The 121,018-nt window shown below is 43.7% G+C and overlaps 1 protein-coding gene across 4 annotated transcripts; it reads left to right on the top strand.

Moving 5' to 3' along the window:
* Positions 1 to 24,506: 24,506 nt before the first annotated feature.
* Positions 24,507 to 112,234, top strand: ZFP64 (ZFP64 zinc finger protein). 4 transcript variants are annotated; one of them, XM_077873603.1, is made up of 9 exons: positions 24,507 to 24,825; positions 28,167 to 28,406; positions 40,298 to 40,459; positions 41,624 to 41,686; positions 45,215 to 45,466; positions 97,974 to 98,123; positions 98,385 to 98,447; positions 107,287 to 107,538; positions 110,176 to 112,234. In XM_077873603.1, exons 1-9 carry the CDS (start codon positions 24,780 to 24,782, stop codon positions 110,883 to 110,885), a joined length of 1,938 nt encoding a protein of 645 aa, XP_077729729.1. In that variant the 5' UTR covers positions 24,507 to 24,779; the 3' UTR covers positions 110,886 to 112,234. The 4 variants fall into 4 exon arrangements, with proteins under 4 accessions (XP_077729729.1, XP_077729728.1, XP_077729726.1 ...); XM_077873602.1 differs by lacking the exons at positions 97,974 to 98,123; positions 98,385 to 98,447; positions 107,287 to 107,538; positions 110,176 to 112,234 and adding exons at positions 27,621 to 27,703; positions 51,163 to 53,043 and having other exon boundaries at positions 24,530 to 24,825; positions 28,173 to 28,406; XM_077873600.1 differs by lacking the exons at positions 97,974 to 98,123; positions 98,385 to 98,447; positions 107,287 to 107,538; positions 110,176 to 112,234 and adding an exon at positions 51,163 to 53,043 and having other exon boundaries at positions 24,531 to 24,825; positions 28,173 to 28,406.
* Positions 112,235 to 121,018: the final 8,784 nt, after the last annotated feature.

The following is a 121,018-nucleotide window of genomic DNA, read 5'->3' as shown; positions in this document are numbered from 1 at the left end:
GATATGACACATCCATCATCCAAATAACCAGGCAATTATGACATCGCAAACCTTTGGAATAAATGATTTGTTTTAAAGGTGGTTTAGGTTACAGTTAAAAATTAAAGTTCACAGAGAAGGCAGGGGGAAAAAAAACAAGGTACAACTAATGTTTGTAAATAGGAATTTAAAACTGAAATCTGACTTCTTTTGTTTGGTTAATTTCCATTTTTAATTAAGCACATTTGTTATTTATGCTGGAATACCTCACACAACCACTAGGGGAAGAAGAGAGATTACAACTGTATTGTCTCAAATCTTTAATCTGTCTTTGTTTACTGGCTGCATCAGTATTTTTTAACGAATCACTTCAACAATTGAACACTGAGATATTTATCCACATACAAAGAAGCAAAACTACATGTACAAAGATGTCGAATATATCAAATTATAGTCGTAACAAATTGGAGACAATTGTCCATCGATAGGGAAGAGCTAATCAATTTTGATTAGAGTCAAATAAGCAGGATATAGAATGCTTTGCAGACATTTTGAAAAATTGAGCAGATCTGCATATACCCATGTGGGCATATCCGTGACCCGGTGGTAAACACAAGAAGCATTCTGCATTCAGTAGGAATCCCAAGATGTCATCTAGAAAGAAGTACTCATAGAGAGATTTGAAGATTGTTTGCATTTTTACAACAAGAAAATATCAGTCACGGTATTATTTTTAAATGATTATTTGAAGGTTCTAGAAAAATAGCAAACAGCCTGTCAATGGTTATTGCGGTGAGCAGGATAAGAGGGAAAGAGCATTCACTCTTACCTGTGTCCACTTAAACAAAAGACACTACCACTTCAAACAATATCCACTTTGTCTATATACTGGCTCAGCAAGGAATGAAACAAATGTCACTTACTTGAGGTATAAGGGGATAATTCTAAAACAGGGGTGCGTATCAGGGACTAGGAAATGAAAAATGCAAATTATCTAGCGAAAGGAGTGTGAAATAATAATGATAATAATAATACTATCTACCTTGGCAAAAAAGGGTATTGAAAATATTTCAGCTGATGGCAGGAACAGAAGCTGGCATAACCTTTCTGGAGGACACTTTCTGTTTGTCTGTCATGAGCTTTACAAACATCTGTGTTCTGTAGTCCAGTATTTCCACTTCTAAGAACTTAGCCTAAGAAAAAGATGATGCTCATAGCATGACTGTAGGAACAGAAAAGTAGGAGACAACTAGTCAGAGAGGATTAGATAAATAAATTATCTTTAAACCCTCATTGATTGATTACTTACAAAATGCTAGGCATTGTTCCAGGAGCTTAAAGGACATTGGCTCCTGTACTCTTCTCAACAACCCAAGAGGTATGCACTGTAACTTTCTATCTTCACGGATATGGAAACAGAGATATGAGTCATTCCAATAACTTGTCAGAGATCCACAGCTAGCAAGAGGCAGGGAGACACCTGGAGGGCTGAGATCAAGTCCCGAGTCAGGCACTGTACTAGGCATAGAGCCTGCTTAAATTCTCCCTCCTTTGCCCTCTCCCCTCCCTGCCCTCCCTGAAAAAAAAAAAAGAGAGAGAGAGAGAAGTAAAGCAGAAAACAGACCCAAGAAGAAGACAAAGCCCACAATCTCAACCAAGACACTAATCTATATTAATTTGATGGAATATAAGGTAGCCATTAAAGATCATGGAATATGACTGACATGGAAAAATACTGGTGATTTCTTGTTGCATAAAAATATATAATGCAACCTAGAATGTGTAGTATAATGATACTTCAGTGGGGAACATTCATATACAAACATAGAATTTTCTAAAATTAACATGCATTTTGTAATCAGAATCAGACATAAAAGGACTTATTTTTAATCACTTTATGAATGGTTAATGACATAATATAGTAAGCAAGAGTGAAAGGTGCCTATTGCATATATTATAAAAGAGCCATCTCAAATTTTGAAGTCCTAAACCTCCATGCTAATGGGACTTTCCAATTGATGTCTTCACATCAATTGTTGTGTGGTTGATGTCCCACAGATGGACACACAGACACACACACAAGCCAAAGATAAGACAGAGATATATAAAAATATTATCAATAATCCTCTATATGTGGGATTTAGGAGTAACTTTAATCTTTTCCATTCTGCCTGGAAAAAGGTTTTCCAAATGTTTACAATGTAAATGTGAAACTGTCTACATAAGAAAAAAAAGGGGGGTTCCTGGCTGGCTCAGGGGGATGAGCCTCTGGCTCTTGATTTCGGCTTAGGTCATGATCCCAGGGTGGTGGGATCAAGCCCAATGTCTGGCTCCTCGCTCAGCAGGGAGTCGGCTTCAGATTCTCTCCTCCCTCTAAACTAAATAAATAAATAAATCTTAAAAAAATAAAAATGTTATTATTAATACTTACATTTACACATAATCAATATGTAAAGCAATACAACAAAGCTTTCCCTATTATACATACATGTATATATATTTGTATTGTATTTGTAAAATTGTATTTTTTGTTGGAAAAATACAAACATACACAGCCAGTATGAGGCCCCATATTCTCCTTACCCGTATTTGGTAATCACCGAGTATTGTCAGGAGGCAAGTACTTCAGTTTCTCAGGAAAGAGCCCAGAAGTGGTGGTAGTGGGGTTGGTGTTAAGGTGAAGCAAGTGAGACCCTCCCCTCAGGTGGAAAATTTAAGGTGGCACCAAAAAGCTCAGTCATCAAGATCAATGATATTTTAAGGCAATATTTTTTGAAATCAAAATTAATGTAAAAAAAACTCGTGCTGAACACGTACCAAAAATTTAAGGAAGGACAGGAGCCCTCCCTCCACTTGCAGGACTCACCCTAGTCTCAAGCCTGCCTTCTAAAAAGGGAAATGAGGGGGGAAGAAAGGAAGGAAGGAAGAGGGAGGGAGAGCTCATTGCTCAGAGGCAAGTCCTAGCCTAGGAGAGAGAGGAGCGGTTCACCCAAAACACACCCAGAAGATTGGAGGTGAGCTGACCCCGCAGGAGACGGCAGGCAGCCAGCACCCAGGGGCTAGTGGGCGGCCCTGGGAACAGACCCCGGTCTCCAGGCTCTGCCAACAGCCACATTTAACAGCTCTAATTGTCTCTCGTGTTTCCCAGGCCTTTAGGAAAATCATGGGGAATGCTGCACCCTATAATTTCTAGTAAGAAATTTTGCAATATGACCATATTACAGTAGAGAGGCGTTTGGGAGCTACACCTCAACCTGCCAGAGTCCCCAAGGATCTCCGCAAAGCCCACAATATCCACCGTGGTTTTCACCAAACCCATTTACCAAATGCTGTGAAAATATATATATGTGATACATCATTTGTGTAAAAGTTATAAACTAAGTATAGTTACAAAAAAAAAAAAATAGAGATTCAGTTCATCTCTTTATACCATCTGAGATGAAGACAGAACACTACCAAAAATGTTAAGCCTAAATTGGGAAGGACTCTCTAAGGATGTATATTTAAGACAACATTTGAAAAATGAAAAGAAGGACACATGCTTTCTATTTTTAGCTGCAGATATTCTGGCAAACAAACAAAATTAGAAGATGGCACAATGCTTATCATGACAGGAAAATCTGCCCCCTTCCCCCAAGAAAACCCACAAAGTTTTCATGAACAGAAAGTTCTGGTATTATGGCCATTAAAACCTCCTAGCCACTGGTTTGAAATGTAAAACATAGTGTGGAATTTCCCTAAAACTTACTGACCACCAAGTTACAGATTCTGACAAAAAGGAAACTCCCAAGTAATACAATTCAGAAGGAAAAATAAATATCACTCCAGAGATTGAACCTCAGCTCTGACAATATACTTAATATTTTCTGCACACTTCCTCAAAATTAATAATTATATATATTTGAAAGGAAGCAGACAAATTACTATTTTAACATAATTAATTTGACATTTATTCATTGTTGTAAAATTATTATTGTCACATAGTCATACTTTAATGTGCACATGTCAATAAGGCAGGCCAAGGATGAGGATTTTAAATAGTTTCAAGAAGGAAGACAATTAATTTTTATGATTGTTGCATAAACATTGCATTAAGTGTCAAAGTAACACATTGGAGGAATTCAAATGGCTTCATAAAATCGAAAAGAAGGAAAGTCATAATTACACATATCAGAGAATGATTGACTATTCTTTTGAAAGAATTCTTTTGCTGAAGATTAGCAAACACTGATTTTTGCCAGAATGTTCCAAAATATGCACCATAGGTGGGACAGGAGATAAATATGATTCTACTCTAATAGTTTTGTGTTTATTTAAATGGGTCTTAGAAATAAATATTACTAGTGTACCAAGCCTGAGATGCCACAATATTATTGCTCACGATGAACTTTTGTGTTAAAAGAAGTTTATATGGGAGCGCCTGGGTGGCTCTGTCGGTTGAGCGTTGGACTCTTGATTTTGGCTCAGGTCTTGATCTCAGGGTCATGAGTTCACGTCCTGCATTGGGCTCCACGCTATACATGCTTACATACATACATAAAGCTGACATAAATGAGACTATAACTAACTCACGGGAGAGGGATTACACGGACTATAGCAGACGACATCAGTGCACCGTCGTACCCTTGGGGATCCCGTTGACCTGCACACAGAATCCAGGACACTCTGACGCCCGACAGTCAAGCACTTGGGTTCTTTGTCCACTTGAAGCTTCTGATGCCAGTTTTGTCTGGGATCAAGTAGAGCCAGAAAGGCCAGAACCAACCGATGACCTTAACTCATGAGGGCAAGGGTATAAACCAGCTCTGCCCAGTAGAAAGGACAGGCCATCCATCTGTGTCATTTGAAGTTTTCTAGTAGCTACGTTTTTACCAAAGCAAAAATAAGCACGTAAAATCATTTTGATTATACATATTTACTTAACCTGCTACAGTCAAAAGATACCATCTCGATATGTCACCAATATTAAAAATCACTAATGACGTCTTTCATATTCTTTTTTTTTTTTTTTGTACTGAGTTTTCAAAACCTGGTGTATATTTCACACTTGTGGAATATTTCAGTTTAGACTAGCCCCATGTCAAGGGCTCGGTGGCCACATGTGGCTGGGGGCCCCCATCTTAATCACAGCAGTTCTAGAGAGCTGCCACGGACTGAATGTTCTTATCCCCACCCAAAACGTATATGTTGAATTCCTAATTCCAGGATGTCCAGGTGGCTCAGTGGTTGAGCGTCTGCCTTTGGCTCAGGGCATGATCCCGGGTCCGGGGATTGAGTCCCTCATTGGGGGAGCCTGCTTCTCCCTCTGCCTGTGTCTCTGCCTTTGTGTGTCTCTCATGAATAAATAAATAAAATCTTTTTAAAAAGGGGGGGGGGGCATCCCTGAGTGGCTCCCTAATGAGCGAGGAACCAGGAATCGGGCTGGCTCCGGGTAGGGATGCTGTGGTCAGTGACCGGGTGGGAAGCCGGGAGCTGTGGCTGACTCGCTCGGTCACCTTATGGTCCTCACCTTCCCTCTCCTCCACTCATCACCTCCTACCATAGAGACTGGGAAAGCTCATACTTCCCCCACCTGCCGTCCAGCTATGAGGGGCCATGTGACCCAGGCAATAAGATGTAAGGAGGGGTCAGCTGAGAACTGTCCCAGAGAGGGCACCCCACCCGGAATAAGGGCAGAGAGGCTCCATTAGGACATTTCTCTCCTTCCCCTTGGTCACCTCTCTGCTTCTCTCCCATCTGGGGATGCAGGCCTACCAGCAAGTGCAGGGGAAACCTAGGGCCCCTGGAAAGAGAGTGACATGACATTGATGGGATGAGCACTGGGTGTTATACTCTATGTTGGCAAATTGAATTTAAATAAAATATTAAAAGAAAAAAAGAGTGACATGACTAACCTACAGACAAAAGCCACATGCTGAGTGAGCTGGAGCAGGACAGGTACAGCCTGGTCTCTGGGGACACCTGAAGCAGCAGATCCCTGAAACAGGCTCCCTGTACCCAGACTTCTTTGTAATCAGCCACAGAGAGCTTGGGGCTGCCGCCCACCAGTACTCACGTTCTCTGCTCCCTGTAGCAGGTGTGAGCCAAGGGGATACGCGGCTCTGAATCGTTTCTGGGGGACTGACTGGTATCCTCAGCGCTCCTCCCTCCCAGCCCTGAGCCTCCCTCTAAATAAATCCTGAACAAATGTCTACAAACAGTCTATTTGAAGGGACTTTACAGCATAACTGTGACCCAGAAGTTCCTCTCTAATGTACATGAAAGGCAGAAACAAGCCCATTTACATTCAGGATGCTTTCTGCTTCCTAAGCCAGTAGTTCACAAACTTAGAATGTCTCCCATGTCACTTACCTGGGGAGGCTGGTGAAAATACCTGTTCTGGGGTCCCATCCTCATATATTCAGAGTTAATAGTCTCTGCCCAGAAATCTGCCTTTTTTTTTTTTTACCAAGTCATGGCCCTGAGATGGCATGACGCAGGCAGTCTGCAGCCACGCGGAGGCAGGTGTGTTCTAAGCGTGGCCCGAGGAGGGAAACACAGAAAACCCAAGTCCAGCAACTGCCTAGAGAGGAGAAACATGCCAGGAGGGAGTGCAGAGCTTGGCGATGTTGTTTGAGAAAGATACACTCCACCAAGAGTAGTCAGTAGCTAGAAGTGGTTTATTGGCCGAAAGAATGAGCAAGGTTCATTATAATCAGTGCTTCTGGCTACGTCCCTATAATTGCAACGGACAGAAGATTCCTAAACTATAAACCGGTGGCTCTCAACCACAATCACAGGGGCGATATGGTCCCCAGGCGACATTTGACAGTATCTGCAGATATTTCTGGTAGTCCTGAGTGGGCAGGTCCTATTGGCATCTAGTGGGTGAATGCCAGGGATTCGGCTAACGCTCCTACAGCACACAGGGCAGCCCCAGTGACAAAGACTTATCCAGGGCCAGATGTCGGTAGTGCGGTGTCGATGAGCTATATTCATTTCCTGTGGCTACTGTAACAGCGCCCCACAAACTGGGTGGCTTAAAACAACAAAAATGAATTGCCTCACGCTCCAGTGGCCAGAAGTCCAAAATCAAGGTGGCAGTAGGGCCATGTTCTCTCTGAGGTCTGTAGGGGGGAATCTGTCACATGTCCTTTTCTTGGCTGCTGGTGCAGCTGGCAGTCCTTGGCTTTCCTTGGCTTGTAGCTCCATCTCTCCAGTCTCTGCCTCTGTCCTCACATGGCATTCTCCTGTGTGTCTGCCTGTCTGTCTGTCTGTCTGTCTGTGTCTCTTCCCTTCTTATGAGGATGCCAGTCCTGTTGGATGAAGGGCCCACCATCCTCCCGCAGGATCTCACCCTCACTTACCTCCTCCAAGACCCTGTTTCCAAATAAGGCTATATTCACAAATACCAGGGGTGAAGTCGTCAACATATTGGGGAGGAGGGTGTTCAATTCAACCCACAACCAAAGTCAAGGTCTAAATTAAGTTATTCATGTGTCTTTTAAGTAGTTCCCAGGTTGGAGGCCATTAAGAAAACCAAAACAAAACAAGGGATAAATATGTAGGACTTAGGCCAAAAATGAGCCACCGTGAGACCTGCCTGCATCTTCTCAGTCAATTCTGCTCGCTTTTTTCTTCTTCATTCTAGGTCTGGTCAGCCAAGTGCACAGACCAAAGCCAACTTTTGTTTTGTTTGGGGTTTTTTTTTGCTTTTTTAGCTTGAGCCAAATATGCTAGGACACAGGACTAAAGAGTAATGACACTTTGAAGTGCTGAGTAAGTTTTTTGGGGAAAAAAAAATGTCACATATCTGCCAGCAAAAAAAAAAAAAAATGAAGAGAACAGCGAAAGCTCTGGTAAAAATCAAAGAGGAAGTCAGTTGTGATGTTTCAACCATGAAGTCATCTTTGCGATGTGGGCAAAAAGATTAAAGTCTGACTATCACCGCACACCTTCCTTCTACCTTTGACACCCCCTGGACGTGGCCTTGTTAACACCGACTTTCTGTCCTAGGACGAGACAGGAGGTTTTGGGAACCTTTCATGTCCCGCAGGCAGACATTCCTGCTGACCCAACAGGATCTTCGTTTCTCACACTTTTAGTTCAATTTCTGCTACATGAATCAGTCTGGGGACTTTGCATGCATTTCAAAAACCACGTAAGTGATCCTGATACAATAAAAGGCAACGTTAGTGTCGGCTGCAGGCTTCCTTTTGAGTTATTTATGAAGTTAGAGAGGGATTCAGGAGCTTCCCCACACCAACATTTTCGTCCTTGGGGTTCCAAAGGGCCCTCTGTGCACCGCAGCCGAGGGAGATGGGACAGTGGCCTCTTGCTGCTCTCCCAAACTGCCACTAACCTAGTGGCTAGAAACACTCCAGACTCATTATCTTATAGCTCAGGTGCCCAGAAGTCCAAACTCAAGTCTCACTGGGCTACATTCTAGGTGTTAGCAGGGCTGGCTCCTTTTGGGGGTGTTAGAACCCATTCAAAGGGGAATCCAAAGAGCTGATGTAGTCACAGATCAGGAATATTGAAATGACTGTGCAAATCGAATTGTAGTTGTTTCCTACAGTTGCTACAACAAATCACCACAAATTTAGTGGCTTAAAAAACTAAGTGGCTTCTTATCTTACAGTTCTGGAGGCCCGAAGTCTGAAAACCTAGGTGTTGGCAGGGCTGGTTCCTTCTGGAGGCTCTAGGGGAGAATCCATTTCCTGCCTATTCCAGCTTCTAGATGTTGCCACCCACATCCCCTGGCTCGTGGCTCCTTCCTCCATCTTCAAAGTCAGCAGCGTGTGTCTCCAAATCTCCTTCTCTGACTTCTTCTTCCCTTGACGCACCTTCTGTGACTCTGGCCCTCCTGCCCCTCTTCGTGAGGACACTTGTCATTGCCTTGGGCTCACCCACACAACCCAGGATCATCTCCCCAGTTCAAGATCCTTCATTTCATCACATCTGCAAAGTGCCTTTTGATGTGTAAGGTCTCTGGACGGGAGCTTCAGGCACAGGAACTGAACTGAAAACAGAAAGGGCAAGGAGAGGGTTACAAACCAATGCCCGAAACCTCCGACCTTCCTTTTCTGCTGTCCCTGCCCCTGCCTCCTGCCACCTTTCAAGACCACAGGCAAGAAGGCTGATGGGCAAGAAGGCTGATCTCCTCCTGGCAGCTGAGTGGCAAGTATTCTCGGGGAAATCTGCCAGGTGTAGGAAAAAGAAACCTGCAGGCCTGGGCAATGGCACAGCCCCACCAGGTCACCCTGCACTGATGCTCTTAGGCTTGACAAGCAGCCCATCCCACCCCCTGCCCTCAGAGCTGCCAATCAGCGCTTCAGTGTCTCCTTCTAGAATGAGATTGGATAGCCAAAGAGCATTAGACCTTCGAGGAAACCCAAAAGACAGAGGCAAAAACAACTAAGCAGCGAAGCATCAGGCCACTTGGAGGAAACCACATGATGCAGGAGGAAGAAAGCCCCTCCCCCAAAATATCAACATAGAGAGAGAAGAGAAAATACCGCACCCACAAAACAAGAAGCAGGTGCCTTTTTTTTTTTTTTTAAATCAGATAACAAGAAAAGAGTTCTGGGAAATTAAAAACGTGAGAGCAGGAATGGAAAACTGCATAGAAAGCCTGAAAGATACAGTAGAGGAAACATCCCAGAAGGTAGAGCAAAAAGACCAAGTCACAAAACCAGAGAGAAATGATACATAATGACAGGACCAGGGCAGGAGCTCCAGTTCCAAATGCCAGGGTTCTGGCAAGATGACAGAGAAAATGGGAAGAAAAAAGAAAAAAAGAACTCAACGGAGGGTGCCACAACTCATGGCAGAGGACAGTAGTTATTAGATGACGGGGTTCCTCTCTGTACCCCGTGCAGTGGGCGGAAACTGGACCCACCAGTAAACATTGTCACGAAACTCCAGTTACTAAGGGACAAGAAAATGCAGCTAAAAGAGTGAAAAATCAAGTTTTCTTCTAAAAGCATAATGATCTGGGATACCTGGGTGGCTTAGTTGGTGGCTCAGTTGGTTGAGCATCTGCCTTGGGCTCAGGTCATGGTCCCGGGGTCCTGGGATCAGAGGGGACCTGCTTTTCCCTCTTCCTCTGCCATCCCCTTGCTTGTTCTCTCTCTCTCTCTCTCTCTCTCTCTCTCTCTCTCTAGGAAATCAATCAATTAATTAACAGATAAATAAATAAAAGCACAATGATTAGAATGGCATCAGATGTAGGTCATCTGGGAGATGGGAAAGACAGAAACAATGGAACAAACACTTCAAATTTCCCAGGGCCCATTCCAGTTGATCCTCGTTATTCCCAGATTCAGTATTTGGAATTTACCTACTGGCTCAAATTTATTTTAACACTGAAATCAATGCTCGAGATGTTTTCCTGGCCATGCAGGGACATGTGCAGAGGGGCAAGGGGGACACCACCTTCCCCGCTAAGGTTCAACCATGGTGACTTCCTGCCTCCTCACGTCAGTTGAGCCAGTGTCTTCTTCCAGTCTATTTGGTGTCACATTTTACACATTTTGTGTGCCTGTGATTTTTGTTTGTGATTTCAAAACTATTTAAAATGGCCCCAAGCAGAGGCACCTGGCTGGCTCAGTGGGTGGAGCATGTGACTCTTGATCTCAGGGTCATGAGTTCAAGCCCCATGTTGGGTATAGAGAATACTTAATTAAAACAACGGTAATAATAGTAATAAAATGGCCCCAAGCAGTGATGAGGTGCTGGCTCTTACTCCTGTGCACAGGAAGGCTGGGATGTGCTGAGAAAATGTTAGTACGTTAGATCAGGTTTGTTCAGGCATAAGTAACAGTGCCGTTGGCAGAGTTCAGTGCTAATGAATCGACAATATAATATTAAATAAAGGTGTCATTAAACAGAAACACACATAAGGTTATGCATTGAAGGATTGATGAAAATACCATGACCAGAGGCTCAAATGGACCCAACCCCGTATTTCACCTAGGAACGCTCTTCCCTGGTTCAGTGGTCATGGTAACCATAAAACATGACTACAGCAAATAATAAGAATTAGCTGTAATTTTAACAAAGAATGTGGTTTTTTTTTTTTTTTAAGATTTATTTCAGAGAGAGAAAGCGGGGGGGCGGGCAGAGGGAGAGGAAGACAAGCAGACTTCCACCGAGTGGGGAGTCCAAAGCAGGGCTCAATCTCAGGACCCCAAGATCATGACCTGAGCCAAAATCCGGGGTCAGATGCTTAACTGACAGAACTGCCCAGGTGCCCCTAGAATGGGTCTTTTTACATAGTACAATATAATGAGATCTTATTTCCTTACAGTGTATAGTTCTCTGAATTTTAACACATGTATAGGTTTGGGTGACCACCACCGCAATCAGGATGCAGAACACTTCCAGCACCCTAAAATATACCCTCATGTTGCCCCCCGTGTTCTCAAACTCTCCCCTCTCCTTTTATCTTTTTTTAAAGATTTTATTTATTTATTCATGAGAGACACACAGAGAGAGGCAGAGACACAGGCAGAGGGAGAAGCAGGCTCTCCACAGGGAGCCAGATGCGAGATTCGATCCCAGGACCCCGGGATCACGCCCTGAGCCAAAGGCAGATGCTCAACCGCTGAGCCACCCAGGTGCCCCATCCCCTCTCCTTTTAAACTCTGGCAAGCGCTGACCCATTCCCCATCACTATCATTTAGTCTTTTCCAGAATGCCACATAAATGGGATCGCAGCATGTAACATTTTGACACGGGCTTCTCTCACTCAACATAACATCTTGGGGACCCATGTAAGTTTTTACACCTATCAGCAGTTTCTTTCTTTCTTATTGCTGAGTCATATTCTATCCAGCCTGGAATTTCCAATGCAAATCATCAACGAAGTAGGAGGATGTAAGTGTTACATCTTAAAATGTACCTCCCTCGTACTTTGTCACAGGAACCTAGCACACCAAAAAAGAGGGTAACCCAAGAAGGTGAAGATGAAAGACATAAGCGAACAAGATGGTCTGCCATGAGGAAGAGGCATAAGAAATCCTGGGAGGATGAGGATGAAGGAGACACCATCTCCAGACAATTGGTGCTCAGCTGCTCCTACCCAGATGGGAGAATTTTCTTCAAAAGATGAAATCCACAGAAATGGCATGTGTGTGAATACTTTGAGAAGAGATTTTCACAATGGGTAGGGATTAATTCAGATGAGTTAATACCCCCCAAAAGTAAGCAGACAAACAGAAAAGGACATTTTTTAGGAACCCTAATGAAAACAAAAAGTTGTGCAGAACAGGAAGTAATCAGAATATACTATGGCTCAGCTGCAACTAGTATTTACACGATGTAAACATTGAATATTTGTCTGAACATAATTACACTGCAATTCCTTTGGGGCCTGGGAAATAATGGTGGGGAGATCACTCTTCTTCATAACCAGCCTTGCAGACCGATTTTACTCTTTAAATTGCATGCCTGTAAAACACAGATAGAAATTAAAACTAAATTTTAAAATTTCACATGAAGAAATCTGTTTTTTCCTAAATCAGGGTCAAGGGAAAGAGAAAAACAGCCATTTCTGATAATGTCAGCCTTGAGCGAGAGTCATAAACTCCCTTCTTTGTTGAAAGCCAATTCAAATTTGGATTTCTCTCATCTAGCAACCAGAAGGAAACCAACTACCAAAGCTGTGGACCCTCCACATCAGAAAGCATCATGAGTTTTCATTTAGGTCCTCCCTTGGACAGCCCTGATGGAGCCCAACATGCTGAAGGTGGCGGAGAAAGTTCTCCAGTAGCTGGACCTCCACTGCAACACTCCAGGACTCGCTGCTGCAGGCAGTGGCCAAGGCACCAGGGAGCTCCTGAAGGACTTTGTGTTCCAGACGCCCAAGGAACATGTTGCCCAAGTTGGTTGGTGGGGTGGAGGGTGGTCTGGCCAGAACAATAGTTGGTCCATTTCCAGGTAGTGTTCCCGATCTCTTGTCCTTTTTATAACTTGGTTACTGCTCTGCTTTCCCAGCGGTTCCTATTTGGTGAATTTAGTCTAGCTGCCGGGGATCGCTCAAGCCATGCCTGTGAGGTCTGCAAGTGGGAGCTTTACTACTATTGGGAAACATGGCATTTCATCTGTGTGTCTGATTGGTCTGGAAAGCCATTTGCATGACCACAAGAAATGCCAATGTTTATCAATGACAGGAAAGAAGATGTTTGCTATTAGAGGCTTTAAAAAAATATATTAGGGGGCGCCTGGATGGGTCCACTGGTTAAGCATCTGCAGACCTTCAGCTCCAGTCATGATCTCGGGGTCCTGGGATCAAGCCCTACATTGGGCTCCCTGCTCAGCAGAGCCTGTTTCTTCCTCTCCCTCTGTGATCTCACTTGCTCTCTTTCAAATGAATAAATAAAATCTCTAAAAATTAAATTAAATTTAAAAAAATTAAATGTATTAGTATTGAAAATTTCTGAAAGGTTGTTTTAAAAATAGTTTTGGGGCAGCCCTGGTGACGCAGTGGTTTAGCACCACCTGCAGCCCGGGGTGTGATCCTGGAGGCCGGAGATCAAGTCCCATGTCAGGTTCCCCGCATGAAGCCTGCTTCTCCCTCTGCCTGTGTCTCTACCTCTCTCTCTCTGTGTCTCTATGAATAAATAAATAAATCTTTTTTAAAAATAGTTTTGTACTTTTATGTATCCTCTTTGTGCTAACAGAGCTTTTCAGGGATAGTGCCTGTCAAATATGTGATGTGACAAGATCATCATTAAAAATATTTGAATAGGGGTTGCATATACCCACTTGAATCATAAAGTCTGACACCCAGGGACGCCTTGATGGCTCAGTGATTGAACGTCTCCCTTCGGCTCAGGGCATGATCCTGGAGTCCTGGGATCGAGTCCCACATCAGGCTCCCTGCAGGGAAGCCTCTCGCTCTGCCTGTGTCTCTGTCTCTCCGTGTGTCTCTCATGAATAAATAAATAAAATATTTTTAAAAATTAAAAAGAAAAGTCTGACACACAAAAGTCATGTCTGTGGAACAAATTCAAGTTTCTTGTATGAAAATCTGACACCTGGGGTGCATAGGTGACTCAGTCGGTTAACCACCTACCTTCAGCTCAGGTCATGATCCTGGGGTCCTGGGATCAAGCCCTGTGTTAGGCTCCCTCTGGGATCAAGCCCCATGTTACGCTCTCTATTCAGTGAGGAGTCTGCTTCTCCTTCTCCCTCTCCCTCCATTCATGCTGTCTCTCAAATAAATTAAATCTTTAAAAACAATACTAAATAAAAATCTGACACTTTACAAGAACTTCTATAAAATTATGACATTTAATTACTTCCAAAAACTTACTGTTTTTTACATTTTGAGGAAATAACATAAAGAAATATGGTTCATTTTCAGGGGTCCCCAGGTGGCTCAGTTGGTTAAGTGTCTGCCTTTGGCTCAGGTCATGATCCCAGGGTCCTGAGATCGAGTCCCACATTGGGCTCCCTGTAGGGAGTCTGCTTCTCCCTCTGCCTATGTCTCTGCTTCTCTGTGTGTCTCTCATGAATAAATAAACAAAATCTTTAAAAAAAAAAAAAAGAAAGTTGGAAAGAACTGGCTGAAATCAGGACATTTATTATTATATTTAATGAAAAGTCAGAAGGTAGGCACTATCAAAGTAGCTCCAATGGCTCAGTAAGATCAGCAAGAAGCCAGGTTCCTTTTATTTTTGTTCTTAGCATCCCAGCTTCCACACCCAAGCTCGCCAGGTGAGGGCCACAAGGTAGCTACTATAGCTCTGGAAACCAGGTCCACTCCTATACATACGGTGGGAAACAATTTCAAATAGGAAACAGAACAGATTATACAGGATACAGAAGCTTGGAGGAGCTGCAGATAAGTCATGTGGTAGGAGATACTGGCTGTGTCTGGTCACACCTTTGTGACCACTGGGATTGGGGGCTGTGATTGATGTTACATGGAGTAGGGGGAAGCTTTGCCAAAAGGAAGACTTGGAAAGAAGTCATCCTGTTACGAGAAGTTAGAAAGAGATACCAGGCTGACTCCAAAACAAAACCACCAACCTCCACTAGAATTAGCTGAATAATAATAAGCTGAAGCAAAGCCTGGGTTCATAGATCTGCTTGGCGATGTATGATCTGAGCCAAAGGATAGAACCTTCTGTGGCAGACAGCTGTCTGTCCATCAAAATTTGCAGAACCTCCAGCCTAGAGTTGTAGTTTACAAGGGGGGTCCCCATCCGGGGTCTACACTTCCAGGCTGGTCCCCTTGCAACCACTGGGTGACTAGGCTCTGCCGATGGTACATAAGCAGGAAGTAGACGTGCATCTTTTAGACCAAAGGATTTTAGGACATGATTGGACCTTCTCCACATGCAGCTGTGGGGGACGACAGAGCCACAAGGTGGAAAGGGTCCAGGCCCTTGAAGGAGACCTTCCATCTCACACTTGAGAATGAGCAGCCAGTTTCCATGACTTCAAACCTTTGTATTTGGGGGATTATTGATTTCAGGAGCAAAGGTGGCCCTAACTGAAATGCTTTCCAGGACATTTTAATAAAAATCCGGATTATCAATACAATTGTGATATGACTACCTTTTGAACGGCCATGAATGTGGATGGGTTAAAAACATTTAAGAGTAATCCACATTTTAAGATTTTTTGCAACTCAGAAAGAGTACAATGCTATCTTTGGTGGGATTTGGGTAAAGGGTACGTGAGAACTCTCTGTACTACTTTTGCAACTTCATGTGGGTCAAACTATATCCAAATAAAAGGGTATAAAAAGATATTCATAAAAGGTTAAAAGAATTTTTTTTCAAACATCCGCCAGTAGCTATGGATTCCCACAAGAAGGGAAGGGTCTCAGCTAAAATGGGAACTAGATTTCAGCTAAAATGAGAATTGGATCAGTAGTATTCAAAGCATAGTGTTACGAAGAGTGTTCCAACAGCTCAGCAAATATCTGATTTGCATTTCATCTTTAATATAGAATTAACACCATTGGAAAATACACACCCCAAAGTGTTACATGCTAACTTTTAACACACTGAGGGCTTTCAGATTCCCTCTCTGACATTCAAACTTTGGAACAGAGTGTCTCCTTTACCATCTATGCATTATCCTTGAGCCTCCTCTGAGTCCATGATTATGTAGATTGTAACCACATCATTTTGGTTTCTTGGAAATGGGCATTAAAAGTTTGCTTTAGTTTGCCTAAATTTAGGCCTGTGTTACAATTAGAGAAATGCAAATTAAGTCTACAACTTAGCATTTTTTTACCCATCAGATTGACAAAGATCAGAAATGTGATAATACTGTGGGAGTGAGTGTGAAACCGGTGCTCTAACAAGTTGCCGAAGGGGGCTCTAAGGGGCACGACCCTGTTGGAATGCATCACAACTTTAAATGCCCTTTGACCTAGCAATTCTATTTTAGGAAATTATTCTACAAACATACTCTTTTCTGTCAGATATAAAAAACAGACATAGATATTTGTTGCAGATTGTTCATAGTAACAAAAAACTGGAAACAAACTAAATGTCTGTTAACAGGAATTAGGTACATTTTAGTAATGCTTGTAGACAATGGAAAACAACTCTTCCTGAAGCAAGGAGGCTAGACCACCCTTAGTCAGTATTTTCCAAGATACATTGTTAGCCCCCCCCCCCAAAAAAAAAGGCAGGTATAGAATGTTGTATGCATTGTAGTGAATTTGGACAAAAGAAATGGATGAGTGTACATATACTTTTTTTTACATACGTAGGAAACTTCTGAAGAACACCCAAGAAACTGGTAATAGCAGTTGTTTCCTAAAAAGGAAACTGGGGGATCCCAGGGAGGTTGAAGGGTACCCACCTTTCCCCCGTATACCCTTTTATACCGTTGGAGTATTTTCATGTTCGTGCATTAACTATATAAAAGAGTGGGGGAAAAGCAAGGCCTGTATCTGCTTGCTCCTATGAAATTATCTAAGTCAATATAACTACTAAAACACAGGTGTGCCACCCTCGGTTAGGTGCCAGGCAACACTCAAAGCCAACTCTCATCAAAATAATTGGTTGTGTAATCACCACTTACTGCACAACGGGTTGAGTCTTGATCATATCCTATTACAGAGGGGGTTTTGCACTTATTTTAGCTTTCAAGTTTCTCTTTGTTGACTTTTATGTTTACATAAGGGTTGCAGGTCGTTGCTGAATATCGTTAGTGAATCAATTTTGGAATACATTTTTCCCTGGGCCCATTTAAAGATTCTGGATCAGCTTTCCCCGATGAAGTCAGGAGGGGCTAGCTAGAGTCACCCAAGGTGTCTCCATGCTGCATGCGGGGACCCCATGCCCTGAGACTGCTCCATCTGGGAGGTACCTGAGCAGGTGTGTCCCCAGCAAGTTCCCATGGAGAGGCGGGGGGTGGTGGGGGTGGGGGGGCTCTTCGGTTAGGAATCAAAGCAGCATCCAAAAAAGTGAGAATTAAATTGTAAGCCCCACAAACCTTATTACAGCTTTGTCAGTTAGCACCTAATCAGCAAAAGAGAAGCAATTCTGAGGATTTAAGTGTAAACTTAATGCAGGGAATTTGATACACACAGCATAATAGAGCTGAAAAGCCAAATGGGAGTGGTTAGGCAACCAAGAGATTAATAACAGCTGGAAGGCACCACCCCTCCTCCTCAGGGATGAGTCTGGGAACAAAGGGAGAAGGGGTGTCTGCAGAGACAAGGGATTAGTGTCACCTGGCAGAGATGAGACCACAGTGGTCCAGTCTGGCTGGGATCTGGGGCCACAGAGCAGACCCAGTCACAGCTACCAAGACAGAGAGAGAGGGGAAGCAACACTCTGGCTTTTCCCTTCCACCCATTAACCAAACCCCGCTGGAAACCAAAAACCCCCCAAAACCTAGAAAACCCAGATGGGGGTCAGCTGCCCTAACAAGGAGAGCTGAGCAGAGGAGACAGGGAATGGATCAGAGAACAACAGACTCGGGGTAAGGGGACCCCCTACTTTGGTTAAATGTATAGTGGAAACCTTGCACCATAATTTTCTGTATAATTTTGACAAACTTTGAGTGGAGAGGTGGTTGATAGGAGTGCCTTTGAAAGTGCAAAGTGCTGGGTTAGCCATTCCTGTTAGCCTTTGACTCGAAAAGTAAGAGAGGTTTAAAAATATTTGCACACCAGTTACGATACAATTTCAGTGGAAGGTATAATTTTTCTAGATTTGGTCATCATATCACACTTTTGTCTGTATGTTTAACTAAAAAGGGAAAAATCCTTTCTTGTAATAGCCAAAGGTTTGCTTTGAGTGATCTTCCAAAGGAGCTTTGATACTATCTATCCATCCATTACTTTTTATATACCAATCTCTAATAACTGCTGGTATACAGTAAAGAAGAAAATAAACAAATGTTCCTGCCCTGAGAACTACTTTAAAAAAAAATTATTTATTTATTCATGAAAGAGAGAGAGAGAGAGAAGCAGGCTCCATGCAGAAAGCCTGATGTGGGACTCGATCCCAGGACTCCAGGATCATGCCCTGGGCTGAAGGCAGGGGTTAAATGGCTCAGCCACCTGGGAATCCTGAGAACTTACTTTTTAGTGGACTATGCATGATTGCTATAGGAAACTACATTTGTTAAAATGTTTGCTATGGAAGGAGTACCTTGGTGGCTCAGTGGGTTTAGCACCTGACTCCTGATTTTTGGCTCAAGTCTTAATCTCAGGGTCATGACCTTGAGCCTCATGTTGGGTGCCATCCTGGGCATGGAGCCTACTTAAAAAAAAAAAAAAAAAAAAGTTTACTATTGAAAAAAAAATGGTTACTTGAAATTAGGAACTATCTTGTGAAGAGTAGGGCATTTTGCTCACAAAACTTATGACAATTAATCGAGTGATTATGACCTTATTATCCTTGTTATGATTAATATCATCAGAATTTTAAAATGTGTATTCTCTTAATAATTTAAGGAAGTATCTGAAAATCTCCTCCCAGAAATTATTTAAGAAAATATTTCTGATATATTGATTTTGAAACACTATCCAAATCTCTGTTCTTCTACAGGTTATGCTACCTGCCCTCAAAGATTCTTACATGAGATCATCCTTCATTGGCCTTCTGACTGGAGGAGGAAATTTATTAAGCCTTTCTGAGAATCAGTTTCTACATCTATAAAATAGTGATAATAGTGCCTACCCCTCTGTTGTTTTGAGGATTAAATGGCAAAATACACATAGGGTAGGTAGGCAATTCCTTGGCAGATATTTTTAGTCAAAAGAGATATTTAAACTGTAGGAAGGGACAAATCTCCTTTTCTATCAGAAACATACTAGAAATTTTGGATAAGCTCAAATACACGTGGCATAAGGGCAATGATGTAGGGAACTGAAACTCAATCCTGATACCAAGAAGCAACAGGGAGGAGTGGGTACTGGGGTCAACTGGAGAGGCTGGGCTTCACCCGAACAAGAAGCTTCTCAGACGCAGGCAAGTGCTACCATACACATACAGATAATCCAGGCCCAGATTTGCCAGATCTTTCCACTTGGAGGGTGGGGGACACTTTAAATCCCAATTTTTATGAGACATTTACCATCTTTTAAGCATTGGCAACAACAACAACAAAAAAAAAAGCATTGGCAACAGATTTAAATTTATTCTAGAGTCTAGATTTCCAACATGTAGCCAGATTATATTGATAACCTACAGGAAGTTTGCCTTTGGTAAATTGTATTTTATCTATTAATTGAGAAGTAGTCAAAACCTTAAAAACAGAAGCAACCATGAGCATTCTAGTCAGGCAAAGGCTTTCTAATATATGTAATTCTTACCAAGAAGTTCAGCTGGCAAAAAATGATGTGAAAAGAAGTGGGGAGGAAAAGCTCTTCCAAATGGTGTTGAAACAAGTTATCCTAGCAGCTCTGTTCAGGATGGCTGGCACAGAGAGATAATAGGTTCATATAGACCAATAAAAAAGCTACCGAGTATGTTAACTTATGACATCTAAAAAATAATTAGCAACACTCAGTAGCATATCAAATAATGATGCAATCCTATCATAAAATATTACGCAACCATTAAAACTAACAGTGAGAAGGAGAAGCTTGCAAACACCAAGAGCATCACAATCACCCAGGGAGCTTATCAGCTATACTGCCATCCAGGCTTCATACCAGTGCACTAAAGCAGAGTCTCCACACATGGAGTTGCAGCATCTGCACATTTCACAACCTCCCAGGGGATTCTAATGCACCAACTGAACTGGGAAAATTCTTCAAAATCAAAGCCAGTTATGAAACACTGTGCATAGTATTGTGTTTGATTTGGATTTGACTCCTCTACAGATGAAAGAGACACACACCCCTGGCACATGAACATGCACACAAGTAACAGTAGCTGAAACAAATTAAAAACGCATTTCTCAGGTAAAAGTAGGCAGTCCAGTTGACAGTTCCACAAAGCAGTTGGGGGCTTGAGCTACTTCCATCTCACCACCCAACCATATGTAGAGTATAACTTTATTCTCATAGTTCAAAATGGCAGCTGAAGCTCCACCCATCACATCTTTGTAAGCAAGGAAGGGAGGGATAAAAAGAAGGATCAAATGGCTATGTCAATGTGATTTCCCAGAAGTTACATCACAACATTTCATTTACATTGTAAGAATGTAGTGGTCTAGCCATGTCTAGCAACAAAGGCAGCTGGAAAAAAGTCTTCTTCCAGGGGGCCATGCACTCAGCTGCAAATCAGAAATTCTGCTACTAACAGAATTTTAGACAAACAATGTTGGGTATACAAACAGCAATCTCTACTGGAAAGTATAATATTAATATGGTGAATCATACTGATTTGAACCACATGAAATTAACATTTTTTAGTTAAAATAGGTAAATATCAGCAGCTCATATGATCCTATTATATTTCTGTGGAAAAATCTGAAGTGATATATAGTATATATGTGACTACTGTTTATCTCTGGATGGTGGGATCTCAGGTAGCCAGGTATTAATTCTGTTATTTTCAAAAATAATGATCAGAATATGTACCCAAAAAGGGAGATTGAAAAAAACATGTAAATTAAAATCATTTTTATAAAATATATTAATATAACTTGTGTTTATATATATATGGGGTATATATATATACACACACACACACAGGCATACACAGGCATACACAGACACAAAGAAAAAAGAGTTTTGTTATATTTATCAATCAAAATATTATTTCTGGTGGTGCCTGGCTGGCTCAGTCATTAGAGCATATAATTCTTGATCTTGGAGTTCTAAGTTCAAGGCTCACATTGGGGGTAGAGTTTACTTTTTTAAAAATGTTATTTTTGGGTAGTGGATTATACATGGATCTTATATTCTTCCTTATATTTTCTGTATTTTTTTTCCAAATTTGTAACAGTGAACTTGCCATGCTTGTACAATAGGAAAAACAAATATAGAAAGAAAAAAAAAACACTGTAGTGATGGGTACATACAAGAAAAGGTATGGGCTGGACATAGTAGCAAATGTTTAAAATGGAGCTGATGGGGCACCTGGGTGGCTCAGTGGTTGAGTGTCTGCCTTTGGCTCAGGTCGTGATCCCAAGGTCCTGAGATCGAGTCCCCACATCGGGTTCCCCACAGGGAGCCTGCTTCTCCCTCTGCCTTTGTCTCTGCCTCTCTCTGTGTCTCTCATGAATAAATAAATAAAATCTTAAAAAAAAAAAAAACAGAGCTGATGGAAACATACATAAATTCATTCAACAATGAAAAAATGTATTGAGGCCCCTGGGGTACCAGATCCTGTCCTAGACTTTGGGGATACAGCGTTAATTAAAATAAGCCAGGTCTATGCTCTCCTGGAGCTCACAGTCTGGTGGGGAAATAGATAATAACCAAGTAGAGATTTTTAAAAATATAAGAATAGCAGGGATTTGTTGTCTAGTTAAATGAGCTAGGCACTGTTGTAAGCACGTTATACACATTTCCTGGCTTCCTCTGAAAAATAATTTAATGAAGTAGCTACTATCATCTTGACTTACAGAAAACTGAGACAGAGCAGTTGCCTAAGTTCACCCAACTAGTCACAGTGTAGCAGCTCCAGGATTTATATGGTGGTAGGACAGGCTGACTCTAGAACCTACAGACTTAACCACCAATTGGTTAAGATCTGGGCTTACATCTCAATAAGAATTACCTGAGGCACTTGGGAAATATATGCAAATTACCAGGTCTTGCTCTAGGTAACTGGGACTTGAGAATTTGGTCTTTCAAGCCCTCTAGGTGTTTCTTCTCTCCAGGTTAATATGAAGACTGCTGCTCTCAACACAAGGAATCCGTGGCAACAGAAGTCAGAGGGGTGCTCACCTGGGCTTGGGGAACTAGAGTAGACTGACAAAGGATCATGAGGCTGGAAACATTTTGCATCTTGATCCAGGGGGGGCTTACCCAGGTGTGCACATATGTGAACATTTATCAAGCATTCAAAAATCAACATTGCCCTAAGCTGCAGCTGCCTTTCTGGATCTTGTTAGCTAGGGAGAGTGCCAAGAGGAGTTAGATATGGGACAGGAAAAAATTGCCTGAGGAAGGTGACATTCCATTTGGCCTCGGGTGACAGAAAGAATCCAGTCCTGCAGAAGACCAGGAAAAGCAATCCAGGCAGAGGGAGGAGCAGATGAAGAGCCCTGGGGGCAACTTCAAGAAAGCAGGTAGCGCTGTTGTGAACAAAGCAAGAGGGAAGCAGTACGATGTGCCAAGTGCGATGGGATGGTGGGTAATGGCCAATTTACATTCAGCTCATTCCTGTCTCAGGGCTCTTGCTCCTGCCAACCTTTCAGGCTGGAATTGCATTCCCATCCCCCCACCTCCAAATATTACCTGCTCTCTGACTATTATCTATTCAGAGATAATTCAGAGAAGTCTTCCTTGACCAATCCTGCAGCCATGATCACAACCTTGTTTTAGGTCTTTTAAGACATCATCACTATTAAGAAATCACAGTGCGGGGCACCTGGGTGGCTCAGTCTGTTAGGTGTCTGACTTCGCTTAGGTCATATCTCAGGGTCCTGAGATCTGGAGCCCTGCTTCAGGCTGCCCGTTCACTGGGGAGTCTGCATGTTTCCCTCTGCCACTCTCCCTGCTTGTACCCTCCCTTGCTCTCCCTCTCAAATAAATAAATAAAATCGGTAAGAAAGAGAGAGAGAGAGAGAGAGAGAGAGAGGAGAGAAAGAAAGAAAGAAAGAAAGAAAGAAAGAAAGAAAGAAAGAAAGAAAGAAAGAAAGAAAAAAAAAGAAAAGAAATCACACTGTTGATTTGACTATTTAGTGTCGACTGAATCACGAGCCACTAGCCAAGTTCTATTAGAGAAGGTACCAAATCATACGGATCACCCTTGTACCTCCAGGCACCAGCACAGTGTCTGGCACATTTGGAACTCTTTAATATATAAATAATTGTTGGAGGAATGAACAAACCCTTAAAGGAGGCAGCAGGGAATATACAGTCATGTTTACTGAGAGCCTACTATATGCCAGGCACTAGGCCAAGTGGCTGGGGATAGATCAATGAAGCAAAGAGATTAAAAAAAAAAAAAAGTTTCTTGGGAGCTTTTGAATGTGTAAGGGGGGACAGGTAATACACAAGTAAATTATCTATCTCATAGATAAATAGATCCATCACCTGTCTCATATCTATCTCATAGATCAATCGATCCATTGATGGGTAGACAGACATACTCTAGATAAAAAAAAAACGTTCAATGTATCAAGTTCTAAGAAGAAAGAAAAGGCAGACCAGAGAGACAGGGAGGGTGGGGGAAGAGGGAGTTGTACTATTAAGAAGGGCTGGCCAAGACGGGCCTCTCCAAGAACAGTGAATTTGAATCGAGCAAGGACTGGAGATCGCCGCAGGGTGGCAGGTGGATTCAGAGGGGACAGCCCCGCAGGAGACTCGAGGCCGGAGGGAGTCTTGAGTAAAGGGGAGAGAGTTGCAGGAGGTGAGGTCGGCCGCGTAGACACAGATCAGCGGGGACAGCGTCGACCCACCCACACCTGCAAACTTGGAAATGCTGGTTCTCGGGCCTCGCCCCAGACTTACGGAGTCAGACATGCGGGGGGGGTGGGGCGAGCCCTCGGGGTGACGGCGCGCGGCCAGGTGGGCCTCGGGCGTCTGGTCCCCGTCGTTACTCCCGGGATGCACGTGATCCCTGTCCTCTTTATCTCCCTAGCAGGGCCGGGGACCCGCCCAGCGCTCCGCTGATTTGCCCGCCGCGGATGCTCCGCTGGGGTTTCTCCCAAGCCCGGCGCCCCCCGCCCCCCCCGCCCTCCAGCCGCAGCTCGGCGCGGTCCCCCACCCCCGCCCCCGGGCAGAGCATCCCGGCCACCGGGCAGCGGCGCCTTGGGGACCAGCGTCCCAGGGCGGCAGGTGCAAAGGCGCCCGAGCCGGGGAGGCCAGGCGCGTGGGCCACGGCCGCGGGGTGGGGGTGGGGGCGGGGGGCGCCGGCTGCCGCGGCCCGGGGTTGGGGCGCATCGCTCGCCGCCCGCGGTCGCCCCGCCCGCCGGGACGTCTGCGCGCGGTCGGGATCCCGGGGGACCCGGCGGTCCCGGGCCTCGGGATTGGCCCGCAGCCTCCCCGGGGAGCTGCCGCTGCAGAGCCAGGCTGGGGCCGCCGGGCCGGGCCAGCGCCCTCTAGGCAGCGGAAGTGGAGCTTGCTTTACATCCGTCCTCCCCGCCTGGCGGAGTTGGGAGAAGGCAGGCTGGGGGGTGTGGAAAAATAAAAGGAAAAGTCCCTGCACCATGTAGATCAGCGCCCCGCAGCCTGGCACCCCGGCCGGCCGGGGGCCTCCCAGTCTGCGGCCATGAACGCGAGCGGCGAGGGCGACGGCTTCCCGGGCTCGGTGCAAAGTAAGTGCTTTTCCGGGCGCAGTGCGCGCTCCGGGGCCCAGTGCGCGCTCCGGGGCCCGGGCCCAAGCACGTCTGCGACGCAGCGAGCAGGCCCGGGGCCCCGAAATCGGGGTGACGGCCCCGCGCCGGCGTCCAGGGCACCGCGGAGGGCGCGCCGTGCAGGGGGCGCGCGGAGTGGGCTCGGGATCGGGGCACCCAGCCCCGCGCAAGGCGGGGGGCGCTCTCCAGCCTCCAGGACCCCTTGCAGGGGAGCGGGGAGCGGGGGAGGAGGAGGAGGGCACGCCGTTCAGACAATCGCCACCCCCTCGGGGCATTCCCCGCCTCCCCCCCTTCCAGGCGGAGTTTGGGGGGGGGGGGTTGGGGGGTAACCGCGATTACGCTGATGGGAAAGCTTCTGCCTCGGTGGCTCGAAATCCTTGAAGTGTGGGGATCCGAGGGTTTCGTGAGGTCTGGCGGGCTGGGCTTGCCCTGGAAAGCCTTTTGCACATTAAAGGTGGAGATCTGAATGGGGAATGGGGCGGTGGTCGCTTTCTTTGAGTTTGGGATTCGTCGTAATTTTCCTGGTGAGGACAGCAGCCTTATCCAAGTACCTGATTTCGCCCGCCGCATTGTTTCCCCAAAGTGTGGTCCAGAGACTGAGCGCAGACCAGCCACCTGGGAGCGCGAGCGCTTGTTTAAAAAAAAAAAAAAAGAAAGAAAGAAAGAAAGAAAAAGAAAAAGAAAGGAAAAAGGAAAAAGCTCCCCAGGCCCCACCCATTAGATGGGGGACGTGGGGGGAGGGGATCTGTGGCCAGACCCTGAGCCATTCGGTTGCACACAGTTTGAAACGCACCCCTGGCACGGGGGTTTGCAGACACCTGGCACATGGTAAGCGCTCAGCTTGTTAGCTGTTTTGGAGACATTGCCTCCCAAACTTAGCTGGGTATTCCTTGCAGAAGTTGTGGAAAGCACAGATTTCTCTAAACACCAGTCCCTTCTGCATCCTACCTCCATCAGGACTCAGTATCCCCGAAGTGGGACTTAGGTGTGGCCTCAGATATGTCCGTGTTTCACGCATACACACGCACGCACCCTGATTGTTTATGATGCTGTTACAGGTTTGGAGAACATAGTGAAGATAAAGGAATTCTCTCTTGTTGCTGTTGAGCTCTTACCTGTACCCAGTGTTTTCTATTTGATCTGTTAATTCTCACTACAAATGCAGGAGGTTAGGTATATATTCACCATTCCAAATTTTCAGAGGGGGATGTCACATTCAATAGGATGTCTCGGGAATAACCCCACCACGTATCATGCTGGGGCATGAGGCCCCCTGTGCTGGCTTTTTACAAGCGCAATCTTACTTAATTCTCTTAATGGTCCTGTGAAACAGAAATTTATACCCATTTTACAGATGGGAGAGACCAAGTCCAAGTCATGGTTTGTAAATTGTAGTGTCAGGATTCTAAAAGAAAGTCTAGGTCGTTACTTGTGTGTCTGCCACATGCTGGAGGCATTGGTTATTAAAACCCTTTCATACTGAGTATCAGTCTTGTTAGATCACTAAGGAATCCTCATCAATGCCAGTCACCTCATCTCCTGGTTCCTTATTTTCCTGTTAGTCCCATGGGCACCTCAGCTCCAGGGAAGCAGTGTTTCAGGGGAACAGAAAAGCCTTCATTCCTTCCATTCATTGATTTCGATGTACTTAGGGTGCAGGGCGCTCTGCAGAACAGCTTATAAAACATTACAACAGAGCCCAGACTAGCTCTCCTTAGCAAGTCAACCAGATTGTGTTCCCACAGCGATTTCTTGTCTTAGCTTGACTTGGGGAAAATTGAACATAATATTTATAAATTTTCAGAAAGTTATGCTTCATATATATACCAGCTATATATATGCACAAAGGTAGTTCTCGTGTGATTTAGACCTGAGGAAAATTAGAAATAATAAAAAGACCCTATAAGTACTGAGATTATGATGCATAGATAACATAGAATAGTGTGTTTTAGGTGATTACATATGTTTTTAAGGATTTATTTGAGAGAGGAAGAGAGAGAGTTGGGGGTGGGGGGGACAAAGAGAAAATCTCAAGCAGACTCCTCACTGAGCTCAGAGCCCACCACGGGGCTCCATCCCACCACCCGTGACATCATGACCAGAGCAAAACCCAAGAGTCTGGTACTTACCCTACTGAGCCACTCAGGCGCTTATTATACTTTAAATAATTATACTTGTAAAAATTTTAGTGATCTAGGCACAGTGCTTATGCAATATTATGTGGGGAAAAGACTAATTTTACAGTACATTATGATCTTAAAAATTTTAAGCATAAAGAGAATGAAAGAAAATATTTTGTAATATTCATGGTACACATAGGTGGAAGGATTGTGAGTGATTTTCCCTCTGCTTCTTCCAGATTCACTGTTATAAGCATGAGTTTCCTTATCATAAGGCAAAGAAACTTTTAAAAATAAAAATTAAGGTAGTCCTATTAGAGACTTATTAATTGAATTTCTTCATTTACCAACACTTACATAGCACTAATACAGTGCCAGATATTGTGGTGAGTGCTTTGCAAATGTTAACACAGTATTAACTCTTGGCATCATTACTGTTGAGAAACAATGTCCCTAAACGTTAGGAATGAACTTTGACGACAAGTAACAACTGAACTATATACCAGCCTAATGAGAAGTCTGGAATTAGTTGATTCAGGGGATCGATGAGGTAGGGATCAGCATATGTAGGTATCTTAGCATTTTCCCCATAGTAAGAACATGGTTGTAGAACCTGGCATCCCATCTGCATTCCAGGCCAAAAGAAGAGGGAACCAGTGCCAATCACGTCTGATCCTTTTTTATCATGGAAGCCAAACTTCCCAGAAGTTCCCAAGCATGTAAGGGACCAAGATTATTACTGAGTAGTTTTCATGGGGTTGGGGTGGGGATGGAGGTGAGGGTATAAAAGTGGAGGGATTGGTTTTCATAAGGACTGGGAAGTACAACTACCTTTTGTTGGGATAGGACATGGCTACTGGTCCTTCAAAGTGCAAGCAACGTTGCACATCAAAAAGATTCCTTGCATGAAATGCCACTCGCGCCCCACTGGCCATTACTTGGGTCTGAGAGAGAAGTGGGGAGTAGAATGGACATCCGGTGCTGCTAAGAGAGAAGTGGGGAGTAGAATGGACATCCGGTGCTGCTAAGAGAGAAGAGGGGAGTAGAATGGACATCTGGCCAGCAACTAGCCATCTCTGCCACAGTGCCTTTTTTTTTCTAACATGAGTCTGGTTTCTGTTGTTATGTCGAGCAGTTTGGAATTAATTAATTAATCTGTGACTTCCGCTTTGTCCCATGGAGTTCCAGGTGGTACAACAGTGCTGGTTGAGCTTACTCCCGACATCCACATCTGTGGCCTCTGCAAGCAGCAGTTTAACAACCTGGATGCCTTTGTAGCTCACAAGCAGAGTGGCTGCCAGCTGACCAGCACGTCCGGGGCAGCCCCCAGCACGGTCCAGTTTGTATCTGAAGAAACAGTGCCTGCCACCCAAACTCAGACCACCACCAGAACCATCACCTCAGAGACCCAGACGATCACAGGTACAGCCCGGAGGGTGGGAGAGATGGTGAGAGTAGGCCTGGTTATGTCCCAAACACCTCCGTGGAGCTTATTAAAAATATAGATTCCCAGGGTCCACCCCGTAGGGTTGCTGATTCATTATTTTTAACAAGCTCCACTGGGAAGCCAGCTGCCCAGCCAGGTTTGGGAATTGCTGGGTAAAAACATGAGCTGTTAGCAGTTATAGATGTTGTCACATGTTAAAACAGACAAAAAACAGAGTTCTCAAACAAAAACATATATATATATATATATATATATATATATATATATATACTAAGAAAAAAAATACTTGTGGGAAATACGTTGCATAAAAAAAAGTAATTATTCTGGGTAGTGGGAGTATGGGTATGATCCCCAAATTTGCATTATTTTTATAAAGGGACAAAAAACATGGGGTGTGCTTTTGTTTTTGCTTTTTTTGTTTTTTTTTAATTTACCAACAGGCATGGTTACCCCCCGACCCCCTGTGCTGCCAGCCAGGAAAATAGAAAACTTCATCCTAGATCTTGGTTGTGTTCATTTACTCCACCAAAAATAATTTACAGATGGATCCAAAATTTAAATGTGTGCAGTAAAACCATAAAAGCTCTAGAGTAAATATTAGACGCAGACACACACATACACACGCTCACACTAACCCATACCTATACCTACACCTGTAGAATCTGTCTCAAGGGACGAGACAGACAACTTTAAAGTCACCCATTTATGAGATAGTTGGCGCAGACACTGCTGGATCCTGTGGGAAACAGAATTATCCCTTAGCTAAAGGCTTTCAGATTTTTAAATTAAAATATATGGGGCTCCTGGCTGACTCAGTTGGTGGAACATGTGACTCTAGGTCTTGGGGTTGGGAGTTTGAGCCCCACATTGCACGTAGGGATTACTTAAAAATAAAGTCTTTAAGAAATAATTTTCTATGTATATCTCAATACTATGCCTACCAAAGAAGACAGGCCAGGCCCCCTCAAGGAAAAGAAAAAGAATCCTGTATGTGGCTACAAATAGTGTTACAATTTTTCCAAAGTAAAAACAATGTATAAAACTAAACACCAGCAACTGGGGGGAAAAAACTGCAGCACAGATGTCTAAGGTTTAATGTCCTTTATATATAAAGAACTCCTAAAATCAATAAAAGTACAGGAAAAGAACCCAGTGAAAAAGTCCTCAAAGGGCAGCAGATGGTATATAAAGGAGGCCACTGAAGAGAAAAGGATCCTCCGTCACCGTAGTAATTAAATTAATGCAAGTCAAAGGAAGGCTTGGGACAGGATACTGCTTTCCTTTTCTGGGGATGTCAATTCCTATAACCTGAGCAATTTTGTGATATCTTTTAAATCTTTCAAGTTTAAAATTGTACATAGACACATTTACTTAGTAAATCCACTTCTTGCTATTTATCCCGTAAAATTTTATAAACAGATGTATAAGGGCATTCCTCTCCAGTATATGCTATAAAGAAAGTGGAACCTTTGTGTACATCAAGAGAAAATTAGATGAATAAACCTCAGATATTCAGACAATGAAATATGACCTAACCTTTAAAAAGGGACCCCGATCTTTGTACAGATACAGAAAGACAGAAAGATCCTCAGGAGAATTGCAAAAAAAAACCGCACGTATGCATGCACACATAGTATTATATTCAAGACAAGCTTCTAGAACAGGAACAAGGCAGGTAATGTTAACGAAAGAAGTAAGCTGTGTGTAAGGTAATGGGGATGGGTGGGGACTTTGGTTAAGTAGAGTAAGCATGCATGACTTGGGACAGCTGCCCTTTGGATACAGTCAGCTACTTGGGTTTTTCAGAGAAGCTGAAAACTGTAAAATTTCCCAAATTTTAAAACTCTGTTGGCCAAACGAAATATATCAATAAGCCTGACTGGGCCCACAGGCCTTTCCCAGACTTTTCTCCGACAGTGTTTAGTACAGTTAATCTGGAGCCAAAGGGTGAAAAGAACATCGAACGTGGGGGCACGGACTTTTATCTCCTTGATTTTGTGTTGGTGTGGTGTTTGAGTTTTTTGACAATAAGCAAAGTTTCGTGGTTGTCTCCTTAATGCATCCAAACTAATGCTTCTGCTGAGTTTTTTAAATATTGCAATATAATTACCTGATCACCTCCCAAGCCTTAAGAAAGGCACCTCCCACTTTTCTCCTGAGTTTATCTTAAATATCATCCCAGAGGGAGTCACCAAGAAAGCGTGAAAACTAAAAGCCACCTTAGCAGTGGGCCTGGGTACAACTTTCCTATTTTACTTCTGGACAAAGGGAAGCCGCAGGTGGGGAGGAGACACAGCCAGGTTAGGACGGTTGGGGGACTTACCCATTTTGGACTTTACCCTAATGGTCATCTTCCTGTTCAGGGTCCTCAACATCAGACTCCCAGTAACCCCACGCACTGGGTGTGAAAACTCTCAAACAATGCCTCAGTGTCAGGAGGCTTCAAGGCCCACACTTTATTTGTGGCCAAAGCACCTTCCTGGGTTCTGAGCCTCTGCTTACACTGTCCTCTCTGCCTGAAATACTTTTCCCAGCTTTCTCTGGCATGAGGGTGGACACACAGAGGGTCTCGTTTCATCTCCAGATACTCCCCTTTGCTCTTTGTGGCAGCGGCCAAGATGAAGTGCTCTACCTAACAAATGAGCCACATCGCTTTGCCCCAGAAGCTGTGTATGTGTCATTCCATCTGCCTGGAACTGACTCTTACGTGGACATCAGAGCTGAGCTTAAAGGCGCTCCTTAGAGACCCCTTTCATGACCCCACACACACACTGTTCCCCCAGGCCAGCTCAGGTCCCTGTAAATAAACCATCACTAGGCCGTAAGCACCCTGAGGTCAGGCCTGCACCCCTCGTGTCCACCCTGGATCCCTAGTGCGGGTCTTGGTGCAGGGAATGAGCCGCTGGCCCCATCCCCGTCCATCGGTAAAGCTGACCCCACACCCACATACCCGCTCCTGCCTCTGTCCTGGGTCTTTGCTCAGAGACGCTCACCCTCCCCTTGGCGTTTTCACCACCGTGCAATCACTCGCCGTGGGCAAGCCTGGGTTTTGCCGGCCACCCTGTACGCTCAGGCCAGGCCTGGAGACCTCCGTGTGCCCAGCTCACAGTGGCACACACTACACGGTCAGACAGACTGCTGGGCTTGCATCCCTGTCTGCCACCCCCAGCCCCAGACTGCGGGCAAGTCACCCTCTGCTCCCTAATACTTATCATCTGTAAAAAAAAAAAAAAAAGGGGGGGGGGGTTAGAGTGGCACCTAATACTATTAGGTAATAGAATTAGATGCCAATTACCTAGTAATCATTGTGTTATTGGAGGACTCTGTGATAATGAACATAAAGGGCCTGGGACGGAATAATTGGGCCCAGGAAACAACGGCTTTTATTAACGTGGAGATTAATGACCAGGTGGCAGACGGATGCTGAGATCTGCTGTATGTTCCGTCTCTGCCTGACCCAGCGGCTCTTCCTCGCCATTCCTATTCTCTGCCACAAAACAAGCAGAAGCCCACTTTGCTTCCCTCCTTTCACACTGTTTCACTTCTGGGCGGGCCCAACTCCCCCCCTGCACCTGAGTGGGCTTCTGTGCTCCACTTAGTGCAGCTCCCTGACCGGCCTGGGGCCCAGGATCCCTGGGGAGCTTGTTAAAGATACCGGTGCCCAGGCTCTACCTCCTGAACTCAAGGCTCCGGGGCTGAGGCTCAGGCATCTGTATTTCTAACGAGCTCCTGGGGGACTCCAGGTCTCAGCCAGTGTAGAGAGTCACTCACCACCCAAAGCCACACAGCCTGACCCCCGACCCCCGACCCTGCACAGATTTCTCCAGATACTCCCCCCCGCCCCCCCAGACATTGCCCAAACTTGTCTGTGCCTCTCAGGCCACGATTAAAGCCAAACCCTTCCCCAATCAGCTCATCTCTGCCCCTTCTCTGTCCAATAATAGTCGGACAATAGTTTACAATAAGCAAAACATATCCTCTCCCTGCTGGCTTTGAAAGCTGCCTTCTGTTTGGCATTTGGTTTAAGAACTTTTCTACAGGGGCGGTGACGTTAAAGATCAACGCCGGTGAAAACCATTAGCATCCCACATGCCTTTCCTAAGTCCTGAAAATCTTGGGGGGCCGAGGAGATAGGCCCGTGACTTGGCCTCTTGGCCACTTAGGGACTGAGGAGCCTCGTGACCATGGCGAATTACAAGAGCTCCTGGTGTCTCGTTTTTAAAGTAAGGACGAGAATAACTAGAAAGGCCACAGGCTTGGTAAAGAGTCCGGACCAGATTGCCCGGGTTCGATTCCCGCGGCGCCACTTGCTGACCAGGTAACCTTGGGCATGTAACAGGATCTCGGTGTCTGTTCTCCCCACTGTAACATGACCGTCCCCACCTCCGAGGGTTCTAGCCAGGGCTCCTAAATGCCAGACACTCAGAGCTGTCAGGGTTAGCTCTCCTTACTTACCAAATCAGGGGGCTGTGAAGCAGCGCACGGAAAATGTGGATGCAGTGCCTGGCTCATGACGAGCCCCCCAGCCAATAGTAGTTGAGTTGACCTCTTGACCTAGAATGGTCTTTCTCTCTCCTTCTGGTTAGTTCCTACTCTTTTGGTCCCAGGCGCAAAGTCACCTCCACCTAGAAGCTAGCCACGGTTTCTCCCTCTCCCCACCTCTCTTCCCCTGAGGTTAGGTGTTTCACCGCTCCCCTCCCGGCACCTATTTATCTCCATTGCAATTAACTAGTAATTTGGTGACACGCGGCCTTTAGTTCGATAGAGAAATGGATTCAGATGCTGTCAGAGGCCAGGCAGCGGCAGGGAGTACAGCTGCAGATATGCCACGATGGGGAGTGGGAGGGCCTGTGGACAGCCAGCTGGGAAAGGAAAGCAGTCCGACAGCCAGGAACCATCGCCGGCTACATCTTGGTGGGACTAGGAGCTGGGCTGGCTCTCACAGGTAGGCCATGCCGTCCTCCTGTTGAACGTAACAGTTCACAAAACATCAGCATGAGCTGGGTGCTCTGGGACCATGCAGAACAAGACCGAAACAGGACCCCTGCCTCCTCCCATCTAAGGCACAAAATACCCAACATCCCCTCCTCTGCTGCTCTGAGTAACACCTGTTTCTCTAGCTATTCCAGATGAGCCATAACCAAATCCTCTGCTTCTCCCCACCTCTTGACAGGTCCCTTGCAGGCTTCCTCAAGCCTCCCCACACCTCATCTGACCTGAGCCCACAACCGGGAATAAGTCCTTTGTAGCAGCCCTGTTGCTGAACTACCCCAGGGCTCCCGTGATACGAGGTTCCCTTGTCGCACCAAGTAAACAACTTACTCAACCACAGCCACAGCCGTGTCCCTGGTGGTCTCTGGCCAGAGGATGTTGACAAAGGGAAGACCCAGCCCACCCAGTTGATTTTAAAAACCTTAAAAGAGAATCTGAAGGCTCTGTTTGGCCTGGGGGCCCCAAGTTAGTGGTTTGATTTCTAGTTTACTGGATTGTAAACCTCCCTGCCAGCAGGGACCTCATCAGTCTTGCTTTCCTGCTTCCCCCCCCCACCCCCCATCACCCTCCAGGACCAGGCCTGACATACCATAGGCACTCAATAAAACAGTTAATGGAGTGAGCGCAGGGGAAGGGCAGCTGTGAGAATTAGGTTAGTGTGAATGTAGCTGGTGGCATGGGGTCTGCCCCCTCGGGAGGGTCCGGCAGTGGCAGTGTTGGGACTCTTGTGTGCCAGATGCTGGAGCTGACTGTGGGTGTTGCTTGCCCTTGGAGAATTTCAAGCCCGTGAAGGAGGAGAATTCCATCGTAAGACATACAAGACCAGCCGTCTGTGACAAGCATAGCCTTGTGCAAAGAGTAAATGGAGTAGATTGGTCCCAGTGGGGAAGGCCAGAGGGAAAATTTGAGTGAGATCAAATGTATAATAGCCCTTGAAGGACTCACTGGCCTTTGGGAGGAAGATAGTGGGAAGGGACCATTTCTTAATGGTGGTTTAGAGGTGGGGAAGCTCAAGGCAAGATCTGGTAACAGTGGCTAGAGATGACAAAGAGCCTACGTGGTAGGAGTCATGCTCAGCTCTGGCCTTTATTCCGAAGGAGCTGGGGAGCCATTGAAGGTTGTTGAGCAGGTGAGCGATTTAGTAAGACAAACTAATGATTTGCTCAGAGGATCTGACAATAATAATAACAACAGCCAATCCTGATGTAGTGCTTCTTTGCCATCTCTTTTCTAAGCACTCCGTATGAACCATAAATTAGGTACTGAGAGTTATTATCCCCATTTTACTAATAACAACTCAGGCACAAAACGTTGAAAGCTTGTCCAAGATGACAGAGCCACGAAGTGGCAAATGCAAGCTACCCGGCTGCAGAATCTGCTCTTGCCTGCATACACCCCACCCTTGGAAGAGCCCTCATGACAGTGTTTCTCAAACTTGTTTGTGACCCGGTGGACCCTGCAGATACCCAGACCCCGTGTTCTGCCCCAGGGTAACATCTCCATGGCTCTGAGCTGGGCCTTGGGAATTTGAACCAGCCAATGGGGGCTCATGTTAAAGAACTGAATCGAATCTGTGTTTTAAAGAGCTTCCCCAGATGGATCCCAAGATCCCAAGAAGCTTGTCTACCTGACTGCTCCCAATTTAATGCCTCCTTTTTTTTTTTTTTTTTTTCCAGAAGTGCACACCAAACTGCAGCATATTAGTTCCAATTTTCACCTTCAAGGGCAAGCGGGTCTGATTGGCTCGGCTTTTGTCAGGTATCTGCTGCTGGACCAATCAGCTGTGGCAGAGAGAGGGAGGTGGACTCAGGGATGGGAACCTGGCGGAGGTCAGCCCCGGGGTCTCTTGCCTGGTGGGGTCCATGTGCACCACTGGCATGAAAACCTCTTTCTCTCAGGAGAGGAATTTGGAGTTTGCAGTTGAATCCAGAACCCTAAATGTGAATCGTAGGCCCGGAGACCATTGGTTAAGAAACAGGAAGAAAAGAACAATAGATTTGAATATATGAGAATGTAGTAATATCCTTCATCTGTAAAGCTCATGTACAAGTCAATGAGGAAAAAAATGAAATTCAATAGAAAAAGAAAGAGCTAATAGCATAAACAGGGAATTCACTATAGAGAGTATAGGGATGGATAAAAAGTGTTGAAAGGGGTCCATCCTCACCAATTATGAAAGAAATGCACATGAAACTAAATTGATCTCATTTTGTCCTGTCACATAGCCATCGAGCTAGCAGAAATAAAGGAGAGAATGTAAATGGATTTAGATTTTTGGAAAGGATCTTATAATTATGTATCAGCAAGCAATTAAATGGCCATAGCATTCTGACCAATTCTTCAACTTTTAGAGGAAGGTATCCAGAGAATCTGGACGTCAGTTAAAAATTGGGCATAGGTGTTATTTATAAAAATAATACCTAGAAGCCAACTCACTGTCAAAGACAAGGGAATAAATAATGTAGCCATGCCACAACCAAAATGAAGGGGTAGTAGGCAGCCATTTGAAATTGTGTTTTGGATGAATGATAGCATGGCAAACAGCTTCAAATGGCAAAAAAAAAAAAAAAAAAGGAGATTACAAATTATTTAAGCCACATTGCCAGTTTTATACTTTTAAAAATCTGTATACAAAGAATATCTTCTTCATTAGGTTGATCATTAATTCGCAAATGTCTGTTAAGCCACTGCCCTTTGCCAAATTCTGTGTTAGGTGCTGGGAGACAGTGAGAGAGAGAACAGGTGTGTCCTCGAGTGGCTCATCCAGCCAAAGGGGAGGAGAGGATAGTCATTAAATAACTTCCCAACTAATTATGTAATCACAGTAGAGATAAGTGCTTTAGAGTAAAAGTATACTATATAATGAGCATATAATGAAGGGGTATATATTGTCATATGATATATTATCATGGGCAGCTTTGGGCAGCTTTTATTTTCTTCTCTACCCTTTTTCTGTACTCCTTAGATTTCCTACAATTAGTGTTTACTTTTATTTAAAAAAAAAAGAAGCAGCAGCAGCAATACAGGGGTGCCTGGCTGACTCAGTCAGTAGATGCTTGATCTCAGGGTTGTATGTTCGAGCCCCATATTGGATGTAGAGATGACTTAAAAACAAGATCTTTAAGAAAAATAATAAAATAAGATCTTTAAGAAAAACACAGTTTTTAATTTAAAAAGAGAATTAAAAAGTGGAGTTTTTAAATTGAAGAAGAGAAGGGAGAAGTAAAATGGGTTGGAAGATGTGAAAACTGTCTTCAGATATCCAAAGGGCAGCTTCGTGGGAAAGGAGCTAGACTAGTGGTCCATGTGAGCCCAGCAGGTTCAGACACGGATGGGTATGACCTCAGAGAGAAAGATTCTGGTTCCCTGTGGCATTCATATAACAGTCTTACATTTTAAGCAGCATCGTAACTGAGTCACCGAACACCCGAGGTGCTACCGCTACAGACCAGGGCTGACTACAACAAACAGGCTCTCGGGTGGACACCTGGACACACTGGGCAGCAAGAGAAATTCCAGGGGGACAAGAAACAAAGCAAAAGCCCTCAGGAGGGGTGTGAGGCTGTGAGCTACTGGGGGTAGGGGGGGCTGATCTCACTAAATGTGGGACTGGTTTTAGTAGCCAAGCCAGAGGAGATGAGGCCCTGAGTGCTTGCAAAGAGTTGGTCTCGGGTCAGTGGGACTATACACACCTGGGGATTAGTGGTGAGTCCAACATCAAATCACACAAACACTTCACCAGGCCTGAGGCAACCTCCCAAGGACCAAAGCCACTCGAAGCCTTTCCCCGGGGGATCTATAGGCTCTGCTGTTCCCAGGGCAGCCTGGAAAGAAGCCAGGTGTGGGGATATCTATGATGGGAGGGGATGACCCTCTATAAAGCCAGCCAAGAGGCTCCAGCAAGACTTGGTAAGAGATGCCCCCAGGCCCCTTTGCTGGCTGTTGAATTTCAGCCACCTGCGACAGAAAGTATTAATAAGTATGTGCTTCCGTATTCTGATATGTCACCTTTCATGGATGACCCTACATAAAATTGCATTTCTCCCCTTGCATTCCCTGTGCCTTTTCTGCTTTATTTCTCTGCATAGCCTTTAGCTCTGTATTAGCTGTGTAGCATATGTTTAGTTATTGCCTGCACCACTCCCAACCAGTGTCAGCTCCATGAAGGCAGGTTTGTTGTCCTTTTTGTTCACTGATGTGCCTCTAGTGCCTAGAAGAGTGCCTGGCACAAGGAAGGTGCTTCATAAATATTTGCTGGATAAGGTCGTGAATAATGACAACGGCACTGACAGTTTTACATGCCTGATTTTTAATCTGCACCACAGCCCTAGGAGATAGGGATAGAAATTATCCCCATCCCCCAGGTGAGGAAAGTGAGCCCCAGAGAGGTTACATAGGAGAGACCAACACTTGGTTTCTGCTCAGGACATGGTCTCCGGGTTGTGAGGTCGAGCCCCACGTTGGGCTCCACACAGTGTGGGATCCGCTTTGGATTCTCACTCTCTCTCTTCCTCTGCCCATCCCCCTACTCATTTGCATGCTCTGTCTCTGAAATAAATAAATAAATCTTAAAAAATAACCCAAAAGGTTATGTATCTGGCCTACACACACACACACACACACACACAGTAAGTGGCAAGACTTGGCCTCATATTAATTCGAAGATAGATTTTAACATATCTGAAATAGAGGAGCATGTCAGAATCAATGAGATTGCTGTCAACCAATAGGCAGTCACCAAAAAAAAAAAAAAAAGTCTTTTGTGAGCCTGTGAACAAATTTGAACATGGCTGAACACGTTTTTGTCACTTTGGCAGAGTGGCATGCTTTTTTTTTTTTTTTTTTTGGAACTCCGTGTATTGAGCTTCATTGTTGAAACATCTTCCAAGATAACTGTGTGATGATTCCAGTTAAAGATGAAAAGTAACTGTGTACCCAGAAATACTTGCAAACAGTAGCGGGGGTCCACTTGATATTCATGAAGCAAAGGGTGGTTGTTGGAGGAACAACTGCAGTTCTTGCAAAGCAACAAACAGGAAAGATGGATTCCCAGAATCAGACAAAGTTGGGTTAAGTTTTACTGCTGAGGTTCATGGAAAAGAATCGTGTACGCCAGTGGTTCTCAAACTTGAGCATGTATCAGAACACTCAGGGTGGCTTGTTAGAACACAGGCTTGCTGGGTCCACCCCAGAGCTTCTGATTCAGGGGGCTGGGGCGGGGCCTGAGGATCTGTCTTTGTAGCAAGTTCCCCCCATAAGTGCAGTGCTGCTGGCTGGGGACCCCTCTGCTTTGAGAACTGAGCAGAGCAAGGGAAGCAGGAGCAAAAGCCAAAACCCACAGGGTAGTTGAAACATTTCAACAAGAGGCAGGTGTGGTTGATCCAGGCCTCCAAGGCACTTGGGTGAAGACAGACATCAGTTTGTCAGAATCTTTTGGCCAACTTTAAATAAAAGCCACTTAACTTCACCCTGCATATTGCAGTTGAAACCGTGAAACCATTTACTTGAGTAGCAAATGCTGGTAGAAACGGGGTGTTCTTGGACATGCATCAGTGATGCTGTCATTGCCAGAGGTGCTCAAGAGGTGGAGATAAGGAACCTGGGTTTCCTGTCAAATGTCCAAAGAAACCGAAAATAATGCATTCAATAAATGTACAATTTCTAAGGAATATCAATAAATGTAAAATAAGGAATGTGAAAGCATTGCATCATAAAGTTGGCAGCTTTTTAATTTATTGTACAAAAAATAATGGTGCATCTTAGACAAGATTTTAGATTCAAAGAAAGATGATGTTTGTTTTAAGAGAAAATATAACTAGTACCACAAACCCATGGCATGGACATTATGCTCTAGACAAAGCCAAAATAAGTAGTAATATTAGGCCGGGGCTGATTTTAATAAGGAGACTCTATAAATACAATGGCAGAAATGCTGAAGGTGATGCCTCGGTGACTGAAGTTGGGGAAACAGAATGTGACAGTGGCTTTTCAGAGACGTCGTTAGGGCCTCTCAGCCTGACAAACTCACCCAACGAACAGAAACTACCACTGGTCATATGGACTCCTCATGTGAAACCAGATCTCCATGTGACAAATTATGTAAAATAAAGGAAGAAAAGATTTCCAAACCCAAAACCATAAATTTAGTTAACAGAGTAGTCACGAAAATTTGTATAAGCAGAGAAAGAAATTTGAGAGTGCTTATTTTATCTTTTATAATGACAAAAATAAAGATGATAAAGGTGTTTGATCTCTCTTTTTTTTCCTCTGAAGACTTCAGTAAGAAAACAAGGCTTTCTTTTAGGAGGACTTGTGTTTTTAGAGAGTATTTATAGTTTGGGCCAGAATTCCCTTGATCAGTTTCTTTCCAGCTGTTTGCTAGGATTTTGTGATAGAGCTTATGAAAGTACCAAATGCGTTTGGCTGGAGATAATGGAAAGCTTGCCTGGTATAAATGACAGGGACAATTCTTGTTTATTTAATAGGTCTAGATTTGAAGAGTTTCAGAGCTCTGGCTCAACAGCAGATTTTCCTGCTCTCCCCTTATGGTTACAGAACGGCTGCCACAGATCCAGGCATCACCTCCTCTCCCCAGCAGACCTAGGATATGGGCAACCAGGACAGCACAAATGAGCTTTCCTCAAATGCTTTTTTTTTTTTTTTTTTTAAATCAGGGAGAAAATCTTGTCCAGAAGCCCCAGAACAACAAATGTTCTCTAGTGTCTCAGTGATTAGAATGGGGTCACAGGATTACTCTTAAGTGGCAGAGAAGACTGGGAAAGCAGTTTAGCCTGTGCATTCTCTACAAAGGAAGGTAGGCAAAGGGAATAACTGTTGGGTATTCATACTATGAAAACTAATAATCATCTTTTAGTTTCAGCTCCAGAATTTGTGTTTGAACATGGCTATCAGACATATCTGCCCACGGAAAGCAATGAAAACCAGACAGCCACTGTCATCTCTCTGCCTGCCAAGTCACGTGCCAAAAAGCCCACAGCCCCACCTGCTCAGAAGAGGCTTAACTGTTGCTATCCAGGTATAGGCAGCATTGTGTCCGGCTTGCATAGAGAATGTGACATTTAGCAGATTCTAGGGCTCTCGCTCGTGCTGACAACTGGGTATAGATGTGCTCCAAACTGCCGGGCTTAAAAGCCAGAGCCCACCAGCATTTACATCATCACATACGACCTATCTCTCGCTGTCCCTGGTCACCATGCATGTGGACGATTTTTACAGCCGTGGACCTTTGAAACGGGACTCATGAGTATCCAGGTTACTGTGTTTTTCTTTCTGTGCTAAGCTTAGGGAGACATCCAGAAAGATTGCTGTTTCCTTTAAAAAACAAAAACAAAAATCTTTATTTGGAAATAATTTCAGACTCACAGAAAAGTTGCAAAAATAGGACAAAAATTTCTGTATGCCTTTAATCTGGGTTTCCCAAATGTTAACCTATTGTATTTGCTTCATCATTTTTTCTATAAATACATATTTTCCCCCAAAACCACTTTAGAGTAAGTTGCAAACATGATGTCCTTTTACCCCTAAATACCTCAATGTATATTTCCTAGAACCAAGGAAGTTCTTTTATAAACTACAGCACAATCATCAAAATCAGGAATTTCATACTTAGGGGCACCTGGCTGGCTCATGTGACTCGATCTCAGAGTCGTGGTTTGAGTCCCATGTAGGGCAGAGACTTTACTTAAAAAAAAAAAAAAAGGAAAGGAAATTAACATTTATATACACTATTATCAAACCATTGACCTTATTAATATTTTACTAGCTTCTTATTCATGTCCTCTATCACAAAAGAAAAACATTTTCTCCTGGTTTAGGACCTAATTCATGATCACATGTTGCTTTGAGTTTTCCTATCTCTTTAGTTTCCTTGAATCCTAAACTTGTGTCTTTCATGACCTAGACATTTTTGCAAAGTACAGGCCAGTTATTTTGTAAAATGTTCCTCAGTTTGGGTTTGTCGGATATTTCCTCATGATTAGATTTAGGCTCTGCGCTTTGGCTGGGAAGCACAGAAGTGATGTGTATCCTTCGTGCGTCGTATCAGACGGCACATGATACCTGTTTGTCCTCTTTATTGTGGGGTTTACCCTTGTCACTTGGTTAAGGAAGTTTCTGCCAGCTTTCTCCACCTTTAAATTACTGTTTTCCCTTGTAATTAATCTTTTCCTGCCTTTTTAAGGTTGCCAGTTCAAGACTGCCTATGGCATGAAGGACATGGAGCGTCATTTAAAAATTCACACTGGTAAGTGACATTTCTTTGACACATCTGCCGGGAACGTGTGCTCAGTGCTAGGAGCCGGGGATCCAGACGAGCCAGACGTATCATAAGACACAGAACCTCACTGTTTGTCACAGGAAAACAAACAGAAATTCAATAAAAATAAGATGGTGTTTCCACACATGATTTTGGCAAAAAATGCTTAAAGCAATAAAATCCAGTGCTGGAACAGATAGGAGCAAACTTAGCTGGTGGAGGTGTGAATGGCTCCAACTGTTTTGACAATCTGCCAGAATTAACTAAAATTTAAATGTACATATTCGGGCAGCCCGGGTGGCTCAGCGGTTTAGTGCCACCTTCGGCCCAGGGCCTCATCCTGAAGACACGGGATCGAGTCCCACGTCGGGCTCCCTGCATGGAGCCTGCTTCTCCCTCTGCCTGCGTCTCTGTCTCTCTCTGTGTCTCTCATGAATAAATAAATAAAATCTTTAAAAAATAAATAAATAAATAAACGTGCATATTCTCATTTTGAGGAGATGATCCTATAAATGTGTATGTGTAATTTTTGATAAAGGAATAAGGGAGAAAAATAGTAAATTTCTTTATGTATCTTTACATTGTATCACTGGACACACAGCATATGTGTATTATTTTTGTCATTTTGAAGGTGAAATTTAATAAGTGAATATTTTCTGTTTTTGTTTTTAAAGGAGAGGGAAAGATTGATGGAGAGCCTGGCTGGCTCAGTCAGTGGAGGCTGTGACTCTTGATCTTGAGATCGTGGGTTTAAGCCCCACCTGAAGTGTAGAGATTACTTAAAAAAATAAAAAAATAAAAATAAAAGGAGAAGGAAAGGTTGATGCATGGAAAAGAAAAATGTGCTTATTTCTGGTGATTTTAATTTTCTTTAATATATTATTTTTATGTCTCCCAGATTTTCTGAATGGAGCAGGAACTGCATTTAGACTATTTTTTTAAAGGTTTTATTTATATATTCATGAGAGACACAGAGAGAAGGCAGAAACATAGGTGGAGGGAAAAGCAGGCTCCTCGCAGGGAGCCCGATGTGGAACTTGATCCCGGAACTCTGGGATCATGCACTGAGCCACCCAGGAGTTCCAGCAACTCAGGAGTCCCTAGACTATTTTTAACCAAATATTAGATACTCTTAATTCAAATGAGAGAATATGAATCAGAGAGTGTGTGTATAAGGTAGGGGTGTGCTGAAATTTGGCTGGGGTGTCACTAATTGCCCAAAGATTGCTATTTAGCCTCAAACCTTTGGAAGATCAAGTACCCAGCAATGATTTTTGAAATTTGTTGGCCATGGCCAGCGATTGCCTTGTTATACTGGGGTCACCATCCTATCCTAGCCAACTTCATGGTGTCACGTCATTTGGATTTATTCTAATTATCAGAATAGTAAGTTTCAAGTGTTGATAAGCATTCTCGATGTAATAAAAAATGAATATCTCCGTGCGGGTTTAATGAGTTCCGTCAGTCAAGTGAAGCATAGCATACTCATCGTTGCCAGAGTAGAGTGCTGTCATTATTCATGAGGATTAAGGAAACACTGTAAATACATAAGCGAAGCTGCAACCTTAAGTCCGGTTCTGCACACCTTCAGAAAGCACCTTATACACGCACTTGGCCCAGTGTGGGCTCGTAGGATAGTTTCTCCATGACAGCAGCATCTCCAATAACATCTTCAGGCCAGAGAGGTGACAAGGTGTCCTCACCTTAGTTACTTCCAGAGAGGATGGCGTGGCCAGGAGCAGCACTGGCAAGCTCTTCACCAGCAGAACTAGCTGGAAACCATCCTTCACCAGCATCTGGCAGCTGCTCAGTGTGGCACATACACAGCCTGGCGACCACGGCAGCTAATCAGCCGCTGACAATCATGAGAAATTATTGCTTGTGGATTTCTAAATTTGGCTACTAACATTTTTTATTAATAAAATGATAATCTTTTAGACACTTTTAGGTATACTCTTAAATCCCAGATGTTTGCTCTGTGACAGTAGTGATCAGCTTTGGCTGACAATTGACTTTAACACTTAGCTATATAGGATTTGGTCAAAAGACATATTTAATATATAAAGTAAAAAGCGGAAATCCTGATTCACAACCTGCTTCCCTATCCAATATAAGCCCAGAGTCACCAGTTTTAATAATCTACTGTGTCTCGTTCTTAAATTTTGGCATACCTATGCTGAGCCTAAAACACACAGAATCTACTTTTTCCATCTCTTATTAAGTTAATATTATATATCCTATCACTGCAAATTGCTGTTTTCCACTTAATATTGGTCATCTTTCCACATCAGTAGTACATATGTGCTTCATTCTTTTCAGTGGCCTGATAGGGAACTGGTTCAATAATTGATGGTACATTAACCAGTAAAATACTTTTAAAAGTATTTAAAAGCTTTAAAAGTCATGTCCTAGTTATTTCATGATGTGAACATGATCAGAATTATTTTAAGTACAAGAAAGTCAACAGGGAGGCACTGTTGTGTTTGGCTCAGAGAACAAAAGAGTTGTGAGTTTAATCCCAGTTCTTGAGAGAATCAAGGAAAACCATTATTGAGAGGCACAGTGCCTTTCAGAAAATATTTAAGCTGATGTTAGCCAGAAAGGTTTTTGGTACCAAAAATACATACAGACACACAAATAACTGAAAAGATATCCATCCAGAAATCAGCAGTTGTTCACAGGGAGTAAGTTGACATGTACATTAGTGAGTATAAGTCAACGAAGCTGCTAGGACAAAGAAACCCAAACACCAGCTCCCACGCGATAGGCGTTTATGTGTCTTTCAACTAAGTGTCCGGAGGTAAGCAGGTGTCTAGGGTAGGCAGGTGGCTCTGTCCTACCAGATAATCCAGGGACTTAAGTTCCTTCTGTGTCATTATAATGCATCATGTCACAGATCTGCCTTCTACAGGCAAGCTGCCCTCCCCTGCCAGTTCACCCCACATCTTGGAAACAGTTGGCAGAAAGAGTGGAAAAAGAAAAATAAAAGACAAACCACGTCCTTTACAAAAGGGACACATTTACCTTCTCTGCCATTTCATGGGCGAGGACGTTGTAGCAGAATGACACCTGGCTGCGGGCGAGGCTTAGCCTTGAGCTGCCTTCCCAGGAGCTCTCCGAAAACTTAGACCCTCTGAGTTGTAGCGTGTGTCTGTGAAGACGAGAGGAGGGAACGGGATGAGACAATCAACAGTTCCTTACTTTACTTGGCTCTACTTTAGACGTTTGCATGGCCTTCTATTTTTAATTGATAAGGAATTGATTAGAAAATGAATAGGGGCCAATTAGGAACAATCTTGAATGTAGGAAAAATTAGAAAATCACAATAGGCAAAATGGAAAAAAACTCCCCTTTTCCCGGGATGTTAGGTCTTGGCATATTTTCTTCTCTGGCATTTGGAGTTTCCTAAATTTTCTCCAGTGACCACATAGTCCTTTTACCCATAAGGTAGTGGGGAAAGAAGCCTCTTTCTTGGTTAGTGTTGTTTCCTGATGCCATCTGTGTGTGTGTTTGAAGGAGACAAGCCCCACAAGTGTGAGGTCTGTGGCAAGTGCTTCAGCCGGAAGGATAAGCTGAAGACCCACATGCGCTGCCACACGGGTGTGAAGCCCTACAAGTGTAAGACGTGCGACTACGCCGCAGCTGACAGCAGCAGCCTCAACAAACACCTGCGCATACACTCGGATGAGCGGCCCTTCAAGTGCCAGATCTGCCCCTACGCCAGCCGCAACTCAAGCCAGCTCACCGTGCACCTGCGGTCCCACACAGGTAGGTCCCTCGTACTGCTCTCGCGCTGTGCTCCTCACTTCCAGCTGCTTAAAAGCACCTTAAAGCACTGAGTCACGATCTAAGTCCACGAATGGGGACGTCCGCTCGTGGCACTGTTTGCGGGTTCACTTTGCATCCAGCTGGAAGTGCCTTTCTCAGTCCATTAGGGAAAAACCTCGAGTTTATAACCTCCTGTGTATCCTCCTGTAACTTTATAACTTATTCACTAGTAAAGTATTTAATGAGGAGGTGAGCCGAATGACGAAGAGCTATAAATATAAACAACGCCTTCTTAATACATTTCTGCATAGTTTCTGCATCTCGATCATTTTTGAAGCAAACTCAGTTCAGCCTGGGACAGCTTTGTGGAAAAACGCAGCAGAGTAGGTAACCTAACAAATCATCCACGTTTCAAGTAGACCAGTTAGCTATTGATACAATGATGCTGTGTAACAACCACAACAAAACCTCAGTGGCAGATTATAATAAGTGGTTATTGCTCACACACTGCAGGTCTAGCCAGCTGGCTAGACACTGTTGATCTTAACTGGGCTCAATCACATGTAGCAGGAAAGGCTGGGTGTCCACTGACCTTGGCTGGGGATCTGTGGCCTGTGGATTAGCTGGCTGTACACTCGGCTTAGCTGGGGCAGTCTGGCTCTGCTCCACGTGCCTCTCATCCTCTTTTTGGACCTATGGGCTACCCCAGGCTTATCCTTCTCATGACAGTGGCAGGGGTACAAGCAAGGATATGCCGGTGGATAAGCCCATCTCAAGCTTCTGCTTGCATCCCGTTGGCTGAAGCATGCTATGTGGTGGGGCTGGGCTCACCCACAGTGGGAGGTCACCACAAGGTTACAGGGCAAAGGCCGAGATAGGAGGAAGGATAAAGAATTGGGACCATTTTGCAAGCAACCACAGTCCACTCCACCATCACTCACAATTCGGGACATGCAGGTGTAGTCATGTCTTCCCAAGAGCCATGTAAGTCACATTCGATCACGGGATCAGGTTCAGACACCGGGATCCTGTCTGATCTCCATCAGGTCTGAATATGGCTTCTCTTGACCCAGAGACCTTTGAAGTAAATGACAAGTCATCTGTTCCTACATTCCCGATGCACCGTGGTGAAACAGAGCCAGGGTAATTCCAGTAATCCTGTTTGCAAGGGGAAGAATGGGCGGCACTTGGCAATCACTGCTCCACAGGTTACCAGAATCCCTCTGGGCAAATGTCCCCACATCCCCACACTCTGGGGACAGGAGATGTTTCCTGGTTGGGGCTCGGCTCTGCTCCCTGGTTCCTGACTCTGCCCACTGCAGCATCCTTTCCTTCACCTGTCTGAGCCACTTCCGAAAAGTAGTGGAAAATGTACTTTTGTGAAACTTTCTCAGCCTGCTTCCTGCCTACTAAAAGTAGGGCTCTTTTTAGTTGAGGGTGGTGACGGGTTTGCCAGTAGAGCCATGTGCAAAATTTCATGAATTTCCTGTGCATCTGCGTGCCGAAAGCCACCCCACGATTCTTTCGGAGACTCTCCTTTCCTCTGAACCCCATTGTAGGCACTTTTGGCGTATGACCTTCTGTGGCTGAATCCCTTGATGTTCCTGGGAATCCTTGTCCACCTACTTGGCGCCAACCTAATTCTTTTGGAGATTTTTACGAAGAGACTTATATTCATACCCATCATTTCTCAATCAGTCTTCCCCCTGAGATCACGTCCCTGGGGATGATCTTTGTCCCTAGACTTCTGTCTTACTTTGAAGACTTTTTGCTAGTTGGAGGTGAGAAATTTTATCTAACCCAGCACATCTTTGTTTTGGTCTATTCTCTCTAAATTCCATTTAGAAAATGGCCGTTTCTTTTTCTGAGTTTTTCGTTTCCTTATAGGACCTCATCATGTGCAGCTCGTGAGACACTTCCACTGTTCTGCCCAGAATTAATCTCTTTTGCTCAAGTCCCAAATTGAACAAGTGTATTATATTCTCTATCTTCTAAGTTACTGCAGGTGACAGTTTGACCAAATGTTTGCCATTCAGTAGTGTGCACGCCACTTCTCCAGTCTTTTCTTACCATCCATCCCAATGCCAATGCTACATATTTTCATTTCCTGTTAGGGCAGCACTGTGCTCCTAGATACCAATCTCTGTATTAGCTACCTGTTGTCACACAAATGCAGCAGAACAAATATTCCCACAAAATCTCAGTGGATGCGGTGACATGTCTTTTCCGTTGACATGCTGGGGATCACGTAGGCAGTTCTGATCTTGGCTGGACTCAATTACATGTCTGAGAATCTGCTGGCCGTGAGCTGTCTGTCCACTGGTCTTGGCTGCTGCAATCCAGCTCTGCTCCACATTTCTGTCACCCTCCTCCTGGGACCAGCATGCTAAGCCAGCCTCACTCTTCTCATGGTGAAGGCTGATGGAGGTACAAGCAAGCAAACCCCAGTGCACAAGCCCATTTCAAGCCGTTCCTCATATCAAGTCTACTTAAGATACTATCAGCCAAATCCAATGACACAATTGTTGAGGGTCATGGCAGGTCATCCCGTCCCTATCAGGAGACAATGCACAACTACACACATGGCAGAGGCCGTGGCTACAGGGAGGGAGGCGAGGTGGTGAGCTTTGGGAACATTTTTGTCATCTGCTAAAGCCAGTTAAGACATGGGCATAACCAATGGCCAACTGATGTATTTCAGAAATCTCCCCAGCCTATGTTAGATGAGCTAAAGGACTCATTTATGAAAGTGGTTCAGAATCATTTTTGACTTCTTAGGATAAACTTGCCATTTATAGTAGCATCTTCAAATTGGTCTAGAAAAGGTGCATTTTCTAAAACTTTAAATGTGTACCATTTACGCAGTGTTTCCACGGAATGTTCATTTCCCTTTTATAAATCTGTGGCATTTAGAAAATTTTACAGATTGTAAAATTAATAGGATTTGGTTTTCATCCTTTGATCGTTTGGGTTGACTCATCATCAATGGTTTTAGTAGCAACCTAAACTCAAAAAAGATCTGTCGGCTTAAATATATCAGTTGCTTATTCATTCAACAACATTCATTAAGTCCCCACTAGGTACTAGACACTGTGAGGATCACATACTGGGCAGGAATAAATGTAATCATTAGTTTTGGAGAGCTTTTGATCCCATGGAACAATTACTGACCAGTATGCCTCAATTAAGAAATCTGTGGTTAAAAAAAAAAAGGAAAGAAAGAAAGAAAAAGAAAGAAAGAAAGAAAGAAAGAAAGAAAGAAAGAAAGAAAGAAAGAAAGAAAAGAAAGAAAGAAAAGAAATGACAAAGGGATTTAAAACCTTTGCTTTCATATCAAAGAGTGTTGTTAACTCTGCATCTCTGCTGTGAGATTTGGTTATCTGGTGTTTCTGGGTTTCACCTTTCACCTCTGCTGATTATTTAAAAAAAAAAGGCAAAAAGACTGTCACTTATTTGGGCAGGGATGTAACAGGAAAACCTATTAGAATATTCTAAACCTATTTAGAATATTCTAAAGTAAGGATTCTTACTCTGGGTATACAGATACCTCCACTCAGGGATCCATGAATAGAATTTAGATGGTCCATGAACTTACATCGAAAAAAAGTTAGATCCTCATTTTCACTAACCTGTGTTGAAATTGGGTGTGTCCTTCAATTATGAAAATTGGCAACTGATCCAAGAATAGTGCCTGTGAAGTTGTCTTCAGCAGAGATCACAGATCTTTTCATAACAGTTGTTGTAGATAGATCAATATATCATTTATGCTCTTCTCTATTTAGAAATTATTGTAGTTATAGATCTGCTACTAGAGCTTCTTATTTAATGCATAAATAAAGCACACATGGGGCGCCTGGCTGGCTCAGTTGGTGGAACATGGGACTCTTGATCTTGGGGTTATAAGTTCGAGCCCCATATTGGGTGTAGAGATTACTTAAAAGATTTTATTAAAAAAAAAAAAAAAGATTTTATTAAAGCACACACATTGCTATATCATGAATTTTTTCTTTTAATTTTTTATATAACTATTTCAATATACTTGGCTTCTTTTGCATTCCTACAGATTTTTATTTCAGTTTACTTTGTGTATTTAAACATTATTCTAAGAAAAGATCTGTGCATTTCACTAAACTGCCAAAAAGGAGTTGATGGCATAAAAGAAGAATAAGATTCCAAGGCAGGAGTCAGCCAACTTTCTATAAAATGCCAAATAGTAAATGTTTTAGGCTTTGCAAGCCATACTGTCTCTGTCACTATCGCTCACCCCTGCCTTTGTAGTGTAAAACAACCATAAGCAACACATGAACAAATGGGCGTGGTCTAGATTCCAATAAAATTTTATTTATAAAAACAGGCTGTGGGCCAGGTTTGGCCCACAGGCTATAGCTTACCATTCCTTGTTCTGGAGCTTAGTATGGATGATCTTGGTGGTATTTAGTCATACAAAGCATTGTTTAGGTTTGAGCTTCTCAGTTTTCTAGGAGCTTGTTAAATTTGCTCCCTGTCATCGTTACTTACTTGCATTTATTAAGCAGCTTACGGTGATGTTTTAGGCCTTATACCAAAAAGCCGGAATACGATCCCATCTTTGAGCTTATGGCCTAAGAAAGCGAACATCAGGCATATGCACAGATAATTACCCAGCATCTAAGAATACCAGCTTTGGAACCAGCCTGGGTTGGAATCCAAGCCTTGCTACGTACTACAGGGGGACGGTGAACAAGTTACGTAGTCTCTCTAGGCCTCATTTGTACAGTAGTGTTAAGAATAATATTGATAATAGTACCCACCTCGTGGGAATGTTGAGAGCATCAAATGAGACCATTCTTGTGGAGTGCTCCTCAGAGTGCCTGCCATCCTGGAAGCAACCGAAGAATGTTAGCTGCTACTTTGCTTTAACAATACTGAAATGGGCGGGGTCACCAATTTGCTTGAATTATCAGTGCCTTAGATAATTCGGACTTGCCATTCATTGAGGAAATAAATTTGGAGTATCATGTGCATTCAGATGGTTGCAATTTCACTTTGCCTGCTCATCTTTCAGCGAACATGAATAAAAAAATAAAATAAAATAAAATCAAGCAGCTGGATTTCGTAACTTCACAAGTAAAGAACGCAGCTGGCAATGTGGGATAAATAAATTTGGCGCAATAAACACGTCTTTATTAATAAAAATCTGCATGAAGTGTAAGCTGGGCGTTTCAGTCGCTTTATACAGACGATTCTGATGAGTGAGCATGGAGCTGACGGATTCCAAAATGTGTCCTCGAATCTGTTACAACATGTAACTCAATCAAAGTGAACGGATGATGCAAAATTTACACAACTGTGAACCGTTAACTAGCAGAGTGGGTCCTTTAGCAAAATGAACGGTAGCTTGATCGTTTTAAAGAACATGAGTATGCTCACAAGTACTATTTTATTTGGGACAATTGAATAGCGCTTTTCCATCTCCCGTTTTTCTTGTGGGTTTGTATAACAGTGCTGGTGGTTTAGGTTTGGGGAAAGAAAAGAAGCCCCCCCACCCCACCCCCAGCCCCCCTTTTTTTTTCCTCCCAGGGGCTGCTAGCAGCTGCAGTTAGAAGGTCTCCACCCGCCCGCCTTTGGTATAAGCGGTTTTCTGGTGTGTGCTTCGGGGGGAATCCGCTGTGGTTGTTGCCTGCCTGTTCTTATCGAAACTCACCTTGTGTTGACAGGGGACGCCCCCTTCCAGTGCTGGCTCTGTAGCGCCAAGTTCAAAATCAGCTCGGACTTGAAAAGGCACATGCGCGTGCACTCGGGGGAGAAGCCTTTCAAGTGCGAGTTCTGCAATGTCCGCTGCACCATGAAGGGCAACCTCAAGTCGCACATCCGCATCAAGCACAGCGGAAATAACTTCAAGTGCCCGCATTGCGACTTCCTGGGTGACAGCAAAGCCACCCTCCGGAAGCACAGCCGGGTGCACCAGTCGGAGCATCCCGAGAAGTGCTCGGACTGCAGCTACTCCTGCTCGAGCAAGGCGGCGCTGCGCATCCACGAGCGCATCCACTGCACCGACCGCCCCTTCAAGTGTCACTACTGCAGCTTCGACACCAAGCAGCCCAGCAACCTGAGCAAGCACATGAAGAAGTTCCACGGGGACATGGTGAAGACCGAGGTGTCGGAGAGGAAAGACGCGGGCCGCCAGAGCAGCCGGCAGGTGGCCAAGCTGGACGCCAAGAAGACTTTCCACTGTGACATATGCGACGCCTCGTTCATGCGCGAGGACTCGCTCCGCAGCCACAAGAGGCAGCACAGTGAGTACAACGAGAATAAGAACTCGGATGTGACCGTCCTGCAGTTCCAGATAGACCCCAGCAAGCAGCCGGCCGCCCCCCTCACCGTGGGCCACCTGCAGGTGCCCCTCCAGCCCAGCCAAGTGCCCCAGTTCAGCGAGGGGCGAGTCAAGATCATCGTTGGGCATCAGGTGCCCCAGGCCAACACCATCATCCAGGCCGCGGCCGCCGCCGTGAACATCGTACCGCCCGCCCTGGTGGCCCAGAACCCGGAGGAACTCCCCGGGAACAGCCGGCTGCAGATCCTGCGCCAGGTCAATCTGATCGCCCCCCCTCAGCCCTCGGGGTGCCCGAGCGAGGCGGGCGCGATGAGCCAGCCCGCTGTCCTGCTGACCACTCACGACCAGGCCGATGGGGCCACCCTGCACCAGACGCTCATCCCCACCACCCCAGGCAGCCCCCAGGAAGGCTCCGGCAACCAGACTTTCATCACCAGTTCGGGTATTACATGCACTGACTTTGAAGGCCTTAACGCTTTGATTCAGGAGGGGACAGCTGAAGTGACAGTGGTGAGTGATGGAGACCAAAACATCGCCGTGGCCACCACGGCCCCACCTATATTCTCCTCCTCCTCCTCCCAACAAGAATTGCCTAAGCAGACTTACTCCATCATTCAAGGGGGAGCCCACCCAGCCTTGCTCTGTCCAGCAGATTCCATACCAGATTAATACTTAAAAACCAAAAGAAAGGGGGGGGAAGGTGTGACCAAAAAAAAAAAAAAAAAAAAAAAGAAGGCGTAAATAGAAGTCTGTAAGAGGTTTGCTCTTAAGGTTTTTAAGGCTTGCTGTGAAACCCCTCCCCTTGTAATAAATTGTAATTTTATACTGCTTACTATAATTTTTTTAAATGCTGTAATAATGTTGAGACCACCTCTGAATCGCCGTGTTATAACTGTTGTAGAACGTTGCCAAGATGATTCCAGTTAGGGGTTGGAATTAAATGCATTGAGTAGTGAATACATTTGTTTTGTCCAGCTTGATTTCCCAGTTCTGAGAAGGGTTTTTTCCAATCTAGTGAAATTTATGTGGGAGACGGGACTTCCCAACGTCTCTTAAGTCACCATCCTGAAATATTACCCCTGCCCCCCAAAATCTGGGCTTATTAGTGTTTTAGTACATGGATACAAATCTGTTGGCATGAGGACCATTTTCTACATGATGTTACGTGGATACTTGACACCCCCCCCCCCCCGAAAAAAAGATGTTTAGTGCTAATGAGAAAAAAAGGAATGGTTTCCTAATAAATTGATACGTGAGTAAAATATACCGAATGTTAATGATTCTTGAGAGTCACAGTATGACTGGGACCTGATGGGGTGTGAATTATCCAAAAAGAGGATTTGAAGAAACAAAGCTTTTGAGTCCTCCAGTAAATGTGACACAAGCATTCACGGTCGATTTAAATGTGCCTGGTGCCTAAAGTGACCCAACCTGTAGCATTTCCGTTTTGAAACTTGAGATTGACAAACCTGACATTTCTCTTTAGGGATGCAAAGATGATGTGAGTTCCTACTAACCCTTAGGATGGTTTTCTAGGATGCCATTGTCTTAAATATCAATATATGTGCAATCCCAGGGGCCAGGCAGTGGGATTGGAAAAGCATCTAGGTTTTTCCAAAGCATTAGGCTCTACTGAGGAAAGAGAAATTCAAAGGTTATGGTTTGGGAGTTGAAATGCTGTTCGATCAGTAGGTGGCGCCAGAGAGCAAGCTAGAATTAACCTCCAAAAAAGCCATAACTAGGTGGGGTAGTTACCTACAATTTCCAGCTTCTAGCATCATCTTCCAATTCATCGTGGGCTCTTAAACATACGGAATGATTGAAACATGCTCTCACAGAGCGTCAGCAAGGTCGGGTGCAGAGAGGTTTCCCTTGTGAGAGAAGCATATTTAAAATGTAACGAGAACTCTTACGTATATTTTTACCAGATCCCTCACTGCTTTGACTTTCCTAGCACACGAACTTACTAACAGTCTCACGGTGATCATCTCACTCGTACACAAAGATATTACCCTCCTACCCCCTTATTTCTTTGGTAATAACAAACTAAGGAAATACACAAAATGGTGATGCGGAAACCTTCAGGCCTTGCCTACTGGAAATAGGAAAAGTCGGCCTCCCTTAGGAAATAGCTATAAAGTTTGCGTTGTCTCTTTTCTTTCCTTGATCCTTAATATTTGAACACAATTCTGAGAGTTCTGGGGGAGGGTGGTGTTGCCACAATTTATTGTCATATTAGCAACGGTAATAATGAGTCATTAACTGGATTGGCAAGAAAATGAGAGCTTGCAGCACGCTATGTTCATATTTTAATAATTTCACTGCTTTAGAATTATCGATTATAGCTCTTTTTTTTTTTTAATTGAGGAGGGGAGCTCCGGGGTAGGGGGGAGAGGGGCAGAGGGAGAGGGAGACGGAGAATCTTAAGCAGTCTCCACCCCTAGTGGGGAGCCTGACACAAGGCTCAATAGTAGGACCCTGAAAACAGGACCTGAGCCGAAAGCAAGAATCAGATGATTAATGAACTGGGCCACCCAGGTGTCCTGCTTACAGCTCTTAGGAAACTATTTAGCTATTCAGTTTTAGCCAAGAAACTTCTATTGTCATGAACCTGTTTTCTATATCTTTCTTTCCCAGAGTACCCCTTTCTTCGACTTTTAAAGGAATGGTTCCCTGGTTAGAAATGTAATGTGCATTCAAAGTAGAAAAGATGTAAAACACATTATATTATTTTAAAAAGCTCAAGTTGGGGCACTTGGGTGGCTCAGCCAGTGACTCTTGATTTCAGCTCAGGTCACAATCTCTAGGTCATGGAATCAAGCCCCATGTCAGGCTCTGCACTCAGCACCAAATCAGCTTGAGATTCTCTCTCCTTTTGTCTTCCTCCACCCATGCATGATGTAAATAAATAAGTATCAATCTTAAAAAAAAATACAACTTTTAAAAAAATTTTTTAAAACATTTAATATTAAAGTTACTAGTAATCTTACTACCCAGACACAAAATTGTGACCATTTTGATGGACTTTTTTTTGATGAACTTCTTTTATTTCTATGTTTATGTATATATATGGTTTCCACTCCAGTTACAGAGTTGGGTTTGAATGGAGCACACTATTTTCTGTTGATATATTTCCCTTTATATAATTTATCTCTAGCTAGCTGCTACCCTCCAATATGCACCTATACATGCATTTCTATATACACACACATGCATAAGTGGATTTTTTTAAACCACAACAGCAAAACTTGTTCCTTATAATAAACTATATACACAATTGTACAAACACTGAGCCAATCATCTCCAGCTCCCTCCTTATTCTCCTCCTACCCCCGGTTAGGAATGTTAAGTTTTCTCCGTATTCATACTAACATACACAGACTCAGTAGTGTAGAAAAGATTTTTTCCTATTTTTCTAGTAACTGTATCACACCATGTATATTTCTGTGCAAGTTGCTCTTACTCTTCCATGTATTAACAGTACTGCGGGTGAATACAGCTATCTCTAATTTTTTTTTTAAGCAAAAGGCAGTAATGTGAACATACCATGCGTTATTCCACTGTCTCTGTACTCGGGGATATTCAGGTGGTTTTGTTTTCATTTGCCATCACAACTGCAGCAGGAAACCTCCTGCAAGATTGCTCGCATTCAGTTGTGCTTCTGGAGTTACGGTGAGCATCCATAGTTTGTACTTGCATAGATTCAGATTACTTTTTTTTTTTTTTAAGATTTTATTTATTTATTTGAGAAAGAGAGAGTGAGCAAGTCAATGGGAGGAGGGGGCAGAGGAAGAGAGAGAATCTCAAGGAGACTCCCCGCTGAGCAGGGAGCCCTATACGGGGCTCGATCCCAGGACCTTGGGATTGTGATGACTTGAGTCAAAGGCAGAGACTTAACCGACTGAGCCACCCAGGCGCCCTTTAGATAACTTTTTTCGAAGCGGTAACCTCATCTGCGGTGTGGGCCCCAACTATCACTAGTCCTGGGTGTTAGCCATCTCTCGAAGTTTTGTCGGTCTGATGAGTAAAAGGAGCCATCTGGGCTCGGTGCATCTCCCCAGCTGCTGCTTTGTTTGTGTGTTTTGTTTTTTGTTTTTTTTAAGATTTACTTATTTATTCATGAGAAACACAGACTGAGAGACAGAGACATAGGCAGAGGGAGAAGCAGGCTCCATGCAGGGAGCCTGATGTGGGACTCGATCCTGGATCCCGGGATCATGACCTGCACCAAAGGCAGGTGCCCAACCGCTGAGCCACCCAGGCGTCCCCCAGCTGCTGCTTTGATTTGCATTTGTGACATCTCTCTAGAAACTTGTTGATCATTTGCAGTTTTCTTGTCTGTGAACCTAAAACACTTCTCCCTCATGTTTTTCCTTGGGTCGTTGGGCACTGGGGACCCGAGCCCCATGTCTGTCATAGATGGCAGATCTTTCTGTTCTCCTGTCCTTTGTCTTCTGATTGCTCTTGTGGTGCTGTCACCTCACAGAAAACTCTCTTTTCCTATAGTGTGGTCTCCTATTGCTTCATTCGTGGCTCCTGTTTTTTTCTGGAACAGTCCTCTCTTCCCTCAGCTGAAAAAAAAGGTGTTTTTCTTTCTTTAATATATTTGCTGTTTTTTTAGTTGGCAACGTACGACAGCAAAAATCCCAATCTGCGCACGTGTGACATGGGAATTTGGCGGCCCACATATGCCAGGACCGTTTGTTAAATAAAATATTATTTTCCTCGGTCCTAAAATCCTAATTTCACTTATTGACAGAAGTTCTCAAATATGCTTGAATCTGTTTCAGGAATCTGCCTTGTGTCACTGATCTTTACATCTTCTCTGGTTTGTCTGCAGCACACATCTATTGTGTTAGTATTAAGGAAAGCTTCACTTGTCTTTTAGGATTATAAAGCCACCCTCTAGCTATTCTTTTGCAAAATTTTTGTAGCAATTTCTAGATACTCATTCTTCCAAATGCGCTCACTCTATCCAGTACTTCTCAAGCCCCCCCCAAAAAAAAGCCTTTTGAGAATTTTTATTAGAAATGGATCAATGTGATATTGAACTTATAAAAAGAATAACTTTTGGGGCATCTGGGTGGCTCAGTGGTTGACCATCTGCCTTCGGCTCAGGTTGTGATCCCGGGGTCCTGGGATCGAGTTCCGCATCAGGCTCCCTGCAGAGAGCGTGCTTCTCCCTCTGCCTGTGTCTCTGCCTCTTTCTGTGTCTCTCTTGAATAAATAAATAAAATATTAAAAAAATAATAACTTTCTAAAATATGTTAAATCTTATGCCTAAGAACCTTTATTCAAATCCCGGGAGTAACCATTATTCATATAGTTGTCTTCATATGCAATCCATTCTTATGATATGAGTCCTGTATTTCCTTATTGGTATATAATTTTATTATAATTGTAAATAAGATTTTTTCTATGTTAAAATAAATGTCACAAACATATAAAGAATAACTATATTTGGTATATTTGTCTATATTGAGCAAAAAATTCTTATTAATTGGGGCACCTGTCTAGCTCAGTTGGTAGAGTGTGAGACTCTTGATCTTGGGGTTGTAAGTTCAAGCCCCATGTTGGATGGAGAGATGACTTAAAAACAAAATCTTTTTTAAAAAGTTCTTATTAACTGACAGTAAATATTTATTTATTTATTTATTTATTTATTTATTTATTTATTTTTTGACAGTAAATATTTATTAGAAACTCTTGGTCTCTGATAAATATAATTTATGACGGTTATGATACAGTCCTCTCCTTTCCCCGGTGTTTTATCTTGTCATTTATCCTACTTCGTTTGTTTCCTTGTCCAATTGCAATTAGCCACAGCCTCCAAACAAAGCTGGTACAGCTGATGTCTTTTTATGTCTCCATTTTTAATGTGAATGGCTTCAGAATTTCCTGGGTTAATATAATATATATACTGTTCCTTTGAGTGGTGGTTTTTCTAGTACTTGGGTCACTTCTACTGCAATCTTCACTTATAGTTTGTATCAGGGTCAGTTGCTGAATTTTAGCAAATATCCTTTCAGGATCTTTTGACATAACTCCTTGATTTTACACTTGAGTATGCCGATGTCATGAATTGGAATAGCCTGGTACAGAATCACCTTGCGTTCCTGCAGCAAGCCCTCATGGGCACGTTGGCTTCTTCTAACACACTGCTGGGTTGCATTTACTATCATTCACTTGAAAGTTTTCCAACTCTATCCATAAGTGCAGTTGAACTCTGGGATTCTTTTTTGTGCTCTGATTTTTGTTTGTTTGTTGTAGGTGATGTGACTCTGAAAATAAATTGGGGCTCATTCCTTCTTTTTCAGCAACTCAGCAATAGTTTTACTGTCTTGGGAATGATCTGTTTATTGTGTAGGCTGCTGCCCTTTCTCATTACATATCCTCAACAAAACTTCCATGCCTTTTCCACAATGACCAGCCTGTGTAAGTTTTATAACCCATGTGGCTCCGTTTGGATCATTTATATTTTACAAAATAAAAAAACCATTCCCTTTGCTCTGGCTTTCACATTGCTAGCTCTATGATTCCATTATACATGCTCTTAAAATTATTTTTAAATCTTTGGCATTTTGGCGGGTGAGTCTATCAGCTTTATTACTGATGGTTTCGGAGGAGGGGAGAGTTTCTGTTTTTTTTGTTTTTTTTGTTTTTTGTTTTTGTTTTTGTTTTGTATTTTCAGTTCTCCTAAGTTTGTCAAAGGGTTTATCTATTTTTCTTTTTTTTTTAAGATTTTATTTATTTATTTATTCATGAGAGACACAGAGAGAGAGAGAGAGAGAAAGGCAGAGACACAATCAGAGGGAGAAGCAGGCTCCATGCAGGGAACCCAATGCGGGACTCGATCCCGGGACTCCAGGATCACACCCTGGGCCAAAGGCAGGTGCCAAACCACTAAGCCACCCACGCGTCCCTATTTTTCATTTATATTAAAGTAAACGTAAAAATAGTAGTATGAAAGCTTTTGCTTATAGTTACTTTCTTTGCCCTCCTCCATTTTATCCATTTTGGCTTTTCTCTTTTTACTAATTCTTTTTCCTGCTTTTCTTTCAGTTTATCTTGCTATTCTAATTTCCTGTAAGTTCACTTATTTGTAGCCTTTCATAACGAACACATTTAAAGCTACAGATTTTCCATCGTGACCTCACTTATGTTAAAGGATCATGTTTTTAAATGTTAAAATCACGACTGTCACACAAATATAAAATATTAGTAGATGAACTATAATGAAAATATTAATGAGGGCATTGGCTTCAACAGGTTACAATAGGCTCAAAGGAGATTTCCGTGCACGTATAGTTACGTAGGCCATGAGAAATGCTACAGTGAATTCGCAGACACATGCAGAAAGGCTCAGATAACCACATGCAGATAACCCAGAGCAGATAACAGGACACCCAGTCATCTTTTTTGCCTGTTTTGGAGTCTTTCCAAAATGTTCCCAATATCCATATCCCTGTAGATGTTTATATGAGGTATCCTTCTTTCATAAGTTTCTAGATGCTTTGTTATTTCAGTTTTAGGGTGGGTTGCTTGGTTTAGTGGATTGTCAGGCGGAATGCAAGAGCCATAGAAAGGTATGTTTCTTATTTTTCAAGTAGTTACAATTTGGGAAACTGTATTTGGGTTATAGTTTCTGATAGTCATGGGCCTGAGGATGTGATCTGTGAAAATACGTGCTTTTTGTAATTTATTAGTTTGTTTGGTTTTTTTTATGGCCATGGACATGACCAGTTTTTGCTATGATCAGCAGGTATTTATGTAATAAGCACATTTAAAAAAATAAATATTATAATAAATATTTATAAATATAAATTTATTTTTATAAATTTAAAATTTTGTAATATATAAATATTATAATAAATATTTATAAATAAATATTATAAATAATATCTTTAAAAGGGGGGATGGAGTGCTTGGGTGATTCAGTTGGTTAAGCCCCTGCCTTGGGCTGGAGTCATGATCTCAGGGTCCTGGGATGGAGCCCCACATCAGGCTCCCTGCTTAGCAGGGCATCTGCTTCTCCCTCTCTCTCTGCCAGCACCTCCCCTGCTTGTGTGCAAGTATGCACTCTCTCTTTCAAATAGATAAAAATCTTTTTTAAAAATAAACACATTAAAAAATAAATAAAAATAAACACATTAACTTAATTACTCAGTTCTTCCAAGCCTCTCTCAGTTTTTGTCTATTTGATAAACTTTGCAGGAAGTATTTGTAAACTTCTCACCATGGTTACTTTTTTTTTAACCAGTCTTTTCTTATAACTACTAAGGTGTTTTGTTTTATTATGCCTTGCCCTATGTTGTTTGAGGTGTACGAGTTTGTAGTTGTTATATGTTCTGTCAATTTTCCCTTTTTCCCTTTATTCTATACTTATCCTTTCCATTCCATAGCTTTTGACCTTAAATTATACTTGATCTCATAATAATATTTTAAGTCCCACTTGATATTTATTTACATGTGCCTGGCTTACCTTTGCCTACTCCGTTATTTATTATCTTTCTTTTATCAGCCTCCCTTTGTCCTTGGTAGGAGAATTCACACTGTTGGCATTTATCAGTCACATAGACTTTGTAATTCACTTTTTAAAAAAATTATCTATTCATTTGATAGAGAGAGAACACAATCCGGGTGAGTGGTAGAGGGAGAGGGAGAAGCAGACTCCCCGCTGAGCAGGGAGCTAGATGCTTGGCTTGATCCCAGGGCCCTGAGATCATGACCTGACCTGAAGGCAAACACTCCACCAACTGAGCCACCCAGGTGCCTCCATTCACTTCTGTCCTATTGAATATTTACTGTTTATTGAACGTTGTGATTTTTTTCTCCCTTTTCCTTTCTAGCTTTTCTCCGTTCTCTTGAAAGTTCCTGCCTAGGTCTTCATTTCTGCTAGCAGTTACTTTCCAAGCTTCACTAATGATTTTTAAATTTATATTTCTCTATTGCTCTCTCAAATATAAATATTAACCATCCCCCAACCTCCCACTAAAAGTCTCCTCCCCCATGACAGGAGGCCCGTGGACCTTATCTCTTCCTCCACTCCCTTTCCCCAAGTTCCAAGTTTTGCTGAGACAATTCCTGAGCTTATTTCCAAGCTTTTGCTAAGTTTTGTCCTGTGGTTTGTCCCATAATTCCCATGTTACCATCACCTACTTAGATTTGGCCAAAGATGAGAATAGACGTTGTTTGCCATCGTTTCTTCTCTATTCTTCCTCTTCCCTATTTCACGTCTTTATTCTGATCTTATCTTTATTCCATTAGAGTGTGTTCTTGAGTATATTCCTTAGAACGGGCCCCTCAGTTGGCATTTCTTTCTTCCTGGCAGATGAATGATACCTGTGGACATAGGATTCTTTTCTCTTCAGTAATCTTCAAATTCTGTTCTGGTGGAGATGAAGGGTTTAAGATCAATCTCATCCAATTCTCAGATGCCTTAGATCCAGTGACCAGTCACATTGAGACAAAGTGTCAGTGTTGCTAGGAAAAAAAGTGGGGACTTACCTCACTCGACTTAGCCAATCACATTGACTGAACCAAACTTTGAAGCTTCCAGAATAGAGAGGAGGTCTTGAACATGGGGCTTGAACATTATGATCTAGAAAACTTTTTGTTGCTCATCTCCTGCTTCTCAGCAACAAAATTATGGTTTTGTATTTTGAAAAAATTCAAAAATGTTTTATTCCTTATAACCATACTGCTCTAAGCTTCTTTTTTCTCGTTGAAGTACAATTGACATAGAATATTTTAGTAGTTTCAGGTGTACAACATAGTGATGTATATTATAATACAATTATGGATGTGTATTATAATATGATTACATATGTCTAGTTACCACCTGTCACTATACAATGTTTTGACAATATTATTGACCATATTCTCTTGCTGTACGTTAGATCCCCATGTCTTATTTATTTTATAACCAGAGGGGTGTACCTATTAATCCCCTGCACCTCCCCTGCTCCCATCTGGCAACCATCAGTTTGTTCTCTGTATTTATAAAGTCTATTTTGTTTGTTCATTTGTTTTGCTTTTCAGATTTCATATATGAGATCATATGACATTTGTCCTCTCTGACTCATTTCATTTAGCAAAATACCCTCTAGGTCCATCCATGTCACAAAAAGCAAGATCTCATTTTTTTTATGGCTGAGTAATATTCATATATACATTATATGTGTATTATACAAAATCTTTACCCATTCATCTATTGATGGACATTTAAGGTTGCTCCGTATCATGGCTGTTGTGAATAATGCTGCAATGAACACAGGGATGCCAATGTCTTTTTGAACTACTGTTTTCATTTTCTTTGGTAAATACTCAGAAGTGGAATTGCTAAATCATATGGTAGTTCTAGTTTCAGTTTTTTTTTTTTTTTTTTAAGGAAACTCTGCAGTGTTTTCCATAGTGGCTACAAGAATTTATATAGAGCTCCAAGCTTTCAACATTTTTTCTATACCAAATCATTAGAAACAATTTTCGGGGGTACCTGGCTGGCTTAGAGGAGCATGTGACTCTTGATCTTGGGGTCAAGAGTTTGAGCCCACATTGGGTATAGAGATTACTTAAACTTTTTTTTAAAAAGAAACAATTTTTTGTTAGTATGCTATAAATAACAGATATATTACACATTTTGATAATTATTAAATATAAGGAAAATTTTACTGGTAATATGTGTCTTAATGCGATAGATAGACCTACTCTTTTTTCAGCTTATATATCCTTGATGTATATTACTTTTCTAAAAAAAATTTTTTTACCAACTATTAGAATGAGATAATTTTCAGTTGTTTTCTTTTTTTATTGATGTAAATTCTGAGAAGTCTCTTTCATACAAATAAGGATATGGAAACAGAAATTGTATTGTTATAGTGTTGAGTCTCAATTATTTTAATTCCTTCTGAATTAAATACTAGAAAAATCTCACATAATGGTTGATCATAACTAAGTGGGTCAATTTTCTTAAAAGCAAAGAACTGAAAACCACCTGGATTTCTCTCCCAGGCATGGAACAATTTCTCAGCATTGACACCATGATTTCCAACATGTTTTTTTTTTTTTTTTTTTTGGTATCCCAGATATTTTATAGCTCCATGCATTGATTCAGCATAGATGATTCAAGGGGACATGTGTGTATGTTGGGGGGGGTGTTCATAAATGATCAATTTTAAGAAAAAGTACAGACAAAAATTGAGATTCTGAGAATTGATTTCTGTAATCATGCCTTTGAAAAATCTTTGTATATTGCCAAAATACAAGAACCTTAGTTGAAGACCCTTGCCCTAGAGCAGTGGTTCAGCACTCCATGTTAAGAACCAGGTAGTAAATACTTTCAGCTCTGTGGGCCACAGTCTTTGTTGCAATTCTGCAACTCAGCTATGGAGCGTGGAGGCCATCAACAGTACAAAAGAGGGGTGTGGCTGTGTTCCAATAAAATTTTATTTATAGGCATCAAGATCTGAATCTCATAAAATTTTTTTTTTTTGAATCTCATAAAATTTTCACATGTCAGGAAATATTTTTTTCAACCATTCAAAAAAATGTGAGAACCATTCATGGCTCACAGATCATACAAAAAGCAGGTGCTGGGCCATAGTTTGCTAACCCTTGATCTACTAGACCCTGCACATAGTAGGTGCATAATAAATATTTATTAAATAAAGGGCACTCATGATTTTCAGTGATAAAAGCTGATATTTATTGACTCTCCAACACAGTGCTGAATGCTGTACACAATAATCTCATTTAATGCACCCAACATCCCACGAGGGAAGTAATCTTAGAGCTCACATTATGCTGAAAAGGATGTGTTTCCCAACTTGCCTGGTATAAGAATCACCTGGAAAACGTGTTAGCATGCCCACAGCCACAGTCCAGCTCTGGAAATTCCAATACAGTGCATCTGGGCAGGGACCTGATCATCTATATTAGAAATCTAGAACCTCTGGAGATTTTTCTGATCCAGGCAGTTAAGAAATATTAAGGTATAGAACCAGAAGTCTTTTGTCTTGGGCTGTGGGGACTTTTTCCTACATAAGCCCCCTTCCTGCAAACACACACACACACACACACACACACACACACACACTTAAAATTATATTTTACAACTGTATGGGTACAGAGATGGGTAATCCAGGCTGGCTTATATCCCATTTTTTTTTCTTTTGATTTCAAAAGAAATGAAAACATTTTCATGGATTCTGAGCATGACGCCCACTGACCCTAATGGAAAATGGGGCTGGGACATTGTAATCAACATGAGGAATACAAGAGAAGGTTCATTCAACAGGGAGAAGAGATAGGTGGGACAGACAGATATTTACTTATCTTTGTTTTGCTCCAGTTTATTTTATTACAAAAACTTTCCTTTTTTATTTTTTTATTCTTTTTTTTTTAAGATTTTATTCATTTATTCATTAGAGACACACACAGAGAGAGGCAGAGACACAGGCAGAGGGGAGAAGCAGGCTCCATGCAGGAAGCCCGATGCAGGACTCGATCCCCAGACCCCAGGATCAGGCCCTGAGCCAAAGGTAGACACTCAACTACTGAGCCACCCAGGCGTCCCTATTTTTTTATTCTTTATTTAAATTCAATTTAGTTAACATATATTGTATTATACTCATTTCAGAGATAGAATTCAGTGATTCATCAGTTGCATACAATACCCAGTGCTCCATAAAGTCTAGGGAAAACAGGATAATTTCATCGGTACTTTATATAATGCCCCCAAAGATTTGATTTCCATAATTATATAGTGAGGAGATGAATACTTATTAGCAGTCAGTGTATTTTGACCAAGATATATTTGGTGTTAAAATGAGCACATGTGTATGTGCACGCATGCATGTGCACACAAATAAAATTTAAATTATCTGAGGCTTGACTGTAGTGTCATTTGATATAAGCACACACATTTCAAATTAGTATATATTGGCTATATATGTGAAGCCCCACTAAAATCTTTTCTTAGAGTCCATAATGGAGGGCACTATTAACAAATAGGAATACTGTCTTTAATTCTTTTCAATGGAGTTCTACTTCCATGGCAACCTACCCTCTACACCATCTAAAGATAACAGCTTTCTTTCCTCCTTTTCTAGCCCCAATTAACCATGGGTTTAATTTGAAAATTTTTGTATAATTGATTTTTTTAATATTTTCACTTTTTTTTATATCTACAACTAGATTATGAACTCAACGCCATGAACATTCTTTGCATCTTCCATAGTTCCTAGCAGAATATCCTTCATATAAAAAGTGCTTACTGAACATGTACTGACTGAATAATTGGGATTCTAGACATACTTGCTTTGTACTAGACCCTCCTCTGTATCCTACAGTGTTATCAACAAGTATTAATACTTGTCAGTTTGTGTATATTCATAAAATTAAATCTTACACATGTTAATTTGGGGGGGGGACAACACCCAATGCTTATGACATCACATGCCCTCCTTAATGCCCATCACCCAGTTACCCCATCCTCCCACCCACCTCTCCTCCAGCAACCCTCAGTTTGTTCCCTAGAGTTCAGTGTCTCTTATGGTTTACCTCCCTCTCTGTTTTTATCTTATTTTTCCTTTCCTTCACCTATGTTCATCTGATTTGTTTCTTAAATTCCACATATGAAGGACACCTGGATGGCTCAGCAGTTGAGCATCTGCCTTTAGCTCAGGTCGTCGTGATCCTAGGATCGAGTCCCACATCGGGCTCCTTGCAGGGAGACTGCTTCTCCCTCTGCCTGTGTCTCTGCCTCTGTGTGTGTGTGTGTCTCCCATGAATAAATAAAATCTTAAAAAAAAAATTCCACATATGAGTGAAATCATATAGTATGTCTTTCTCTGTCTAGACTTATTTCACTTAGCACAATACCCTCTAGTTCCATCCACATCATTGCAAATGGCAACATTTCAATTTTTTTGATAGCTGAGTAGTATTCCATTGTATACTATATATATATATATTCCATTTATATATATTTATATATATTTATATATATTCCATTTATACTATTTATACTATACACATCTTCTTTATCTGTTGGTCAATGGACATCTGGGCACTTTCCATAGTTTGGCTGTTATGGACATTGCTGCACATAAACATTGGGGTGCAGGTGCCCCTTTGAATCACTATGTTTGTATCCTTTGGATAAGTGCCTAGTAGGGCAATTACTGGGGTCATAGGGTAGCTCTATTGTTAGCTTTTTGAGGAACCTCCATACTGTTTTCCAGAGTGGCTGCACCAGCTTGCATTCCCACCAAAAGGGTAGGAGGGTTCCCCTTTCTCTGCATCCTCACCAACATCAGTCGTTTCCTAAGTTGTTAATTTTAGCCATTCTGACCAGTTTGAGGTGTTACCTCATTGTGGTTTTGATCTATATTTCCCTGATGCCAAATGATATGGAGCATTTTTTCGTGTCTATTGGCCATTTGTATATCTTCTTTGGAGAAATGTCTGTTCATGTCTTCTGCCCATTTCTTGACTGGATTTTTTGGTTTTGGGGTGTTGAGTTTGATAAGTTCTTTATAGATTTTGGATACCAGCCCTTTATCCAATAAGACATTTGCGAGTATCTTCTCCCTTTCTGTCAGTTGTCATCTGGTTTTTGTCAACTGTTTCCTTTGCTGTGCAAAAGCTTTTTATCTTGATGAAGTCCCAATAATTCATTTTTGCATTTATTTATTTATTTATTTATTGATTGATTGATTGATTGATTGCCTTTGGAGATAAGTCTTGCAAGAAGTTGCTGTGGCCAAGGTCAAAGAGATTGCTGCCTGTGTTCTCTAGGTTTTTAATGGATTCCCATCTCACATTTAGGTCTTTCATCCATTCTGAGTCTATTTTTCTGTACAGTGTAAGAAAGTGGTCCAATTTCATTCTTCCGCATGTGGCTGTCCAATTTCCCCAACACCATTTGTTGAAAAGACTGTCATTTTCCCACTGGATATTCTTTCCTGCTTTGTTGAAGCCTAGTTGACCACAGAGTTGAGGGTCCATTTCTAGGTTCTCTATTCTGTTCCCTTGACCTATGTGTCTGTTTTTGTGCCAGTACCACACTGTCTTGATGATCACAGCTTTGTAATATAGCCTGAAGTCTGGCATTGTGATGCCTATGGCTTTGGCTTTCTTTTTCAACATTCCTTTGACTATTCAAGGTCTTTTCTGGTTCCATACAAATTTTAGGATTATTTTTTCCAGCTCTGTGAAAAATGTTGATGGTATTTTGATAAGAATCGCATTGAATGTTTAGATGCTCTATGAGCATGGAATGTTCTTCTATTTCTTTGTGTCTTCCTCAATCTCTTTCATTAGCATTATGTAGTTTTCAGAGTACAGATCCTTTGCCTCTTTAGTTAGGTTTATACCTAGGTATCTTATGGTTTTTGGTGCAATTGTAAATGGGATTGATTCTTGATTTCACTTTGTTCTGCCTCATTGTGAGTGCACAGGAATGCAACATACTTTTGTGCATTGATTTTATATCCTGCGACCTTGCTGAATTCCTGTATCTGTTCTAGTAATTTTTTGGTAGAGTCTTTTGGGTTTTCTACATAGAGTATCATGTTGTCTGCAAAGAGCAAGAGAAGAGTTTCTTTTTTGCCAATTTGGATGCCTTTTATTTCTTTTTGTTGTCTGATTGCTGAGGCTAGGACTTCCAGTTACTATGTTGAACAGTGGTGGTGAGAATGGACATTACTGTCATGTTCCTGACCTTAGGGGAAAAGCTCTCAGTTTTTCTCCATTGAGAATGATATTCACTGCTGGTCTTTCATATACGGCTTTTATGATATTGAGATATGTTCCTTCTATCCCTACACAGCAGGGTTTTTATCAAGAAAGGATGCTATATTTTGTCAAATGATTTTTCTGCATCTATTGAGAGAATCATATGGCTCTTGTCTTTTCTTTTATTAATGTGGTGTATCGCATTGATTGATTTATGAATGTTAAACCATACTTGCAGCCCAGGAATAAATCCCATGTGGTCGTGATGAATAATCTTCTTAATGTACTGTTGGATCCTATTGGCTAGTATATTGGTGAGAATTTTTGTATCCATGTTCATCAGGGATATTGGTCTGTAATTCTCCTTTTTGGTGGGGTCTTTCTCTGGTTTTGGAATCAAGGTAATGCTGGCCTCATAGAATGAATCTGGAAGTTTTCCTTCCATTTCTATTTTTTGAAACAGTTTCAGAATAGGCATTATTTCTTCTTTAAATGTTTGGTAGAATTCCACTGGGAAGCCATCCAGCCCTGGACTCTTGTTTGTTGGGAGATTTTTAATTAGCGGTTTGATTTCTTTGCTGGCTGTGGGTCTGTTCACATTTCCATTTCTTGCTGTTTCAGTTTTGGTAGTTTATATGTTTCTAGGAATGCATCCATTTCTTCCAGATTTTCTAATTTGCTGGCATATAATGACTCATAATATTCTCTTATATAAAAAAAATTCTCTTATATTTGTTTGTATTTCTTTGGTGTTGATTTCCATCTCTCCTCTTTCATTCATGATTTTATTTATTTGGATCCTTTTGCTTTTCTCTTTGATAAGTTTGACTGCAAACTAGTGGTTTATCAATCTTATTAATTCTTTCAAAGAACCAGATCCTAGTTTCGTTGATCTAGTCTACTGGGGTTTTTTATTTCTTTTTTTTTTTTTTCATTTATTTATTCATGAGAGACACAGAGAGAAGTAGAGACACAGGCAGAGGGAGAAGCAGGCTCCATGCAGGGAGCCCAACATGGGACTCGATCATGGGTCTCCAGGATCACACCCTGGGCTGAAGGCAGCGCTAAAGCACTGAGCCACCCGGGCTGCCCTTTTTTAATTTCTATATCATTGATTTCTGCTCTAATCTTTATTATTTCTCTTCTCCTGCTGGATTTAGGCTTTATTTGCTGTTCTTTCTCCAGCTCCTTTAGGTTTAAAGTTAGATTGTGTATTTGAGACTTTTCTTGCTTCTTGAGGGAGAACCTGTATTGCTATATACTTCCCTCTTAGGACCATCTTTGCTGCATCCCAAAGATTCTGAACTGTTGTTTTCATTTTCATTTGCTTCCATATATTTTTTTAATTTGTCTTTAATTTCCAAGTTGACCCATTCATTCTTTAATAGGATACTATTTAGCCTCCTTGTGTTTGTGGTCCTTCCAAATTTTTTCTTGTAGTTGACTTCAAGTTTTAAAGGATTATGGTCTGAAAATATGCAGAGTATAATCTCAATCTTTTTGTACCAACTGAGATTTGATTTGTGACCCAGCATGTGATGTTTTCTGGAGAATGTTCCATATGCCCTCAAGAAGAATGTGGATTCTACTGATTTAGGATGAAATATTCCGAATATATTTGTTAATTCTGTCTGGTCCAGTGTGTCATCCAAAGCCCTAGTTTCCTTGTTGATCTTCTGCTTAGATGATCTGTTTACAAAAGTTTTCTTAAGATATTTCTCATACACCATAAAAATCCACCCTTTAAATTATATAAGTTAATAATTTTAGTACATTCACTAAGTTGTGCAACCATTACCAGCATCTAATCGCAGAACATTGTCGACACCCCAGAAAGAAACTCTGTCCCCAGGGGCAATCACTCCCCATTCCTCTCCCCAGCCTCTGGCAACCACAGATCTGCTTTATGTCACTGATTTTGCCTATTCTGAGCATTTCACATATTTGGAATCATACCACATGGGATCTTTTGTGAGTGATTTCTCTTACTCAACATCGTGTTTTCAAAGTTCATCCATGTTGGAATGCACATCAGTGTTCATTCCTTTTCACATCCATTTAGTATTTCACTGTATAGACAGACCACATTTTGTTTGTCTGCTCAGCAGTTGATGGAAATTTGGGTGGTTTCACTGTTTGCCTTAGTTTTTAAAATATTAATATAATATAGTACAATTTTTAGAATTATATGGGAATTTTCATGAAAATACCTGCTACATATTGAGCAGTTACTCTGCATGAATCACACTAACTCAATGAACGTCCCCAGCAGTACCCCCTAACAGAGTTATTATTACCACCACCATTTTAGGGCTGATGAGGCCGGGCAGTGGAATGGGTTAGCAGGTCACACAGCTAGTTGATTTGATATGATTTGAATCATACAGTGATTAAGATCTTATTCTGGAGCCAGAATCCCATGTTGGAAATCCAGTAGAGAGCAGGTCACATCAGTCCATCTCTGTATGAACACAAAGACGAAGCAGTGGATTCTAGCCCAGTGGCCAACATGAAAATTGTAGGACATGGCAGGGGAATAGACACATTTCTCCCTCAGGTAAAGAGGAAAGGTAGAGGTGCCTGGCCAAGAGCTACTCAGTTCTCTTACTAAGCTAACATCCTTTGAGCACTTACCATGGGCTGGGTCCTTGCTAAGCATTTAACTACTGCCTCCTACAACCAACTCCCCAAAACATCAAGAATGAACCAGAGGAAAGTCCTGACATTTCTACCAGCACAACACTGGCATTACTTAGCCCCCTGGAAAAGTATCTGTGGTCCTTCCAAATTTTTTCTTGTAGTTGACTTAGCCCATAAGGGCTACCCATATCATATTTTTTTAACAAAGATATATTTATTGGTATTTTTAAAATATAGCTTCTTAGGAGAGTGAAGACTTTTTGGACAGAAAAATTAGAAGTCAAATGGCACTTTTCATCGTCTTCTTTAAATCAATCTCCTTTTTCAAAAGTTAGCTATAACATTTTAGAAGAATTAATTTTGGAAGTAGTTTTTTTTTGTTTTTTGTCTTTTAAGGATTTGTTTATTTTAGAGAGAGAAAGGGAGAGGGGGAAGGAGGCAGACTCTACTCTGACCACAGAGCCCAGTGTGAGGCTCAATCTCGTGACTCTGAGATCTTGACCTGAGCCGAAACCAAGAATCGGACACTCAACGACTGCGCCACCGAAGCACCCCAGTAGTTAAGTTTTTAATGCTGATTTTGTGGTTCTTGAGCAATGGTGATGGTCATTACCCTTGGGCTCTATTTCTCCAGTACTATCCTTCCCCTGAGAGTTACCTCACTGATTTCTGAAGGTGGAACTGAGCGTTATTGAATTATTAGACCAAGGGAGACTATAGAGTAAATGTTCTAGACACTATCAACTGTTATGATACTGGCAGTTCATTGGTAGAATCATTCTGTGTACATGTATGGAACTAGTAACAGGCCCAAGGGGCTATGAGGATACCAGATCGTATAATTGAGCCCTTGCTTTGGAGCGGTGTATTGTTCAGTGTACCATTGTTTCCTCCACCAAAATTGTGGATCTTGAGGGCTGAGACTAATTCTGACCACTCTCAACCCCCAGAAGAAAGTGCTCAGTAAATGTTTATTGAACTCATTCATTCACTCATTCAGTGTTTTTGAGCACCTACTACATGTTGGGTGCAGTTCTGGAAACTTGGAGGTTATCACTGAGCACAGAGTGATCCTTGCCTGTGTGGAGTCCACCTTCTGTGGTGGAGAAACAGACAATACACAGTAAACAGAATACATAAGTGTGTCAAGCGTTGTCAGGAGGTGATGAGTGCTGCGGGGAGTGGGGGGAATAGTTTCGTATGGAGAGAGGGCTTGAGATTTTAAATAGGGTGGTCAGAGAAGACCTCCCTGAGAAGTTAAGATTAGAACAAAGACTGAAATGAGGGAGGGAGCGAGGAAGGGAGCCATGTAGATATCAAGAAGAGAATCCCAGAGGGAAAAGCCAGTGGAAACACCCTAAAAGAGAAATGTGCCTGTGGTGTCTGAGGTTGATGTAGCCGGAGAAGACAGAGCATGAAAAGAGAAGCAGGTAGACCGTGAGGTTGATGAGAGAATTATTCTGTGTTTTGTGCATATCTGACATATATTACAATATTCATTAAAACAGCAATAGCAATTGCATTCATTCAGCAAACACCAATTGCCAAAGGAGTGAACATAGGATATTGGTGTCGCCAGGCAGGCAGGATCCTTGCCCTATGGGAGCTCATGGTGTAATAGGGCAAATAGGCAAATACGCATTTGCCACAGCACATAAGTGCTCTAGTGGGGGACACAGAAGAATGATGAGGAAGCTGTATGACCCAGATTTGGACTGCCCAAGGGAGGCTGTCTGTGGAAAGTCAAAGTGATGAATAGGAGACACAGTTGAAAAGGAGGAACCGAGAAATGGGGGATGAACATTCTAAGGTGGAGGATAACATATGAAGGTCTGGAGGGAGAGAGGTCATTTGTAATTGGAGCATTTTTCCAGAAGGGTAAAGGGGGGAAAAAGAGAAAAAAGATTGGTGCACCTTGTGCACCTCAGAATGTTATTTCAGGATTTTAAAAATGCCACATTTATACCATATATATAAGACGATCATATAGTTCCTCATCCAAACTCGGAGTGTGGAGGCATTATTGATAAAAATGCTGGGAGAGGAGGTGTGAATCAGCTTCTGACCTGCCGTTATTACTGATGGATGGAAGCCAGAAGCTGTAAAATAATAATGACTCATGCTTCACCCTAGCGGTGGAAGGCAGCATCACAACAAGAGGCAAAGAGGACTGTGTCACCTCCCACTGGTTAGTTTTTTCAAGAAAAAGAAGTCCTATGCCACAAAGCTTATTGAAGTTTGGGTTTTCAGCTTAGTGCTTTATTTTTTTTTTTTTAGATTTTATTTATTTATTCACGAGAGACACACAGAGAGAGGCAGAGACACAGGCAGAGGGAGAAGCAGGCTTCCCACTGAGCAAAGAGCCTGATGCAGGACTTGATCCCAGGACCCTGGGATCACAACCTGAGCCAAACGCAGATGCTCAACCACTGAGCCACCCAGGCACCCTTGGCCTAATACTTTAGACATAAATTTATTAGTAGTATAAATCTGTCAGTCTTTATCAATACATTTATACTTTACTTTGTGACTATATTCCTATTTTCTTTTTTGTTTTGTTTTGGGTTTTGTTTTTATTGAAGTTTGATTTGCCAACATATAGTATAACACCCAGTGCTCATCCCATATTCCTATTTTCAATGTTAACCCCTGTGGTAGATTGTTTTTTCCAACTCGACCATCCATCCCTGGTCTGGAATTTATGTATCCACCCTTGCCCATTGGCCTTGGAGGGGTGGAATGTGCTTCCCCACCACACTGATTCTGGGCAAAGCCCTGTGATTTGCTCTGGCTAGTGGAATACTAGTAGACCTGATGAGATGAGGGGCTTTCAATGTGCCTGTATGGTATGGCTTCTCCTCTTGTTCTCAAATGACCTGTCATAAAAAGAACATGCCCCATGTGGCTGATGGCCCAAGGAGAAATCAGCAGACAAATGGAACTGACCTCAACCCAAACCTCACGCTTGAGCCATAGCCAGCAGAGCCACAATGAACTCACAGACCTATAAAAAAGAAAATAAATACTCATTGTGGAACGCCACTGAGATATTGAGTTTGCCTATTACACACCAAAGGCGACTAATGCAGGAGACTATAAGTGAAACCTTCAGCTTACAACTGCCTATGGAATTGCCTTATCCAGGATTCAGTATTTATTTGAATGAATGAAGTGATATTTCTCCTACAGTACTACTTAAAAATCACTTTCAACACAATTATGATGAGAAGGTACAATTTGTATCCAAATATAGTGGGTCTCTCCTCCCATCTTGCCTTGCCTCTTTTTCCTTGGTTCCTTTTTATTTATTTATTTTTTAAATTTCTGGTCAATTTCCTTCCATGGGAAAGGACAACCTGCCCATATGACTCCCTACCCAATCTACATAGGACCTGTTGGTCTTCATCATGATATCTTTTGTTAGAGGCAGCATTTTCCCAGGTGGCTGTGAGACTTGATGCCTCCCAGTAGAAGATACATGAAAGGGATGCGTGCTGGAATGGCCTCCACTTTTATGAGACGTTAGACCTTCCCATAGAGCATTCTGCTCATTTTGAGCTAACTCTCAGTTACCAGTGTCCTCAGAAAGACAGAGTTCAGATTAATTTAAAGATGAGTATGTTGAAGGCTCAATGAGAATTTCATTTTTTTTAGTATTAAATTTCTTGCAAGTTAGCAAACTGGCAGTCATCTTTATAGAGTATATTTCAACCTAATCCAGTGCAGTGCAGACAGCATAGACACACCCAAATTACCCATGAGCAGATGAGAAGTCATTCAAAGACCTCTCTTGCCTGGTTTGCCTAGCAGGCAAAACAAAACAAGGGCCATGGAATCAAAAAGAATTGGGTTCTTGGGATGTCTGGGTGGCTCAGTCAGTTGAGCAGCTGCCTTTGCCTCAGGTCATGATCCCAGGGTCCTGGGATTGAGCCCCAAATTAGGCTCTGTACTCAGTGGGGAGGCTGCTTCTCCCTCTCCCTCCTCCAACTTGTGCTCTTTCTCTCTCTCTCTCTCTCTCTCAAATAAATAAATAAAATCTTTTTAAAAAAGAAAAAAAAAATTAAAAGAAAGAAAGAATTGGGTTCAAATCCCAGTTCCACATCTTCTCAGAGATATGACCCAGCAAGTGACCTCACCTCTGTGAACCTCAATTTCTTTTTCTGTATAGTGAGACTAATAACTATACCTACCTCAGCTTTATAAAGCAGGATTAAATAAAATAATACATGTGAAATACCTGGCACATAGTAGGCAGTCAATTTATGGAGCCATATACAATGGCAGCACTAATGATCTGCTTTCTCAGTGCCTGTGTATCCTTGGTGGAGCTGTCAAGAGCTCGTGCTCATCATCCCTAGGGCTGCTCAGGAGCCAACTCCTTCCTGTGCAGAGGGCTTGTCATTGTGCTCACCTGGGTGGAAGGCAGTGTCCTACCTGCCATTGTACAAGCTGGGGAACATCAGCTACTCCCACCACTTCCTTGCAGCTGGAGGACAAGCACAGGACCTATACTTGGCCAGTCAGATACTTCTGCCCAAGACGCAGCAAGCAGCACAAATCACAGGGAAACACCAGAGTTCATTCACAGTGACTGCACTCTAGCAGAGAGAGGCCAAAACAGCATGGGATGGATGGTGGCACAGGGTACAACTTAGGGGTTTCCCACATCAGTATCAGAGATGTCTCCCTGCAGCATCCAAAGCAGATAGTATGTCATTCATGGTTACACCTGTCTGGCCAGCTTTCCTCTCTGCCCATCACCTGGGCCAGGCTCTCCATGCCCCTGCAGGCACTCAGCTGCTTCCCATGCTGCCAAGGAGTTCCTGTTCTGGTTCAAGTGGCCAACAGTTTCTGTTGCATATCCCCAGCAAACCCCAACTGATACATTCCCAAAGAGAAACACTTTGATTGGGTCCCTTGGTACCAACCAAAACTGAGGGCTTCAATGGACAGAATTTGAGGCTATACCAACATAGAAGTCTTTGCTGTAGACTCAGCCCCTCTATCAGTGTAAACCTTGGCATTTTTATTCAGAAAAATGCCCCCCACCACTGCCATGGGAACTCCCCTCCCTTCTGAGAGCTGCATGGATACCAGCTTCGGGGCTGGCCTTTGATTTCATCAGAGGGGGAACTTTTTATTTATTTTTTATTTTTTTGAGGGGGAACTTTTTAAAGTAAACATGTCCTAATAATTTTTTTTTAAGTTTCAAATATACAGCGAAGTTGAAAGAATTTTCTAGTGAACACCCATATCCTTTGCATGAAGATTCAATCACCGTGATACTATATTTGCTTTGTCAAAGATCTTTCCATTACCATAAATTTTTCATTGAAAAAGTAATAAATGCACAGAGTGGAAAAATTCAAACATTTCAATGTGGTATCTAATGGAAAGTTTTTCTCCTTCCCACACCAGATTCTCGACTCCCTTCTCCAAAAGCAATTATGTGCTTACATATGCTTATATGTATAGATTTTCCTTCTTTTCTTTCTTGATTCTTTTTAATGGGCTCTTATTCTATAGACAAGTGGTCTTGTATGCAGTGGTCTTGTAGCTGGTCTTCTCTTTCCCTTTTTCTTCCATTTAACAATATATCTTTCAGGATTTTTTCCATAAAGTTTATTAAACACCTACTATGTGCCAGGTACTTTTTCCGCACAGTGGATACCCTGACAGGGTGGAATAGTTTCAAGCCACCATCTGGGGCTAAAGATTTAGAAATCATTCTATATCAGCTGATGTGAAACTACTTCATTCTCCTTTTTTTTTAACATTTTGTTTTTAAGTAATCTCTAACCGAGTGGGGTTGGAACCCACAACCCAGAGATCAGGAGTCACATGCTCTACCAACTGAGTCAGCCAGTACCTCTAAACTAGTTTTTTTTTTTTTTTTAAGATTTTATTTATTTTAGAGAGAGATGGTGCATGAGTGGGGGGAGGTGCAGCGGGAGAGGGAGAGAGAGAATCTCAAGCAGACTCTACGTGGAGCCCAACGTGGGGCTCAATCCTAGGATCCCAAGATCATGACCTAAGCCGAAAGCAAAAGTCAGAGGCTTAACCAACTGAACCAGCCAGCCAGGCACCTCTAAACTAGTTCATTCTTTTTTTTTTTTTTTTAAGATTTATTTCTTTATTTGAGAGGGAGAACATGATCAGGGGCAGGGGCAGAAGGAGAGGGAGAAACAGACTCCCCGTTGAGCAGGGAACCCAATGTGGGGCTGAGGACCCTGAGATCGCAACCTGACCCAAAGGCATCCATTTAATTGACTGGTCCACCCAGGCATCCCAAAATTAGTTCATTCTTAGAGGGACTTTTTTTTTTTTTTTATGATAGTCACACACACAGAGAGAGAGAGAGAGAGAGGCAGAGACTTAGGCAGAGGGAGAAGCAGGCTCCATGCACCAGGAGCCCGACGTGGGATTTGATCCCGGGTCTCCAGGATCGTGCCCTGGGCCAAAGGCAGGCACCAAACCGCTGCGCCACCCAGGGATCCCCTTAGAGGGACTCTTAATCCAAGGCTTAAATGGTCGTAAGACCCAGGTGATGACAGTGAAAGCTTGGCCACCAGACACCAGGAGATCAGAAGCCAGAACTACAGTTTACTTATTTATTTTTTTTTAAGATTTTATTTATTTACTCATGAGAGACACACAGAGAAGGAGGGAGAGGCAGAGACACAGGCAGAGGGAGAAGCAGGCTCCATGCAGGGAGCCCGATGTGGGACTTGATCCTGGGTCTCCAGGATCACGCCCTGGGCCAAAGGCAGACGCTCCACCGCTGAGCCACCGAGGCGTCCCCAGAACTACAGTTTATCAGTTCTGGGAATTCTTAGGTATTTTCTCTGCCGTAGATGAGACTCAGATATTCCACTTTTATCTGTTTATTTTCTTTTTTTGACTCTTCACCTCGTCCTCTATTCTATTATATTTTGCATACCACATGGCTTCTACCTAGGTTTTTAGCTTTTTCCTGATTTTAGTTGAGGGGAGCCCCTCTCTAGTCTTTTTCTACAGCTCAATATTTTCAACACTCTTGGTTACAAGTAACAGGAAACACATAAAAACTAGCAGAAGTAAGAACATTTCCTGGACAGACACTAGGTAGTTTCCAGAATCTGAGAAAGAAACATGGGTCATAGCTGCTCTGGGGACCTTGGGACCTAACCCAGGGAGACGGTCTTGCATGGCTTCTTTTTTTTGCAATCATGCCCATCATGGCAGGCCTTTGCTTGGCTTTATTCTTTCCTCCTACAGATGGTTTTCTGTACATGACAGAAGGATATGGGCACAGACAACTCCAGCTTAATGTCATCTCAATTCAGCAAACCCAGAGGACAGCCCTTTTCTCTCTATACTTTGACATATACATAGTCCAGGAATAGTTCACTGAGGCACATGCCCAGTGCTAGAGCAGCTCTGGTCTGGGGATACTGTGAGCTAGGACGAGCCCATCCTGCCCACCGGCCATCAGTAGCTTTCTATAACTAGCTGTCAATCCTAGACTTCTTGGAGAGCTTCTTGGGAAATCTGAAACTGGCTCCATACTGGAAGGAAGAGTCAAGTCATTCCAGATTGGTACATGGTAGGTTTAATAAGTAAGGGAACTTGCACACGATGCTTGTCTTGGGTAACTGCAAGAGAAATAGATCTCCGCACCCTCCTGCCAAATCTTAAAAGCTTAATTTTTAAATTTTTTTAAAAATTTATTTAAGGCACCTGGGTGGCTCAGTAGGTTAAGCCTCAGCCTTGGGTCATAATCTCAGTCAGGGTCCTGGGATTGAGCCCTACATTGGGTTCCCTGCTCAGCGAAGAGTCTGCTTCTTCTTCCTCTCCCTCTGCCCCAACCCTGCTTGTGCTCTCCCTCTCTCAAATAAGTAAATAAAATCTTTTTAAAATATTTTTTATTTATTTACTGGGGGGAGGAGGAAGGAGAGAGGGAGAGACGGTCTTAAGCCAATTCTGCAATTAGCATGGAGCCCACCCCGGGGCTCAATCTCCCGACCCTGAGACCATCACCTGAGACAAAACCAAAAGTTGGACACTTAACCAACTGCACCCCACAGGCATCCCTTAAAAGTCTACATAGAGACTTTAACTGGTTCAGTCATGGACCATCCAGATGGTCACAAGGCTATGTCCTTGGGGCAGTTCCTGGGAGCCAAGAAGGCAAGTAGAACCCATATTTCAAGGACTGAGGAGGGAGCGAGGAGCCTCCAGTTGCTGGGTCCAGCTCACAGGTCAACCAGTGGTCACATCCTCTAGATGACCTCACTCAACACTGCCATTCCCACAACTAGCTCCCAAAGGAAGGAGGGTAGTGTGGTTATACAAAACCATAAGTGTTCACTGCTGAGGCCTTGAGCCTCTGCTCCCTCTGCTAACTATCTCCTACCCTGAGCTGAGCATTTCCTAGATGATCTTTGGGGATCCATTCCACCACCACCCCTTCAGCCCATATGCTCCAAATGGGGCTGACACACCCCCTCCATAAGGGGAAGGCATGGTCCCATGCTTGGTCAATGAAAGCATCCCGTGACCTTGGGTCAAAGATACTGGTCTAAGGCAAGGGTCAGCAAATTCTTTCTAAAGCAACAGAAATAGTTACTGACTTCAACAGAAATCTTTGATAATAAACATTTCAGATGTAGGGGGCCTCCAGTCTCTGTTGCAGCTACTCAACTCTGCACTCTTAGCACAAAAACGGCCCTAGACAATAAACATCAACGAATAAGCTTGTGTTCCCACAAAACCTATTTGTAGAAACAGGCAGTGGCCCAATTTGGCCCACAGACCATAGTTTGCCTTCTCTTGGTCTAAAGGATGGGCCTTTGGCCCATGATAAGCCAATCAAGCCTAAGAAGGGCTAAATCCTGGGACTTTTGTTTGAATGATCACGAAAAGAGCACTTTCTCTACCTTTCTTTTCTTTGGAGCTATGAGGATATAGGGCTGGCACTGCCCCCAACCTCCAACTAAAGATGCATTATTAATCTATTGCTATGTAACAAATTACCCCAAAACTTAGTGGCTTAACACAAAGAATATTTATTACTTCAGAGTTTCTGTAGGTCAGAAGTTCAAACATAGCTTAACTGGAGCTTCTGTCTTAAGGTCTCTCCCAAGGCTATAATCAAACTGTTGGCCAGGGTTGGGGTCTCATCTGAAGGCCCAGCTGGGGGGTGTGGATCTGTTTCCAAGCTCATTCACATGGGTTTTGGCAGGATTCAGTTACCTGGGGGCCACTGGGTTGAAGGCCTCATTTCCTCACTGGCTGTTAGACAGAGGCAATCATCAGTATCTTGCCACATGGGCCTCTCTATAGGGCAGCTCACAGCATGGCAGCTGGCTTCCCTCAAAACAGACAAGCAAGAGAGAACAAGATATGGTGAGTAAGAAGGAAGACAGTCTTTTTGTAATGTAATCTCAGAAGTGCATTTCATCACTTTTGCCAAATTCTGTTTGTTAGAAGTGAGTCTCTAGGTTCAGCCAAGAGGAAGGGATTAGCCAAGAGCAAGCACATGAGGAAGTGGGGCTCTTTAGGAGCTGTGTCAGAAGCTGCCTGCCCCCATGAGAGAAGTACCTGAGAGTGAACCAACACACAGCAAAGCTGTGCTGAGAGGAGCAGAGGAAGACAAAGCCAGCATGATATTTGAGCCCCTGGATAAAGTTAGAGCTGAAATAAAAATGTACTCCCAACTGTCAATTCTTTGGCACAAATTATTGTTTCTTCCTAAGGAACAAAAGGAAGGGTGTTTTATTATTGCAAACATACAATCCTGAATGGTAGACCCTCCACTACAGAAGTTGAGTCAAAGGAAGCCTTGAATATCTCTAGTAATTCATAGAAAAAAAATGATTTTTCATTAACCGTTCCCTCTGTGCCAAGTAATGCCCTGAGCACGTTACAACTACTATCTCACCAACCCTTTGGCAGCCCTACACTGTAGACAATGCAATAATGCTCTTTTTACCGATGAGAAAATTAAAGTCCAGAAATATTAAATCATTTGGGAGCACCTGGATGGCTCAGTCAGTTAAGTATCTGACTTTGGCTCAGGTTGTGATCTCAGGGTCCTGGGATCAAGCACCCTGTGGGGCTCCCCCACTTAGTGAGGAGTCTGCTTCTCCCTCTCCCTCTACCCCTACCCCTACTCGTGTGTGTGCTCTCTCCCTCTCATATAAATAAAATCTAAAGATAGATAGATAGATAGATAGATAGATAGATAGATAGATAGATGATAGATATTTACATATAGATATATGTAAAACCATTTACTCCATGCTACAGAGCTATGACTTGACCAGTTCTGTCTAATATAAAAGTTTATAGGGCAGCCCCCTTGGCGCAGCGGTTTGGCGCCGCCTGCAGCCTGCGGTGTGATCCTGGAGTCCCACGATCGAGTCCCGCGTCGGGCTCCTTGCATGGAGCCTACTTCTCCCTCTGCCTGTGTGTGTGTGTGTCTCTTTCTCTGTGTCTATGAATAAATAAATAAAGTCTTTGAAAAATAATAATAAATAAAAAAATAAAAGTTTATATTTTTGAATATTCTTTAGGCTACATTATTCCTCAGTGAGTGTCTCTGGTGAAAAAAATCATACATTTTAGTTCTTTGTAGACTCTTTATAAGCCCAGCACCTCAAGTTAAATACATTTACCCTATTGACTGATTGATGGATGGAGCCATAAGCTCCAGAATTTTCCTTATAACTTTGAGAGGAAAGCAGCATGTGTATTTATTGTATCCACTTGTTAGGTGGTAACACTGAAGCCCAGAAGTCACGGATTCAACACCAGTCCATACCGCATGCACACTGCCAGACAGGCAATGCCAAGATTCACCATCACACTCAACTTCCCCATTCCATTTGCAACCTAGGACTCATGCCCCTAACAGAAAAGGGAGAGAGGAGTTGCGGGGGGGACTCACACCTTTGCGATGTGGCAAGTTGTTTGGCATCAACCAGAAATGAGCATAGCAGGAATAGGGCTCTGTCCAAAACTGTTAACTGTACCCCAACAACCAATGTGTTCTTTTTAGGACTAGAATCACTAATGTTTTGTGAGCTCTTTTGTGAATAATTCATACCATTCACAATGTTCAAATAGCAAAACAAAACAATATAGGGTGTTATACATTGAGATGTCTCTTTCCCATCCTGTGTCCCTTCCTGATCCATATGGATAACTTCTTTTCTTTCCTTTTCTTTTTTTTCTTTGTGGTCTTATTGGATCTTCCCCAGTAGCAGACCCTGAGACAAGGATCAAAGAGCAAGTAGCTTATTTGAGAGGTGATCCCAGGAAACACCCATATAGTGGGATAGGTGGAGAAGTGACACAAAGGAGTGAAAGAGCTGATACAGACTGTTATCGGCATAGTTGCCACTGCAGGCATCTGGCACTTACTCTTGCTGGGGACCCCCTGGGAGGCAGGAAGGAACTGAACTGATGCCTCTGAGTTATCCAGTGGTGGGGCAAGGGAGCTGAGGTATTTATCCACCAACTCCCAGCATTTGCTGACTGAGGGCCACTCCTGAGGTGGTAAGAAGAGATTAATAGCCCATGTCTTTCAGGCTGCTGCACATTTGGGCAAAGTGGATGCTGGCAAATAGAGAAAACCCTCAGGGAGGAAAAAATGCTAAGTACTGAGAGCTGAAAGTCACTCCAGCATGCACCAGGGTGACCAGGGCGAGAGGATAGGTATGGGGTGCCAACAGCAATTGCTGCACTCCATAGCCTTCCCATGTCTCTCTATACAAACATAAGCAAATATGAATATACTCTTCCATTTTCCCCTTCCCTTTTGTAAAAAAAAAAAAAAAAAAAGTAGCATACTATATACACAGTTCTATCCCTTGCTGTTTTCATTTAATATATCCAGAAAATCTTAACCATATTAGTACATATAGAGATTCATCATTCTTTCTTTGTACATCTGCAAAGTATGCCACTGTGTGGCTTTACCACAGTTTATTTGGCAAGTGACCTGTAAACAAATACTTGGGTTGCATCCTGGCTTCTGCAATGTCAGAGAGTGCAGCAATGAATAATCTTGTAGAGGAGGCATTTTATGAGTGTGCCTGTATATCAGTAGGATGAATTCCCAGAAGTCCTCCAAGGTTTAGCTGGGCACACAGCCGCCGTATTAGAGCCACATTCCCAGACTCCCTTGCAGCTACATGTGACTCTAAATTCTGACCAATGGGACACAACCAGAAAGTCACACACACACACACACACACACACACACACACACACACTCTAGGTCACCCTGTAAAGGGCAGCCTCTTGCCTTCCTCTTCCTCTTTGCCTCTTTGCCCCTTCCCATGGACTAGATCATAGGTGTGGATGTTCGTCTTGAGAGAAACACTCCAGGGGACAGTATAGCAATAAGCTAGGAGATGGGTCCCTAGATAATCTCTTGGAGCATCATCCACCGGAAATAACCTTCTGTTTTGTCACTTTTATTTGGTGACACAGCCCTTTCTGTCTTTTTCACAGATGTATCCCCACCATGCCTAGTGCAATATAGATATTATGGTCAATCACATTTACAATCATTGTTATTATATTTTAGAGTAGTTTTCAAAGTTAGTATAGTGTTGGGGAGTAGGTGGATGACTGCCAATAATAATTATAAGTAATATTCTTCATTATTTATTGTTTACTGATCTCTTTACATACATTTTATTTTATTTTATTTTATTATTTTATCTTATTATTATTATTTTATTTTATTTTATTTATTTTTTATTTTATTTTATTTTATTATTTTATTATTTTAGAGAGAGAGAGAGCATGTAAGCAGGGGGTGGAGAAGCAGAGGAGAAATCTTCCTGGCTCCATGTTCAGCGCAGAGGCCTCGATCTCCCAATCCTGAGATCATGACCTGAGCTGAAACCAAGTTAACCAACTGAGCCATCCAGGTGCCCACATTGCCTTTTAATACTCAGGAAAACCATTCGAGGTTGGCAGAATTATTATCCTCATTTTACAGCTGAGTCTGAGGCTCAAGAGTTAAGGGACTTGCTCAAAGCACACATCTGTGGAGAGCTGGACTCGGGTGAGATACTCCCTGTAGAATGTTCTAACACAGCCCCCAGCACACAGTGAGCGTCTGTGAGCGTTCACTGTTTTCATTGTCAGAGTCATTCCACTGCCAGTGTTGCTGCTTCTCGGGTAAGGAAAGGTGAAGTAACCTTCACTTTGTCACACCAAGCCTGGGATCCGCCTCTGGATGCGTCCACGTTGAACAGGAAGAGAGGAGAAAGGAGAAGCAGAAAAGGGTTGAGTGTGTCCTGCTGGCCTTGCACGGCGGTTGCACCTCCTTCTCCCACCTCCTCCTCTGCCTCACTGCCAGCATTCCGCCCACCTCCAGCCAGACTGAGTTTCTCCAAAAGGGCCATCTCTTTGCCTCCTGTTCTTTGCACAAACTGTCCCTTCTGCCTGAAAGCCTCTTCACCTCACTTCTCCACCTGCCCAAAACCTACTCGTCCTATACATCCAGGCTCCTGAATCCACCTGCTACAGGAAGCTTTCTCTGACCACTGTGCCAACCTTTACCTTTACACAGTCTTGCACCTGCCTGTTTGCTCATTGTCCCTCCTCGTTGCTCCATGACTTCCTTAAAGACTTGCTGTTGCGTTCCTGGATGTGAGCATGGTGTCTCACAACCAGACAGAACCCAGTTAATGTTTATTAAACAAAGGAACGGCTCTAGAGCAAACCCTAGTGGACAGTGTCAGAGCCAGGGTGACTGTGTGGCCTAAGACATATAGAAACACTCAGAGAATCTGCAGGTGACACTTGGTCTGGGTGATCCCAGTGTTGCCAGAAAGGGATCGGAAATTCACATTTCCCCAGGACTAAGGAAGACAACTGGCAACCCCAGTTTTGCCACACCCTGCCCCAGGTCTAATTCTTGGATCACATTCCTTTATAGTTCAGGAACTACCAAACCTGTAGGAGCCAGCAGGTGAAGTGGAGGCTGTTCTCTCTACAAATAAAGGCCCTGATCCACCGTGTCACCCACATAGTATCCTCCTCCAGTAATTCATTTCGTCATTTCAGATTCTAAGCCCTGAAGGGGAGGAGCTGGGGTGTGGGAGCAGAAAGGAGAAGTGAAGATCTGTGTAGTGGTTGTTAATATTTTCAACCAAGACTGTGCCCTAGTGACTTTTTTTAACTAGTTCCCTGCCCCCCCTTTTCTTCTTTCATTTTCATTTTCAAAGTTACATATGTTGAGGGCCGCTTGGGTGGCTCAGGAGGTTAAGCATCTGCCCTCGGCTCAGGATCCCAGGATCCTGGGATCAAGCCCCGCATGGGGCTCCCTGCTCAGCCGGGAGCTTGCTTCTCCCTCTCCCTCTGCCCCTCCCCGCCCACTTGTGCTCTCTCGCTCCCTCTCTCTCTCTCTCAAATAAATAAATTATTAAAAAACTAAAAGTTACATATGCTGATAGGAACATAAATTGATACAGTCACATGGGAAAATCGTTTGGCAGTTCCTAGGAAAGTTGAAGGTGAGCAGATGCTGGGATCCAACTATTCCTCCCCACGCTGCACGCCTCAGACTTAGCGCACGCAAGAGTCGTGGGGGGGTGGGGGGTGGGATCTTGCTAAAATGCAGATTCTGGGCACAGAGCAACTTACACACAAGAACCAGGAAAGCTGTGTAAGAATTTTCACAGCTATGTTTGCTCATAATTACCAAAGTGGAAACCACCCGTTGGCACTGAAGGTGTAAAACGTGGTTAAATTCATGTGGAGCTTATGCAAGAGTAAAAATCAGCTGCACTGCCTGCACACCATGGTGAATCTCACAAACTTAAAGAAGCAATGGAAGGAGGTGCCGGAGTGGCTCAGTGGGTTAATCGTCTGCCTTCAGCTCAAGTCATGATCTTGGGGTCCTGAGATCAAGCCCTGCATCCTCTCCCTGCTCAGTGGGGAGCCTGCTTCTCCCTTCCCCTCTCCCCTGCTTGTACTCTCACTCTCTCTCTCTCTATCAAATAAATAATAAAGTCTTTTTTAAAAAAGAAAGAAGCAATGGAAGGAATATTAGCCATGCAGCAAAACTAAGCAACATTATTTAGGTGACAAATCTATTGGGCTTTTTTTTAATTGAAGTATAGTTGACATACAGTAATAAAACTATTTTTAAATAATAATTACACAAAATTAGAGCTAGTGGAAGAAGGTGGCAGAAGGCAGAAAAAGCTAATGGATGGGAACATGTAAAGAGTTTCTAAAACTAAGAACGTTCTAGATCTTAAGTTGTTGAGTGTTTATAAGGGTGTTTGCTTTATTCCATAAATCACACCTATGTGTTTTTTACACTCTTGTGGGTGTGCCAAATTTTATGACTTAAAATTTTTTTAACTTAAGAGATTGCCAAGAAGTATATACCTTATATGTCAGTCATTCAGACAACTGCTGTGCAGTCCCCAGGAATAATTCATGTTACCAGTTCCCTGGTCTCCTCGGCATTCATGTGTCTGTGTGTATCTGTGTGTGTTCAATTTAATAGAGAAATGCCATTATATGTGTATGTTTTCACTATGCTGTTGTGTGTGCATGTATGTAAAAACATACATACATATATACGTACATTGTATATGCACAATTTATGTGTGTAAAAACATACATACACACACAATAGCATAATTTCTGTGTTCTGTCCTTTGAACATTTCACTTAACATATCTTGAAGAACACTGCATATCAGTGCACAAGGAAATAACATTCTCGTCATGGTCATTTGGAATGTTTTCCATTGTATGACAGAACCATAATTTAGTTATTTTAATTATTGCTTTTTCACTATTTAACTATCAAGCAATATGGGAATACTTCCCCCTTTTTTAAAAAAAAAAAAAAAAAACAGATAATACGGAATGCTTGGGTGGCTCAGTGGTTGTTGAGCATCTGCTTTCAGCTCAGGCGTGATCCTGGAGTCACAGGATGGAATCCCACATCGGGGCTCCCTGCAAGGAACCTGCTTCTCCCTCCGCCTATGTCTCTGCCTCTCTCTCTGTGTCTCTCATGAATAAATTTAAAAATATTTTTTTTTAAAAAGGAGATAATACTAAGGATCACATCTTCTTACCCAGACACAGAACACTGAGGCTCTCCAATCCTTCCTCCCTCAAGCTGCTACCCCTGCCATCATCTTGCTTAACACATAGCCAGTGCGTATCCTTCTAGTACTTTTTATTTTCTGGATTTTTATATTTCACCATTGAAAGCATATATGGATTTGAATAGGTGTTTGACTCTATCTGTGTGGGACTTGCTTTGTCTTCAGTGCACTATATTTGGAGCTCTAGCCATGCTGGTGTACATAAATCTGGATGATTATTTTATTTGCTGCCTGATAGTCCATGGTATGGCTAAACCCTAATTTAACCTAACCGGTCCCCTGTTGTTGGGTAGTTAGGTTATTTCTCAGTGTTTGTGTGTGTGTGTTTTGTTTTGCTTTGCTTTGTTTTTACTACGACAGTGGTGTTGCCACAAATATCCTTGGATATGCTCCTTTGTGCGCATGGGCAGACCTTTCTCTGGAGAATGCATGGAGAGCAGAATTAATAGATCACTGGCAGGGCACATTTAAAAAGGTATTGCCAAATTGCCCTCTGAAGTGGCTATAAACATTCACACTCCCACCAGCAATGCATTAGAAGACCCAACTCCCTGTGCTCTTGCTAACGGTAGATGTTACCAGCATTTTTAATTTTTATTGATCTAATGGGGGGAAAAAAGAGAGGAATTTGTGGTTATTTAATATTCATTCCCTCATAATTAGTGAGGCTGAATACCTCTTTATAGGTTGGTTGCCCAGAATCTGCTTTTAACAAAATCACCAGGTCAGTCTTCTGCATGTGGATGTCTGAGAAGCCCTGAAATCGCAATCCGCTCCTTAACAAGGTCCCCAGGTGATCTGTATTCATGTTAAATTTTGAGACTCACTGGAGTCAGAATCTGCATTTAACAAGGTCCCCAGGTGATTCTCATGAAGTGCGAGAAGTGCAGTGTGGGGGAGGAATAGCTGGATCGTGGCAGATGTGCACCTTTGCGAATATGTGTGTGTTTAATCTTTCCTGTTCAGACAAGATAAAAATGGAATTTCAATTTATTTTAACTTGCATGTCTTTCATAAGCGAGCTTGGACTTTTTTTTTTTTTTCTTTTTCCCAACTCTTTACGAGCCATATTTTTTTTTCTGGGAACCAACTGGTCACCAATGCTTTTTACTTTGCTTCAAACACACCAAAGCTGATCTCCGTAGAGCCTTTGTTGGTTATCTCCACCAGAAATGCTCTCTGTGGTTCTTGCCATGGTTGCCTATTATTATCAGGTTTTAGCTCAAAGGTCACTTCTAGCCAAACTCAGCAACCCTCCCCAATACCACCCAGTCACTCTAGGTTCCTACCACCCCATGTCATCTTGATTGTGGGCACCCATCTTTATCTGACATGACCTCATGCACTCATTCATTCATTCTCTGGCTGCCCTGCTGGGTCTTCTTTGTCTTGCATATTACTCTATACCCCATACCCAGAACAGAGCCAGGTAGTAGTATGAGCTCAAAAAATTATCAATTGAACAAATAAATTCCTAGCAGAGAAAAGAGTCAGATTTGCTCCTGCCTTTACACACATTTGGGGAATTATTTGTACCTGGATAAACATTTATTCATTCATTCCTGTATCCATAGTGGAGAAAGGTAGCAGAAAAGACGGAAGTCAGGTGAGCAATGACTTTATCTCTTAAAAAAGAGAGCAATTAGTTGAGCAATATTAAATGAATGAAGTTCTCATTTAATATACATATAACGGGGCTCCTGGGTGGCTCAGTTAAGCATCCAACTCTTGATTTCCACTCGGGTCATGATCTCAGGGTTGTGACTTCAGCCCCACGTCAGGCTCTGTGCTGGGCAGAGAGCCTGCTTAAAATTCTTTCTCTCCCTCTCCCTCTGCCCCTCCCGCTGCCTTCCCTACCCAACCCCCCCACCGCTGACTCATGCTGTCTCACCCTATTTCTCAAAAAATAATAATATACATATATTGAAACTGGTATGAAAAGAATGGAAAATCTGCAACTCAGAAGGGTTGAGTGAAGACACAGGCTTGTTTGCTTCCAATTTAGTTCCCATGGACAACAATATCTGTGCCTACTTAATTGGAACCACCAATTGTAGATGACTGTGAGCTATTGTTATACCTAATAACTTATTAGTAAACTAATACATTCACTCTATTATTATAAATAGACACGGTTAACACTTAGGGAGTACTGACTCGGCACTAGACATTGTCCTGTGTCCTTTGCGTATAGAAATTCATTCGCCCTAGCTGTGTTAACATTGCCATTTTATTGATGAGAAAACTGGAGCACACAGCAGCTTTCCCGAGGCCATACAGTCACAAAGCCAGTTTTCTAACTCATGCTGGCTCTAGTCTATGTGTTATTTACATTTTACTGCCTCTCAGGCTTTATAATGCTTTGAAAAGAGATATAGAGAGATGAGGAGAATCCTTCATATAATTCATAAGTGCACCATTTATCTCTTGGCAAAAGACTTAAGTTATCAAAATTATAGAGATTTTCCACTTTTCCTTTAAAAAGTGACAAGCATTGAAAATTTGACTTTCAAAAAAAAAAAAAGAAAATTTTACTTTCTCTTGAAGGGAACTACCCAACAAGCATTTTTTTTTTTTTTTAAGATTTTATTTACTTATTCATGAGAGACACAGAGAGGCAGAGACATAGGCAGAGGGAGAAGCAGGCTCCCTGCAGGGAGCCCAGTGTGGGACTCCATCCCAGGACCCTGCCACTGAGCCAGGCATCCCACAAGCATTAAAAAAAAAAAAAAAAAAAAAAAAAATTCAGGATCAAGATGATATATAAAGAATGAAAAAGTAACTCATTGCCTAGAGAAACATCCTGTGGTGAAAGTATTTTGAAATGCATGTTTGGCCATAGTTTCCTTGTTCTGTAATTTTGTTGCTGAAGGACAATGAAAAGGTATCACCTGGAAAAACCTCATTCTGCGTGTTTAAACTTAAGCAACAGAATTTTCTGATCGGTTTAAACATTGTCCAGTGGGTTTGAATTCATCTGTTAAAGATCTAGTGATGCGCCCTCTTCAGTTTAATTGGCAAAGGCCCCAGGTTGAGTATCAGGGAAGATGAAAATTTATGAGCTGCATTTCAAAAAAAACAAATAGTCAACTTGTATAATTGATGAATGGGATTGGAGGAAAATCATGACTTATCATAGCTAATGAATGATACCCGGCTTTTACTTAGATATCTACTGTATGAGTTATATTTTTTCTTTTTTTTCTTTTTCTTTTTTTTTTTTTTTTGGAAGCTCTATGCCCAACGTGGGGCTTGAACTCACAGCCCCTCCCTAGGTCAAGAGGCACATATGTACTCTACTGACTGAGCCAGCCAGGTACACCTGTATTTTTTTTTTTTTTTTTCAGATTTTCAGTTATGACCCTTGAAGTCAAGCCATTAAAACCAATCATGGTAGTGAATTCAATTTACAGCCATAACTTTGAACGGATGTATTAAAAAGTATTACAAAAAAAAAGAAGTATTACAACAATACCTTCAAAAAATGAAAGAAATTTAATCAGTTGCTGTCCTTTTGTGAAAAACAATTTTTGCTTTGTTTTTTGTTGAAACCGTACGTGCAGGGAAAATGCAAATCCAGACCATAGTGAAATATCATTGAATATTAATTTGACATCTGTACATTAATTAAGACATCTGAAAATACCGAGTATAGTAAAGGACGTGGCTCCCCAGTATTTCTTATTTGGCTGGTTGAAATGTAAACTTGCGCCACCACTTTGGCATAATCTCTTAAAACAGTCACCTACCATCCAAAAATGTGTACAGTCACTTAACCTTAACCTCTGACACTTCAGAAGGATCCCAGATCATAGCCACACGATTCACAAAGACTGGGATACAACCCAAGCGTCCATCAACAGGAAGGCAGATGAATAAACTGTGCTATTTTCACACCATAGAATATTACCCAGCAGTCAGACAAGGACAGTGACAGCAATCTGGATGGTTTTAGCAATATAATAAATGAGGGAGGGATTCATAGAAAATTACACACCCTTAAGTTCTTTAAAAATTAAAATGGTGTTTTAAGATTACATGTAGGTGCAAAAGAGCTTGCTGAAAAGATAAAGCAAAGGAATGAAGTACGTGGGGTTTAGGTTATGCTCCCAGTTTTGGGTGATGGGTTCCCTGGTATTTATTATATCCTAATAAGCCCTGGGACAAACAAGCAGCCACACAAACATAAGCCAGCAACGGATCAGTAATGACCAGGTGTCATGTACCAAGGATTAATCCAACTGAGTGCACCTGACCTGGCAAGATGCTATATAAATATTAAATATAAACCCATATACTCACTTCAGGCAGGTATCCGATACCTCCCCTCCTTCTGGCTGGGTAGCTTCCCCTAGAGGCAGCCCCTGTCCCTGCGGGAATCCAGTATTCTGCTGAGACGTCCCACAAGGCACGATAACCCTAAGCACAGACCTAAGTTCTCAAATGGCTTTATACATGTGTGTAGGTAGGCAGATGCACATCCCAAAGAAAAATTTTAAAGTTGCTTTAAAAAAAATTTATTTGGCTCTAAAATTTAACCTTGGGGCACTTGGCTGGCTCAGTGGGTAGATAGATCCTGGGACTCTTGATCTCTGGGTGGTGAGTTCAAGCCCCCACGTGGAGGGTAGAGATTGCTTTTCTAAAAAGTCGTAAGGAAACGCGTAAATAAGTACATTTAACCTTGGGTGACATCACCTGGCATTACACAACCCTCCCTAAAATCCATTCAGCCACGTGAAAATCGGCCGGAAGTTGGAGAAAACCAGCTCAGTTTTTGAGAAACATAAAAAACCATCATCTCACAGGCCCTGCCCTAGGAGTTGCCACCGGCAACCCCACAGAAGGGCGGGCGACAGGCGGCTGCTGAGACCCCACGGCGCCGGGCGGGCCACAGCGTAGACTGTCAGCAGGGGCGCTGTGAGATAACCCGGATTCAGGCCGAACCCGGCTCTTTTCTCGCAAGGGCCCCCACGTGATGCGCAGGTTTGGGCAAGCTTAGGGCGCTGCCCCGCCTCCAGCAACTTCCCCAATTTGTAGAAAGTAAACACCCGAGGGATGTAGGTGGCTTCCTTTGCTCCCTGTTGGATGTCGCTCACCTGCTGCAAGGAGGGGTCCCCCTCGGGTCTCATCAAGGTCCCAGCCAGTCTGAGCATGAACGCCAATTAGCGCACCCGCCCCCCAGGACCCACGCCCCCGTCACCTGCTGGGCGGGCCGCGCCCCTGCTGGCCCCAGGCTTCCTGCGCGGGTGGTCCTAGACCTGGGGCGCCCGAGTCACCGCGCCAGGGATGGGGGGATGGGGGGGGCGCCGTCTAGAAACACAGACTACTGGGCTCGGCCGCCCGCCGGAAGCCAAAACTTTCAGAATCTGCATTTTTAATGGACTCCTCCATAAAGTGGTTCCTCTGCAGTTGGAGACTCTCTAGCCTCATTTAAATTTTAAATGCAGAGATGCTGGAGGTCAGGCCTCTCAACCTTGGCTGCACATCAGAATAACCTGGGGAGCTTAAAAAAAAAAAAAAGAAAAAAACCAATGCCCAGGTTTCCGCCCAGACTAATTAAGTCAGAATCCAGAATCCAAAAAACACGGCCGGTGCAGCAGCGGCAGCGGCCGTGGCATCACCTGGGAGCTCGTTAGAAATACCGAAGCTCAGGCCCCCACCCCAGACCCACTGAGTCAGAATCTGCATTTTAACGAGATCCCCAGTGATTCGCGCGCACATGAAAGTTGGAGGAGAGCTGTGCTTCTGAAATTTTAATGGGCAAGCGAATCACCTGGGGATCTCGTTAAAATGCAGACGCGGTTTCCCAGACCTTAATGTGCCTGCGAATCACCTGGGGAGCTTGTTAAAATGCAGATTCTGATTCGGCGGGTCTGGGGCGGGGCCCGAGAGTCTGCATTTCTAACGAGCGCTCAGGTGGTGAGGGCTGCAGGGGCGCGGAGCGCGCGGCCCGGGGACCCCCGAGGTCCTGGCTCCGGGCCAATCAGCCGTCAGGGTTCTTGATAAATCGCCCGGGCTCGGCCGAGGAGCAGAATTGCCGGGACATGCGCGCTCCGGCCGGGGGAGCGGGGGGGTGACTGCCCAACTCCGGGAGGCGGCTGCGGGAGGCAGGTCCCTCTCGCCATGTCGCGGCGCAAGCAGGCCCGGCCTCAGCACCTCGGGCCCCGGCGGCCGCAGCCCGCGCGCAGGGAGTCCGCCGAGGCCGCGCCCGCGCCGGCCGGGGTGCCCGGTGAGTAGCGCCGCGCGCGCCCCGGGACCTGGGACCCGCGCCCCCCGCCCCGCCCCGCCCCGCGCCGTTGGAAGTTGCACCTCCTTGCAGCTGCCCCGTCTTCCGGCAAACTCTGCGGCTCCGTCCCTGCGCTGAGAAGCCGCGGGTCCCCGGGAGGATGCGCCGGCCCGGTTCGCCGGGTCCCCGACCTCCTGGTGCTGGCCTGGGGCGGCGCGGCCGGGGGACGGGGGGTGGCCGGGTGCTGGGGGGGGGCGGGTGGGCAACGGCGAGGACCAAGCAGACGGAGTTCTGGTCCCCTCGGCTTGCCGGGGGTCAGGTGCGTGAGCGCGGAGGCGCAGAGGAGGGGACCCTGCAAATGCGCGGCCCAGGGAGCGCCTCGCGGAGGTGGGCGTCGAGTAAAAACCCGACGAGGGGCTTGGAGATGCTGGGGCGGGGGGAGCGGGGGGCGCAGAGGGCACTGCAGGCGCAGCGCAGAGGCGGGGGACGTCAGCAAGGCTACAGCCGGCGGGGGGGGGGGGGGGCGGGGGCACCTGAGGTCCGACAGGTGATGGGAGGACTTTCCCTTTTACTTTTTTTTTTTTAAGATTTTATTTATGTGTATCAGAGAAAGAGAGGCAGAGGGAGAAGCAGGCTCCATGCAGGGAGCCCGATGCGGGACTCGATCCCGGGACTCCAGGATCACGCCCTGGGCCAAAGGCAGGTGCCAAACCGCTGAGCCACCCAGGGCTCCCCTCCTGTTTACTTTAAATGAAGCTCTGGAGGGAGGGGTGCGTTGAGCAGAACAGTGCACGGTCGGGCTCTGCGGGCTGAGCCGGCAGCCAGGTGGCTGGAGAGGAGGGATGAGGGGAGGGGGGACCCCGGGGCTAGCCTAAACCCTCAGGGCGGCATTTCTCACCCAGTGGCCGGTGGAGCCTCCGCTTCTGAAGAAGCTGCAGGTGGGCAGCTTTGCTAACCCGCTAAATGCCTCGGTCCACCCTTAGCTCGCGCACCCCCCCCCCCGTTGGAATCTCGGGGGTGAGGTGGGGTTGCGGAGTCTGCATTTCTAAGGCGCTTCCTTTCTGATTATCTTGCCCTCAGATTAAGATAACGTAACTTCCACTCGATCTCCTCTCCACCCCACCCCCACCCCCCCACCCCACCTTCGCGATTAGCTGATAACCTCTTAGTTCGAAGTGAACTTCTTTCTCCGTCTCCCCCTGGGTTTTTCCGGCCTAGAAAGGGAGCGGGGGGCGGGGGGGGTCTCCGCGAATAAGGCTCCCACCTCCGACGGTGCAGGCAGGTCCCGTGGGCTTGGAGGACCACAGGCCCGAGGAGGTGGTGGAGGGGAGACGTTCAACGAAGCTACTTTGAAACGACAGTCCCTAAAACTAAAATCTGGCTGGCTGGAGCTACCATTAACCAAAACACCATTAACTGCCTTTGTGCCCCAGGATTGTAATGGACACGCGTTGCCTCGGGAGGGTCTTCCTGGGAAGGGAGCTGGGGGAGGGGGCAGGGCCCCCTGCTGATCCTCTGTAAAAGAGGAACTGGAGAATGTTGTTGGGGGTGTTGAATCTTGGGGCGAAGCAATCATAAAAGACCATAACCTGAATGACCCCTGGCTGTTGCTCAGTTAGTGCCATGGGCTCCTTTTTGTTCTTGCACACACTGCTGGGGAGATGCCTCCTGGAGACGCCCTCTGTTTCCAAGGCTGAGGGTGCTCTGCGTTGTGAGGAACTTGGGATGCCCCCTGTGGGAGCAGGACACAATCAGAATTAAGCACCAGCCACCACTGTAGTGAGAAAGCAACCTTCCAACTGATGCGGTGTTTTTTTTCCTCCTGCATTTTAGGTGCGTCAAACTGAACAAAAGTCCACCTCCTTTTTGAGGTTTGTTTAGGCTCCTTCCCCCCCCCCCCCTCAAATTTAGCAGGAGTGGGCCACTGTTAATTTGCAAATGGCTTTGTGACTCAAATAGGTTTTTGGAAGAAATAAAATGGAGCAGGTCAACAGGTAGACTTCAGTCACGACCAGTAATAATAAAAAAAAAAAAATCGACTTAAAAAAAAGGTTAACCTTAAAAGGAACAGTGGTTTTTCATAGGGCTAAAATGTTGACTGTGCTAAACTGGGTTCTATTATGTGGTCCACCCCCACTTTCATGCTAGAAGGGTCTCTGGCCCAGCTCATCATCAGAAGAGAGTGGGTTTCCAGCCTGGCTTGGCTTCTGGGAGGTTTAAAAGTAAGGAAGTCTCTTTGGGAGGCCCTTTGTGCATTGGATGACTGCTTTATCGCCTTAACCCCATCTCTTCTGCCTGTCTCCTGGCCCAGTGCATTTTGCTCCCTTGCAGAATCTGGTGGCTCATTAGACAAAATCGATGTTTATGTAGCATTGACTTCTGTACCAGGTCCCTTTACATATATTAAAGGACTTAATCTTCACCGAAACCTAGGAGGCGAGGGCCACGATCCCCATTTTAGATGTGGTTATTGAGGAACAGGAAAGGTGGAGTAACTTCTCCAAGGTCACACAGCTAATGAATGATAGAACTGAAATTTGAAACGTAGCTGGCTTTCCAGTTAGTTCCTGAAACAGTGCCTTAACCTCTCCCTTCAATTTCACTTTTCAATCTCTTTTGGTTTCTCTGGGATTAAAAATCCTTACCCGTCTAATGGTTTTCTTTAATATGAATTGCTAAGGTTTTGGGTTTCCTCTTAAGGTTTCCCTTAAGGGGCCTAGTGATGGGCTTCCTTCAGATCTGGCAAGTGTGGATTTTGATCAGCTGAAAACTTCTAGCCCTGCACACTTTATTCAGCATCTCTGAGCCAGTTTATTTTCTCACTGAGCAGTTTTGAAAAGGATAGTTGCCAGATCAGCATCAGCGGGAACTTGTTAGAATGAAAAATTACCAGCTCTACCCTAGATCTACTGAATCAGGAACTCTAAAGGTGAAGCCCTAGCCACCTGAGCCTTGACAAGCCCTCCAGGTACTCTTGATGCGCTAGTTTGAGAAGCCTTGCCTTGGCGTTGGGCTCCTCCTATTGTGCATAGAAATCACCTAGGGATCTTGTTAACGTGCAGATGGAATCTGTTGGCTGGGACCTGAGGTTCTGCATTTCTAACAAGCTTCCAAGTTATGCTGATGTTGGAGCCCTGGGGACCACCCTTTGAGAAGCAAGGACTGAGTGTCAGTCACCCGGGCAGCACTTCAAAAGTGCAGGTTCCTGGGACCTATCCTTAACCATCCTCACCCCTGGTAATCTGGGGTGAGCCCTGGGAAGCTACATTTAAAACCCACAATTCAGGTGACTGACACAGGTATGGGGGCTCTCCTGTATATTGTAGGTTATTTAGCAACATCCCTCGCCTCTACCAGTGAGGGGCCAGTGTTCCTTATATGTGTGCATATTACCATCAAAAATGTCCCCAAGCAGGGACACCTGGTGGGGGCAGGGCTCAGTGGTTGAGCCGCTGCCTTCAGCTCAGGGCCTGATACCCAGGTCCTGGATCCAGTCCGTGTCAGACCCCCTGCAGGGAGCCTGCTTCACCCTCTGCTTGTGTCTCTGCCTCTGCTGTGTGTCTCATGAATAAATGAATAAAATCTTTAAAAAAAAAAAAAAAAATCTCTAAGCATTCCCAAAGGTCACCTGGGAGCAAAATGACCCTCAGTTGAGACCCATAGGATTAGGTCACTTTGTTCAGAGCCCGTTATAGGACTTTGAGCACTACCACCATTAAGCTGTGACCCCTGAGGTCCTCCATCCCTGAATAGTACTTACAAGGCACAGGCTGGGTGATGTGCTGAGAATTTGCATTGTTAACTCTACAGCAGGTCAGTGATCCTTTTTCAGAGCAGTAAACAGAGGCTCAGGTTAAGTCTTTTTGTTAGCAAATAGCTAAGCAAGCCCTGTGCCCAGAGCTGAAGCCTTCACCGTATTCACTAGCTTCTCAAGGGAAACCAACCTCTCACTGAGCATAAAATCCACCTTCTGTATCTGGAGCAGAAAGCCCCAATTTTTGGCCTCTAACTTATATGTACTAGTAAATTTTGTTTTAGATTTCAGACTAACAGCACAGTGCCTCTTGTTCCTTGGGTTTAAATCTATTTGGAAAGCACTCACTTTCTAATCTTTTAGGAATGCTTGGGTTTTGTTACAGAAAGTTTTAAACCTCCACATTAGGTTGAACCCCATGAAACTATCTGACCATTGTGGCCCCCCCAAAAAAATGTCAATTTCACATAGTTCTACACAGGAAATGATCCCATGTACCTGGTGCTGGGCTTCAATATCCATTACACGCAGCCAGTCTGGTTTCTTCTGTCCAGCTATTTCCCCTGCCCTGGATTGTTTTGAAGCAAATCCGATATCTATACACCTTGTAAATAACCATCCCTGAACTAGGAGAATGTTCTCTAAAAACTCTAATTTCATCTTCACACCCTAAAACAAAACAAAACAAAAAAACTAGTGTTCAGGCTTTGTCATGGTTTTACATGGCTCTTATGTTTAAAATTAGAGATCCCTGGGTGGCTCAGTGGTTTAGCGTCTGCCTTCAGCCCGGGGCATGATCCTGGAAACCCGGGATCGAGTCCCACATCATGCTCCCCGCATGGAGCCTGCTTCTCCCTCTGCCTGTGTCTCTGCCTCTGTTTCTCTCTGTATCTCATGAATGAATACATCTTTAAAAAAAATAAAATAAAATCAGGACCCAAGTAACCTCCTGATCACTCAAGCCCTCCTCCTCTCCAGGCTTTTTCTCCTCCTCCCTCTCTAAATGATTTGTTGAAGCAGTGGCATTTTGTCCAGGAGATCAGTGGTGCTTGAAGTGTGGTCTGTGACCTACTGAGTGGAGACAAAACCAACTCAAATTGAGTAAGCTTTCAAAAATAGCTTGACATTGCTGGACCAGCCTTGTATCATCTCTAATATTTGGCCGTTGTTGTGTACCACTTGTAATTCGTGTTATCGTTATAATAAAATCAGCTTGTGGTCCAAAAATCTACAAACTGTCTTCACTGGTCATTTGAGAAGCCACCATTGCAAAGTTTGGCAGCCTGAACCTTGCCAGTTGTCTGTCCTGTTACTATGTCCCTTGTCTCCTATATTTCCTGGAAGTTGGTAGTTCAAGAAAGGAATTCTGTAAGGCCAGAGTTTTTGTGGCTTTCAATTTTGAAGGCTTTTATCTGAGAGCAAGAAAGCACAAGTGGGGGGTGGCAGAGGGAGGGAGAAGTAGACTCCCCACTGAGCAGGGAGCCCAACAACGCAGGGCTCAATCCCAGGACCCTGGGATCATGGCCTGAGCCGAAGGCAGTTGCTTAACCAACTGAGCCACACAGGTCCCCTATGGCTTTCCATTTTAATGGTTCTTTTTTTTGGAGAGGTGATGGAGGTAAAACAAGCCTGCTTATATTGTAAGACTTCCCATGGTGGTTATATTTGAGAAATTAATACTTCTTTTTGTCTCCATTTCAGCTTCAGAACTAGATAATGATGTTCCCAAACCAACTTGTCCCTCCACGGACAGCAGTGATGCCCAGAAAGCCCCTGCCTCGGCCCCCCCCTCAGAGTCCAAGGAACAAACCGTGACCCTCGGAGAAAGGACATTCAATTGTTGCTACCCAGGTGAAGCATCAACTTGAATGTACGGAGCCCCTTCTGGGGGCGGGGGGGGGGGTGTCACTGGTGGGCGAGCTGGGCCTGACTGATCCTCGGAGTCCTTGTCACACTCCGTGTAATCCCCACACAGGAACATTCTATGCCTTCCAAGCATCCTGTGGCATCAGAGCTCGGTGTGACTTTCCCCGAGAACTTCAGGTTTATAGTAACTTATTTTTGAGGCTGTATTTTGAGAAAAGCTGATTTTTTTTTTTTTTCCTCCTCCAGGTTGCCACTTCAAAACTGTTCATGGCATGAAAGATTTGGACCGCCATCTGAGAATCCACACGGGTAGGTATCCATTCATTTGTTTGAAACTTTAATGTCGAAAAAAAGGAAATGGATATGAATTTAAGTGCTGACATATAGCAGTGAGCAGGACAGAAATGGACTCTGCCCCATGAAATGGTCTGGCGGGTTGGGCTGTGACCTAAAAAGAGGCTTAGGAGACCATCCTGGGAGATCCTATCCTAGGAGATCAGATCTAGGCTGTTCCTGAAAGGCTTTCTGAAGATGCTTGCCTTAAACTATAAAGATAGCTATGTAACCAGATGAGGAACATTCCAGCAGAGGGAATAGCAAGTGCAAAGGCTTGGAAGGTGTGAGCTCATTGGAGAGGTTGGTGAGGCAGGGCTAAGAGGCATTGTGGCCCTATTAAATCTCACGTAAGAGTAATAAGGTTGTTGGGCACCTGGCTGGCTCAGTGGGTTAAGGGACCTGCCTTGGCTCAAGTCATACTCCCCAAAGTCCTGGGAATCGGGTCCCACGTTGCACTCCCTGCTCAGTGGGGAGTCTCCCTCTCCCTTCTCTCCCCTACTTGTGTGCACACATTCTCTCTCAAATCTTTAAAAATAATAATAAAGTTGCTTCTTAACAGTTCCTCCTTAAGAGCAGCCAGCTACTGAGAACACAGAGAAATAAGATGTGCCGGAGCAAAGGAATTTCTATGATCTATAATAAGGGTCTGTACACTATGGCCTGTGGGCCAAATGCAGCTTGTGACAATTTGTCATTTGTCATCTGTGGCTGCTTTGACCCTACAGTGGCATTATTAAGTCTTTGCCAGAAAGACTGCACGATACATCAAGCTGAAGGCGTTTACTGTCTGGCTCCTCACAGAAACTTTGCCCACCTTTTGATTTCTGGTGTAGACCCTGTATGAGCCTGTGAAAGTTAAGATCTGGTGGTCTCTGGGGCACCCGGCTGGCTTAGTCGGTTGGGAGAGCAAGGATCTTAATCTTGGGTTTGGAAGTTCAGGCCCTACATTGAGCATAAAGAAGACTAAAAAAGGGCGGGGCACACACCTGACTGCCTTCTGCTCAGGTCATGATCTCCGGTCTGAGGTGGAGCCCTGGGCTCAGGAGGGTGTCTGCTTCTCCCTGCCCCTCTTTCTGCTCTTCCCCCCCACTCCTACCCATTCCTTCTCTCAAATTCTTTAAAAAAAGATACTGATGTGTTGGCTCTTACAGAAACCAAACCAAGTGGCTTATAATCCACTTTCTTTTAAGCACAACTTGGTACTCCACCGCTGGTAGAATGACTGTCCTCCTCAACCTATAGTTTCATCTCCAGGTACAAGGCAACTGCTCTGTGAACTAGTGGAAAGTGTTAGCAGGGAAGGGACTCCCAGCATCCCTCCCATGGGCTATGCCCTGCCTTGCATCCTCCCCAAGCAGCATCTTTGGTGACTAGCGGGATATGAGCCACCTCAGGCATCAAGGAGAGCAGGGAGGTTTTTTCCAGAAGGGCAGCCTCATGCACAGCTAAACCTGAGAGCTCCAATAGGAGGACCGCTTTCTCGGCATCTAGTGAAATGGGCATCGTCCTATGCAAATAGGACAAAGGGTCCTTTTTCCCAGGAAAAGGTAGGTCATGAGAGGTACCATAGTGAAGGGGAAGTTTGGTCCTCAACTTGAAAGGGCTGCCAGGATGAGGTCAGCAGGAGCACGCAGACTGCAGAAGCTACGTGAACCAAGAGGAGACCTCCCCTATGTAGCTGGCCAGAGGTGCCACCGAACTCCAGCGATGCTCAGGTTGGGCCCTATGACAAAGAATTCCCAGACCCCAAATGTCAGCAGTGCCCGGGCCTCGGAAGATAGGAAGGGGTTGGATTAATGTCTTGTTGGAATAATACAGACCATGATGAGGATACAGAAAGAAGGCAAGGCCCTGTCACGGGTGGGGCTTCAGACTCAGTGATACAGAGGGGAGCAGACAGATGGCTTCTCTAGCAGATACTAAAGCTATTTCTCCGTCTCCAGGGCAAATGCTCTAGTTCTCTGAATATTTTAACTAGTGAAAAACAAGAGAGGGGTCTGGGGGCCTTACAGCATCTCTCCCTCAGGGTGTGACCCAGAAGTAGTATCCCTTGTGATCGTGAGACCTAATAGTGGCTTAAAACCAAGATATTTCTGTCTTGGGACAGTCTGAGTTAAGTATGGTAGACAGTCCTGTGGTTTTGGGAACTCAGGCTCTTATGCTGTTGCTTCGGCATCCTGAGGATGTAGCCCACGTTGGCATGGTCCGAGCTGGCTTACTGCCCACAAGTTTCATGTCACTGGGGTTCATGTCTGTAGGGCCAGAACATAGTCACATGGCCATTCCTAGCTATGGAAATGAAGGCTGGGAGAAAGAAGTCTTGACTCTGGCCACATGGCTGGCTCATAGAGCAAAGGTTCTACTTACAAGATCAAGAACTGGTGTGTGGGCTGAAGGGCATCCCTGACCGAGCCTGGTGATACGTGCAGGTCATCTCTTCAGGCTTCGGCTGGACCTTTGCCAAACTGATACAATGGTGCTGCTCAAAGCACTGTGTTGTGTGTGATCCTTTTACATCTAAAGATTGAAGATCTTCCCCACCCCTATCCCAAATTTGTGGCTGTCTATATCTACTGCGCTAGAAATTAAAAACCAAACTTTAAAATACTTATCCACTTAAAAATAGCAGCCAGAGCCGCCCAGCTGGCTTGGGTGGTAGAGAATGCAACTCTCAATCTCAAGGTTGTGAGTTAGAGCCCCACGCTGGGTGGAGAGAGGACTTAAAAAATAAATCTTAAAAACACAAAACAAAAAACCCGGAAGCTCCTTATAACTATCTTTTATGAGAAGTAACTAATTCCCCCCCCCAAAAAAAAAAGTGAGCAGTGGTATTATCTATATCTTTGCAAATTTCCTCAAGTCAGCTGGATTCTCACCGCTGCATGCAGTCCATTGCCGTGTATTTTGAAATATCTGAAGGAAATCTGATGCCTCACATGTGGTTGGAAATGGAATATTTTGTTGAAAGCCTTTCCAGAGAAATTCTAACATTCTACCAAAACACAACGGAGGGTAGCTTTTCTTTGGACTATTTGAGGGGCACCTGGATGGCTTAATTGGTTAAGCATCTGCCTTTGGCTCAGGTTGTGGTATGGGGGTTTGGGGATTGAGCCTCATGTTGGGCTCCCTGCTGAGCGTGGAGTCTGCTTCTCCCTCTCTCTCCACCCTTCCCCTTGACTCATTCTCTCCCTCACTCTCAAGTCTTTAAAAATAAATTAGAAAAAATGTGGGTGGGGGAGGGACAGAGGGAGATAGTCTTCAAGGAGACTCCCCACTTAGCGCACAGCTGGACACGTGGCTCCATCCCATGACCCATGAAGAAATGACCTGAAACCAAGAATCTGTTGCTTACTGGACTGAGCCCCACCCCAAGGTGCCTGAGGGTAGTTTAAGGATCAGTTGCTATATAGACTCTGAAGACCCATCCATAAACTTTTCGAATTGATAAAATCAATTGTTTTTTAGAGGTAACACATTTCATTGTTTAAATCCAGTTAACATATTAGTTTCAGAGTGTATTTACTTGAATACACTTGAATGGCTCTTACTCATGCCTGATTTTTTTTTTTTTTTTTTTTTTGACGTGGCCTACGTTGGTCACTTAGAGAATCCTGGTTTACCAACTTACATAATTCTTCTAGACACTGACCCATTTTATAATAGAAAAAAAAAATCCCTTGTTAATATTCCCACTCTCAGTAAAAGCTAAGCACCAGGAAGGAAGCTGCAGACCAGGGGTAAGGGATAGATGTTCCATATCCTACTTTGGGTTTAAAACTGGAATGTTACTGCCACAGCATTGTTAGTAATTCTCCTGGAAATGACAGGCTGACTTCATTCATTCTTCAAGAATTCGCCAAATACCAGATTTGAAAAAGCCACAGCGGGTCTGTTCTTTCTTCACCTCATTTGCAATGCAGCCACCCTGCCAGGTCTTCTCCTCAAAACTACCAGCGTACTTTGGTTTGCATACTTCCCATTTCATGACAGTGTTCAGCTTCAGGGGGAGAGATTTTAATGTAAGGAATAGGGTTTGCTGCTGGAAGGGCTGTTCCTGAGTGAAACTGGCCCTGGGTTTAGTGGGAGGGTGTGGCCCTGATGCATCTCCATCCTGCTAGTGGGGGGTCGGCAGGGGCTGGTGATCCGGGCTCAGGCACCTGCAAGGGCTGCCCAGGTGCTCCCACAGGAGAGAGAATGTCGACCATGAAGTCGTCCCCTCTTAGTAGTATGAAGATGCTTTTGACTGCAGACCACACCACCTGAAGAGATTCCAGGACCCCCCAGGCACTCCCTGCACTTTGAGAACCGAAGGGGTGCAGTTTGACAGGCAAATGGCAGGGGGAGAGGGGGAGGGGAGTGCAGCAGACACAGGAGCAGCTCCAAAGAACAGGACCTCTGTGTACCCAGAGTAGGGACTTGCTGTGGGCTTATTTGGGGGAGAGTAAGTTAGAAAGCTGGATGTGCTTGCATTCAAGACCTGGGAAACAAGGCCTTGATCTTGGGGGTTTTTATTACCTTTATTCTAAAAGTTATCTTTCTTTTCTATACCTCAAATGCCAGTTTATCCTGGATGAAAATTTTTAATCGAAAATTAGAGTTGAATTTTAAATGTTCAAGATGTTCGTGTACTTTTTTTTTTTTTTTTTTTTTTTTAAGATTTTATTTGAAAGAGAGCACGCACAAGCAGAGGGAAAAGCACTGAGCAGGGAGCCCAATGTGGGGCTCAATCCCCGTACCCTGGGATAGTGACCTGAGCTGAAGGCAGATGCTTAACCAGCTGAGCCATCAGGCACCCTTCATGTAGCATTTATTTAGCTTAGTAAAGGAGATTGACTTAGTGTTTCTATTTTTTTTTTTATCCTATTTTACTTCCTCATTTGGCATTAGAATCAGGGTTAATTGGTCATGAAAAGAGTGGAGGCATTTTTTTTTTTTCTTTCCCTGTGCTGTAGACCGTTAATTGAATGTTAAACATTTTTCCTGGAAAGCCTGATAGAACACGCCTGCAATGCTCTCTGCTTATGACTCTTTCAGCGGATGGAGTGTAGATTAGGCTGTTAGGACAGTGTCCATCTCAGGGACAAGTGAAGATGGCTCCATCCCTCCCTGGGTCTCCCAGAGCCCGTCACCACTCTGCACCTTGTGGTCTTCTGTCCAGGACCTGGCCGGTGGAATAGCCTGTCTGGAACATGCCAGATGAAGGCAGTCCTTTTTTTTTTTTTTTTTTTTAAAGATTTATTTATTTATTCATTCAGAGAGAGCGAGAGAGAGGCAGAGACACAGACAGAAGGAGAAGCAGGCTCCATGCAGGAAGCCCGATGTGGGACTCGATCCTGGGTCTCCAGGATCACACCCCGGGCTGCAGGCGGCGCTAAACCGCTGCGCCACCGGGGCTGCCCAGATGAAGGCAGTCTTGACCTTTTTTCTGCTGTGGGCTCCTGGCAATTTTATGAAGCTTCTGAATCCTTTCCAGAACGTTTTTAAATGAAGTCACATTCAACTATATTTCAGTACAAGTTCTAGCTGTGCTAAACGTCTGGTATTTTAATACATAAACTCTGGCTACCTGAAGTGTGGTAAAGACAAGACGTGTCAGCATCACCTGGGAGCTTGTTAGAAACCCCAAATCTCAGAGCCAACCTGGACATACTGAAACTACTGTTTACTCTGTTTCTCTAAATTTGACTTGAGAAATGGGAGATGGTGGTCAAAGGGTACTAGCTTCCAGTTCTAAGATGAATGAGTTCTTGGGAGCTAACGTACTGTGTGGTGACGGTTCCGTTAGCAACTTTCAAGTCTGTAATGTTAAGAGTAGACCTTAAATGTTCTCTCCATAAATAAATAAATAAATAAATAAATAAATAAATAAATAAATATTTGAGATGGAGGTGTTAACTAACCTTATAGTGGTAATCCTTTTTCAATATATACTTGTATTAAATCATCACGTTGCATACCTTAATGTCACATCAATTAATCCCAAAGCTGGGGGGGAAAAAACACATTTTAATGAGCCCCTATTTACCCCCAGATGATCAGTATGCAAAGGAACATGAAGAAAACTACATTTAATGTTAGCAGATCAGCTACTAGATCCTAAATTAATTGTGAAGTAGTGATGAGCATAAATGATCCTTCAGGAGAACTGCAGCAAATCTCCTAGGGTATGAACATGGCTCCCATTTATCGACCAGGGTCTTTGGTACCATACTGGGTTTGTTGAATGCATAATTGGTAGAAATGCTGAATTCCAGTTAGAGGTAATAGAAATAAAAATGTAATTGTTTGCCATACAAGGTATTGGACCCCCCCCCCCAATTTTATCCATAAACCCTGAATTAAGAACTCCCTGATCTGGAGGGGCACCTGGGTAGCTCAGTAGATTAAATGTCTGCCTTGGGCTCAGGTCATGATCTTGGAGTTCTGGGATCGGGTCCTGTGTCTGGGTCCCTGCTCAGCAGGAAGCCTGCTTCTCCCTCTCCCTCTCCCCTTCCCTCCCCCCCCCCCCCAAATTTTTTTAAATTAAAAAACAAAAACTCTGACCTGGAATGTTACAGGTCATCTGGGCAAGGGAAACCTGGTGAACCACACATCAGGTCTTAAAAGCATTTGCCTGAGAGGGATCCCTCCATTTCAGTCCTATTTTAGTAGATAGAACAATTCACATGCCAAACCTGTGGTCACTGGGAAAAGGAGGCAGAATTTTCTCCTGGAAAGGAGACAGTGAGTACTCAAACAGTTCACCTTAGGGTTCATCTCTGACCTAGCAACTTTAATGGTCATTGATTGCTTTTATCCTGGTTCAGGCTTTATAATTTGATACATCCCAGAACTTTATCCATTTTATCAAGTCTTCATTTATTGGGGTAAAGTTCTACTTAAGCTGTGATAGACTTGATCTGTGGTCCCTTTTTCCTTTCCCAATGTCGGTTGGAATGGTTCTCAACCAGATAGTCTTGTCCCCCCAGCCCTGGGGACATTTGATAGTAATCCAAAGACCTTTTTGACTCTTAAAACTAGGGATGGAGGTGTTGTTGGCACCTACTGGGAAGCGGTCAGAGATGCTGCTAAAAACCGCCTACAGCAAAGGATTACTTGGCCAAAAAGGCAGTAATGCTGAGCTCGAAGGCCCTGGTGTATTGGTATCTTGAGCAAACCTCCCTTTTTAACCATTTTTTGTTTATCTGATTTACCTATGTTTCTTTATTTCTAGTACATTGAATTACAGTTTGCTTCCAGCCTTTTGTTAAAAATGAACTTAAGTCTACAAACTTTCTGAAAACGGGGCTAGGCTCTGGGTTTTGACATGTGGAGCTTTCCCTGCCCATCGCTAGGGAGTTGGTAATCTGATTTTGATTCTTCTTAAATGAAAATGGTTTTAAAATACACCCTAACTTCTGAAAGACCTTTTGTGAAACCATACCAGATTCATAAGTTTGAGTCACATCTATTTGGTTTTATCTTTTCAGTATGAATTTTTTAGTAGCTTTCACCAGGATTTCTGTCTTGCGCAGTATTTGACACTCCTATCTTAAAGCATTTTCCTAAGATATTTATGTACCTTAAGCTGATTTTTTTTTAATGTTTTAAAACTTTTAGCAGGGAAACTTAATCTGTTTTTACTTATACATAGTTTGACTTTTACTTGTGTCCTGTTGCCTTTTTTTTATGGTTCTCTTGTGGTTTGGAAGCAATGCTTTCCATTTTATTATATTCCACATCTTATCCACTTCCTTTTTTCTGATGTACACAGTTCAAGTGTGATGCTCTGAGTCATCAAATGGCTTTATTTTCTCTTACCACTGAATGCTAGTTCAAGTACAGGAGTCTATTTAAATAATTTCTATAGAACTTTGCAGACACTGCTTCCATTGTCTGAAGAGTTACATGCTAATCTGAGCATTTCAGAAAACTAAGAGCTCATTCTTGGACCTCTGAAATTGTACCACCCTGCCTCCTAATAAACCATCTTAAGACTTGTGACTGTCATTACTGTTGAGAAATAACTATTTGCTCTGTTCTGGACCATCTAGAACTGGCTTTCATGTCTTATATTTTCCCTGTTGTCTTTTTGGGCAGCCTTCTGAGAGATTCTTGAGCTCCAACTTCAAAGTCCTTTTTTTGACCTCCTTTCTGCTCTTTGACTCAATGTCTTGAGAGTCTTAATAGGAATTATTATGGAAGTGAAAATGGTTTGCTTTTAGAGCCTCACTTCTTGAGTTGAGCATGTCTTCCTGGTTCTGGTTTTCCCCCAAGCATGTAGTTATTGGATAGATGTCTTATTTGTATATGATCAGTCTGGAGTGGTTGTAGGGGAGGGATGGAACACTAGAGGAAATGCTCTGGCCATGGGTTCTGTTCTTCGAATATCTGTACTCGAAGTATCTAACAGCCTGGGGTAGATACCATTATATGATTTGGTACAAGTAAGGGAGGAGTCAACTTGACCATTCTATATGTTTCATCAACTGTTGACCCATGAAAGCTGTTCCAAGATCCCTACACCTGATCTTGAATGCTTCTATATCCACACCTTCCCCCCCCCCCCCAAAACGGGGTTTGGCCAATGATTTTTCTCCTTCAATCTGATCTGATCTATTCCTTAGGATTCTTTAAAATTTGTGAGCCATCAATGGATAGCACACCTTCTCCGTTCCCAACATTCTGAACAATATTTCAGTATCTTCCTTTCTGGGCATTTGGACAAAAGCGGCAGACCCATATGTCCAGACCGCCATCCTGGTCAGATCTCTTTGCAGTCATCTTAATCGAGAAACCCTTAAAACCTTGAATCTTCCTTATGTGTTTGAAGGAGACAAACCACACAAATGTGAGTTCTGTGACAAGTGCTTCAGCCGGAAAGACAACCTGACCATGCACATGCGTTGCCACACCAGTGTGAAGCCCCACAAGTGTCACCTGTGTGATTACGCCGCTGTGGACAGCAGCAGTCTCAAGAAGCACCTGAGGATACACTCTGATGAGCGGCCATACAAATGCCAGCTCTGCCCCTACGCCAGCCGCAATTCCAGCCAGCTCACCGTCCACCTGCGGTCCCACACAGGTAAGTCCTTGGCCTGGAAACCTGTGCTTCACTTGTTCTCCAGTTTCTTAACCTTCGTCTCACTAAAACACAACTAAAATGACTTGTAGTAGGTAAAGGAATTGGAATTTCTGTGGTTTTTCACCAAGATGACAACTTTCAGTAAAACATGAAAGTCTGACAGCTGGGTTTTCTAACTTGACTACATAGGCCACAGCTGGGGATGAGTACCCAATACAGCCGTTAAGCAAAGGATGTATCTCAAAAGTCTGATATGAGCTAGGTGTTTCAGACATTTCACATAAACTGATCACATGGTTGAATTCAGAAATGTAGCAAAATTAGTTGACTAGAACTGCAAATTAGACTTCTAGTTCTAAAAATTAGACTTGTGCCAAAGAGCTTTATCTTCCCTTTGTGAGACCCTGTTGAATAACAATAGATAGAATCAACCAATTCATCATGGCACAGAAAATTGGGGACTAGGGGGCTCATAAGAGGGCTCAGAAAATGAGACTTTTCAATGAAGATGGCAAGCCGATGGAATGTGCTGACATCTGAAACTAAGTTTAAAAACAAAAAACCTCTTCCAACAGATACATGGCTCCCAACTCTATGGCTGCCTCCCAATCTTTCTAGACAGTGTCTTAATTCCCTGAGAGCTCTGGACTTGGAACTGGGATATAGACTGCCAAGGCCACAAAGCTCAGAGGAAAAGCTAAAGCCTATTGGCAATTTGGCCCATGCTGCCCAGTAGTAGGTAAAACCCATAGCCACCTATATCTAATCCTTAAATCAGTCTGTTCTTCCTTAATCTAAATGTCAACTATGGATTATGAATCGTTGGCAAGAAATGAGTCATCTAAAATGCACCAAATCTAACAAACGCTGTAGTTAACAGAGTACTTGAATGATGGACAAGAATCTTTCAGTTCTAATTGGTATCTACCCATTAGCAAAAATGTAGCATCCAAGAAGAGTTCTGTGAAAAAATAGTACAAAGTATGAGTTAAAACTAGAGTTGCTGGCTACAAAGGTAAAGAAATTTCCCAGAGATTAGAAGAAAGAAAAAACTGATTTGGGTCAGCCACTAAAAACCAAACTTATAGTTTTGTTACTGACTAGGTCTAGGGGAAAAAATGAAAATAGAAGTGAGAAAATTGGGAAAAGAATTTCCCATTTCCAAGGAGCCATGGGAGTGGAAAGGATTCATGAAATGCCAAGCAGGACAGAATGGATGGGCAGAGTCAAACCTAGAAAAACTTCTCAGTAATAATTGGCTTCTAGGGGGGATAGTGGAATAGTGCTTTCAAAGTTAGGAAATGATTTTGAATGAAGAATTCTATACCCAGCTAAACTACATGAAGTATACAAATAGAGATAAGACAAAAAATATGCAAGAAATCAAACTTCCAGCTATCATGCTGGTGGAAATTACTGGATGATAAACTCCAGGGAGAAAACAAAATTTCTCATTTGTATATTTGAAGATAGCTAATAAAATTTCAGTAAAGGGAAATAGCAGGATGATTCCTATGTTGAAGGTTAAAAAAAACAAAAACCTCAAAATTTGCACTAAAAGACGGGGTGACTTTTGAGATTATTGCAAGATTCTTTTTTTCCTCCATGCACAGTCCAATCAAGAATCAAGCTAAATTGTGAACCCTCTAAGGAGGTAGGTGGAATTCTGTTGAAGTATTTGGCTCTGGTGAATGACCTATTACCCGGTCATAAACTAGAGTGTGATTCTAACACTAGTTAAAACATAGGAATTCACTGGTCAGAATGCAAATGTTCTTGAACTCAAATGTGAAAATCCTGACAAGTAGGGAGAGGTTTTATAGTGAGGACAAGGGAATCCTCTAGAAACCTTGCAAGCTGGTGGACTAAAAGGAGGCTATTACCCAATGTAGAAGACAATGCCAGAGGAGTAAAACACACCCAACAGTGGAGGGAGGAGGTGGTGGTGGTGGCGGCGGCAGCAGCGGCGGCAGTGGTGGTGGCAGTGGCTAGAGGGGAGGGGTGGAAGTGGTATAGGGTAAGTGAGATCCTCATCTTTGCTATGTTCAACTGATGATAAGGATTTTACGGTAGCAACCTCCAAAAGAATTAAAAATCCTTAGCAGTGCCTTCAGAGGACAGAGGAGGCGATGGATTTTCAGTATTTGTTCCCTGAGCCTTATTTCTGTATCTTATAAATAAAATTCCGTCTAGGTATGTAACCATGAAACTTTAGTAATGCAAGCCAATCAATGGATGCCGTAGAGCTTAAAACACTAAGCAATAAGTCCTAGTTTGATTTGGAACAGTTATAAATTGCATGTCTTCCGTGTCCAGTTTTGGAGTGTTACATGAAATGCAAGAGATTTGGAAGTAAAGTGTCCTCGTGAAGAGTATGGACTTGAATGCCATGGTGCCTGAGTTCAAAATCGGGCTATTTGACCTGTAAGCCTCTGTTACATGGGGTTAATAGTACCTGCTCATAAGATTGAGGATAAAAGAAGTTAATGTCCATGGTGAGTGGCTGCCTTAGGGAGTTCAAAGACCTCACCATCTCTGCGGCCAAGCATCTGACGCATGTTTGGGGTCAAGGGGGGGAACCAGGGAGGGAGTTCTTTTGCCTGCCTGCTCTAATGGAAACACACCTTCCATTGTCAGGGGACACCCCCTTCCAGTGCTGGCTCTGTAGCGCCAAGTTCAAAATCAGCTCGGACTTGAAAAGGCACATGATCGTGCACTCGGGGGAGAAGCCTTTCAAGTGCGAGTTCTGCGACGTGCGCTGCACCATGAAGGCCAACCTCAAGTCGCACATCCGCATCAAGCACACGTTCAAGTGCCTGCACTGCTCGTTCCAGGGCCGGGACCGGGCGGACCTCCTGGAGCACAGCCGGCTGCATCAGGCCGACCACCCGGAGAAGTGTCCCGAGTGCAGCTACTCGTGCTCCAGCGCCGCGGCGCTGCGCGTCCACAGCAGGGTGCACTGCACCGACCGCCCCTTCAAGTGTGACTTCTGCAGCTTCGACACGAAGCGGCCCAGCAGCCTGGCCAAGCACATTGACAAGGTGCACAGGGACGAGACCAAAACGGAGAACCAGGCCCCGCAGGGCCAGGAAGGGCCCCGCGGGGGCAGCTCCCAGCATGTGGCCAAAATAGTGACCCAGCGGGCCTTCCGCTGCGAGACCTGCGGTGCCTCCTTCGTCAGGGACGACTCCCTGAGATGCCATAAGAAGCAGCACAATGACCAGAGTGAGACCAAGAACTCAGACTTGGTCACCTTCCCACCCGAAAGCAGTGCCTCGGGGCAGCTGGGCACCCTGGTCTCCACGGGGCAGCTGGAGACGTCGCTGGAGCCCAGCCAGTGCCTCTAGATCAGCCAAAGAGGGCGGTCAGCTGTCCGAATCCCAGACAGATGCTGCGGGCCAGCCCCCCACTACCCACACCCCCATCAAGCCAGACTCAAGTTGCCAGTTCCAGTGGGGTCGGCTGCCCCAACTTGACAGGCCCTGGAGGCCACGGCTGCAGCCCCTGGCATGAGAGGCAGGCCGGAGCAACACCACGGAGACCCCCCTTGCACCTGCTCTCTTCTCCCCCGTGCACCTTCTCCACTGGCTGTGACCCGGTGGTTCCAAGGTGGGGGTTCCATTGCGCGCCGCTCTATCCCAGTAGGGATAGTTTCATGCTGGATTCCGATCCTAAAGCTCCACCCGCCTCCGATGGCATTATGAAACTCTCCAGACCACGCAGGAAACTAAACTGATGTGTGTCGTTTAGCGGAAGGGGAAGAGGACGGCGGGGACACGTGGAGGGCCTGGGGACAGCCGGAAAGGTTCTATTTCTTAACTCGGGTGATGGTTAGGAGTGTTCGCCTTATGCCTTGGTGTGGTTCCTTTTATCATTGTCTTCTAATAAAAAGGCAGACTCCTCTGTAGGATGATGTAAGAGGAACGTTCCACTTCTCCTTACGTTCTTCCATTTAGGCTGATTAAGGTGTGTGGGGCTCTCCATCCCCACCCTGTTCAGTAATGGATTCTGGATGGTTCGGTAACGCATTCTAGATGCACAGATGCGCGCGGGACTTCAGGTCTCCCTGCTGCAGCGAAGGGGAAACGCAGTGTGACCTGTAGGTGGCGTCGGAGATCAAGCTAACGCTCGCAGATCCATCCTGAACCTGCATTTAACATCCTTCACCTAGAAAGGATGAGGGGTGCCCTGGGCCGGGGCTTTTGGTTCTGGGACTTGTGATGCATGAATCAGCCTGAGCTTAGTGTCTTTCATCCCAATAAGCTCTTGGTGTTTGCTGAACCAACAAATGAAAATCCAAACGTCTTGTCGATGGACATTTTACTTGGGCAAAAACCTTAGAGGAGGCTCTGGAATGCCAGTGGATATGATTTATCCAGAGTGGTTTCCCTGTTTGGCATCTTCAAGTACAATCTTTGTTTAATACAAATTCTTATGTGCTGTCATCAAGTTAAACATCTGTGCTTTTAAAACAGACTAAATAGATATGTTGTTTTTTGGTAAACGAGGGGGGGAAAGACGTGAAAACTTTTATAGATTGTATACAAGGGAATAAATAGTTCACTTATGAAGGATATGCAGCTGATTTTGTTATGCATCCTGTGTGAATGTACCTGACTTAAGTCTGGCAGCAGATGAATGATCATACACTATCGGATCTCTTTGTTATAAGGAGAAAAAGATGAAAATGATGTCAGAGACCCGTGTTAGAATTAATCTTTGCTTTGGAATGGTTTTTCCATTGTCCAGGGGAGTGTCTGGTGACTGCATGCCAGTGCATTGTACAGATCCTTTTGTCACCTTTGTCGCGAGTCTTATCTTTGTTTCTCTTTTAGTAGCAGGAGGGCTGTTGACCTTTCAAGTGGGAACCCATAGATTGAAATCATGTAAACGTGCCTCGAACTTCTCCTATCACAGCTCTTTAGGTAAACTCCGAAACCACCTTTTTAGAAAGTTGGGTCCCGTCCCCCACCCCCGCCACCCTGCCAGTCATATGGACTTCAGGGCTCTGAAATTCTCCCTGGGTATCACCCAGCAACTTGGGATTCCCCATAGAGCAAAGATCTGTCCGCAAAGAGTTCCAGATCAGATAGTATTGGAGGCATTGTGGGGCCATAAGGTTTCATGTGACGAAACTCGAGTTTTAGCACAAAAGCAGCCATGGGCTAGAAGAAAAAGAATGAACTTGTCTGTATTCCGATAAAACTTTGTAAAACAATTCAGGAAGTGGGAGAGTAAACTGGCTACTAACCCTTCTAGGATGAGACCTCAAATATGCAGATAATGACAACTGGGGGGGGAACAGCCTTGAAGGCCTAAGGGGCTGCTGACCTGGTACAGACCAGAAAGACCAAGTTTCTGCGCCTCTGTTTTCAAGGTCAGAATGGGACTGAAGGGAAATCGAGGATGTTTGCAGTTTGTCTTCCCCCGGACCAGAGGTTGGTGGACTTTTTCAGTCAAGGGCCAGCTGGTAAATATTTTGAGTTTTGCTGGCCTTTGTCTGATAAAACTGTTCAATTCTGTTCACCTCTGCTGTTGTAGCACACTCCCTGGACTCTGCCATTGTAACTAAAGGAGCTGGGAATAGGTAAGCAAATGGGCATAGCTGTGTGCCGATAAAACCGTATTTACAAAAAAGGCTGTTTTTTGGAAGGTTGTAGCTTGCTGGCCCCTGAGCCCCCAAACTATTGAGTGAAAGCAATGGGGTAAATGATCATGTGTTTAAAATGTGGGAAAGAGGTACCGAGAATGCTAAATGTCTTGGGGGGGGTGGTGTCCCTTCAAGGCAGGGAGCTACTTCATGCAACAGATGAGTTCAAGATTAGGCCTTAGGAAAAACCGGGTCTTTCTGATCCGTATTTAGATTGGCTATAAAATCTCCAGAGAAGAGTCCAGAAATCCAGATGACCTCACTTTTTTTTTTTCTTAGTTTCCTGCTGCCTTCTAAACACTACAGAACAAGGGATTTTTTTTAATCCCCGCATCTAGTTTCTTAAAGATGAAACCCCCATTTCTGTTGCCATGACAACATGAGTCCCTACTCTGAGCCAGGCACTATGCTGAACTTAACCTGCCGTCACTGGTTTCTCCCAGTGCCATCCAGAGCTGGGACTAGGGTAAGGGAAGGGAGGCACTTGCCTGGGGCACCAAAAGCTCTATAACCAAGAAATAATTGACAAACTCTGGCTCACAGGTCAGTCACTGTATTTTCGTGAATTAGTGTTAGAAGTTGGCCTGGGAATTAGGGCCAACTCTGCAGGGGTAGATTGGATCCTATCACATAAAATTGTATTAAAGCATTGACCTTGGTCAGTGAGATTTTTGGCAACTCTCTATATTGGCACTTGAGGGGACTGCCTCATCTACCTCACCCTGATCCCTGCCTCTTGTCCAAAGGCAAAAACCAAAATAATAAAGGTGAAGAACCTTCTAGAACGGACTTGGGTTTCAGCCCCTGGTAGGGTAACTCCAGAGTCCATGCTAACAAAATGCTAGGCTGGGTCTCAGAAAAATTCTGTTCAAGTAATAATTGATCTGAACAGGGTGATGTGGACAATCCCAAAGAAGCCTTATTGATGTAAGTTAATGGGGTTGAGGAGGAAGGATGTGCGGAAGGCCTGCCTCTGGGCATACTCTCTGGCTGACATCCAACAAGACTCAGATTCTCCATTTGCTCCTCTAAATGCTCCGCTTCAGGCATTTGGCTTAATGATAAAAATCAACTGGTGTAAAACAAAACCTGTGTGTCCTTTTCTTGTTTTGTGTGGAGGGAGGCAGACTGGAAAATAACTGAGAACCAGTACTGTGACCTTCTGAGGTTGGGGAATGTGGCTCTCGTCTTCTCACCCATTCTAGATCTTCCACGTGGTCCAAGATGGCAGTGCCTTCAGCCCCAAGCAGGTGGGAAGGGCCATACCCCTTCCCAGGACCTTCCCTGGTTACCTGGCTGGTCATAAGCCATTGCTGATGTGAAGGGTGTGGGGAGGTGGTGGCTCTGGAGTAGCTGTGCCAAGTTAAAACCTGGAAAGAGACACTAGGTCATGAGTGTTCTCTGCTCTCGAGCAGTAATGCAACCTCCTAAAAGTTGGAGATGACTTTTCTAGAAACACGTGGCTCAGATCCTGAACGCCTGAATATACAAACACTTCTCTTTGGTCAAGGCTTTACTGGGGCTGCCTTTGCCTGCTCTTTATTGATGTTGGTCTATGGCGGTTGTCCAAGGCTTTCTGTTAGTCTAGTCCGGTGGGTTTTAACAGTGGCCCCGGTTGCCCGGGAAGCACTTAGGTATATGGAATCTTACCTAGGGGGAAGGAGGAGTGGTAGTTCCTGGAGTTCTGCAGGTGATTCTAATGTACAGCAGTGGGGAGCAGGGGGGTGGAGGTGCTGTCCTCATGGACGTGACACCCGTGCTATACCTGTGTGCTCTGCTCGTGGCATCCTGAAGTTCTGAAGTTTTAAGCAAGGAGTCCTGCCTTTTCATTTGGCATCAGACCCTGCAAATTACATTGCTGATCCTATGAAGGAAGAAAAAAGAACCTAAGAAGGAGACCTGTCTGCATTGCTGGTACAGCAACGGTCATGGCCACTGGTTGGCTACCCAGGGCTTTGCATAGGAGCAACAAGCACTGAGAACCATGATGTTCAAGCATTTCTCTGCACCATTCCATTCAGACTTCACTATGAATGGTATTTGCATTTGTCCTAATAAGGGAACATACCTCCAGAAAAAATACAGCTAGTACAGGTAGTAAAACCCAGGTGTGCCAGACATACCTGCATGATACGTGCAGTCCAGTTCTCCACTGAGTATAGGGTGTCTTCCCCTGGCAGAGGCGGGAGGGGGGGAATCAGAAATGGGACCATATGAGTTCTGAGTGTTAAGGCAGAAAAAGGATAAGATCTTTCTGCAAGAATGTTGTCTGTGGTGGGATTGGGGGAAAAAAGTCAACTATGGGTATCATTAGATGATTGTAGAAATGGCCCTAGGCTGTCTGACCACATGCTGGGGCAAGTATTGCAGGCATGACCAACTTTGCATTCTTCCAATGCAGGTAGGTTACATAACTGTAGCGTCTGACTAAAGTCAGGGGTGTTGGGATTTGAACCCACATCTGAGGCCTGCAGGTGGAAGTCCTTCTAATATCCAATACTGCCTTAAGGCTGGATTTCTTTTTTTTTTTTTTTTTTGAGTCCGGGACCTCTTTCAGTCCAATGAAGTCTATGAAAACCTTCTGAGTGATGCTTAATAGAAAACAATTATAGGGGCACTTGGGAGGCTCAGTGGTTGGCATGTCTGCCTTTGGCTCAGGGCATGGTCCTGGGATGGAGTCCAGCATCAGGCTCCCCATGGGGAGCCTGCTTCTCCCTCTATGTCTCTGCCTGTCTCTCATGAATAAAAATCTTTAAAAAAAAATTTGAAATAGTTATCAAAATATTTTTTGAATTATGTACACTTAGTGCATTAAATAAGTTCTAGCAGCAGATCTAGTATCTATTTTGAAGTAGTAATGGTGTTTCAAGATAACTAGAACCTGAAAAATGATATATTTCATACGTCATATGAAAATACCTGACTGACTTTGACTTGCTAATGCTACCATGGTGTGGTACGTATATCCAGAATTGACAGAAATGCTTGATTTCAGTTAAAGGCTAGTGCAATCAATTCTTCTTTCCTGTCCAGGTCCCCTGGACCCTGTAAATTCCATCCATGGTCCCCTTACCCCTGTGTGAAGACCTTTCATGCTAATGCAGTTTCCAGGATCTGGTGTCTGTGGTCAAATTTGAATTTGCAGTTGCTTCCATCATAACTAGATCTAGTAGCACCAGCATTTGAAAAATTACCCCCCGGGGGGCACAGTTGGCTAGGCTTCTGACTCTTGGTTTCAGTTCAGGTCATGGTCTGGGTCCTGGGATAAAACCCCCCATTGGAGAGCAATGTGTCTGCTTGAACAAGGAGTCTGCTTGGAGAGAGATTCTCTCTCTCCTCCTGTAAAATAAATCTTAAAACAACAACAAAAAAGGGACACCTAGGTGGCTCGGCAGTTGAGCATCTGCATTTGGCTCCTTGTGGTCTCAGGTTCCTGGGACTGAGTCCCACAGCAGGCTCCCTGCATGAAGCCTACTTCTCCCTTTGCCTGTGTCTCTGCCTCTCTCTCTCTCTCTCTCTCTCTCTCTTTAATGAATAAATAACATTTTAAAAAAGAAAAAAACTTAGCCCCACCAGCCCTGCCCAAAATACTTTGCATTAGGAGGGCTTCACCAAATGCCCTCTTTGTGGTACAGTGCATGGTCTTTTCCTAATAAGCAGCTCTTTAACATGACTCAATCCTCACTCCTTAGTTCTAGGGACTTTGATCCATTGAAGACACAGATTGTACGTGTGTCAAACAATTCTGAAGTTCTCAAGCCACTGTACCCACTCACATTGTACCATATGTTTCTTAAAAGGTTGCAAAAGACTGTCTTCAGCCTAACACAGAGTGTAGCTTTTGGCCAAAGCCACACGGGTAACATGAATGACACAGTTAATTCTAGTATTCAGTGTACAGTCCTCTGCCCTTGTTAGTGTTAAGTGTCCCAGGAGGGGAATAGTGTTTCACTTGTATTGGTGGTTACCTATGGATTTGAAACAACCTACCTTCATTTCTTTTCATTTTGGTAAAAGATCCCTTTATGAGTAAGAGAAACTGATTCCCCCTGTAGAGTTCTTTTAAAACAGACATCTCTGGATTTTGAGAAAAACTAGATGCATTTGCCTCTTCCATCCCTCCATCCCCAGGTGCAGAAAGACATCTCTAATATCGGTATCTGAGGGCATCCATGGTTGCAAATGTCCTTTAGAAATGTGCAGCCTTTGAAAGAAAAAAATCTTTATTCCAGATACTCATTTCTTCCCTGACCCTCACCCAGTCTCTAACCCAGGGGTCGGCAAACTTTTTTGTAAACCAGGTAGTAAATATCTTAGGCTTTGTGGCCATTCCGTCTCTGTTGCAACAATTCAACTCTGACCTTGTAGTATAAAGGCAGCCGTGGACAATACGTAAAGGAATGCATAGTTGTGCTCGAGGTAATCTTTATGGACAGTGAAATGAGCTTCATGTAATTTTCCACGTCACAAAATACTTTCTTTGATTTGTTTTCTCAAGCATTTAAAAATCTAAAAACCGCTCTTAGCTCCGGGATTGTGCAAAAACAGGTGGTGGATTGCCCCGGGAAAGCCTGAGCAGAGGGTACAAGGGATCTCTCTGTTACTTCGTACAACTGCATTATGGACCTACAGGTCTCAGTAGAAAGGTTTTGTGTTGTGTGGGGTTTTTTTCTTTTTTTTTTCTTTTGTTTTTTAATAGGCTGGGTTTGGTCCCTAAGCTATAGTTTACAACCCCTGCCAGTCAGAACAGCTTATGAAAATACGGTATTTGATTTTAAACTGCTTGCGTTTCTTAGATTGTTTTCGACATGAACAGAATGCTTGAGCATGATTTCTTCTGATGTGTGCTGTTCCTAAATATTGCCTTTGTGTTGTAGTTCAAATAGAAAAAAAGCCTTTGCCGTGTAGGAGTCCATGTGATTAAAGACTCCAGTGTTTCTCAAGCATCTAACTGATAGATGAAGTGAGTTTACATTTGTCAGATGTTCGCTTATTGAGGAAAGATGATGTGTCGAGCTTTCTAATTATGAAAGTCGTTTATAAAAAAAAAGTCTTGCATTCTAAGCGTCTTGTTTGTATTTTAAAATCGTAATGCATACACATGGATTAGGGAAAGAAAAAAGGATGTGTCGTGAGAAGTCTCTCTAGGTTCCTCTTTGTCCCTTCCAAGAGGCGCTCCTCATTAGCAATGTCTTTGTATCCATAAAAGCTTTAATTTCAAATTTGTCATCGTGGCTGTTTTTGTATTGGGTTAGCTGCCAAAGGCAATTATAGTAGCTCCCAGTGGCAGGTGGGAGCCTCCAACACCTCAACTCCATACAGCAACTTTCCAACATAGGTGATGCTGGCCCCACTTTATAGATCGAGCTCCTGAAAAAGTCATCAGTCACTAGCAGGTAGTGGTCCTAGACATTTCCTTGTCATTCTCCCCATTGTCGGCACAGGAAGCACCAGGGCATGGGGCCAAAGGCCCTCTGTCTAGGCTCACACACCAAGCAGTAGTGATCCTTGCCTCCCACCTTGTGAACGACCTCTCTCCATTCTCTTTTCCTTTTCTACTCCTCCCATCTACATGGGGGCCTCCTCTGCAACAGGCTCCTGCAAAGGGCCATCGTGGTCACCTTGGAGATGCATTCCCTGCAAGTCATGGCACATTACCTGTGACCATTCCAATAAGGATTCCACGGATCCAAAAATCAGCTTTCTTTTTTTTTTTTTAAACAAGTATTGAAGTTTTAAAAATTGTTCTTGAATAGGCAAAGACTAATAGGACACATATCCTCTGACAGCTCTTGCATTTTTATATCCGGTGGGCATGGTCAACCATTAAAATAAGCCCACATTTGTTTAGTCAGACTAAGCTACAAATCCATAGTCCTTCCTCTGGAAAACAGAGACTACAGTGAAGCAGACAAAACCTACCCCCTGACAAAGGCCTCTAAGACCAGAAAGCAGTGCCCTAGTGCTTGGCTCAGGGCGTTAGATAGTGTGTTAATCAACCATTGCTGAAATAATATTGCCTAACAACACCCCCCCCCCCCAAAAAAAAAAAAAAAAACCCACAGGGGCTTTCAGCAGATAGTTATTTTTCTCACTTAGGGTTAGGTTTAGGTTTTAGGTTAACTGGACCAGGCTCCAGGTTTCACGTTGGGTTCCAGACTACTTTGTGAATCTCCTCATTCTCTTCTAGTCAGTGATGGTCATGATCTCATGGCCACTCACAGGAGCACACACAGCAAAGCAAAACTGGATAAAGCCTCTGCTCACATCCTGTCGGCCAATATTCCATTGGCTACAGCAAGCCCAGTATCAGAGAGGTGGGAGATACATTTCCTGTGCGGTGGGAAGGCTGTGGAGTTCTCCAGCCAAGGCTGTGGGTGTACAATTCTAGTAGAGAAGAGTAGGGACCTAGAAGCTAATCCAGAGACCAGCACTCTACAGCCCAGGGGCTAAATCTGGCCTGCCACCTGTTTTTGTAAAAGAGTTGTACTGGAATCTCAACGTACGAGTGAGATCATTACAGATTCACATGCGATCGTGAGAAATCATACAGAGCAAGCCCTTGTGCAGCACCTAATTTCCTCCACCTATTTTTTGTACAACCCTTGAGCTAAGCATAGTTTTCAGATTTTTTTAAATGGTTGAAAGGGGAAAAAAAAAAACTGTTTTGTGACACAGGAAAGCTACATGCAATTCATATGCGTGTCCGTAAGGAACACTGCACTGAGACACAGCACGTCGATGCATTTACCTTGTCTATGGCTGCTTTGTGCAGCAGTGGCCCAGGAGAGGCAGAGACCACGTGTCCCGCAAAGCCTAAACTAGCTAAGACTGTGCGTGATCTTTTCAGAAGGGGCTTGCCCGCCCTGCCCTAACCCGGAACAGTTGGCACTCACCGTACTGGCAAGAGCTTGCCTTGGTTTTGTGATTACTGTGTGCCAGCTGTTGTCATAGTGCTTTACCTACCTTCAGTCATGGAATCATCACAAGAACTGTGATGGGGGCAAGAAAGGCCCTTTTATCCCCATTTTACACATGAATCAACTGGAGCTGCGGAACTTCTCCGAGGACACATAGGTTCTGAGTGGTGGAGTCGGTGGCACTGAAGCCCCAACGACCAACCTGAGGTCCCACAGCGTTAACCACCAGGCTGGCTGTTCCTAGTCTTTCCACTCAATCCCAATGGCAGTGGGGACAGTGGGTGTTAGGTGCTCTGCACTGCTGAGCAAATGAATGAAAACAAAAAAGCATCAGAGGAGAGTACCAACAACCCCTGCACTTAGCAGGGTCTTCATGTTCTCTGTTGGAATTCTTTCCATCCTTTGAAGCCTATTTCAAATGCCACCTCCTAATCCTGCCCAACTGGAGGACCTTCTCTTCCTTTTTTCCTTCCCAAAGCAGACAATAGCTGTTGTCGGATTCCACGTTCAGGGTTCGTGTGGTGTTCGTTTGCCCACGTCATACCCCTCCACCAGGGATACAGACACCAGGGTGCCTCAAGTCAACAGTAAATTCCGTGGGTGGGCAGTATCTTCCAGATTTGTATGCGAAGTATGTGAAACACTGACATGACATGTTATAATCAGGAATTCTGAAACTTTGCCTCTGGTGTCTACGAGGTTTTTGTGGTTTGGTGTAATGATGCCGAGTGGCCGTTGGTAGGGAGGGTGGTTGAGCCGCTTTGTGGTATTGACAGTGTCCCGTCCTCAAGAACTGTCTGTATTTTTTAAGCAACTTTGTTTTCTTCCGAGAAAAGCAATAAGTGGTCATCAGAGAAAATGTTGAAAAGCAAAATAATAATTAAAACCCTGTAATGCCACCATTGCTATG

This window comes from Canis aureus, chromosome 26 (genome assembly GCF_053574225.1).
Source record: "Canis aureus isolate CA01 chromosome 26, VMU_Caureus_v.1.0, whole genome shotgun sequence".
NCBI lineage: Eukaryota > Metazoa > Chordata > Mammalia > Carnivora > Canidae > Canis > Canis aureus.
Note: the sequence above shows the minus strand (reverse complement) of the source record. Positions and strands in the feature narration are given on the sequence as shown.

Coding starts and splice junctions, on each gene's coding strand:
- ZFP64 (XM_077873599.1), top strand. CDS start 24,780: ATGAACGCGAGCGGCGAGGGCGACGGCTTCCCGGGCTCGGTGCAAA. Junction 28,407..40,297: donor AGAGACCCAGACGATCACAG/GTACAGCCCGGA, acceptor ATCATCTTTTAG/TTTCAGCTCCAGAATTTGTG. Junction 40,460..41,623: donor GCTTAACTGTTGCTATCCAG/GTATAGGCAGCA, acceptor TGCCTTTTTAAG/GTTGCCAGTTCAAGACTGCC.